Source organism: Equus quagga, chromosome 13 (genome assembly GCF_021613505.1).
Source record: "Equus quagga isolate Etosha38 chromosome 13, UCLA_HA_Equagga_1.0, whole genome shotgun sequence".
NCBI lineage: Eukaryota > Metazoa > Chordata > Mammalia > Perissodactyla > Equidae > Equus > Equus quagga.
Genome location: NC_060279.1, coordinates 79,945,914 through 80,085,461, shown reverse-complemented (window position 1 = coordinate 80,085,461; position 139,548 = coordinate 79,945,914). Strand labels below are relative to the sequence as shown.

At 54.2% G+C, this 139,548-nt stretch overlaps 5 protein-coding genes, 1 long non-coding RNA gene and 1 other non-coding gene across 23 annotated transcripts in view; 2 read left to right on the top strand and 5 right to left on the bottom strand.

Annotated features, from left to right (window-relative positions):
• The window catches only part of DPEP1 (dipeptidase 1), a 19,699-nt gene extending 9,288 nt beyond the window's left edge, over positions 1 to 10,411 (bottom strand). The window contains exon 1 of one of the 4 annotated variants that reach the window (XM_046682690.1): positions 10,287 to 10,411. The gene's annotated coding sequence lies outside the window, so the exon portion shown is untranslated. Of the gene's footprint in view, positions 1 to 5,231; positions 5,335 to 10,286 lie in introns of those variants that run through there. The other 3 variants (XM_046682694.1, XM_046682692.1, XM_046682693.1) reach the window with 3 other exon arrangements.
• Positions 10,412 to 16,155: 5,744 nt separating this feature from the next.
• On the top strand, positions 16,156 to 17,676 carry LOC124249671 (uncharacterized). Its single transcript, XR_006891442.1, has 3 exons — positions 16,156 to 16,219; positions 16,662 to 16,713; positions 17,549 to 17,676. It is a non-coding gene; the product is annotated as an uncharacterized LOC124249671 (long non-coding RNA).
• Positions 17,677 to 36,827: 19,151 nt separating this feature from the next.
• Positions 36,828 to 52,687, bottom strand: CPNE7 (copine 7). The gene is made up of 15 exons (XM_046683135.1): positions 52,464 to 52,687; positions 50,298 to 50,480; positions 47,341 to 47,415; positions 47,025 to 47,099; positions 46,185 to 46,268; positions 45,652 to 45,741; positions 45,333 to 45,431; positions 44,707 to 44,793; positions 44,268 to 44,327; positions 43,162 to 43,295; positions 42,409 to 42,463; positions 41,806 to 41,857; positions 41,605 to 41,738; positions 38,127 to 38,363; positions 36,828 to 37,407 (listed from the first exon to the last, which is right to left on the bottom strand). The coding sequence occupies exons 1-15, from the start codon at positions 52,635 to 52,637 to the stop codon at positions 37,270 to 37,272; spliced, it is 1,677 nt and encodes a 558-aa protein (XP_046539091.1). The 5' UTR covers positions 52,638 to 52,687; the 3' UTR covers positions 36,828 to 37,269.
• An 11,106-nt stretch (positions 52,688 to 63,793) lies between these two features.
• On the bottom strand, positions 63,794 to 66,653 carry RPL13 (ribosomal protein L13). Its single transcript, XM_046682682.1, has 6 exons — positions 66,630 to 66,653; positions 66,301 to 66,421; positions 65,864 to 66,005; positions 65,513 to 65,686; positions 64,797 to 64,853; positions 63,794 to 64,221 (listed from the first exon to the last, which is right to left on the bottom strand). The coding sequence occupies exons 2-6, from the start codon at positions 66,402 to 66,404 to the stop codon at positions 64,063 to 64,065; spliced, it is 636 nt and encodes a 211-aa protein (XP_046538638.1). The 5' UTR covers positions 66,405 to 66,421; positions 66,630 to 66,653; the 3' UTR covers positions 63,794 to 64,062.
• Positions 65,739 to 65,819, bottom strand: LOC124251635 (small nucleolar RNA MBII-202). The gene has a single exon (XR_006891827.1). It is a non-coding gene; the product is annotated as a small nucleolar RNA MBII-202 (small nucleolar RNA).
• Positions 66,654 to 71,318: 4,665 nt separating the features above from the next.
• Positions 71,319 to 104,459, bottom strand: SPG7 (SPG7 matrix AAA peptidase subunit, paraplegin). 4 transcript variants are annotated; one of them, XM_046682678.1, is made up of 17 exons: positions 104,206 to 104,456; positions 102,359 to 102,461; positions 100,809 to 100,898; positions 93,955 to 94,196; positions 91,045 to 91,184; positions 89,881 to 89,983; positions 88,283 to 88,408; positions 87,752 to 87,914; positions 87,183 to 87,356; positions 80,514 to 80,638; positions 79,480 to 79,582; positions 78,283 to 78,393; positions 77,749 to 77,864; positions 75,638 to 75,794; positions 74,569 to 74,735; positions 73,810 to 73,887; positions 71,319 to 72,158 (listed from the first exon to the last, which is right to left on the bottom strand). In XM_046682678.1, the coding sequence occupies exons 1-17, from the start codon at positions 104,380 to 104,382 to the stop codon at positions 71,958 to 71,960; spliced, it is 2,376 nt and encodes a 791-aa protein (XP_046538634.1). In that variant the 5' UTR covers positions 104,383 to 104,456; the 3' UTR covers positions 71,319 to 71,957. The 4 variants fall into 4 exon arrangements, 3 of the variants coding, with proteins under 3 accessions (XP_046538634.1, XP_046538636.1, XP_046538637.1); XR_006891587.1 differs by having other exon boundaries at positions 72,095 to 72,158; positions 74,502 to 74,735; positions 104,206 to 104,458; XM_046682680.1 differs by lacking the exons at positions 102,359 to 102,461; positions 104,206 to 104,456 and adding an exon at positions 101,678 to 102,273.
• Positions 104,460 to 119,176: 14,717 nt separating this feature from the next.
• The window catches only part of ANKRD11 (ankyrin repeat domain containing 11), a 213,829-nt gene continuing 193,457 nt past the window's right edge, over positions 119,177 to 139,548 (top strand). For 10 of the 11 annotated variants that reach the window (XM_046681538.1, XM_046681547.1, XM_046681539.1 and 7 more), the window contains exon 1: positions 119,177 to 119,458. The gene's annotated coding sequence lies outside the window, so the exon portion shown is untranslated. The remainder of the gene's footprint in view (positions 119,459 to 139,548) is intronic. The other variant, XM_046681540.1, reaches the window with a different exon arrangement.

Sequence of the window (139,548 nt, the reverse complement as noted above, 5' to 3'; positions counted from 1 at the left end):
GGATTCGCTGTTTCTTACGCACTTCCTTTTCTCCTCTCTTGAGACATTTACTGTGATTTTTTTTCTCACTCGTCTGCAGCCGTTCTTGGGCCATTTCCCAGGAATGGTGGCACCCGTCACAGCCGGGCTGGCTCCTTCCTCTGCGACTGGGTGGTCTCCCCACGTCCGCAAGGCTCTTCTTCACCCTCATCCCCCCCCCCCAAGAGGGGTCGGGGGTGTCTTTCAAACCTGCCTCACACTGGATTTTGGCTTTATTTCCATTTTCAAATTCAGAATTCACTGGCTTTAATTGTCTGAAAACACTTTATCAGTCTAGAAGTCCAGTAGAAAAGAAAGCCTTCGGGACCCAGCCTGGTTCCACAGCGGGAGGTACGCCAGCTTCCAGCTTTCTGGTCATCTCCGCGTCACTGAACCACGGCCCCGCGCCTCTTCCTTCATCGTCAGCTTCGCCTGGTCCCGACCGACCTCCTCTTCTGCTGACCAGGATCCGGATGTCGCGGGTCAACTGCCCAGCCCCCTGGTAAACCCACAAATCTCCCTCCCCTGCAACTTCGGGCAGCACAGAGCCGGCGAGGGCGAGGAGAGTGAGGCACTGCCGCGGGTGCAAACTGCAGAGTAGGGAGTCACTGAAAACCTCAGTCACTGAGATAAATAGTATTTTAATGCAATATTTTAGAAAATCAAAAATTCCAGCAAAAAAAATCCATGATGAACAAAATAAAGACAGGGCCAGTATTCTGACTTTTCCTTTCTCACCCCAGCTCCTACACGATTCCACCCGGAGCTGGTCTCATGGGAAACACTCCCCTCTGTTCTGTGACTTCAGCCACAGACAAATCTTGTCAGCGGATGGCAGAGGACGGCCCGTCTGGGAGCTCAGCTGTGGGCATGACCGCACTTCCTCAGATACTCCTGGGAGGAGAGGATGCAAGGCCCCGGGGCCACCCCATGTGTCAGGGCCTGCACACCCTTCTTCAAACATGAGGTGACGGCAGAGGATGACACCGAGCATGAGCTCACGCTGAGGGTGAGCGTGAGCCCTCTGAGCAGGGACCCAGGTCCGTGCCGGGTCCTGTGTGGATTCCATTTTGCATTGTTTCTTGATCTGACTCGTGACCTGTGGGTGGCAGGGCGGCATCGCTGAGTGGGCTGTGGGGTCAGACTGCATGTGTGAGCTGGTCAGATTTCTCAGCCTCGGTGTCTTCACCTGTGACGTAGAAGTTATCTGAGACCTCCCTCACAACAGTCCCTCATAACTGATCGGCAGTTTTGCTGGACATTCGCTTCGGGTTGGAAACCGTTTTCCCTCAGAACCAGAGGGCTCTGCGGTCTGTCCACGCCGCTGGTGGAAGTCCAGAGTCGATGTGAGTCCCGGTTCTGGCAGGTGATGCACTCTCCGTCCCGTCTCTCCGGCACCGCTCGAAGGCAGAGCTTGGACCTCCTGGGTTGGTCCTTTCTGTCTCCTGTTTTGGGTTTTCTTCTATTTTTAGTCTATGGCCTAGATCTTTCCTCAGTAATGTCTTCCAGCACTTTGATTTGACGTTTTCTTTCAGGAATCATGTATTTAACCTCCCAAGAGTGGTGTCTTGTGTCTTGTTGCTGAAGTTCTCCCTCGCACCCTGCTCTTGTTATGGAAGCGACGCTCTGACCCCAGAAGACCATGCGCTTCCTCGGGATGCATTGTTCCCACTGTTTCTCTGGACCTTGGTTGCATTGTAGCTGGCAATTTTTGTTGCTTCCTATTTAGTGTTTAGGAACGCAGAAATAGCCAAGCTGGCTGTGCCGTGTGGATGCGGCAGCCGCCCGGCCTCAGGCTTTGTGTAGAAAGGAGCAGGGGGGGCTGGCATCACGACGTGGCCCCTTCATGGCAGAAGGCGACATGAGCACTTTTGACAGCAACCCTGATTCTCAAACAATATATTTTTGGGAAGGACCTCCTGGGGTTTGTCACCCAGGAAACGTTTGGCCGTGGGCTGGTGAGGCCTGGCACCCGTGTGAGCGGCGTGGGGGCTCAGCCCCTCCACAGTGCGACTGTCGCCACAGCCCCCTCTGTACCCTTCCTGACAGGACTTCTTACTCTGCTTCCATCCAATCCATCGTTCCCAGAAATCTGTCAGAGTCTTTGCCGCCGATGGACACCTTCCATCCTCTGATGTGTGGTTCTGACCCGACTGGCCAGGAGCGGGCAGCGCTTGTGGTCCGGTGTCTGAGCAGAGGACGCGGCAGACGGTCAGCCGGCAAGAGTCCCCGGGTTGGGTCTGGTTGGATCCCCTTTCCTCCCCTGTGCCGGTCGCCGGCATGGCAGCCATGCTCCACCATATCGTGTCGTGTGGTGAGGCCAGGGCCCGGGCGGGCAGCGGCATCCCAGGGTGCAGCCAGCCCGGCCAAGGCCGCCTGTTTCTAGAGTCGTTGTTAGGAGAGCAGCCAGGAGCTGGAGCTGGTGCTTGTTAAGAGCACAAGCTTTGGGGTCGGACAGCCCTGGGCTCAAACTCCCGGCCGTGGCAGATGGCACCTCCCGAGATGGCTGCGCCTTCTCCCACCCGACATGCTCCTTGCGCTGCAGCGTCGACCCCTCCTCGGAGGCGGGCAGCTGCCTGGCCCAGGGAGGCGCGGGTGTGACTGTGGGTGCCACCGGCCTCTGTCCCCTGGACACTCCCCTGGGACCTGGAGGGGCTGTTCTTCAACAGCCCCAGCTCGGCCCCAACTGACAGCCAGACAGGAACCTTCGGATGACCCCAGCCCCAGCTGAGGCCCCAGACACCAAGGGCCAGAGATCAGCTGGCCCCACGGGGCCCTGAGGAAGGCCCAGCTCACAGGAAGCGTGAGCACTAATGCACACTAAACTGCTACGTTTGGGGACTGTTTGTTACGCAGCAATAGAGGCCTGATACACTGGCTGCTTTCCCACAACTAGTGACTCTGATGTTCCTGTCTGTAAAACGGGGACAAATGATCCTAACCTCACAGGGCTGTTGTGAGCCAGCACTCCTCACGCATCAGCCTCGGGTGCTCCCTCCATGAGTGTCACCTTCTTCGTGCCCCACGGTTGTTTCTTTTGAATAAAGAACAGCCTCTTGTGCCCACCCCACATCTTCTCAGTCTCACATGGATGACGTAGAGTGACAGCAATGCCTCCTGCATGCTGTGTGGTGGTCCCCAACCAACAGGCCCGAAGCCTAGGGACAAATGCTCTTGCCAGTTTGTCCCCGGGAGGACATCCTGAGACCACCCAATGATGCCTTCATCTCAGACTCTCCTTCCCCCTTGGCCCTGTGGTCACTTCTCAGAGAAGCAGTCTGCGCCCAAACCTTGCCTCAAGCTCTGTGTTCAGGGGAGACACTTAATCACTTTTTATCTGTGTAGAGGGAATGGTATTATTAGTTGGGAAATCAGGATCTCTTGCCATAAACAGAAGGAATACAGTGAAAATAAACAACAAAAAATTAAACAGTGTTCTTATGTCTCAGCCAGAGCCTTGGAGAAGCGACCTATGAGGAGTTCCAGCGGGTGCTTTCCCTGTCCAGGGAGCAGTCACGGCCAGCTGGCTGGCGGCTCCTCCCACACACACACTTCGAGGACAGAGGGGGCCCAGTGGGCCTGGAGGCAGGGCCCGTCAGGGAAGCCTCGGGAACAAATTATCAGCTGGAGCCACCAAGGATCATTCCACCAAAACTGCGCTGTGATGTGGGGCCCGAGGAGGCCTCCTCTCCCCAAAGCTTCACCTGCCACTCGTGCCCACGTGCGCTGGGCCACCAACCAGCCAAGAAGGACTGAAGCCCATGGCCCCGAGATAGCCCGCAGCAGTACAGACGTCCCAAGATCCATGACCCACCGTCATTCTACAGTACATGAGCAAACACACACAGATGTATGCAAGACAGAAACGTGCACACAGCTCAACCCACGCCGACCCACGCCACATGAGCACGCATAAGCACCCTGCACGTGCAAAAAGAGAAGCAGACCGACACCTGTGTAGGCACAGCTACACACACCCAGACAACTCACATGCAAACACGCCCGTGCCTCCACAAAGACCCCCACAGCAAACGTGTGCAGACCTCATCCACACCCATATCTAGACTTGACCATGTCTGCACAAGTGGACACGCGCAGACACACCTACCCACGACCACACCCTGCACACACATGCACACAATGTCACAGACCAGACACTCAGACACACCGCGCACCTGATCGTGCAGAAACGTGCTCAGGCTTATAAACACGCAGGCACGGACTTTTCACATGTGCTATGCAAACGCACACTGAGACATCCAGTCGTGTGCACACACGAGACACACACACAAGCACACAGACATGACCACACACGCTGCAAGCCTGTCCCCTCACACACACAGGACACATACATGCACGCTTTGCATGGGGTTGGGAGCCCACAGGCGCCCTGGTCTCTGCGCCCACCCAGCCCCCACGCCCACCTCGGCGCCTGCAGCCCCCTCCGCCCTTGTGACCACCCACAGAGCTGGGCACAGCGGTCCTGAAATGGCCTGGAGGGAGGACGGCGGGGGCGCGGGGTGAGTCCCTGAGAGGACCTGGGGCTCACAGACAGCTCCACAGCCCTCCTCCGCGGCTCCAGACCAGGCAACGTCTGCACGGGGTGTCCTCAGGCCCCTCAGCCTTCCTGGCCCAGCCGTGAGGCCACCACCCCGACCCCCACCCGCAAGGCCTGGATCCCCAGTGTGCTCCAGGACAGCACTCTGGCACCCAGTCCACAGGAGTCACCCTCAGGCTGTGGCTTCTCCACACCACTCCTGGTCCTGGCCCGCCCCCCACTCTCCCTGGGGTGACCTCATGGCTCCTCTGGCTGCCCCCACCGCTCTGAGGCCTGTGACCCACTGAACACACAGCAGCAGGTCCCTTCCCTCAGGGACCCCCTGAGACGCTCGATGAGGTCCTGGCCCCTCAGCCTTGAATGGGGAGGGGGTTCCAGCCTCCTCTCACCACTTCCCTCACCCCGGAAACAACCCTGTAGCCCCTCTGCCTGGCACTGACGTCCTTGCTCCATCTTACCCTCCGTCCATCACCAGAGAACCCCAGGACCCCAGCCTGTCAGGCCCTCCCCCTCCCCCACCCACGACACCCTCAATGTCCATCTCCCCCAGTTCAAACTCTGAGGCCTCACGGAACATACAGCAGGTGCCCATTAATGGATGCGCTGGCGGGTGCTTCCTAACCTAGAGGCTCAGCCCTGAGCCCCTGAGACTCACCATGAGCAGGAAGAGGGGCCCAGTGCTGCCAGGACCGAGCTCTGCCGCCCACCGCCTGTGCTCCTGAGGCCTGGGGGTTTGTTTCTGTTTTTCTCGAGTTCTGTCCCTCCCCTGAGTTCTCCACCCAGCTTCCCTTGCACAAAAAAGCCACCTCTTAAAAAAAATTCCCCCAGGGGCCTTCACAATGGGCCATGGAGAGAAGGGCTTAATGTCCCACACATGTCAGCTGGTTCTAGTTTCTGCAGACACGTCGGAGGCCTCAGCCGTCGCACACACTTAGCTGGCCCCAGCGCTGGGGCTCTCTCCGGCCCACAGGCTGGGCCTCGGGCCCAGGGCTGGCAAGACGGGACTGTGTTGGGTGAAAAGGAATTGGGGTCCCTCAGACAATAACGTGGGGGCTGTCTGAGGCAGGCTGTCGGCCTCAGGTGGGAGGGCTGGGTTAAGAGGTAGGGAGGAGGGAGCCAGGTACAGGGGTTCATGGAGGTGGTCTGGGACTCTCCCGCTGAGCCCACAGTGTCCCAAGGCAGCAGCCAGCCTGTCACCTGAGGATTCCCTGACTCCTGCCCACCACCCTCATTCCCTGGGGTCGAGAGTGACCTTCTGTGGCCCAGGGTTGAAACTCGATATCTCTTCAACCTAGGAGCGGGGTTGACTATAGCCTGGCCCAGGGGCTGGGAGGCCCCGGTTCCCACATATGTAATGGGGGGTTGATCTCCCCACATTCTCAGCTACTAAAGGATCAAAGGCATTCAGGGATCGGAATGTCCTCTGGCAGAGCCATGGGACTTTTGAAATCAGGGGAAGGTCTGGTAGGGACCCAGCCCAGCTCGGGGCTGGTTCCATCATGCGGTTTCAGATCTGGGGCGGGGGGCATACCCTGTGGGTTCTGGTGGGCAGCAGGCTGTCCTGTCCCCACACAGGGAGGGGCCCACAGCAGCAGGGTGGAGGCACAGTCGGGGGCACACGGCCCCCAGCCTTCCCTCTGCCCTGGCTCTGGGGCCCATGCTGCCTCCTGGGCTGCAGCCGCAGTGTCTAAATGCGGGATGGCCGCCGGTCGGGGCTCTGCCATGAGAGGTTCAGGTACCAGACATGGGAAGAAGGGAAACAGTGATGGGCCCCGGGGGTAGGGCGGGGGTCCCCTCACCTCAGAGTTTAGGAGGATCCAATGAAGGAGGGACAGGCAGTGAGGGCACAGGAGAGGGCTGAGTCAGGGTCTTGCTCTAGCGGAGGGCGGACGAAGGGCTGGGCCTCCTTCTCTGGGCATCCCAGACCGGGCCTGGCCTGGAGGCCAGCCCCCCACTTCCACATTCGGTGGGGTGCCGCTCGGGGGGCACAAAGACTGGAGACCAGAACTTCCCTGCTGGGCGGGCCCCAGGCTTGACATCACCCAGGACGGCTCTCCTGGCCAGACCCTCCTTTAGGGACGGGCAGGGGGCCTGGATCTGTCGTGGGCACTGACTTGCAGGAGAAGGACAGGTGTCGGCAAGAGAGATTGCTACTTTCAATATTATTATTGATAAATAAATGGCAACCAATAGGATCTATTGGAGACTATGAGGAAGCCATTTGGTGTAAAACTAATTCAGCCTGACCTTGTTTTTCCAAAAGGGCCTGACATGGCCGTTGAACATGCATTGCATATCTGCATTAAGCGTTTACTATGTCCCAAAGACAAGAATGATGCCCTTTGAGAAAGATGTCTGTCAGCATTTCCTTAAGCATAAGCATCTCTCCCCAGGCTAGGGATTGACTGCTGACCTGCTGTGACCACCCAGCTCGAGACCACAGACCTGCTGTGTCCGTCAATTGCTGTGTGAATCGCTGTGCTGGCTAGGCAATCTCATGACTGTTGTGAAAGGGACATTCCGATCATGCGTGATACGTGCTCTTTGATGTATATGACCACTCCTTCCACCTCCACTTCTTTGGAGCGCTCCATTCCTGTGCGGAAGGACTCCCCTCGGGCCACAGCGTCCTCAGATCTGGCTCATAGTAAACTCACCCCAATTTTGATTTATAGATTGGTTATGGATGACTTTTTACTTTTTACACATTACTTTTTACACTATTTGAAATTTTTAGCATGTGCATTAAAATGGAAAAATCAAACTAATTAAAACAGAAAAAGAGGCTCTGGAGTGCTCAGGCAGCCTCCCCAGCCTCCACACAGAGTCCCCACTGACTCGGGGCACCCTCGGGGCCCCAGCCCTGCCCTGAGCCCCCCTTTGTGGGGTTCTGCAGGCTTCAGGCACCCGCTCCTCAGCCCCACCTCGAGGCTGGCATCCTGATGGGAGAAGGGACAGGGTGTGGACGGTGAGCATGGGGAGGCCCTGCTGTGCCGTCTGTGGCCCCGAGGGAGATGTTTGTCTTTCTGAAAGTCCCCAGAGAGAAAACACCCCTAGTTAGGTCAATTGAGGGGAGCCATTTATTGGGGTGAGCCTTGTGGAGAGTACCCTCACAGTGGATGGCACCCACAGCCCCTCCGGGTGTCAGGTCCCCTCGGCGAGGTATCCAGAGGAAGCTCAGTGTCCAAACACTCACACCTCCAGGCAGCCGGCTTCTCCACTCCTTCTGGGGCTGAGGGGCCCCGGGTCCCTCAAACATTGTCACACGCGTGTTCTGGCTCCTAGAGCCAGAGCCTGGGCCCAGAGGGAGAAGGATGTAGGAAGGGACAGCCGCCAGGAGACGTCACCACCTGCCCCCTCGAGAAAGGCCACCTGGCTGAGAGGAGATGCCGGGGCCTGCACAGAGGGGTCAGGGCTGGCTCCCTGGAGAGCCTCAGAGGGCCCACGCTTGGGCTACCACTCTGCTGTCTGGAAGTTCTGAGTCTTATCTTCAGGGTGTTCTGACGGACCATGGGCCATGCGAGAAAAACATCCCACGTCGCCATGTCATCGCAGCTTCCTCCTCCCCAGGACTCAGCACTTTCCTGCAGGCAGGATTTCTCCCTGTGCTGTTTCCTGCCTCCTGGAGGCTCTGTCCTCACTGGGGTTTTATTTGCCGAATTCCCTGCTGCGTCCTCAGCTTCTAGAACAGGCAAGTCCACAGCGAGCACCCACGGAGAGTTAGGGAGGGCAGAGGAGCAGTGTTGATCTGCGCACGTCCCCTCTGAGCCGGTCCACAATACTGGCAGTGGGGTTCCTGCCTCCAGGCTGCTGGGGGACTGCGGCTGCCCAGGTGGGCTCTGGGCTCTGGGCTTTTCCCTGCGCTGCCTGCGGCCACGCCAGCAGCCCTACACACAGCTCCGGTTAGGGACCTCAAGGGGTCTCCAGTTTGGTGTCGGACTTGGTGCATTTGAGCGCACAAGGCATCTGTAGGGAAATTTAGAGAGCGCCACCGTGTCCTGTCCAGGGCTGCTGGGTCCGCTCTCCCACTGGGCCTCGTGGGTGACTCAGAGGCAGCCGGGTCCTGGACAGGGAGGGGCAGGAGGCCCTGTCCCAGGGGCCACCCCCAAGGGAGGGGCAGGTTTGAGGTCCAGCATTATCTCCGCCGCATCGCCAGCTGCTCCGTCAGCAGATCCCTGTTCTGATGGGAGCCCGCTGTCCTGGGCGCCACCCTTCGTTTACAGCCCTTGTCCCAGTGCAGTGACAGGGGCTCCTGGCCACAGCCTCAGAAGCCTGGCGTGGCCCCCCCACAGGGCAGTGCCGTCACTGGGCCAGGCAGGCAGCGTGCATGAGGGGCCTCCCGCTGGGGCCAGCCTGGTCCCCTGGACCGTAGAATAGGGACAATGGTGCCCACATGGAGACACTCAGATTTGAAGGAGGCGCCTGTGTGAAGATGCTGAGGGACTCTTAAGCACTGTGTGGGGGCTTCAGTGTCCTCTCTGTGGACCGGGCTGAGAACCCAGCTCTGCCTGAGGCTGATGGACACTCAGGGGCTGGGCTGGTGCCTCGGGGTCAGTCCTTCTCAGGCTGCCCGTTCTCCTCAGATCCACACCCCACGGGCATGAGCACAGGTGGCCATGACAGCAGGTGTCCTTGTGCCTCCTCCTGTCCACTCCACTGCCCCCAGCTGCTGCTGCCTCCTGGTAGCCCATCAGGGCCCTGTGGGTGTGGCCTGGGAAGTCACTTCCCTGTGGGGGGAGCACCCGGCAGCTCTGGGCCCCGTAGGGCTGCCCAGCTGCGGCTATCCCCTTTTCCAGCTCTGGAAACTGAGGCACGGACTGAACAAGCTCAGGCCACACTGCTTAGAGCTGGGATTCGAGCCAGGTTGCAGGATTTCAGAGGGTTCCAGAAGGTTCCAGAGGTGTGCATCGACCACTAGACTGTTCTTATAGGGTTTGTTTTCATGCATGTGTGTGTGTGTGAGGAAGATCGTTGCTGAGCTAACATCTGTGCCAACCCTTCTTTATTTTGTATGTGGGACACAGCCATAGCATGGTTAATGAGTAGTGTAGGTCTGCACCTGGGATCCAAACCTGCAACCCTGGGCCACTGAAGCAGAGCCCGCAAATTTAACCACTACACCACCAGGCCGGCCCCAAGACTGTCTGTATGTTTTTGAACCTCTCAGGGCAGCAGGAGGAGAGAAGGCGGCCCGAGGCTTCTCCCACATGCCCTGTCCCCCGGGAGAGACCAAGAGCCCTTGGTTCCAGCATCGGGGGCCACTCGCCGCGCCTCCAAGAACTGCCCCTGCTGTCCCCGAGTCCCAGTGGGCACTGCAGTCAGATGCATGCCGACATCGCTACCTGGAGGAGGAGACCCTCCTCACCCCGCACCTCCAGCCTCAGTCCCGCTCAGTCCTCAGAGCCGCACACGTGACCTAGGACTCCATCAGGATTGGTCAGTAAATGTGCCTTTCTACAGAGAAGAGCTGAAGCCCTGAGGGGGCGTGTTTGGGGGACATTTGCATATTAGGGGGCACTGGATGCCCCCTCCTGCCCATGACACCAAACTACCACCTCCCTGGCGCTGGTCACAGGTCAGGGACAATTCCAAATCTCAGAAAGCAGTGCACTACCTTACCCCACGCCCCCAGGAAACCAGTTCTCCTGGCTGCCTGGCCCCAGCCAGTGTCTCTCCCTGGCCAGTCCCTGACGTCCTGGCTCACACTCACCTGTCCCCACAATGTCCCCTGAGCTCCAGATCTGACTCTTGCTGTGCCCGACGCCGTGTCCCTGCAATCTTCTGTGACCCCTGAAGGCCCTCTTCTTAGGACACAGGGCTCATCTCAGAAAAGAAGAGCCTGAATGAAGAAAAAGCGAAGTAACACAGGCTGCTTGTAAAATAATTAATCTTTAAAACTTTATTTAACTTGCTGTGACATGGAATCCAAGACACTAATTAACAAGGGGAACACAAAGGGAGGCTGACACTTTTAACCGGTCCGTCTGGAGGAGGCATGCCCCCCACACACCCAGCAGAGGGGCAGGGGGCTCAGAGCTGAGGGCTGGCGCTGCAATGACTCACCTGAGTCCTCAGCCTCCAGCCAGCTCCCCGCGTGCCTGCTTTGTGGCCTGGATGCCTCCCGATTCCATGGGTGAGTAAGGGGAGGGCCAGGATGAGGGTAAGTAAGGGGAGGGCCTGGGTGAGGACATGTCTTTGCATTAGATACAAAGAACTCGCCCCGAGGACATTTTGACACTATTTTGTAAGGTACTGTTCCAAGATGCTCTGGGTCTGCCAAGAGGACAGAACATTCTGAGCTTCCGAACAGCCCTTTCCATCCTGTAGAAAACGGGCCCCTGCAGATGGACGCTTTGCCTTTCATCCACTCATTCGTTCACTCATTCATTCATTCAACAGATTCTTTCCACCTGGTGGAGAGATGGCAGTGGGCAGGGCAGACAGCGGGGCCCCTGCTCTCAGCCAAGCAGCCAGGCAGAATTCCAGAACAGGAAGGCTTCTTGGAGGAAGGGGCAAGTTAGGTCAATCCTGAAGGGCAGGTGGCAAGGGAGGGACATTCTAGGCAAAGAGGACAGCAGAGATGTGGAGGCGCAGAAACCGGAGGGGCCGGCAGGGGCCTCACCAGCCTTCACGGGTCTGGACCTCGTCCTAAGGACAACAGAGAGGGGCTGTGGATTCAAGACGGGGTGCAGGGGAGAACTCTGCGGCAGGAGGCACCGCAAGCCTCAGTTTCCCATCCGTAAACGATGATGGGGCTGACTACAGCTCCCCCACCTTCTAGAATTCCATCTGTTTCCAGACTCCCGGGGGCAGGCATGATATTCCAGCCACCTCCCCACCAGACAGCACCCCCCTGGGCAGCAGCGCCGCCCCCTCTCCCGTCCCACCTCCTGCCCCCAACCCCTGGCCCCACCGACCCCCAGCCCACTTACCTTGGCCTCGGCAACTCAGGCTTGTTCTCAGCCAGGCACTCCTGGCCTGGGCAAGCTCAGAGCTGTGCTGGCCTCACCCCAGCCACCTGCCTCTCCTCCCAGGCCTCTCCCCAGGAAGGTGAAAATGCCCCATTTCCGCTGCAGAAACGTTGCGAATGTGGGAAGGAGGGGCGGGTTGGAAGGAGGGGGTGGGGTGGGAGAGAGAAGGCAAGGGGCTCTTCCCCCCGGAATCTCTCCTCTCAGCACCCTGCCCTCCCCGTCAGCCTCCCAGAGCCCTTTCCAGGGTGGAACCTTCTTGTACGATCTCCCAGCTTCCTGTGGGCATCCCGGAGGACAGGTGTGGGCATGCTTCATTCCACTCAGGGTGCTGGCGCTGTGGGCCACCTTGTCCAACTTTGCGGTGGCAGATCTTAGAGACTGCTCCATGTCGGCATATGGAAGCCTCCTTCGTTCTTTTTATCATACATTTTAACTGTGAAAATACAACATATATGCCAAAACATATGTAAGACATTTATGTACACGCACACAGAAACTTGTACACCGTAGCATTATCCACAATAGCCAGAAAGTGGAAACAACCCAAATGTCCATCAACTGATGAATAGATAAATAAAATGTGGTCCATCCATACAAAGGAACATTACTCAGCCATGAAAAGGAATGGAGTACTAATTCATGCTACAACAGGGAGGGACTTGGAAAACATCATGCTCAGAGAGAGAAGCCAGACACAAAAGGGCACATAATGTAAGATTCTATTTATGTGAAATGTCAGAACAGGCAAATCTAAGGAGACAGAAGGTGAGTCAGTGGTTGCAGGGACAGGGGGAGGGGGATGGGGTGTGGCTACTAATGCATGTGGGGTTCCTACTTAGGATGATGAAAATATTCTAAAAGTAAATAGTCGTGATGGTTGCACAACTCCGAATATACTAAAAACTACTGAATTGTAGACATTAAAGGGGTGAATTTTATGGTATGTGAATTATATCTCAATAAAGCTATTATTAAAAACATGTACAGTCTAATTGATGAGGATTATTTTGGGCTGATTACTTTTGAAAGCTGCAGACAGGAAGGAAACTCTGAAGGGTGGAATTTGCTTGCCCTTTGATGAGAGACATTTGCATTTGTGAAGGAAGTCTCCATCTGTGGGGGTGTCTCCCTCTCTGCACGAGGAGGAAGCGGGGGGTGATCTTATCTCTAGAAACTCTTAATGGGGAAGGCAAGGACCTAAGTCTGCATAATAATCTTGCTCTTGTTTGCTGTACTTGTCTGGTAACCTCATATAACTGACCCCCCCCCCCCCCACCACCACCAACATCCTCCTTTGTCTTTAGCTGAAGATGATATTTAAGGTGGTGGCTTCAGCCATTTACTTAATCTGATCTGATTCTTATCTAAAGTTATAGGACCACCCAATGACCAGAGCCCACCACCAACATCTTCCTTTGTCTTGTAAAGAGATAACTCACATACCTATGCCTTAAATTTAGCCCTATCCTCAACCCATGTTTGCAGCTCTTACTGCCCCTGGGTCCTGTCCCCATGCCTGCAGCCCTTCACTGCCCATGGGTCCTGTCGCCATGCTGCAGCCCTTCACTGCCCCTGGGTCCTGTCCCCATGCTGCAGGCCTTCGCTGCCCCTGGGTCCTGTCCCCATGCCTGCAGCTCTTCACTGCCCATGGGTCCTGTCCCCATGCCTGCAGCTCTTCACTGCCCATGGATCCTGTCCCCATGCTATTCTCTGAATAAAAGAGCACTACTGCCAGACCTTGAGAGTCCAAGAAATCTTTCTTTCAACTCCTCGGCTTGCCGAGCCCACACAGTAATGACTTATTTTGAGGGAGCTGCTACCCAAGTCAAGAAGCAGACACCAGCCCTGGGACCCCGGTCCTTCTGTTCATACCAATCTCTTCTTGCTTTCCCTCGGAACTCCACAAAGCTGTTTATTTTCCTTGCTGTGTAGTACTCCATGGTCTGCCATCCCCCAGGCTGCCCCAGCTCTGGTACACACAGCCACATCTCCCATGCCACACAAGCAATGCGACCTTGGCCCTCCCTCCCTTGAGGGGTGGGGTCCATGACCCTCTGCCTGGGTTTGTGACTTGCTCGTAGACAGTAGGATGTGGTGGATGTGATGCTGAGTGGTTTCCGAGGCAGGGTCTGTGCTAGGGACTGAAGGTTGTCTCCCCCCACAACTCTGATGTTGACGCACTGATCCCCAACGTGCTGTGTTAGGAGGTGGGGTCTTTGGGAGGTAATTAGGTCATGAGGATGGAGCCCTCGTGTTGGGATTAGTGCCCCTAAAGGAAGAGAAGGGACACAGCTGATCTCTCTTGGCTTCGTGGGCACCCAGAGAGAAGGCAGCTGTCTACACTCCAGGACGTGGACCTGCCCCAGACACCAAATCTGCCGGCACCCTGATCTCAGACTTCCCAGCCTCCGGAGTGTGAGAGAGACATATCTGCTGTTAAGCCCTGGGTCTGTGGTATTTGTTGCAGCAGCCTGAGCCGACAGCAGGCCAACAGCATCTGAGTTGTCCACAACATGCTTGCTGGGACGCTCAAGCCACCATGCTGAGAGCATCTGTGACAGCCCCACGGGGCCTGTGGAGCAGATGCTAGCCGTCCACTGAGCCTGGCCCCCTTCCTCACCCTCAGGTCTGTGAGCACAAAAAAAGCGGGTATTTGAAGCTGCTCAGTTTGGGGTAGCTCCACACAGCGATATTAACTGCATGGGCTGTCTCTACCCCTGGCTCTAACGGAGGTCCCCTGGGCACGTGTGCACCTGTCTGAGGCCCGTGCTCCCAGCTTCAGGGGATGCGGCCAGGCTGCACCCCGGGCGGCTGCACCGACCGCCCCCTTTCGAGCAGGCGCAGACTATTCCACCATACGGAGGTGCGGGACACTCCCCACAGCCCCAGTGGATGGCGTTTGGCTATTTCTAATCGCCTGCTACCACAGGCACGCTCCCTGCCTGCCTCGAATGTGCCTGAAGGTAATATTACTGGGCCAGATCACGTGCATTTTACAGCAGGTCCAGAGACACTGCCCAACTGTCCTTCCATGACCTTGTGCCCCTGACTGGACATACCGGCCCCTCCTCCTCACACCATCACATATGAACTTGGGGTCGACAGCACACGGCGTTTGGGATCTCTCACAGTGCAGCCGTCACAACAGCAGCAGCAGGGACCAGCCCTGACGTCCGTCCACAGGTGAATGGATAGACAAGTGGTAGCGGGTCCTTCTGTGGAGTGTGACAAAGAATGAACCGGAACTGTTGACACGTGACAACGCGGATGGGAAGAAGCCAGACTGTGCTGGTGCACGTGTGTGGAGTCCTGGAACCGGGGGCTCGTGCTCTGTCAGCAGTGCCTCCAGGCGGGGCGAGGCGGAGGATGGGACACAGCCCCACGGAAGTCTCTGAGCACTGAGATCTGTTACATCAGCTCCTCAGTGCAGGAGCAGGTGATGTGGGAACAAGTGAGCACCCAGGGCGTTGACCCTCCAGAGAGCTGGACCCTCGTCTCCTGAGGTCGGCGAGTCAGGGGATGACTGTCCTCTGGGAAAATCTGAAGGATGGGGCCTGGGAGCTGCAGCCAGATCAGGGTACACTTTGCAAGTTTGGTGGACAAGGAAGGACAAGAATGTCCAATGCGTGCACCTTTCCTGGGTCTGTGGAGCCAGCCTGGGACCCTGGGAGGCCAAGGGGCCAGCTGTGGGAGCCCTCACCTTTGTGCAGGAAACAGCATGGTGTCCCCAGCCACGGGGACCATCACTAACGCCCTAGAAAAGGTCCCCCTGTAGCTGCACTTGGGCTCCAGGGCCGCCGTGCTGGTTCAGTCAGAGCCGAAGTCCTTCCATGGCCCATGGCCTCACACAACTGACCTCCCACCAGCCCTGAGCTCCCAGGGCCCCCAGACTTCCTTGCGGCCCCGTTCAGCCAGGCCAGGCCCACAGGATGTCCCTGGAGCTGGAGATCCTTAGCTTGATTACACTGCATTTTTCCCAAAAAGGTCACATTCATAGGTTCCAGGGGACATACCTTTTGGGGGCCACCATTCCACACACCGCAGGGGGGTTTAATCTGCGCCCCATCTTATACATAGGCTCACAGATGCTGAATGACCCACCTGAGGCCACCCAGCTGGTGAGTGAGTGAGATTCAGACGCAGGGAGTACAGAGACCGGCTCCACCGGAACACCCTCGGTGACGCTGTGACACCAAGTGACCCCTCTCTCAGTGACATGTGCCCTGTTCCTGCTGCGGGTTCACCAAGGGTGGGCAGCTGTGCCCTGAAGTCACTCTGGGACAAGCAGAAGGAAAGAAGAGTCTCAGAGGGCCACAGTCGCTCCCCTGGAGGAGCCCAGGGCAGTGGCCAGACCCGGTCACCCTGTGCCGGGAGGAAAAACCCAGGCACATCTGGAGAACAGGGTTAACGAGGGCCTCTCCACTCTCCTCCAGGCAAAGACTCTCGGAGTCGGTTCCTTCTCGGGGGGTGTGGCAGCCTCTGAGGAACAGAGGCAGGAACAGGACACACAGGGGGCGGGAATCAGGGGCCCCCGGGCGGAACGTGCTGACAGACACCTCACGTGGTCCTGCTCAAGGTCCACCGGAGTCCGGCCTTGGCAGGCTGAGCCAGGAACAAGAACACCCCTCGGGGTGCAGGGATGCTCAGAGTGGCACTGGTGTGTCCGCCTCAGGTGGGAACAAGGTGTCACACGGGAATTTCCACCCTGTAGTAGGGTGGCGGTGACCCGTGCTGAGAGGGGAGATGGAGAGCCAGTGGGAGTGGATGAGGTGGGTCTCAGCCCCTCCTCCACTCCTGCACCCGACCCCCCATGGATGCCTGGCTGCGGGAGCTCAGGCCAGCGGGGCGCAGGGCAGGCTCCTGTGGGAGGCATGAGATGCGGGGGCTGGAGGAGCTCAGAGTTGGGCCTCAAAGGCCCCCTTGGCTGCAGCCCAGAGCAGGGGCGGATCAGCCAGGGAGGGGCTGCCACGAGGGTGTGCAGGGAGTGCAGGGCGGCAGGGGGCTGGGAGAGAACCTTGGCCGGGTGGGGTGGGGCTGCCCTGCTTCCTTTCCCTCCCAGCTTGCTTTGACCTTTCACCTCTGATGATTCCTCCTGAGCGTCTCTGTTCCCCCAGGACACCTGAGGGCCGAGGCATGGACATGCCTGCAGGTCTCTCTCTTTTGAAGGTGAGGATTGGGAGCAGGGTCCAAGCGGGGAGTGTGGCGGGGGCCTGTCTGGGCTGAGGGGCCCTCGAGGGTATAAACGCCCACCCTCCACCCCCAGGGCCGCTGGCTGATCCAGAAGGAAGTGACTTGTGCACGTGCTGCCGCTGGTTAGTGACGGAGGCAGGACCAGGCCAGCTTCCCCACTGTCCTGCCAGCCGTGGGCCAAGCACAGTCGTCTGCCACTGCAGGAGGGTCAGCTGTGTGTCGGCTGCATTTCCTGCCTCCAAGCCCACTCAAAAGGAGAACAGCTGGCCTGAATCCTGAGTAACCAGGGGCAGATGGCAGTGTGGCAGCCTGCCAGCCATGCACATCTCAGACTCAGCCAGACGTTGGTTGAAGTGTGGAGAACAGACTTCCATCAGCAATAACTCGGGCGGAGGGGAGAGCCCAGCGTGAACCGAACTCCACTCGGTTGTGCAGACGAGACTTGCTGTAAGGGGAGAAGGAAGAGTGGAGAGGGGAGAGCTGGGGTCGATGGTGTCACAGAGGTCGAAAGTCACAAAAAGTGGGAAGGGTACCCCAAAACGCATTTGCCGTAATAGTTGCTGAAAAGCAGCCTGAAGGGAGGATGTGCTGAAGCCCTGAATGCTGCTCGAGCCTCCGCTTCCTGGGAGAAAGGACTCAAGTCAACGCTCTTGTGGCGTTGGGAATCCCCTTTGTCCTCTGCACAGTTACGCACAGAAACACACCCCAAGGAATAGGAACTTTGGACATTTTATAATTTTGGTCTAGTTTCTTGAACAGCTCAGGAAAAACGAGTGACATTCCTCCTGTTTTGGATTTTCTCTGATCTTAGAGCTCAAACTAATCCCTGCTGGGTTGACAAGCAGTTGCATCAGCTTCGCCCCTGAGGACAGCGGCAGGACCTTCCGAGTGCCCAAACCAGAGGCGCCGACGTTCACACACGCTTCCTCCACCCTCTGGCTTAAAGCTGTGGATGAGTCATGTTTTATGTTAAGCATGTGACTAAAGTATGTTGTTAAAAGTTAAATTAAAAAAAAGAAGCAGGCAGGGAGGCCTGGTCCCTGGGAAGCCATCTGGGTTTGCTCATGGCCGCTCGTCCAAGTTGGGCTCTGGTGCTCCTTCAGAGGCTGGGAGACAGGCCCTGTCTTCGGGCATGGCTGGAACAGGCGGGCAGTTCCCGGGCAGTCTCGAGCTGTCTCAGGTGGGCACTTTAAAGGGGTCCAGGGTCATCCTAGGGACGCAGCTCAAGCTGTCAGAATGGTGTTAGCACTTGTTCGAGTCTGCAGGCCAAGGGGAGGCCTGTGGAGATGAGGGCTCAGAGGAGCCTGGCTGGGGACCGGTCAGGGAGAGGGGCTTTGTCTGCACGGGGCGGCTTCGGGACAGGAGGCACGGTGCATCCCCCTGGTCAGTCTTCTCGAGTGGTGCCCAAGAGCACGAGGGTCAGGAGAGGGAAGGTCCCGGGCCTTGGTGGCTTTCGGCCTTCTCCCCTGGTCCAGCAGGAAACCAGCGGGGTAGCTTACCCCAGGCTGCCCGCAAACTCGGGGCTTTCCTGCAGGGTCCTCGAGCGGGGCCCTGGGCTGGCAGAGTTGCACCTCAGCGGCAGCCCCAGGGGTGGTGGCTGGAGGAATGCAAGCGGAGGGGGTGGCAGGATTGGTGCCGCCCTGAGCACCGGGCCTGGGACAGTGAATCCCTGCCTGAGTCTGAGGCCACCTTCCAGCTCTTCCGGTTGTGCACCCTCAATCCAGCCAAGCGGGAAGCCTTTCAGGTCCCCAACACTCTGCCCACCCCCGCCTGGCTGACAACTCCTCATCCAACCTTAGCTGGGTGTCACCACCTCCAGGAAGTCTTTCTTGCTTTCACCACTAGGGTGGGTTCAATGGTCTCCTATGACCCCACAGACCCCTGAAGCTCGCTCAAACTCCTTGGTGAGCGTCTGCTACTGTGGCCTGACGCCCACTCACTGCCAGCCCCGCAAAGGCATGGGTGGTACTTCTCTCCCTCACAATTGCTATCTCCAGGCCAGGCACAGAGTATACGTCCAGAAATATTAGTGGGTGGATTGCCGACAGCTTTGGTTCCCGTACTTTACCGTGTGGGAGAATACCAGAGAGAAAACTGGTGCTGTTTTTTATCTACCAAATTCTTGGAGGAGGTTGTCAAGAGGATGAGACCGCCTCTTGGCTCGGGGCAATGCCAGGCTCCTACCCCTCCCCTCTCCTTGGAAGGTATGTTCTGCACCCCGTTCCCACCGTGAGCTGTTCCAAGGACGTAGCCCGGAGAGAGTGAGGTGCCGTCAGGACCACCTGGATGGTACATGACTGAACCTGGGCAAGGCCTCCGTGTAAACTCAAGCTTTGGCAGGCGGGTGGGGAGATCTGCTCGTCTTGCGGCCACACAAGACCGGTCTCGTCTGCAGGTGTCCCTGCTTGTTCCCCCACCACCCCCACTGACCTGGAGCGGCCGCCTCTTTCTCCAGTCTCTCGCCACCCTCTGCGTACAGGGCCAGATCGTGAGCCAACACAAATGTCCGACAGTGAGGGAAGGGGACGGGAGGTGCATCCACTGCTGCCCCAGGACGGAGTCATGCAGCCACTGAAGATGGGTGTGTGCCGAGCACAGGAACCTGGCGCAACGCGCCGCTCTGCTTAAAAAGCTCAATACCCAAATACACGTGAGCAGTTACCATACGAAAGCTGGGCCACCACACCAGCGTGCTTTTCACGCATCATGTTGGGACAATGATGCAGCCATCTGAAAAAAGACCAGGTTGTACTCCCCACCTCACCCTCTACAAACACGGGGTGTGCCAGCGACAGAGCAGTGGCGACAAGACCTGAAAGTACTAGAAGAAAACAGATGCAGATTCTCCAACTGCCTTGCAAGGTGTAGAGAAAGACACCGGTGCATTTTCCTACAAAGGAAACGCCACACCGGCGGACGAAAGGTCAGCGGCAAACCAGGACATGTGTTTGCGATAACGTAGACGGCAGACAAAGTGCTGACACAGAAGCAGCTCTTAGAAACCGTTTTTAAAAAGGACGCAGTCCAACAGGAACAGGGCAAAGGACACGAACAAAAAGATGGCAGAAAAAACATCCCCGAACACCTGAATAAATGCTCAGCTGCACTCAGAATGAGAGAAAGCACACCAAACGGCACCAAGAGACCATTCTTCTACCGAGCCGATTGGAAAAAATCCAAAAGTTAGCTGGAATCAGAATCACCTCTGTCCTTTGGACGAGCTGTCCCGCTTTGGGAAATTTATCCTATAGCCGTCCGCACACCCCGGAGACGGGGTTGACATGCGGAGACCCACTGCAGCATTGTCTGTCATTTCACAGACCACCCCAAAGCTTGGGGTCTAACACAGCGATGATTCATTATTTCTCACGAGTCTGTGGACCGGCCGGGCCCAGCCGGGGTCCTTCTGGTCCCAGGGTGTCAGCAGGGTCATTCCCTGGGGCTTGGCCAGTGCTGGAATGTCCCAGACACCTTCACTCCCGTGTCCGAGCCTCAGCTGCTTGTCTGCGGCCTGGCTGGGCCTCTTTTCCAGCAGAGCTGTGCGGGCCTTCCAGAGGCCGGTGGTGGAAGCTGTCTGAACCCACCAAAACCAGCACAGACTCACGTCTGCCACATTCTGTTGGTCAAAGCAAGTCGCAGCCCATGTTCAAGGGGAGGGAAAAGCAGGGTGCACACAGAGGGAGGGGAGCGGTTTTCAGTGGTCATCTTTGGAAATAACCTATTATGTATTAGTAGCAAAGGAGTGTGGACAACTGGTGTCTACCTGGAGGAGGACGGTTAAAAACACAAGTATTCTGTGCGGCTCTCTATATGCTGATGTGTGAAGTCTCCAGGGTGCTGCTCATGGCAAATGGCATCGTACAGAAGGGAGGAGAGAAGACACTGCCCCCACCCTGTCATCTGACCCCAAATCCAGCCCAATCCCAGCTCCCTGGCTTCAAGCCCAGAGTTGCCAGGTTGGGGCTGCCCTGGCCCAGCCTGAGGGGTGAACTGAGCCTTCCAGGGCGGGGCAACCAGGCAGAATGAGGAGGACTGCATGGTGAGCGGGGGGCTCGGACTGGCGGGTGCCCACGGGGTCCGTCCTCCCCCAGGGGATAAGGGGCAGGCAGCAGGTGGGATCAATGGTGGGGGGCTGCTCTGGGACCCCAGACACGCCACTGCCCAAGGGAGCACCATACATGCTCCCAGACTTCTGACTTTGACGATGGGAGGTTTGTTCTGGGGTCGTCAGGACTGAAAGGGTGTGCGCCCCTTTTCAGCAGGGTCTCATGACCCATCACTCCTCTCCTGGGCCGTGGAAACCAGTACTTTTTGTAAACACTCCTTAAATGCTTTTGATTGGCACAATTATAATGCCTGTGTTTGGGGGGTTCACCATGGAGCAAGAACATTTAAAGCCCCGCTTCTTGTCCTAGGAAGCAGAGGCCCTCTTGCCCTCTGAGGGCACTGTCCCACAAACCTGGTAATTCACACCTCACCACAGACAGAAATGGGAGTGGCCCTCCTCCTAGAACCACCACCCCTGCTGGCCTATCCTTTAAGAGACTTCCCCCACTGCCTCAGGACCTTGGCACATGCCGTTCCCTCTGCTGGCAGGCTCTCTCCCTGCTTGGTTGCCTGGTCCATGGGTTGCATCTACTTCTCCCCCAGCTCTCCCCAAACCTCACCCCTTGCTGAAAGCTGTCCCTGACCAACACTCGGCTGACCACAGGTGTGGGAGCGTATGTGTGTGCAAGGGTGTACACACATACAGGCACACGCACACAAGCTCTGACTGCATTTCCCTTTCACAATCCCATCACTGTCTGGGAGATGATGTGATGGGTGTAAATCCTCACCAGACCCTGCCTGGAAGGAGGTGGGGCCAGGCGGGGTGGGGCCAGGCGGGGTGGGGACAGTGTGGTCAGGTCCTGTGGCTTGGGGTGCCCTGGCTGGTCTTGGAGACTAAAGGGGGTGGAGGGTGTTAGTCGGAGGTTTCTGCCTGATGAACAGATATTCTGGGTAAAATGTGCCATGGCCGCTGCCCTACCCCAACCTCTGCTTGGGGATCTGGGGCTGGGACCCCAACATGTCACAACCATTGAACTTCAGTGCCAGAGTGAGTCCCACCAGTGGTCCCAGAGGGTGACTCCAGCAGAATCTTTCCTGGCAGGATGCTCATGGCCTTGAGGGGCTAAATGGGCACCAGGGACCTGCCAGACCCACTGCTCAGAGCACTGTCTCTCTGCTGGGGTAGGGCCTCCGGCCGAGGAGACAGACAAGAGTGGAGGGCTGGCAAGGGGCATCAGGATGGGCCTGTGAGGGCAGCTGAGACTCAGAACAATGGCCAGCCGTCACCTGGCAAGGACCTATGTCAACATTTTAGCAGTGAGTGTGGCTGCTCTAGCACACACCTGCCGGAACCAGCCCACTGGCGGGGCAGTCTGCCAGCAGAGCCTCCCTCCACTTCCCTGCCGAGGCTCCAGACTCTGCTCGCAGCCCCGCGGGGACCCACATGAGCTCGCGGATGAGCACGCCCAGGCCTGCTTCTGCAGCGTCCGCACCCCTCAGAGTCCGGCCCCGCAGGCTGCCTGTACCTTCCAGCTCCAGACACAGACGTCCTCTTGGTGATGTCCCCTCATTCAGGTGAGGGTCCTCGGCTGGGTGGGGGTGTCTGGGCAACGCTGTTCACACTGCCCCTTCCATCCACCCAGAGCCTCACTCCCTCCTTGACACCGGGCAGTGGACCCCGCCTCCCCAAGTCCTTCCTATCGTCGTCCCTGAATCTAACACCAGCCCACGGGCTGCCTCCTGCGCCTTCCGCCAGCAGGGCCTGGCTGCCAAGGACGGTTTCCGGCACGGCTGCACCTGTGGGGCTCCTTGAGCGCCCCCCCGACAGTCTCCTCAGCGATGGCAACTTAAACGTACAAAGCGGGAGCACCACAGGCTCTCTGAGCTGCTTCAACGCTGTACGTGCACAGTAAGATTTCAGCTGAGAATCACAAGTCGAAATCGATTTCTCAGTAACATGTTCAAATTCCTCTCACAAAGCTGAGCTCTCCACCCTTGGGGCCGCCGGTGTCTAGGAACTCAGGGTTTGCGGGATTTCAGGAATCGCACCCACTTCTGCAGATGCTGTAAGGTCTGGCAGGGACAGGCTCCCCTGTTTCTGCCTCAAGACATTAGAATATTCACTCTCAGTGGGACAAAAATTACTACAAATAGCTTCACGTCAGTTCAGGCCAGGTGTTTCCAATCAAATGAGTGTTAGTGCAATAATTAACAAAAGACTCATTTTTCAAAGCTTTTAGATTGGGAGTGAATATGACCTGTGACCAAATTCTCTAAAATATTACGAGACTTTCAAATGCCAAATACGTAAAATTTCTTTAGCACAAAAATATTGATGCCACAGATGTCATTCTTTAGAATTTCTAGTACGTATTTTTAAATAATTTTGGAATTAAAGATAATGCTGGCCTCACTTTGGACACAGCCCAGCTCCTGGCACGGCCGGGGCTGGAATTAGGCCTCCAGACCCCCGGGGAGCCCCCTCGCCTTCACTCAGCTCCATCGTCTGTCTCCTTGTCTAGAACGTGGCCTTATTAGCGAAGCATTTCTGTTTGGTCACCAATGTACCCCCAGCACCTAGGATAGTGCCTGACATACAGGAGGCGCTCAAAAATGATTTATTGAATGAACCAAAAAACGTTGCTCACCCAGTAAGGAGACAATTGTAACAAGCCAAGTGGGTTCAGAGGTTTCCTTCTCAGCTGGCTGGGGTTGTGTCGTGACCAGAGATATTGCGCAGAGTCTGCCAGAATTCTGGCTGACAAGACAGGGAGATTCCAAGAACAGTGTTACCAACAATAATAGGACCTGGGCCAGCCCCAGGGCCTAGTGGTTAAGTTCGGCGTGCTCTGCTTTGGAGGCCCAGGTTCAGATCCCAGTCACAGACCTACACTGCTCATAGGTGGCCCTGCTGTGGTGGTGACCCACACACAAAATAGAGGAAGACTGGCACAGTTGTTAGCTCAGGGCAAATCTTCCTCAGCAGAAAAAAAAATAATAAAATAAAAATAATAAGACCTTTATAACTTAAAGAGAGGTTGGCCCTATAGCTCTCAGGACCTGTGGGTCTCTCTCATTGCTGTGCCATGACATCTGCGACCTTGTATCAGCTGAGTAGATCTGCACTTCCTGGGCTCTAAAGATATCTAACCATCTACCTATACATACATCCGTTTATCTATGCCCACCCGTCCATCATCCATCCATCCATCCATCCACCCATCCACTGTCATCTACCTATTCATCTATCTAATTTTTCACTCTTTTTTTTTGTTTACTCTATTTTTACATAGTGGAGCTCATGTTGCCCATGCAACACTTTCTAACCTGGACTTTTCACTTAAAATTTTAGTATAAGTATTTTCCCATGAAAAAATTTTTTTTTAAAGATTGGCACTTGAGCTAACAACCGTTGCCAATCTTTTTTTTTTTTTCTGCTTTTTCTCCCCAAATCGCAGTACATAGTTGTATATTTTAGTTGTGAGTCCTTCTAGTTGTGGCATGTGGGACGCCGCCTCAACATGGCCTGACGAGCGGTGCCATGTCCGCGCCCAAGATCCGAACCAGTGAAACCCTGGGCCGCCGAAGCAGAGTACATGAACTTAACCACTCGGCCACGGGCCTGGCCCCTTCCATGAAATTTTTAATGGCTGCATATTGTTCTGTGGTGAGATACGGCATAAATAACTTCCCTTCATTCCTGGGTGTTTAGGTTGCCTCCCATTTCTTGCTACTACAATTCATACTGAACTGAACATCGTCATTCACATTTCTGATTATTTAGTACACTATTTTTAAGGTCCTAAATATGTATTGCAAATATGTATCTTTCTTCCTGCGTCTTTCCTGTCTGGATCTAGGAACTGCAGGGCACCTTCCAGAAACTAAGTGACTTCCTGGGGCTGCCTCTTGGGCTGGGAGAGGAGGACAGCATCCCGAACACTGCCCCTTCTCCTTCATGAGCCAGAGCAGCCTGGAGAGCACGGAGACCCCAGACCACAGCAGGGCAGCTTCCTGCGGAAAGCTGCGCTCCTTCCCAGCCCCCTCCTTAGCCCATGGGCTCCAGGCTGTCAGTATAACACACGTCACTAAAGGTTTGATGATGACAGTGCAGAGTCAGGACACAAAACAAAATGACCGAGAAGCTCCTGCCCGGAGGGGCGCCAGCCTGTGGTGCTCTCCCGTGCTGGCGGCCTGTCTCTCCCAGCTTACAGCTCTCTCTCCTCTCGTCTCTTCCTGGGCCCCTAAATCCTACTTTCTGAACCCCTCCAAGAAGGTGCCCCCAAATCCATTCCCTCCTAACAGTCTCTGCTCCACACATTCCCGTGGGAGCAGGTCCCCTGCTGCCCCCCTGGCCTCCTCCGGCTACGGGGCAGCACAACCTTCTCACTCCTCTGAAACCACAGCTGTAGGAGACACAACTCCCTGCCACCATTTCTTTAAAATCAATATACTATCCTAACCATCCTATGCAGGAGAAATATAAGGAAAATAAAAAGATAAAGTATTTCAGCATAAAACTTGTGATCATGTCGACGTGAGCAGATATAATGGCGTGATGAGACTCACGCCCCTGAGCATAGACCCCCCCAGACTCAGGCCTGGCAGGGCCTGAGCAGCTCTTGGAAAACTTGGAACAAGAGGAGGTGCCCCACCCCTCGATGGAGGTGTCTGCTGCGTGCTCAGAAGCCGGGCGTTTACGAAGCCAGGCAAGCTCAAGTCCTGGGGGCACAGGCTCCAGGGCCAGCGCGCACGCATGGGTTCTCATCTGCCTGAACGTTCGAGGAATGTCTGAACCATGGAATAGTATGTAGCCTTTAAAAAGAAGAACGTCTTGCCTTTTGCGACAACATGGACGGAGCTGGAGGGCATCATGCTAAGTGAAGTAAGCCAGATGGAGAAATGCTGCAAATCCTGCCTGGTCTCACTCACACGGACTCTAAGAAAGTCCAGCTCACAGAAACAGAGCAGAACGGGGGCTGCCAGATGGGGAGACACGGGTGAAAGACACAGATCTCCAGTTACAAGGTCAGTAGGTCCTGGGGTCTAACGTGCAGCATGGGAACTGGAGTTAACATACTGTATTGTACTTAAGAACGTAGATCTTCTTTTTTTTGAAGATTTTATTCTTCCTTTTTCTCCCCAAAGACCCCCCCGGTACATAGTTCTATATTTCTTTTTAGTTGTGGGTCCTTCTAGTTGTGGCATGTGGGACGCCGCCTCAGCATGGCCTGAGGAGCAGTGCCATGTCCACACCCAGGACTCGAACTGGCGAAACCCTGGGCCGCTGAAGCAGAGTGTGTGAACTTAACCACTCGGACACGAGGCTGGCCCCAAGAACGTAGATCTTAAATGTCCTCACCACACACAACACATCGGTCATTGTGTGAGGCGATGGGGTGTTAACCAGCCTTATCGTGGGGATCACTTCATAACACGTACGAGTGTCAATCGTCACCTTGTGCCCTTAGACTTACACAGTGCCATATGTCGACCGTATCTCAGTGAAGCTGGGGAGAGGAAGATGACACGCACGCCAGGATGTCCTCACGGGACCGCTTCGTCACACTCTGTTTGAGTCACGGTTTGGGGATGGAAGTCCGAGTCTCGTCACTTCACCTGATGGAAAAGCAGGCCTGTCCCCTCGGGCGCTATTGTAGGAAGTGTCCGCTGAGCTCCCTGCCAGGCCCGGGATTCCAGAAGGGAAAATAGCGAGTGGGGCGGCCAGGCCCCCAGGGCGGGCGGGAAAGTTGAGAACAGCTGCTGTGCGTCACAGCTCTGCACGCCTGCTGTTAAGAATGTAGTGTACCAGACCGAAGCACATCTATGGAATCCTTCTATTTAAACAATAAAATAGTTTGGAAAATTTGAAAAATAAAACAAAACCAGCTGCTCCTCAAAGCCCCCCACACGCCAGGTCTCAGGGGAGTTTCCAGGTCCCGCAGCCTCCTCGCCTCCTCGGAGCCGGCCCGGCTGCAGGCAGGGGTGTCCACGGGCAGGTGAGCATCGTGAGGCTGCCCGACAAAGTACCACGAACCAGGGGCTTCACACAACAGGAATTTATTCTCTCACAGGCCTGGGGGCCAGAAGTCCAAAGTCAAGGTCAGCAGGGCCGTGATCCCTCTGAAACCTGTAGGGAGGGTCCTTCCTGCCTCTCCAGCATCCATGGGCCCTTGGCTTGCGGCCGCACATCTCCAGTCCCTGGGACCACCCTCTCCTATGAGGACACCAGTCCTTGGATTAGGGCTGCCCTAATGACCTCACTGACCTTGATCCCATCTGCAAAGACTATTTCCAAACAAGGCCACACTCCAGGGACCAGGGCTTAGGACTGGAACGCGTCTTTTTGGGGGACAGACTTGGACCACAAGACTGGGAGGGGATGGTTGTTGGTCTCCTCTCTCCCAAGGAACCCCAGAGGTCAGCTGTGCTTCTTCTGTGGTCAGGGGGGGTTTCTCCCCCTCAGCCTGAGCTCCTCGTCCGCCTTCCCCCAGGTGGGGAGACTGCAGGGGGATTGGAAGCAGCACTTGACTCCTGTGCAGAATGAGAAATTCAGCACTGTCTACCAAGCCAAGAGGGGCGACTCCAGCATTCACCTCCCCTGGACGATGCACCAACCCCACCCCTGACCCCCCACCTGCTCCCTCCCAGCCCGGCTCCCTGACCACCCAGGTGGGCCTTCACCCCAGCCTGACAGTAAAAGCGGAGGGGCCTGCTGCGCGACCCTGCTCGCAGCTTTCTTTCGTGTCTGAGGACCACTCCCCTCCCACTGCCGGCAGGTGGGCTTCTGTGAAACTTGCCCCTTGCTGAACTCCAGGCCTAACCTCATGTCTGCAGGACAGGGCGCTGTGACAATGCCACCTTCAAGCCACCGAGGGCCGCCAGTATAATCGAGTCTGCCGAGGGGAGCCACAGGGTTTGGGGGGGAGGCGGGCGGATGCTTTGCACTCACTGTTTTATTTAATCCTGGGAACGCTGCAGGTTGGTACTCTCATCCCACAGACAGGAAACGGGAGGTGCCCAAGTTTGACATTAGGAAGGAGGAAGCCAGAGTGAATCCTGATCTGTCTGAGTCCTGAGCTCATGGCTGCGCCCATTGCTTCTCCCAAGAGGAGCTGAGGGCCTGAGAGGCTCGTAACTGAAAAGCCCACAGACTGAGGGTCATCACACGACCACAGGTGTGCTCCACCCAGTGCCAACAGCGCCACCTCGAGCCCCAGCCACGAGAGGCAGGGGCCACGGCATCCCTGGTCTGTGGCCAACAGCCTGGGAGGGGTGCTCGGTGGGCTCCTCTCTCAGACACCCTGAGTCTGCTACTGACCAGGCTGCCCCCACTCAGGGCCCCAGGCCTCCAGGAGCCACCCCGGAGCTTCTGGCAGGAGGGCATCTGGGAGTAAACCCCCGGAGAGACTGCCCAGGTCGGGCACACGCCTCCGGCTTCTCCTCTGGTTTTCCTGGGTGAGATTCAGGTACAAGTTCCTGTCCAGGCTCTGCTGGTCCAGCTGAGGGGTCAGTGTGGCCAGACTCCAACATCAGGGGGTGAGAGGGCCTGGGGGTGCCGGCCAGGCACCCAGTAAATTAGATGTAATTTACATATGTGAATGTATAGTCCTCAAAGCACACACACGCACACGTGCAAGTCCGTCGAGGTGAACACCAATGTGTGTGTGTGTGTGTGTGTGTGTGTGCGCACCTTCATCACCAGGACCAGACGGAGCACACCCGCCCCAGGCCACCTGCTGACCTCGAACTTCACACAACGGACTGGCAAGGGCGACTCCCGCGCGTCTGCCTGTGGTGCCTGGTCTCACTGAGGGTCTCAGGGCTCCACCGTGTGGACGTTCCATGACTTATCGGTCCCTTCTGCTGTTGACAGCCATCTGAGTCGCTTCCACTTTCTGCCTGCACATTTGTGTGGAGGTTTGCGTGACGGATCCAGGTGTTTCTCTGGGTGCGGACCCAGGAGCGAGCGTCTGGGCCTGCCAGTTCTCCAAGGTGGCCGATCATCGCTCGGCCCAGCTTGGGTCAGAGACGCTGGGGCCCCCATCCTCACCGGGACAGGCTCTGTCAGTTCTGGTGAGGCAGGTGCTCCTGTGGCTCGATCGGCATCCTGATGAGGAAGGCCTGTCCGCGGCTCACAGGCCCCCTGAGGTTCTTGTCGTGGAGCCCCGGTTGCCTCTCCTGGGAGACCCGGCTGTGAGCGCAGCCCTGCTGTGGGCGAGGGGGGGCTTCAGAGAAGCGCTCAGCAGACACGAGCAGTGGTCCTCCACTCACTGCCTCGTCTTTTCTGACGGTGAACTCACCAGCTTGGCAGGCGAGCTGCAGCCGGGCAGGTGTGTCAGCTCACCCCTGAGACCCCAGGGCTGGGCACCTGGGCAGAGGGTCCAGCCCGACGACTGTTTCCTCCTGCCCAAAACTATCCCAGGTGGCCATGCTCCCCTGGCCCAGGAGGAGACAGTGGGGGACGCAAAGCTACAGGCTGGCGCCAAGTCCAACTAAGGGGAGAATGTGGTGTGATGGCACCGTCCCCGCGGCCCGCCTCCCTCCCGGCCGTGGCTGCCTCTCCTGTTCAGATGTGGGGACAACGGGCCACCCCGCTCCAGGCCATCTGCTGAGGAGCTGACATGGTCAGCTGGGCCAGCCGGGAAGGGAGAGCCCTCGTTCTCCCCAGAGACGCGGGGAGTCTCCATGGGTCACTCCTTAGTTTGATGCTGTGACCAGTAGCCACTCTGCCAGGCCACCCAGACCACTGGACCATCTGGACCGATGGACAGCCACACGGGCAGTGCTCGGGCTGTGAGGGAGGGTCTGGAGAGGCCCAGGCTGTGGCCACTGCCCCTCGCCCTCCCCAGCCTCCTCCTTGGGGAGCCCAGGAGGGTCTGGATACCAGGGATCTGCTGCCAGCTGCCCACCCCACCCCGCCACGCCGCAGGCCCCACAGAACTCTGCTCTTCCCTCCGGCTTCAACGAGCTCCAGTCCAGTCCTCTGCCCCTGCAGCCACCGCCATGTCTCCACCTGTCACAGCAACCACTTCACCCACAGGGAGAGGTACACTCCCTGCCCACAGGGAAAGAAGGCCACTGGAGCGGAGGGAGCAGCTGTTTTGGTTTTGAAGACTCCCCACGTGCAGGCACAGACGCTCTTATGTGCTGTGGCTGCTGCACAGCTGAACCTGGGAACTTTCGGAGGCTGCGCCAGTGCACGCTGCAGGTGTGCGCGAGCATGTCCCCCACACGAGCCTTTTCATAGCACCCCAAAGTGGGGAGGGGTGACCCAGATGTCCATCACTGGGCAGCGGACCCTGGGGCCCTGGGGCAGCCTCTGGGCTCACTCAGGAATGGCCACTGAAGGGTCACTCACAATGATGACGAACCACAGCCACCGACGTGGATGAGGAGGAATCACGTGATTGAGAACGGGGCTCGTGTGGGAGGAACCCCTTCAGGCCACCAAAAGGATGCTGAAAGAGACACCCACGGACATCGAAGGATCCCAGAGTGCCCGAGGCCGCAACAGGTGGGGGCCAGCTGGGGTGCCTCTGTGGTGCCCGCCCTGCCACCACCGTGGGTGCGCCCTGTCCTTCCCTTCTTCTTGAGGAGCTCCTGGGTCCGCTCCCCAGCGCTCCCTGATGCCCAGTTGACGGCCCTCCTCTGCCTCCACACGCTGCGTCCTCAGGAGGGTTATGGAGCCATTTGCAGCATGGGGTCATAGCGCCTTCTCTGGGGCTGTGAGAATTGAGGGCATTGGGGGGTCTGAGGCGTGTGGGCCACCAATTCCTATTACACAGCACTCACCCCAATGACAGTGTTCCTCTGTCACAGAACAGGCAAGGGAACATTCAAGGAGAACTCTGGAGGAGAATGCACCAAGGTTTTCACACGGCTGCTCCAGGGGGATGTGCTGCTGATTTTTAAAATTATTTTTGCCTATTTAGATTTTCTAATTTTTCCACAAAGAACACAAATTGCTTTCGTAAGAAGAAAAAGAGAATTTTATGTTCAATAATAAGGTCCGAGACCCAGAAGCAAAGAAAGATGATAAGACAATCTGCTGGAACACACCATACCTGAAGCCATGCTATGACCACCAAGCTAAGGAGTTAAGACAAAATTCAGGAGCCATTAGGGCGCTTCTGATGGTCCCAAACAGGTGGCAGCATTCCCCAGCAAGTGGCCCTGAGAAGTCACTCTCTGCCCTAGAAGTGACTTACCTTATTCCTATTCATCAAGTCTCCACTTACATGCCACTTCCTCAGGGAAGCCTTCCTGGAATGCCAAGGCTGAGTCAGCCTCCCTTTCTGAGGTTTTCCCTACAAAAGAGACACCCATAATAACGATGGGAGACATTTTCCAGAAACTTATTTGATGCAAATGCTAAGTGTTTTACAAGCTGTTTTACTTTAGACTAGGTTTGGCTATAAGTAATATGGATAATTAAAAAGCAAAGTAGACGCTTATTTCCCTCTCCCCTCCAAGAAATTCTGAGAGGGTCAGGACCTAGGCCCTCCTATCTTCTTTATCTACCCTGTGTGGTTTCCATTTCCAAGTTCACATGTGGTGCAAGATGGCTGCTGAACTCCAGCCATTAGATCTCAATCCAAGCAACAGGAAGGAATGGGGAGAGAAGTGCACACCCTGAAGTTGTGCATACCACTCCTCCTCATAGTCTTGGCTAAAATGTAGTCATGTGGCCACACCTCGCAGCAAAGGAAACAGTCTTTATCGGGACAGCTATGTGCCCTGATGAAAACTGGGGCTTGTAATTATGGAAGAGGGGAAGACAAGCTTCAGATGACCCCTAGTATCTTCGCACCATGGGCTGGATGTTGCTTGCAGTGGGCATGACAGAGGAGGGGCCAGCCTTGGAGACACAGCAGTCCCCAAAGTGGAGGCGGGCTGCTCTGACTTGGTGCGGCCTGTCCCGGGCACCCACGTCACGTGATCGAGGTCTCTCTGTTGGCTAGGTGGACGTGACTGCTGTGCTCTCGGGTTGGCACACAGCAGGCGTGTAATAAACGTTTGCCACTCTGCCGGGTGGAAGACCAGAGGACGGCGCCCAGCCCGCAGGGTGTGGGGAGCCCGGGTGCCCCACCAGCCCCCTCGGGCCATGCTCCTTGCCTCCTGGCGAGCTGTCCAGTCTGCTCCCACCTTGCCTGCCCCCAGCGCTGCTGCCAGGTGCTACATGAGCATAATCGGGGCTCAGGACCAGCGGTGGCCTTTGCCTTCCTCCTGGGGACCGGGACCCCCGGGTGTCGTCACAAGGCACCGGCTGGTCCCTCTCTGTGGGGACAGACCAAAGTGAAGCCCAGGTGGGCATCGGAGGTGGGCCATGGGTTCCAGGCCCAGCCACACTGCTGGGCACTCGGTGTGGGGAGCTTCTCAGTGCCCTGTGTTCAGGAAGAGCCTGGGGACCCCAGGAAGAAGCCAGGACCAGGCAGAGTCGGATTCCCATTTATCCAGCGGCAGGAGGGGAGCCCCTTTGCTCATGCCATCACCCTTGGCCTCAGGTCCCCTTCCAGGCAGGGACCAACGCCCCCACCTTGCAGATGGGCATCGTTATGGGGTACCTCAGACCTCAGCAAACGCTGGATGGATGAAGGAGGAGCTTGCCCCGAGGGCCAGTCTGCAGCTCCCCTGCAGCGGCCAGAGGTGCTGACTGTTCCATCTGAGCCTCACGAGGCCCCACCCTCACCCCACGCCTGCTGTGCTCCGGGGGCCCATCCAGCTGGTGCAACCTGAGCACTGAGCAGACAGTGGCTCTGGCAAGTTTCCTGGGCCGAGTCCCTGAGTCTCCTCTGGGCCTTAGGCCCCCGGCCCCCAGGAGCCCGTTCTGCCTGTTCCTGCCTTCCAGGAGGCCCACAGGGGGAGTCTGGAACCTCTTCCCCTGGACCAGCTCCTCCAAGGGCTGGAGAAGGTTGTGCTGGTCTGCAGTCTACACACCTGGTGTTCTCAGGGACGTCCTGGTCAACACCCAGTGGCCCCAGGAAATGTCTGTCCTGGGCAGGGCACCCGGGTCCCAGCGACCCGCCAGTGGCCATCAGCCCACACAGCCTGGTCTGGTCTCCCAGAGTGGGCTGACGAGCTAGAGAGAGAGAGCCACGCAACGGGGCTGATTGTGGCTGGGGGTCAGAAAGAGCCTTCAGGACAGCAGCTGAGGACAAAGACCCCCACTCGGCCCTCCCCATAGACACACACACGTGCACACACAGCCAGGGGCTGTGTCCTTGAATCCTGGGAACCAGGCTGCAAGGCCCAGCCCAGGACCCCCGCTCTGCACCTCCCAGCTGCATCCCGGGCCAAGTGGCTTAATTTCTCCCAGCTCGTGAAACACGCTTACAACAGGCAGCCACAAGGGGTGGTGGGACTTCAGTGCACTGAGGTTTGAGCCAAGTTTGGCGAGTACCCAGAACACGCTCCTCGCAAGCGGGGCTCAGCAGCTGTTGAGGTCTCGATGGGGGGAAAGGCTCTGCGCCAGGCTAGGGTGCTGGGTGCCCTTGCTAAAAGGGGGTCGGGGGGTGGACACCAGCACAGGGGGAGGTGAGGGGCAGGGCATGGAAGGCCACTTTCACCCACGGCTCCCCTGCGCCCAGGGCTGCGCTTGCTCTCCATCTGACAGCCTGCTGCCACCCCTGCACCAATTACCAGCACTTACTCACAGCTTCCTGCCTGGCTTCCTTTGTGCAGCAGAAGAAAGCACAGCCTCGATGCCGAGCTGCCCCTGTTCCCACTCCTGCCAGCCACGGCAGACTCTGAGGCTGGCAAGGGCAGGCCCTGGGTGTGGGGGACACGGACCGGGAGTCCTTGGCCTCTGAGGCCCAGCCTGGCCTCTGTGGGGGAGGCAGAGAGCCCGCAGAGCAGGGGGCACATTTACAATCAAAGGGACCGAGCGTTGGCACAACCCCCCTTCAGAAGGAGGAAGAAAAGCCACGCTCCCTTGCGAAATTGATATTTATTTGCCAAACAGGCATTCTGTGCCCGGCCCTGTGCGCCACCACCTTATACTTCCAGGCAGCTGTGAAGAGGGCCTAGCTGCCTAACAAGTTACCCCAAAACTAGGTGGCTTAGAACAGCAAACACGGATAAACTCACACGGTCTCTGAGGGTCAGGAACATGGGAAGGGATCAGCTGGGTGGTCCTGGCTCGGGGTGAGGACCTCAGCCCGGCTGGAGAGCTCCTCTCACAGGGGCGCTCACACAGCTGGTTGGTGCTGGCTGTCAGCTGGGACCTCGGTTCTGCTCCATGGTTGCTTGGGCTTCCTCGCAGCGTGGCAGCTGGGCCCCAAGAGCCAGTGTGTCGGGTGAGCCAGACAGCAGAGTGGCATCTTCATGACCAAGCCTGGAAGCCACACAGGACCCCGAGTCTGCCAGGACCCAGGGAGAAGGAACACCCACTCACCTCTCAACAGGAGGGGTGGCCAAGGAATTTAGGGCCATGACTTAAAGCTGCACACCCTCGTGTGACAGATGAAGATGAAGAATGACCTTGTCCAAGGTCACACAGCTATTGAAGGCTGGAGCTACATGTCCAGTCTGACTCTGGACCAGTGAGTAGGCCACTGGCCATTGTAAGCACCCTCAGGCTGTTTGTAAATCAGGAATCCAGCTCTGAGAAGGGACCGCTCCACTCGGCAGACGCAGCAATTTCTGGAGTCGGTGCGGGTGGTCCCGCTGCGGGTCCTTGCTGCTGCACACTCTGATTCTGCTGGCCGGGAGAACCTGCGTCCTGGCGTTGGTGCTCGGGAACCGGGGACCTGCTGACCTCATCTGCAGGTCGCCACGCAGGTTGGCAGGATTTCTGACCCCGGTCCTGGGTTCCCACCCTGGGAACCCGTCTGGATGATCGTCACCTGACGGAGGACTTTGCAGGTGAGGGTGTGAATCTGGGAACTGCCCCGGCCAGCTGGGCGGCCCGGCCGTCGCTCACCTGCTCTGAGCTTGCTTTTCTAGGCTGTGCAGTGCAGCACCCACCGACCTCTGGCGGACACCAGCCACTGGCCTGAGCAGAGGGCCCTCGGGGCTCCCCTCACAGGACAGTCGGGCTCAGGACCCAGGCACCTCCAAGCAGTGATTTCAGCTGCTCGCTCTGCAGGGGCTTCCTCCTCAGCAGGCCTGCCCACATGCCCACCCAGCTGCTGCCATCAGTGCTGCCTGCTCCCACCACACCAGCCTACAGTCAGTGAAAGTCCCAAGACCGAGTCTCATTGGCCAGCTCAGGTCACGTGCCCACTGTGAGCCAATCACTGTGGCCAGGGGACAGCCTGCTCTCTGATTGGCCAGGCGTGGTCCCATGCCTGCCTTGGCATCTGGACAGTGATCCAGGCCCTCAAAATACTTGGACTGAGCAAGGGGGCCTCAAAGGAAAACTAGGCTGCTATTGGGAGGGAGGTGGGAATGGACGTGGGAAAGCAAAAGCAGTGGACGTCCAGCAGAGCCCCCCAGGGCGGTAATTCCTCTATGACTGTATGCGCCCTGGTAGAGCTGGGTGGCCTTCCCAGGCTGGACACTGGCTGGTAAAGGTCACCACAGCCTTACAGCCGAGCCGGCCCTCCACCTCCACAGCCCGCTGAGCCTGCCCACTGGCCCAGCCCCAGGGCAGCTGCCTCCTGCTGTCCGCCATCCATACCTGCTCTCCAAGAGGGCGTCCCCTGAGGGCTGTCCCCACTGCTGCCTGCTTCCTCTTGGTGGGAGGGGAGGTCTTCACACCTCTGCCCCCTCCCTGTTTCACGTGCTCTGGGAGCAGCTACATCCCTCTAAGGCAGCGGCTCTGGGAAGGGCCCCTTCCTCCACGCCCAGCTCACTGGGCCCCCTGCCCTGCCCTGGACGGGGGCGGCTCCCTGGGCCACCACTGCTACCCCAGCGCTGTGCACAGACCCCCTTGCACTCTTCTTAGCCAAACCCTCTGTGCCTTCCGCCTCCCCGGGGATCTCAACTGATCAGCCTCCCTTGGTTTTGCCCCTGAGTGGAGCCCAGAACTTCTTGAGGCTTTCTGATGCTGAAACCACAGTCAGGTCACACAGGACTCAGTGGCTGGGTCAGGACGTGGCTGACGCTCACCCCCTACCTTGGGACCCATGACCCCACCCACCCACTGGCCCTGCTGCCTCCCAATGTGGATGGAGGGGGCTGCTTCTCTAGTGTCCTCTCCATCCCCACCCGAAGAGACCAATATCGGCCCCTCGGATTTCAGCAGTAGCCAGGTTACCATGGTGATGCCTATTATCCCTGCCTAACAGGAGATGAATCAGGAGCTAAAAATAGGCCCCCAGAGTGGATGGATGGACCGATGGGTGGAGGGGTGGATGGGTGGATGGAGGGGTGGATGGATGGATGGAGGGGTGGACAGGTGGATAGACGGATGGGTAGAGTGGTGGAAGGATGGATGGAAGAGTGGACAGATGGGTGGACAGATGGATGGAGAGGTGGGTGAGTGGCTGGGTGGGCCTGGAGTCAGGATTGGGACAGTTTGTTTTTCCCAGACAAGATAATTCAAGGAAATCTCAATCGGAAACCCATGCCCACAGGACTGGGAGACTCTGGCAGGTGGTGCCCTCTCCCCTGACAGAGCACGTAGCATGTAACACATAGTAGGTCCTCATAAATCCCAGTGCAGACTGAAGTCAAGCAGAGGCCTTGCCTGGCAGCCCCTCCCCACCTGAGCCTGGCTGGTGCAGATTTTAGGCTGAGGGTCACAAGAGGCCAAGAGGAGGCCGCTTGGGGTGGGGGAGGCCTTCACACCCTCTGGCCCTGCAGGAGTCAAGCATCGCCCTTCCAACACCTTGTACTCCTGGAAGGGCCCTTCGTTCAGTCCAGGAAGAACCCTGTGAGCCTGTGTCTAGAAGATTCCCTGTTCCGGTGTAGGGGCTGGAGGGGGTATCGTGCAGGCCTCTGCTGGAGGGTGGGGAGAGGGGAGGTGGGGGCAGTAAAGGCCCAAGACAGCTGCTGTTGGGACGAGACAACACTTTATTACACCTCAGCCGTCCCCACCCCCACAGGCCCCACAGACAGTGCAGGGGCCTGAGGGGGAGTGGGGGCACCAGGAGGGACAAAGAGGAATCTGCCTGTGGGGACGGGACAGGGGTGTTTTCTCTGACCGAACGCTGCCTACCAAAGATCGGCTGAACAGCAGGAACCCCCGCTCCACACCCGTCTTTTCATTCAGGAGCAGGTCCTACCCCCAGCTGAGCTGGAGGCCCCTCCAGCTCCCAGGACCTCCTTCCCACATCCGCCCAGCTGGGAAGGGCCAGCCATGGCGCCACTGTGAGCCCCACACTGCAGCTCCTGCTTCAGGACTCCCCACGGGCCTGGGTTTGTTCATCCCGCACCTTGGAGGCCTGGAGGCTGACCCCGGCAGCAGGAGCGTGGGAGGACGAGGGGCGGGCCTGGGCTGGGGGACAGGAGGCCTCTGAGGGGTGCTAAGGGGCCCCAAGGGTGCTGGAGACGGAGACGGGACGCCTCCTGGCCGCCCTCTCTCTCGGGGTGTCCTCACGGGGCTGAGCCTGGGCCGGCTGCTCGGGCGTGGGTGCCGAGGCCACGCGGAGGCAGCTCCTTGTGGCTGTAGAACTCCACCACCTGCTTGGGCACCTCGGCCAGCACACACTTGGCTAGCGCTGCTGGGGATGCCTGTCGGCGGGAACGTGGCTACAGTTGGGGGTCTGCCCCATCCCCCGTCCCCACTGGTCACACCCCCGGCCTAGTCCTCGAGAGCTGGGCCCTCCTCACCGTGGTCTCCTCCTCTGGAATCAGCTCAGGGGACCCCGACCAGGAATTCACCTGGTGGCAGCTGAGCCTCTGCTGAAGATTCAGACCTGAACCTAGCAGGCTGCAAAGCCCATGCAGTCTCGACAGCAGTGACACCACGGGTGACATCTAACGGGCTCTGGGGCACTGTCCTGAGTGGCATTTGTGCTCACGGGACCCTATCCACCCCTCGGGAAGGTGGGCACAGAGGGAAAGTGGCTGGGGCAGGAAGGGAGGCGAGGCCACCTCCACGTTCCCCTGGGAAATCACGTGTGTCCACGGGACGTGCACTTCCGACTATGGCACAGAGAGGTCTGGGAGTGCCTGGGGGAAGCTGCAAGCAGGACTCATGGGAGCCGTTGTCTGCCCTCTCTCCACTATGTGGGTTTGACATTTTTCATAGCAGAAAGGGTTTTAGGTGCTTGACAGCTGCTGACGTCTAGAGCAAGGGGAAGGAGGCGGCCTGGGAACCATCACTCAGCCACTGAGTGATGGACCTGCGTGTCCTCCTGCCCCCCGGGCCCAGAGCCTGGCGCACAGTCCAGGGACGCGTGGGCACCTCCTCGCTGGCCCTTGGCCACCGGCCCCTCGCAAGCACTCACATTCTTGAGCTCCCGGAAGGGCACGAACTGCACGATGTCACGGAGTGCGGGCTCGCCCCTTGGGGAGCGCAGGACGCCGTCATCCCCATCCAGGACATGCATGTCGGTGAAGTCAGCATTGCCCACCCCCACGATGATGATGGACATGGGCAGGTGGGAGGCACGCACGATGGCCTCCCGCGTGTCTGCCATATCGGTCACCACACCGTCCGTCAGGATCAGCAGGATGTAGTATTGCTGGGGGCACAGGGAATGAGTGGGGCTCCCCGCCCTTCCTCAGGCCCTTGGGGACTACACCTCCAGGGCAGCCTGTCTACTCCCAACCAACCCTCCAAGTCCCCCAGACAGCCTGGAGCGGCCACAGGCATCCCTTACTGGTAGTTACAGGCTTTCCTAAATCGGTTTTGATGAAGCATAATACACACATCACACGCATAACAATTCACAAGCCTGTTCTCCCTGGCAGGTGCTGTGCTCCAGGCTTCCACCTGTCTCCTACTCCATCTGGCCTCTGACTCTGCGGCAGATGCTAGAATGCCCACATCTGACAGATGCCGAGACTGAGGCTGGTGGAGCCAGGATTTGAACCCAGGTTGGAGGCCAGAGAAGGAGGGATCTGCAGGCCCTGGGCGGGAAGGGGCTCCCCACACCCTGAAGGGACCTTGAAATCCAAGGAAAAATTTAGAGAGGACACACATGGGTGCAGCCCGGCTGGGTCACAGACTGGACTTGTTCCAAATAAAAGTCCATTTCCATTGTTAAAAGAAACAAACCACTCAGTGCCTGTTACTAAAAATCAGGACAAGAGAAAATGTGAACAAGAAGGAGGAACGGCCCTGGAGCTCCGGCCTCCAGAAGGCTGGGCTGTCCACCAATGGGCCCAGCCCTGGCCGAGCGGGCGCCCAGCACTGCAACGCAGCTGGAGGAAAGCAACCAACGGGCAGTGGAACAGGCTCAGACGCCACCTCCTCCGAGAGGCTCCCTGCTGCCCGGGCCCGTCTCCCCTCACTGAGCCTCCAGACCCACGTGCTCAGCAGGCTCCCGTCCAGGGCTGGAAGTGCCCCGGGGGTGCCCAGCAAGGCTCCCAGCCCCAGGTAGACGCCCCTCCTCAGGAAAGCTCCACATACACTCCTCCCACCCCCCAGACTAGGTCTGGTGAAGACCTCGCGGCCCTGTGCTTCGCTTCACCAGCTGTGCAAACACCGTGTGCCATCCCCCGCCAGATGGATTGGAAGCTTCGCTGTGAGTAAGGGGCCTCCCAGGATTGGACACGAATGATGCAGTCAGGGCCCTGTGAGGCCATGTGTGTGTCAGGAAGAAAGGTCAGCACTTTTGCACGGGGCAAAAGGAGATGGGCAGCGGGAAAATTCGGGTAGAGGGCGCTGGGAAGTGGGTCCCTGGATGCACACCCAGCGTCTACCCACAGCATCAACATGGCTCCAGGGAAAACAACTTAAGCACCAGCGAGAACCCTGAGGAAGGCTCTGGGCCAAGACGAAGGAGGCGGCAGACCCGAGTGCCTCCTAGGAGTCTGACGGCCCGTTTACAGGACTCAGAAGAGAGGGATGTGTGGACGCCACCGGGAGGGTGCAGCCCTCGGACCCCAGACCGGGAGCTGTGACTGGACATACAGCCTGCTTCCTCAGCAGCTGCACTGCCACTGTCAGGGGGACTAGCGAGGATGACGGTCTGCCTGGGAACCTACTCCGACATGAGTGGGGCCGCGGAAACGGGCTACCTGGACGTTTGACACTAGGGAACAGCTGCTGTCCTTCGGGCGTGATAATGCGATTGTGGCTGCATCTTACCTCTTTTAGAGTTTATACTGATATTTATAGATGAAATTAAGTGTCTGGGACTTGCTTCAAAATCATATGGAAACATGACAACTGAATGTAATCCTTGATTCTGGACTCGATCCTGTGCCAGAAATAATACTGCTATAGAATGATTATTGGTCAAATTAATGAAATTGGAATATAATCTGTAGATTAAAGTATTGGGGGCTAGCCCCGTGGCCAAATGGTTAAGTGTGCACACTTTGCTTTGGCGGCCCAGGGTTTGCGGGTTCGGATCCTGGGCACAGATGTAGCACTGCTCATCAAGCCATGCTGGGGTGGCGTCCCACATGCCACAACTAGAAGGACCTACAACTAGGATATACAACTATGTACTCGGGCTTTGGGGAGGAAAAAAAAGAGGAGGATGGGCAACAGATGTTAGCTCAGGGCCAATCTTCCTCACCATAAAAAAAAAAAAGCATACCTAAAAAAAAAAGGGTGGGTTTTATCTTTGTTTGATTTAAAAAAAAAAAACCAAAAGTATTGTATCTAAGTTAAATTTCCTGAAATTGATATTTGTGTGGTGGTTATATAAGGGAACACCTGGCTCTCAGGAAACATGCACTGAAGTCCTAAGTGGTGAAAGGACAAGATACAGCAACCCTCGGCTTCTGGGGCTCTGCGTCAGGAGAGCAAGCACAAAACGTGGGGCCGCCCCCCACGTGGGGTGTGGGGTGTGGGGCAGTCCAGGCAACGGGACAATGGGGGTTGGAGTCCGAACAGAGCAAGGCTGAGGAACAGCCTGGTCAGAAGACCAGGACATGGGCAGGCAGATCCTGGGACGATGGGCAAATGTGAACATGGGCGTGAGACATCAGAGGGGTTGCCTTCACCACCCTGGGCTTGAAAGCTGAGCTGTGTCACCTACAGAGTGTCGTAGCTGTTAGCAGGTCAACAGGGAGAACTTGGGGGGTGTCAGGAGGTAAGCCACCGGCTCTCAAATGGTTCAGAAAGAAGACAGTAGTAATATACAGGGAGAGAGAGACGGAGAGAGAGAGAGATGGAGCGAGACAGAGTGAGGGAGGGAGGGGGGAGGAGGCAGGGAGGAGCCGGGACTGGTGAGTCGGTGAAGGTCGAACTGAAGTCGTACCATTCTTATAACTCTTCTGTAAATGTGAGGGTTGTTACAAAATAAAAAATTAAGAGAAAGCCACAGACCACCTGCGCGTACAGACGAACAAACAGATCTACAGACCATGATGAAAAAGTAAAGCAGAACGCGACTCTTAGCACAGTATCATCTGTGCAAATTAAAAATACATGCGAACGAAGTAACGATATATGTGCAACAGAACACACAGACGTGGGGCTGCCTGTGGGGAGGCGTGGACGGGACAGGGAGAACCAAGACTATCAGTAAATCAGCCTCTGGGGGGCATGACCCCCCAGTGAGAATTCTCCTTGCACCTCGAGATCAGAACTACGGGTGGTGGTGTTGGCCCCCTGTGTCTCCCAGGGCCCCTGTAGCTCCTCCAGCCACACTGGCCTCCAGCCTCCTGCCTCAGGGCCTTTGCATGGGCTGTTTCCTTGGCCTGCCTGACCTCACACAGCTGACCCCATATCCTCCCCATCCCCGCACGGCAGACAGCACCTTCTAATGCACCCGGTCCCCACCACGGCCTGCCCCAGGCACCTACGGAGGCCTCCCCGGTGTGCTCCTCGGCCGCTGCCATGCAGGCCACCTTGGAGATGACGGGCGCCACATTGGTGGGGCCGTAGAGCTGGACCCGGGGCAGGCAGTTCTGGTAGGCCTCCACCACACCCTGGATTCCTGTGGGGAGAGGGCGTGAGCCCGGCCCGGCTGCACCCCCGCTCCCCAGCATGCCTCAGGCTCCCACCTTCACACTCATCGTCCTCGGGGTCAAAATTGATGGCAAAGTTGTGGGACACCTGGGTGGGCACAAAGGGGACCGGTCAGCTGGTCCACTCTTCCTGGACCCCCACAGCCCACCTACTGGGAGAGGGAAGTTTGGAGGTCCTGGGGCCTCCAGGTGGAAAGTGCCTCGTGGCAGGGAGCCCCCAGGACAGAGCGCAGACAGACAGACAGACTAGTCCTGGCGGGACCTGAAGGTCCGGAGTTGCCTTAGCCAATAGCCCACACGCACCTCCCACCACGCTTTCCTGCGTGAGCCAGCTGAACTGCATTTGTAACCCGAAGACTCAGGACTGGTCCTTCCTTCTCCTGCCAGGGACACCGAGCTTGCCTTCCCTTCTCCCAAAGAGCACTCATGCTGGGAGGTGGAAGATCAGCCCCTCTGGCTGGAAGGTGGGGTCCCTGCACCCTGCCCACCGCCCTCAACTAGTCGCCCTTCCCAGCAGGGAGGGGCAGCAGGCTGGGCGGGACACAGGATGGCCTCTACGGGGAGGGGCCCAGAAGGAGCACGGCCCGGAGGCCCTGGCAGATGCAGGGGGTTGGGGTTCCAGCCCCCAGGCTGTCCTACCTCATACTTGGGAGGGATCCGGGCTCCAAACCCCAAAGCAGAAAACCTCTTGTCGCTGCAAGAGAGGCAGCCCCATCACACAGGGGTCCCTGATTTCTAGGGGTAGGAGTCGAGGCGCTTTGGGGAGACATCAACCGGAGCCAGAAGACTGGGGCTCTGTGCCACCCCCAGGTGACCCGGGCCAAGGCTGACACTTTACTGAGGGCCAGGCCCTGCTGTGAGCCACATGGGGGAAACTGAGGCACAGAACATGAAGAAACTGCCCACCAGGCAGAGGGGTGGGGGCAGAGCTGACTGGATGGCTCTGAGCCGCCTTCCCTGGTCTCTGCACCTTTGCTCCAGGCCCCTGGGAAGGCTCCAGCCACCTGCCTGCAGGACCGCGGCCGCCACTATCACCCCAGACAGAGAGCTCTGCCCCTCCGTGGCCTCAGTTTACTGAGTCCATAAAGTGGGACACAGACCCCTCATGTTTGTGTGGAGAGTGATGGGGACCATGTGGGTGAGGGCCAGTCCCACCTTGACGCACAGAGGTTCTGACCCACTCACGCTCCCCCTCAGGGAGCTGGACCTGCCCACGGCGGTCAGCCACACAGGGGCGCCGGGGCTGCCCCATGGAGTGAGCCCCTCCGTGGCCCGTGTGTTCCGGCCTTGCCCAGGCAGATTCCTCCGACCGATGGACACAGCCATGAAGCCCACCCCATGGGCCAGGCCTGACCGGAGCCCCGGGAGGCGAGGGCAGTGGGGTGGGGACACCTGTCATAGTCCTGGCAGATCTCGCCCACGGCCACCAGCGCCTGCAGGTACTCGTTGGGCTGGAAGGGGTTGATGTAGTGCAGGGAGCGGCTGTTCCGGGGGTCGCCATTGGAGGCCGTGAAGTCGATGGCCACCTGCGGAGGCCCCAGCACCATGAGCCAGGAGCCCCTCCCTCCCCCCGGACCGGGATGGGCACCTGCACCCCCATTTGACAGGTAAGGAAAACCAAGGCTTGGGTGCGCCCCCAGGGGTGAGAGCCCAAGGGCCCAGCTCTGCGCTGGGGCAGTCAGAGAACGATTTGAGGAGAACAGATCCTGCCAATCCCAAAGCTTCTGGGACCCTGAGGAGGAAACGAGTACCTCTGGGGGTAACACCCACCGAGGCCTGCAGGGAGCAAATGTGGTCACTCTGAGCCCTCAGCATTTCCTGCAGCGTCATGGGCCCAGGCTGGGTGGGGAAGGGGCCCAGGCCCCAGACTGGACACAGCTCCTCTCAGCCGCCACCCTCCCCGGGCAGAGCCTGAGAGGTGTGAGCCCCAGGCTGGGGTCCCCGTGTGCCCCCTTGCCGTCCTGGCTGCAGCTCAGTGGAGCGACATGAGCCAGTGCATCATGGACGAGGACAGAGGCCACCAGGAAGGCACAGACACTGGGCTTTCTGTCCAGCTCCACTGCCGCCCGCCGTTCCTGGCCAGGGCCAAACCGGCTTGGTCTTATAGCTCGTGGTGTGCCGTCCCTATGGTTCCTCTTTCCTTGCATGTTTTTTCGTCACTATGTTTTTGTCGAGGGCGAGTCCTGGCTATGTCCCTCCCGAGGGCGACCTCGGGCAGCTCCTGAACCCCACTGTGCCGTTCCATCTCACAGGGAGGTGCTTGAAGGCTCCGTGCCCGGGGAGGGCGTGTGGACCTCCAGACCCTGCAGAAGGGCCTCACTGTACCCATTTGTCTGCACACATCCACCCCAGGTGCTAAATGGTCCAGGGTAGGGAAGGGTCACTCAGGATCCCTGGGAGGGGGGCCCAGGCTGACCCCCGTCCCGTGGGGTGTGCCCTGGCTGGCTGCATGGAGCAGCCACCGTGGCCGGGTGGAGAGCGGGGCCCCGTGGACTCACGGTGAAGTGGATCTGGCAGCCGCCCATGATATAGTCCAGGAAAGAATAGACCCTGTGGAACTTCCAGGCAGCAGCGTCGGCAGCCCGCCCTGGACACGCCACCCCCGGGACACAGGCTGGGGCTGCCGGCTGCAGGTTGTGGGGCCCAGGGACCTGCCCCCATCCCGGGCGACCAGGGCAGGAGCGGGCGGGCCATGCCCTCCTCTCTTGGGCCCTCAGCCCCTCTCTCCATGTCTCTTCTCTGCCCTGGGGCTCTCCCTGTTTCTCTCCTCTGTCTCCCCCCATGCCTCCCACCTCCTTCCCTGACATATCGGGGCCACTGGACCTCTGCCGTGGGAGCTCTTCAGGGTCCATCTGGCAATGGGGAGACTTCCAGGGAGGCTCAGCGGGAGCCCCGTGGGTGGATGGGGAGGGTGTGCGGGCAGGGGCCTTGGCTCACCTTCAGGTCTGCCAGGATGACCACACCTGAGTTCTTGTAATTTCGCTTCTTCTGCTTGTACTTGGCGTTCACGCAGTCCCACTGGGCCTGGGGGACAGGGACTGGCAGAGACCCCACCCCAGAGGGCCAGCGCCCAACACCCCACCCCAAGGGGCCAGGGAGGCTAGCAATCCTCGTCGTGACCTCACCCCAACCTGAGCTCAGGGGCTGCTGCGGGCTGGCAGCACATCGAGGGGTCTCTCCCTGTCCCCCACTTCCACCTGGTCCCCCAACGCCCAGCCATTTGTCTGACACGGTCCCCCCTACACACACCCGCTCTCTCGTGCACACACCCTCTCACACGCCCCAGCCAGGGGCCCCGGGTCTCAGTTCTAGCCCTGGGCGGCCATTTTCCAACCATAACACAGCGATCCTTGTCCCTACTCTGGCCACCTGGTGGGATGGTTATCATTCTTCATCATCATCATTAGTCTTCTCTGGGTTATACCAATAATAACAGTTCTGGAGCCAGCACCCCACCTGCTTTCTGTGGCTCGCTCCTCCTGGCGACTCCACCACAGACGGGTCAGGACCCAGCCCTCACCCAGTTTTGAGAGCCTCCGTGACGGGCAGGGGCCCCAGCTCACCTGGTCCTCCCCGAAGGCCTTCTGCATCTCCTCAAAGGTGGTGGAGAATTCTCCAATGAAGTCGTGCTTCCCGCGGGAGTCATAATCCCAGACGAGGCACTGGGGACCCAGGCCCCTCAGCCCGCCTGCCCCTCCGGGGCCACCAGCCTGGGTGTCTCCATCCTGCCCCCAGCCAGGCTGCCCCCTTCCCCACCACCTCCGACTGGCCCACCCCTCCCCACAAACCTCACCTCCATGAAGGCCCCAGTGTGGTCAAGGGTGCCTGGCCCCCAGCCCCCCGTCCTGCCCCCTGGCACCCCCGCACAGCCCCGTCTCCCACCTTCAGGGGCCGCGCCTCCTTGCAGCTGCACAGGGAGCTCAGCGACACCTTGAAGGGCTCCCACACTGGGCTGAGGTTGTTCTTCACCACCTGCGGGCGGAGGGCCTGGCTCAGGCGGGACGGCCAGCCCAGGGCGACATTTCTAAACCTCTCCGATGGGAACCACCTTCATAACACCCGCCACATCCCTGAGCCACCTGGATTCCTTTTTTCCTTAAATAGCCTCTTGTTTTATTCAAGTTAATTGATCTCAAAAGGAAGTGCTCTCAGTGCCGTCACTGAAATGCCACTTCTCCTGAGGGAGTGACGACAAACTATGATTCCTGAGTTCTAATACAGACGCTCCCTCCGAGCCTGCTCACTCCCTGCTGAAACGGAGATGGTGGTGGTTGGGGTGAAGACCCCGAAAGGTGTGGGGGCCCCGGGTGACACAGGGGGTGTCGAGGGTTGGCCACCCCACTGTCCTTTTATTCCTGTCCCCAAAGCCCTGCAGGGGGTGTCAGCTCCGAGGGCACGGGGCAGGGACCCGTCACCTCCGTCCTGTACACGAGCTGCTCGCTCTGGTCGTCGTTGATCCGGTACAGCTCCAGGAAGGGGTCAGACTTGCTGAAGAGATCCTGCAGGAGGACCGGCGGGTGGGACCAGGCTCAGCCCTGCTCGGCCATTTCCCGCTGTGTCCTTCACCCCTCAGAGCCTCTGTCTCCTCGGCTGTAAGAGGAGGGCAGAGCCCTTCCGCACAGCATCTCAGAGTGACCCCAGGCCTCGCCCTCCCCTCCAGAGCCTTCTCTAGCTCCCCAGGACCTCGCCGGGACTCCCAGCCCCAGCATCTGGCCCAGCCTCTCTCGCTACCTGTGCACATCCCCAGCCAGCACTTGCTGTCCCCTCCCCTCCCCACCAGGCTTCAATCTCTCGTCCAGGGGAGGTGGCTGACGACACCCTACACCACTGCTCTGTGCCCCAGCCCCGGGTGAGGAGCCAACAGAACCGAGTTCAGATCCAATTCCTCCCCTGTCTAGATGGGGGCCTCCCTGAGTCTGTGTCCCCATCACTCAACGGCCACGAGTGCCCCTGCCATAGGGAGCTGCGAGGATTAAATGAGATATTGCAGGAAAATCCCCAGGGAGTAGGACAGAGCAGCAAAGTGCTGAGAGTAATGACAGACGCGGTGGCTGTGACAGCAGCACACCTGCCTGGCGGCCACACAGCTCTGAGTGCTTCTCACTCGACGCATCCCCTGTCTCCCCACTGCTAGTTTTGTCCTGTGTCATCTTGCAGGTGCAGCCTCTGATGTGTGGGGGCAAAGCTGGGTCGGGGCTGAGCTTCTCCATCCCCCTCCCAGCCCCCGGCCCCACGCGGGGGCGCCCATCCCCCACCTTGTCGTCCAGCTTCCTGGCCTGGAAGGAGAGTTCCACGTAGCCGTTGTTCCTGGAGATGTCCTCGGCAATCACCTGGCAGGGCGAAGCCACGGCTCTGGGCTCTAAGGCGGGCCTGACCCCACCGCGGGACCCGCAGCCTGCAGCCCAGCCTGAAGGGAGGCGTCTGGACACCCAGGCAGCTGTGCAGCCGCGGGCTCCGCAGGCAGCCCTGGGCCTCAGCCCTTGGTCCCTCCTCGGACCCCTCAGAGCCATGGCAAGGAAGAGACAAGCATCTGAAGGCGGGGAGGGCTGGCGGGAAGGCAGGTGGCCTCACCGTGATGGTGGACTTGCCGGCGTGCCTGCCAAACTTCAGCAACAGTGCCCGGGTCATCTTCTTCTGGGCCACAATCTGGGAGTCAGAAAAGCCAGGGAGGAGTCAGCTCCTGCAGCCCTGGGGACCCCAACCCCGCCCTCAGTCCCCCGTCTTCCCCCCAAGACCCCCAGTCTCCCTGGGCCTGGCTCCTCAAAACGTACTCCCAGGGCCCCACGCCCTCAGGGCCTGGCAGGGACCAGCCCATGGCCCTCTCTCGCGATGCTCAGCCACCTGACGCCCCCCGTGTGGCCACCACCTCTCACTCTGCCAGGTGCCTGCACTTCCACCACCTCATGGGCCTCCCATCACCTGTGTATCAGGTGAGGAAACTGAGGCTCAGAGAGGTGGTGAGACTGCCAGGGTCAGGAAGCAGTCGCACAGCTCACATTGGTAAGCAGGCATGCGAGCCACAGCAGAAGGGGCAGGTGTCCGCGCACTGACCGCCGACGCATCGCCAGCCCAGCGGTAGGGCCTGTGTTGGGCCATCCATGGACCCGGCCCACAGGATCCGAGGGCAGCATGGCCTTCCCACAGCCCACAGCAGGCATGAGCCAAGGGGCTTCCCAGGCCACGCCCTGAACCGCCAGGCTGCCCCGGGGTGGCACGGAGGCAGGAGCGAGATGGAGGCACAGCCTGGCTGCCCACCATCCTCTCCTTAGCACAGGGGGTTCTGCAGTGGGAGCACTGGTGCACAGCCTTCCCTGGGGCTCGTCCCCCAACCTGGGCTTCCCCACCCCGTCACCAGCCCCTCCTTGGCTGCCTCCCGCTCTGGGCAATGAGCCCCTAACTGGGCCAGGGAGTGGATGCAGGGACACTGTATATAGCCAGAGGGCAGTACCCAGGCAGGCGGGCATCCTGGTCTGTAAATGAGACGGACCGATGATGACCACCCCCTCAGGGCTGCGGAGGATCAGTGACTCAGTCGGGGACTCCACCCTTCTCTGGGGGCAGCTTGCCTCGCCCTCCCAACACAGGCTCCTGTCTGAGGGGCAGGGAGACCATGGAGCTACACACAGACGTGACGGAGGATGTTCACCACCCACCCACCCATCCATCAGGGTCTGCCTGGCGAGCAGCTTCCTGGGAACGTTCCGTGCAGAAAAGAAAACAGACCCCAGGTGGGGGCGGGGGCAGGAAAGCTCTCTGCCAGGTGGGAAGGGAGGGGGCTGCGTGCCTGGCCCCGATTCTCCCGTCTGCCGGCTTCACTCCCGGGCTCTCCTATTAGGAAAAGACATTGCAGGTTCCCGGTAACGGTTGGCGGTCAGCAAGCACTTCCCTCGAGCCGGCTCCGGGCCAAGCGGGCCTGCTTTACCTCAGTCCCCTCACATCCCGCTGAGGAGCTGATGTCACCGTCTGGTTTCCCAGATGAGGAGAAGGGGGTCCAGGCAGAGCTCAGGGACTTGCTCAAGCTCACACCACTGGGATGTGAAGCCAGCGCCCACACCTTGACCACTGACTGCGGCTCCCCTAAGGGTCTTGCAGACCTGGAGAGTCGGCCAGGATGGTTGCACAGCAGGTCCTCAGTGGGCATGCCATTGTCTAAAGGCTACATGTCTATCCAAACATGTGTGTGTCCATGCATGTCCATGTGTGCATCTGTATGTGTGTGCATGGACCTGCACTTGTGTGCATGCAGGTGTCCCTACATGTATGCCAACATGTGTGTGTCCATGCATGTGCTAATATCTGTGTCCATAAATGCATCCGTGTGTGCCCATGCATGTGTATTCATGTGTGTCCATGTGTATGTGTGTGTGTTGTCCTTTCCCGTGCTCACGACGAGCAGGTAGGAGGCCAGCACCTGGTGGAATGTTGCGCTGCTGCCTTCACCGGGGGCTGCACCCCTGCTAAACCTCAGTCCTCTTATCTGTGAAATGGGGATGACAGAACGCTCTGCCCTAAACCAGTTCCGACCCAGGCAGCAATGGGGTGAGTCACACAGACATCACGTCAGCAAGAGACACAGGACACAAATGAGAACATACTGTTTGACTCACGGACACAAAATCCTAGAACAGGCAAAGCCAGCAGGGATTGGCTGGAGAGGAGTGGGGGGCCTGCGGGGCGAGGAAATGTTCTGTGGGATCTGAGCGACGGTCAGGAGTACACGACTGTCTAACTCATCAACACCAACCCTCAAGGTCTACACAGCTTAATGTGTGTAAATTACACCTCAAGAAAGAAGAAGTGCCCCCACAGGGAGCTGTGAGAATCCACTCTGCGGCCTGTGAAGGTTGGGCCCGGAGCCTGGCACCTCGGCATCTGGCTGGTGGCTAGAGAGCTCTTGTTACACTGATAACAGAGAAGCTAACAGGGGGACATCTTCAGAGGACTGCAAACACATCCCTCAGGTGGGAGCTGGACAAACAGATGATGGAGCTGCCACCGATGGGCCCGTCACGCTGCCGCAGAGAGAGACAGGGACACTCTGATGTGCCAATGTGGACGGGCCCCCTATGCCACGGAAGTGAAAAAAGCAAGTTGCAGAACAGCAGATGTAATCTGCGTTTTGAAACATAGATAGAGAGAAAGAATCATCTGCTCATTTCCTCAGGCAACACTACACTTCTCCTGTCGGATGGAACAGAACCTGGGGATAGGACAGGAGGGAGACATCCCATGGCATGCCTTTATACTTTCTGAATTTTGAACCATATGAATGCATCTCCCAGTTCAAAATTACATATTTTTAAAAGAACTAATAAGGAATTTTTTAAGAAAAGGAGCCATGAAGATGGGCAGAGCTAAGATGCTCATCTGTAGGGACCCCTGTGGTGCCTGGCACATAGTCAGTGTTTGATCACGTTGTCCCCATGCCACCGCTGCCATCGCACCAGCCCTCACGACCAGCCCGTCGGCCCCTCTGCCCTCCTGGATCTCTCCTGCCTCCTCCCTCCCAAGGGGATGGGGGCGCCCACCTGCCCCAAGGTACACTCCATGCCCCCCAGGAAGTCGTCATCCTGACAGCTGAGGCTGCTGGGCCCGTGGGTGTCGTAGACCTCGAAGCGCAGCCTCTGCACCTCCTCAAAATAGTAGTCGAGCGTGAAGACCTTGGAGAACACAGGGTGCAGGCTGCTCCGGACCACCTCGGTTCTGTCCACCTGCAAGCAGCCCGGGGTGAGCAGGCCCCACACAGGAGGGGCTTCCACCCGGGCACCGTGGCCTCAGGCACCAAGACCTCAGGGTCCCCTCTCCCATCTGTCTGGCCTCAGGGGCTCCTGGAGGACTCACTTCCAGGCCATGCCATGGGAGGACTCCCACCAACCTGTGCTCCACCCACCAGGATTCCAACTCCCAAGTGCTGCCACCAGGCTTCCGGTCACCCCCAGGGGGTCACTCTCAGGACCCCCGGCACCTCTTTCCCTGAAATAAAGGCACACCTGCCCGGTCGGCCCTGGACTGCTGCTTCTCTGTGTCTTCTCACCTCATGCCCACCATGGCCTGCTCTATCCCCTCATCACAGATGGGGAAACTGAGGCTCAGACGGAGGAAAGGTCATGCCCAAGGGCACACTGAGTTAGAGACAGAGTCAGCTTGGACCCCTGGGCTGGGCAAACCCACAGTGGAGCTCTCTCCCCAGCACCTGGCTGGGCAGGCAGGGAGACTGAGGGGGACCAGGGCACAGATTCCCCCTGGGGTTCAGCTTTCTCCTCTGACCTGAGTCCCCTAACCCCAAAAAGCACAATCCAGATTGGGGAGGTAGGTTTCTGTGCTGCTCTTCAGAGTCCCACAGACTCCCGCTCCCCCAGATGGAGGGGTGCAGGGGCTGCTCCCACCCAGGGATGTCTATGCCAGGTGGTGCTCAGGCCAGGCAACAAAGGCTACGGGGTGTTTGGGGTGCAGGGGCCCCTGCTGGCAGATCCTCCCCAGCGCCCCAGCGTGCGCCCCTGGGCTGGGCCAGCCTTTCACCCAGAGGTCAACGACTGCAGGGTTTGTCAGCTCTAGAAGGTTGGTGGCCCAGAGATGACAGGAGATGGCACAAGGTCACAGCAGAGCGGTCGGGAAGCCAGGGTCCAGCAGCCTCGGCCCCTCAGAGGCTAAGCCCGGATGGTCCCTCCCACCCGGGCTGCACTGCCATCCTGCCAGGGCCGCATGGAGAGCGCTCACACCCGGTCGGAAACGGGTTGGGTTCCGACTCCCCGCTCCACCGAGGCTCCCACCCCCGACCCCGCAACTTGCGTCCCTTTTCTCGCCCTTTTGAGGTGAAGCCATGCATCTCTGTGAGATGGTGACTGCAGCGCGGAGCGCCAGACCTGCCCCCGCGGGGAGGGCTGAGCCGGGGGACAAGGGAGGGGGCCTGGGGATACCCTGCTCCTGCACAGGCACCCGACCACCCCAGGACCCAAGGGCGTGGAAGGGGAACTCGCGTCGCCGAGACCCGCCGCCCAGAGCCAGGTCCGAGGGCGAAGGAACGCCCGTCCCCACCTCAGCCACACACGCTGCAGTGGCCCATCACTGTCACCGGGGGTCGCTGGAGACTCGCGCTGGAGTCTGCAGAGCAGGAGGAGTGGGACAGGCCGGGAGACCTCCACTCCCGGAATCCCCACTGCCAGGGTACCCGCGGTCCCGGCGCCTCTGCCTCTCGGACAAGGACCTGGCACAAGCAGTGCTCCGGGTGCTTCTCGGGCCAGAGGGGGACCTATGACCCCAGTCCAACCCCTAGGCTCCACTCAGCCGTGCTGCTCACCGCTGCAGCACCCCCGCCCCCCGCACCCCCCGCCGCCTTCTGGCCCCTTGGTCAAGCTCCATACCTGCACTTCACTCTTCCCGCAGTCCCCACCTGGGACTCTGGGTAGCACCCTCCACTTGGGACGCTCCCTCTCTCCACCTGGAGCGCCTCTCGGTCGCTGCCGCCTCCTGTCCAGCCCCTACAGCAGCCCCCGCCCCAGCTCCTGGGCACCCACCCTTTCCACCCGGAACCCCATCCCTGATCTTGCGCTCAGCTCCAGCTCCTGCACGCCTCTGCCCTGCACGCCACTAGCCTCACGCGCCGCCTCGGTCTCTGCGTCCCCAGCTCCGGGCCCCCGCCCGCGCCCGCGACCGCACGGCCCGCGGCCTCTCCCCGCGCGGCCGCCCCGCCCCACCTGCACCCACTGGCCCTGCGCCTGCAGCAGCAGTACCACGCGGGGGTCGGACTTGGTGAGCGGGTCGCGGTCCAGCAGGTGCCGGCAGCTCAGCCGCAGCTCCACCTTCGAGGCGCAGGGCGCGGGCACCACCCCGGGGGCCGCCGCCGCCCCGCGCTCCGAGCCCGCGCTCATGCTCCCGCTGCCGCGCTCGGGTACCGGCCGGGCGCACCGAGGGGCCGCTGCCCGCGAGTCGGCACCGCCGCCGCGCCGGGAAATGATGGCCGGGCCAGGCGCGGCCGCGCTTCCCGCACGCCCGCCGGGCGGGGGCACACGTGGCTCCGCGGCCGCCACCACGCGGGGACTGCAGGGGGGCGGGGAGGGGGACAGAGGAGGGGGCAGTGGAAGAGCGAGGCCTCCACTCGGGCCGAAGAGGGGGAGCCGTGGAGGGACAGGCTGGAGGGGCCGCAGGGAAGAGGGTGCCCCCCGGGCCACGGGAGGAGGGTGCTCCTGCAAGGTGGCCTCAGTCCGCCCTCAGTCCTGCATCCTTCCTCCAGGATGCCGGGTTGGCCGGATTCAAATCTTCCAGGGAACCCCAGGCGGAGAGGTTCGGCTCAGGCCGGTGTTCACCCTCCTGGACTTGAGGTGAGGGCAGGCCCCCTGGGCAGTGTGCGCTCTGGCCTCAAGGTTGCCACCCGCTGGCTTCTGAGCGCAGGGTCCCCCACAGGCAGCCCCTAGGGGAGTCCCAGTTGGTCACCAAATCCCCATTCCCCTCCCTGATCTCTAGGACCTGGCTTCCAGGCCCCCGGCATTTGGTGATGGCCACCTCAATCAACAAGCGTTCGTGGGCGCCTGTTGTGTGCCAGGCACCTGGCTGGGGCTGGGACTGGAGACAGGCGGAACCATCCCTGCTGTCTGGAACCTGTAGTCCAACAGCGGGTACAGCCCCTCACTGTTCTGGGGGTGTCTGGGCTGAGGCTCAGAGTCTGACCAGGCCAGGCCTGGGGGCCCTTCCACGCCTGTCAGCCCGCAGCCGATGGGAACAGGCCTGGGATCCCTGGGAGGGGCGCCTTGCACCCTGAGCTTCACCTTGCTCTGGCACATCTGGTCCTGGCTGCAGATGCTGTGCGGCAGAGGAGGTGTCCCCGGGGGCAGAAGCCACCTCCCAGCCCACTCTCTTTGCCAATTTCTGCCCAAAAATAGGCATAGACCTGGCCAAGACCCATGTGGGAGGGGACAGGAGGGCACTTAAGATGAAGGGGGCCGAGGGCCAGGGGAGGAGAGACCAGGGGTCAGGTGGCTCATGCTTGGCCACCAGGACTCCAGAAGATGATCCTGGAGTCAGAGGGCCCACCAATGACGGGACAAGGATGCTCCCCAGATGGGCTCAGGCAACTGGAGGTTGAGACGGCAGCCTCGCCAAGGAGTCCCCACAGGCGGGCCTCACAGGCAGGCTGTGGGGACGATGAGATTGCACCCTGATGGGATTGCACCATGGCAAGGACCACGTGCTGGGTTTGCAGAGAAGGGCACTGCTTTGCAACCGGGCTGTGTCAGTTGGACTCCATCAGCCAGGCCCCGCTTCCTGAGCCCCTGGGCTGAAGAGGCGAGGGGCAAGTGAGACACAGAGAGGGATGTGGGGCGATCTGGAGCCCGCTTCTTGTGCCTCCCCCAGCCCCTGTGTCACCCCGGCTAGGAAGCTGGCCCAGGTTCAGACAGCTTCGGAAAGCAGCTGTCGGAGGACACACCTCCCTCTGTGGAGACCAGCTGGGGGCTGCTCTGAGCCTCCCAGTCCCGTGCCTTCCCCAGCCCACCTTCCCGGAGCTGGGGCAGTCCACCAGCCGTGCACGTGGGCTTGTGCTGGCGGCTCCGGGCTTGCAGGGGCCACAGGTCCTCCCAGAGCCAGAGCCAGGTTCCCCAGAACACCTGCCCCCCCGCCCTGGCGAGGCCCTGGCCTCTCTGAGCTCCTCAGGAGGTCAGGATGGGAAGTTCAGGAGAGGGGCTGGGCTCCAGTGGGCACGCAGCCCCACACAGGAAGGCCCAGAGCTCCTGCAAGGCTCAGGGTCTCCTCTTCAGGCTCCTTGGCCCGCCAGGTCTTGGGGAGCTTTCCCCTGAGGACTAGTTCCCCCAACGACTTCGCAGCTTGGCCTCGACCCCTGGCAAATGTCCACATCTCTGCCAGGTGTGGAGGCTGTGACATCTGCTCTCTGCCACACACTTTCCACGCTGACGGCAATGGTTAAGGCACTAACCCTCCCACAGCCCCAGAAGAGGAAAGAGGGGCTTCCAAAAGTTCAGAAACTTGCCCAAGGCCTCCTGGCTCGCCAGTGGGGGTGCGGGGCTTAAACCCGCCAATCTGGCTCTTACCCATCAGGCGCATGCACCGTGGAGGAGGTGAGGGGGAGGTGGCGTTCCCACCCAGTGCGGGGGAAGGAAAGAGAATGCAGTTTGGGAGTTCGAGTCTCTCGGGTCCACTGGGGTCTCTGGCCACAACCTCAAAGGTGTGGCTGCCTCCGGAGGGTGACCTGGGCCTCGGCTGGGAGCTGAGTCAAGAGGAGGGGCCGGCGGCAGCTCCAGACGCACCCATGGGGCGATGCTGCGGAGGAAAAGGCCATTCCCCATAGCCGGGGTCTGCGATGCCTGGGCCAGCATGGCCTCCGGAGGGCCTGCAGGAGGCGGCGGGTCCTAGGATTCCACCTGCCCCTCTGCTCCCCCAGCCCACAAAGGCCCAGCGACAAGGGGAGAAGCAGCCAGGCGCAGGAAAGGCCATCCCCCTCGTGGCCTTGTTGTTGTGGTTATGCAGGAAATCATGACGGTTCCTGTGAAACACTAGGACATGAGATAAGCAGGTAAACGCCCTCCCAAGCCCAGAAGTAAACTCGTGACATGTTGGTGTCTGTCCCTCCAACTCTGGTTCCATGCAAATCTGTCTGTATTCATTTTAAAAGTTGCCTGCAGCCCTTAGAGCCCTCCCCACATGTGACTCGTCAGACGCTGGCTTGGGAGCCGTCCTGCCCGTCTCACGGCCGAGTCCCTGGGCCCAGAACGGCGCCTGGTGCACACAGTAGGCGCCCTTTGGGTGTTTGCTGAACGAGGTCGTGGAGGCGCTGTTTCTGTTTGTAAACTGTTTCTTTCTTTTGTTATTAACAATGTCGTATGGGGCCTTCTTCCACGCCGTAGACTGATTGTCTGTGTCCCCCAAAATTTGTCTGGTGAAATATTAACCCTTGATGTGATGTGGCAGAGTTGGGGGGGCCCTAGGAGGTGCTGGAGTCATGAGGGTGGAGCCTCAAGAATGGGATCAATGCCCGTACAGAGGTGACCTCGAGAGCTCTGGGCCCTTCACTGCGTGAGGACGCAGGGAGAAGACGGCGTCGTGAACCAGGAACGGCTCTCACCAGACTCCGGGTCCACCGGCACCGGGACGGAGACCTGCGGCCTCAGGACCGTGAGAAGTCAATGTGCGTGACTACAGCCCCCGCCTGCGGTATTTTTGCTATAGCAGCCCAAACCCACCGCATTCCGCCTCAATAAACTCAGGCCTACAGCAGGGGCCCGGGGAGCTGCAGCCTGTTTCGTAAGCAGTCTGCTTGGAACACGGCCACGCCTGTCCGTTCCCGTCGTGTCTGTGGCTGGTTTTGCTCGGCAAGAGCAGAGGAGAGTATGATGGAGATAGAATGGCCTGGAAAGCCTGAGCACTTGCTCTCTGTCCTTTAGGAAACCGCTGGCCAAGCCCTGGTCTACTTTATCCATCTGACAGCGCCCGCTCCTGCCACCTCACCCTGCACCTGCTCGGCCCGCTCCCGCCTGGCCCAGGTGCTGGGAGGGGTCACTTGGGGGACCAGCTGATTGAATCAACCCTCCTGGTTGGCTCCTTAGCAGCTTCTACATCGTCAAGTTTTGGAGCAACAGTGAAGCGTCCTCACTTCAGACAACTTGCCTTTCAGTCCACGGAGCTGTGCAGGCACTGGCCCCCTCCACTGGCCAACTCCTACTCAGCCTTCAAAGCCCAGCTCAACCCACTCCACCACCCACCATTCACCCTGAGCTCCTGGGCCCTTCCGTGATCAAAGCTGTGGTCTCCAGCATGTCCCAGAACTGCTCAGCAGCCCCATTCCCCCAACTGGAAAGTGGGGCTGAGAGCCAGTCACCTCCAGGCTGTGTGTGAGTGACACGCTGGCTCGGGGTGAGTCCCTGCATGTGGGACTCAGAAGTGGGAGAGGCCGCCGCCCACATCCCACCCTCGTCTTCATCCTCGCTCCTCATCTGTGCAGAGGACCCTGCCCCACGGCCCAGCAAGGCAAGAGGTTGTTTTGGAAGGCGAGCTGAAACTGGGGTGGGGGAGGGGGCGTTGTCAAACAGGATTCTCCCAAAGGGCACAAGGCTGCGCGTCTGGCGGGGCGCGGCTTCTGTTTACAGCCGGGCTGCAAACTCCCCTCTGCCTGCGTTTCTTTCCTCCTGGAGAAATGTTATTTGACCTCAAAACATCGGCGACCTGTCTGGATCAGGCTGTTTTCCTGCAGGACTGGCATTTGTACTTGGAAGTCAGGCAGCCGCACCCAGTGAGTCACCGGGGCTGCGAAACACACAGGGCTGAGTCCGGGCAGGTCCCTGACCCCTTGGCCACCTCCTCCTTACAGCATCGGAGAGCTGGGACCAGGGCGATGGGACCAATCTCCCCACCACACTCAGCGTGGACTGGAGCAGGGCACACCACACCCAGGCACCTGCCACACGCACCGCACATGTGCACACCACACACAGAAGCGACACATGCAAATATTGCACATGTATATGCATGTGCCAAATGCACATGCAAAATGCACAGGCACACACCGGCCACATGCATGCACACCTCAAATGCACATGCAGACCTGCATGGTGACACACATGCACACATGCCTGAGCACGCCGAGATACACACATTCAGGCACAAGCCACACCTGAGGCGACTCACCTGACCAAACAGGTGACTCCCCCTCTGATTTTTCCCAACACCCATGTCTTGCATGCTGGTGGGATGTTTCTCCACGGGCGTGGTGTCCCTCATCTTGGTGCCCTCCCACACTCAGACCCTGGTCGCTGTCCCCTCCTGCCCCAGGGGCCTGCTTCGTCCACTCTGCAAATGGCAGAGATTTGAGCTGCTGTGAGCATCCTGTGTCCCTGCCAGGCAGGTGACATCATCTGTCTTGTCATTGAGGAGACCACAGTTCAGAGAGGGTGATGCCTTGCCTGAGGTCACACAGCAGGGGCAGAGCTGGGACTCCACTTGGACTCCATGACCCTGCTTGGAACCCAGAACTCACTCCTCCCTTGGCCCACCCAGGCCTCCAGTGTGTCTTATGGCTTTGCTGCACCCTTACCCCCAAAAAGTCATGGCCGACCGTGAGAAGCATGGAGCACTTGCCCGCTTGCCATCAGCTCAGTCCCCACAGCCCCCATGGAGTGGGATGGAGCAGTCAGGACACTGCCCAGGGACACAGTCAGGATGCTGTCCACGACCTGCTCTCCCCTCCTGGGTTTCCCTGACCCAGGAGCCCCTCAGCCCCAAGACTTGCCCTGGGGACCACTCCACGCTGGTGCTCATGAGGGAGGAGCCACAGGAACACAATCTTTGCAGCATTCATGACCTGATCCCAGCCTGGCATCCTCTGCTTCTGCTCTGTTTGAGCAGAAGCAGGTTGCTGGGTGCAGCCCACACTTAACGGACAGCACTAGACAATGAGCGAGCCCGCGAGGCAGGGTCCAGGGGCCGGGCAGGAGCAGGAGGCAGTGAGGACACCGCTGCCGCAGGCTCGCAGCGGGACGGCGCGGGCCAGGGAGGCAGGCAGCGCCATGTCCACGGGACTGACATCTCTAACTGCTGGACGTCCTGGTTTTATTCTCGCCTGACTCATCTGGGGGCTTTGATGATATTCTCGGTGAGAGCGGCCAGCACGGTGCTTTGACATCCCTCCACTCTCCCAGTCCCTTTCATCGATGACCCAGTTCTGCCTCCTTCTCCCCAGGAAGCAGCACACTTTCTGGAGAATTTTCAGAAGGGCAGGAACTAACCAGGCTACATTCTATTTGTCCCCCAGCACTGTGGAATTGGGAGTCCATCTGCAGACCGGGAAACTGAGGCTTAAAAAGTAGGGGAGCCCAGCTGAGGCCCCTTAGCTGAGAGTGGGGGGCCAGATCCAACGCACACCCTCCACTGTCCCACACAGCCTCCCGGTGACATTCAAGCGCCTGCAACCAGATCCCCCAGACGAACCCCAGACTCAGTGTCTGGAGGAGGAGCCCTGAGACAGCGGACGTGGAAGTGGAGGCCACACCCGGAACCTTTCGCAGGAGGGTGGGTCCCTCTCCCTTCTGAGGCCGAAGGTCCTTCTCCCAGCCCTGCCCCCCAGATGGCCCGCAGGTGTCTGGTCTTCACTGGCAGCCTTGGGCCCTCCCGTCCGTGGCTGCCCAGGCCAGCACTCTCTCCCCGGAGCGGAGGGGCTGCCCCCACTATCCTGTGTCGTTTATCTGGGAGGATGTCACTCAGTGAGGACAGGCTGTCTCCGTCACTGCAGCGCCCCCAGGCCCAGCACACAGTAGGTGCTCAAGAAGCATTAGCTGAATGAGCCAGTCCACACCACCTGCCCCAGCGCCCTGTGGAGCTCTGTCCTTCCGCCCCAACCATGTGGGGAAGAGGTGCGTGGAGCTCCTGGCGGGGCCTCTGGGTTCGTTGTCGACCTCCGCTGCAGCCACAATGCCGCAGTGAGGGGCAGAGGGGCTCGGCTAGGGGTCATTCAGAACAAAAACTCCGTGGAGACAGGAGAGGTGTGCGTGTGGCTCCCTGCGTCCCTGCAGCCTGGGCTGTGCCCTGCGCACTGCAGGTGCTCAGTAGACACTGACAGTCTGTTCTTCTTGAGCCCTTCCTCCACAGCACCCTCCCCGGCCCACCCACTGTCCAGCACCTGCCCCGTGGAGCCTGCCACGTGGTGGGCACTCAGCACTTGTTGAGGGCACGACCCAGGAGGGTCAAGACTGGGCAAGCCCAGGCCAGAACCAGGGCAGCATGCTCAACGCCATCTGTTTTAAGCAACTGAAAACTGGTTCTGGCTGAAAGAGCAAAAACGACAAGGACACTGTGAAATTCCTGGAATTGGGGGGAGGGGATGGCTTGGAGCCCATGGAGGGGACAGTGGGGCCACATCACCCAGGATGAGACCCCAGCCCCAGACAAGGGACCCGCTCTGAAGGTGTGGGGCCAGTGAGCCTGGGTGCAGGGCAGGGAGTAAGATGCATGTCAGCGCCTATGAAGGAGGAGGGTCTGCCTCTCACAAGGCTCAAGGAGAACCCCCAACATGAGTTCTGATGCTGGAAAGCCAGAAGGAATAGCCAATATCCACTATAGAGACCAAGTTTCTGATCTTTTTGCTGCACCACACTGTCTCCTAGAAGAACATTTCATTCCCTCTGCAGTCTATACCCCCAGATATAAAAGACTGGAAAGGAAAAGAGCAAACTGGAAAAAAATTTATTGACATTTGACTGGAGGGAAATATCCTTAAAATGCAAAGAGCTGCTGCAATTCAAGAAAACAATGAAGATCACAACAGGAAAAAAGGACAGAGGTTGTTAACACATGAGCCACAAAAAAAGGTAAGTTGGGACCTGCTTGGTGGCGCAGTGGTTAAGTTTGCATGTTCCACTTCGGTGGCCCGGGGCTTGCCAGTTTGGATCCCCAGTGTCAGTCTACGCACTACTTGTCAGGCCATGCTGTGACAGGCATCCCGAATATAAAGTAGAGGAAGATGGGCATGGATGTTAGCTCAGGGCCAGTCTTCCTCAGCAAAAAAAGAGGAGGATTGGTGGCAGATGTTAGCTCAGGGCTAATCTTCCTAAAAAAAAAAAAAGATAAATTGCCAGCAAATACGTGGAGAGGCTCAGCTTCGTGAACCAGTGTAGGAATACAATCAAACAGCAGCATTCCATTTTCCCCACCTGCAGAGGACAATGTAAGTCAAATGCTGTCCGCCCTTCCACGGGTCCTCCGCAGGAAGCGAGGGAGATCTGGGCGGGCTGGCACGAGGCAGTCCAGCATGCACTGGGGGATCCCATTTGCATGTACAGAACTGAAAGCCCAGATGTTTCTGCTGGACTGCAATTACCGGTAAGAAACCCGCCAGGGGCCTGGAGGAGGAGCAGGAGGGCCTTCCCCCTTCCTTTACGCTCTTCTCCACTTTTTTTTTTTAACAAAAAGCATATTTTTTCTATAACTTGAAAAAGAAAAAAAATGACAACACCCAAAGGCCATAAAAGAAAAAACAAGTGCAAGTACCAATAAATAAGAAATGAAAAAAAGAAAAAAAAAAAGAAAAATTAAAAAAAAGAAACGAACATGAGACAGAGGAGGATGAGCGGCCCTCTGCACGTGCCAGTGCTGCCTTCTGCTCCTTGGCTTGAACTAAGTTGAGAAAAGCGGGAAAAAGCCTAAACAACCTAAAACGACTATAGTTTCTCTCTAAATTACAACGATCTGAAACAACAGAAAATTAGTGTTCATTTTAATTCTTCCTTAAAAAAATCACAATTATATATATTTTAACAAAGCAACTACAGGATGCAGATTCAAGATAAAATTCATTCGGAAAGGCGACGCTCCTACGTGTTCAAATTCACGGAGATGTGTGCCTTCCCTCCAAAGTCAAACATACACTATGATAATTTTAAAATCATCAAAAAAGGAAAAACACAAACAGATAAAATTAAACAAAATTTCTTTCTGTCAAAAAAGCAAAATAAACAAATAATAAATTGAGAAAAATTATTTGCAAATCCCACTAGACCGATGCCCATCTGAAAATGGGCCAAGAGCACGTAGGAAGCTGGAGCTTGGAGATCGCACGAGCCCCAGCGCCCCCTGGTGGCCGTCTCAGGCATTGCCGGCAACACAGGTGTCCCCACCTGGGCATCCCAGCCGCCATGCACCGGCTCCCGCAAACCACCGTGGTGCCAGGTGAGTCTGGCCGGGATGCACCCCTGCTGGGGGAATCCCACCCGCTACAGAAAAGGGTGAGGGATGAGCACGTGTACTGGGGTTAGTTTTCTATGCTGCATAACAAACTACCACCACGTAGCCGCTGAAAACACGCAGGCGTCCAGCACAGCGAGCTGGGGTCCTGGCTCAGGAGCCGTCCCATCAGGGCTCCGGTTGGTGGCAGAATTTGGCTTCTTGCGGAGAGAGGACTGAGATCCCGCTCTTTTGCTACTTTGTGGCCTTCACAACCCCTGCTCCCTCAAGGCCTGAGGAGCGCCTCTGTAGCTCTCCTTGGTCACAGTCCCGCCACACTCATGGAGAAATCCTGGGCACATCTTCCAGGGGCGGGAATCCAGGGCCACCCTAAAATCCTGGGGACGCGGTGAACAAATGACCCCATCACAGGTAGCAGTCCCGAGGGAGGCCCCACCCTTGCAGCACCTACACCCCTACAGTTGTGAGCTCTTGGTCACCACAGGTGGGCCTTCACCGGGGGACCAGTGTGACTTCAGGGATTCCCAGGTGGGCCAGCAGCACCCATCCTCTAGGCCTCCAGCTCTGCCTGCAGGGAAGCTCCCTTAGCCTCAGGGAGGGCTGGGCCAGGGCTGGCTGCCACAGGCAGCATCACAGCTCCGAAGCTGGGCCACCAGCAAAGCCACAAAACCCATCACCCTCTGTCCCAGACTCACATAACGTAACCCCAGTTGTAAAAATCCACAAACGCACTGCCCAGAGCGTTCCAGCACTGCAGGGGGCAGTACCTCCCCTCTCCCCTGTCGGGGGTTGCGGTGGCTCGAGCAGACTCTGGAGAGCAAGCAGAGCCCCTCTGAATGCTTCTCCAGGTGCGGGGCTCAGGCCTCACCAGGTGGCACAGCTCGCCTGGCTGCTGGGGGCAGGGCCATCCCTCATGAACACCCACAGCACGTAGCCAAGTGCCACCAGTGGGAGGCCAGAGGAACAGCTTACTCTAGGCAATACAGCAGAGCCGCATGGGTTGGAGGAGGGCATTACAGAAAAGTGTCACGGGGTCCTAAAGCCTGGGTCCCCTACTGGAGGCCTTCGTTGACCACATTCACTCCCTCACCAGCCAGGTACTGCAGCAGGCCCTGCACAAGGCGTGGGTGCAGCTGGGGGTACAAGGCCTGAAGTGGGATGAGGTGTGTGCAGAGGTGACTGAAGACAGAAACCATGTCAAGGGGTGACAGGCCAGCACTTGGGAACTAGTGCAGAGGGGCTGCTGCCCTGCATGTCCGCCGGAAGGCCCCTGGGCTCCAGGACCTGTGAAGAGCATAGCCAGGACTCTGGCAGGACAGAGCCACCTGCTCTTGGGGACACTAGTTTAACTCCTCACGAGGCTCCCAAGCACAAGGCAGACGGAACCCACACCACACGGCCACCAGAGGTCCCCACCACGTCCTTCCTCTTACGGATGGATGTCAGGGACACGGCACAGGATTCCTAAATATACAAGAGCACAGGAGTCAGCACCCCAACAACTGGTGACTACAGATGTGCAACAGGGAAGCCCTCTAAACCGTCAGATGCAGCTGCTGGGCACAGGATTGCCCGTGACCCGAGCGCATAAAAAGCTGCATGTGCAGGGCTGCAGGGTCAACACTAAAACATACTAAGTCAGTCTCCAAAGCTGCTTCTCTCACAGCAAGCCCTGCTGTGACAAACAACAGGGACCAGGGACCAGGGACCAGGAACCAGGACGGAGCTGTATCTGAGCATCTCACTTGTAGGGAAACCAGACTCCAATTTCAAGAAAACTCAGGCACCGAGGCTGGCCCGGTGGGCAGCGGTTAAGTGCGCACCTTCTGCTTCGGCAGCCCAGGGTTCACCAGTTTGGATCCCAGGTGCGGATATGGCACCGCTTGGCAAGCGTCCCACATAGAAAGTAGAGGAAGGAGGGCACGGATGTTAGCTCAGGGCCAGTCTTCCTCAGTGAAAAGAGAATTGGCAGCAAATGTTAGCTCAAAGCTAATCTTCCTCAAAAACAAAACAAAAACCGCCACACACCATGCTATCATCAGGGGTACAGGCAACGCAGTGCTTGTCCATGTGGGCACCGCACAGCTGGCCTCCAGCCCTCCTCTGGGGTGGGCAGTGGGGCTGTCCTGGCTGCCGCTTGGCAGCAAAGTAGGTGCAGTGATTTGCAGGTGTCTTAGGGGCAGGAGGGGCCAGCCTTCTGCAGAGCACACATGGCCCCCGTTTGGGTGATGGGCCCCTCCTCAGCACAGCAGAGGGGCAGACGGGCCCAGGGAGAGTCTGGCTGTGAATCAAGGCAAGGCTGACTACCCAAATCTGGGGATGCTAAAGTAACTAGAAACTACTCTGATTAAAATAGACAACTTTACTTAACATTAGGCATTGGAACCTTCCCAGAAAAAAAGCTATTAAATTATTCAACCAACAACTAATCAAACGGTTCGGAAATACAAAAAGCAAGATGCAATCCAGTCTCCGGGCTCCCCTGCAGGAACACCTTCGTCCCCTGCCAGGCCTGCAGGCTCCCCTTACAACAAAACATCTCCCCAGGCCACAGCCCGTTCCTCAGACGGATGTCACGTGGAGACCGCAGATTTATCGCAAGTTGCCGACAAGGCTTTATTTTTTCTTTTCCACATCCTGCTCTGCGGCCTCCTTGGCCCTTTTTGCCCGGATGCCGAAGAGCCGGGCGTTGGCGCGGGCCATGCGGAGACTGGCGAAGGCCTTGAAGTTCTTCTCCTCGTCCGTGATGACTCTGGCTTTCTCCTTCTTGTAGACCTGGAAGAGAGCGTGGGGTCAGGCCTCATTGCGGAGGCCTGTGACGAGGCCGAGAACCAAAGGCCGGAACCCGAGGCGCCTTTGAGATCAAGGAATGCCACCTGGCCAGGCCACTGCTGACGCTAGAGGCCGCCAGGCCAGAGGTGTAATAACCCTCCCCAGGATTCAGCAACCTCCCCAAACTCAAAGCAGAGGCAGAAGCAACTGCCTCAGTTATGAAGGATGGTGGGGCGCTGCGCTCAGACCCGCCACCCGTCCCAGAGGAACCTCAATGGCCTGGTCGCTTGCTGGGCAGGTTAGAGGATCATCAAAACATGCCCAGAGAAAAAAGAACCCAACAGATGAGGAAGTGCAAGCGAGGGTCCCCAAAGCTTCCTCAAAGGGAGGACAAAGCCCTCCCAAGGAGTGCACCTGTTAAGAATGCACGATGCTCTTCCCAGGACTAAAGAAAAAAGTCCCTTTTCGTGAACCTATACATCTTAACGCAGGCCCCAGGTGCCGCCCTTTACTCCCTGCAACCCCTTCCCCGCCCCAGTAAGCCTTCACGTGCGCACGCGCTGGACTCCTCCACTTACGTTCCGTATAGGCATAACCGGTCCTGTCAGCTGGGTGGCCAATTTGAGTTCTTCCGCCTGTTAACGAGAAAGGAGAGTCAAGTGGACTCAGCTCATTTCCCCAAGAGCTCCAACTGTCTAATCCTCTGAGACAGCCCCACGCCTTTCGCTAGACGTCCATCCCCGTGCTTGGAAGTGGAACGGCGCCTGCCCTCACAGGTGTGTGTGTTCGGCACACATCCTCAGTGTGTCACTGGGGTCCTGGTGCATCTAGCTAACAGCAGACACGGGCAGACACAAGACAACCACCCAAGTGTGACCAGGGATGCAGGCAGAACAAACTATGGTCTGGACTATAAAGTCACCCCCCAAACCCTACTCCTGGAAGTCCATAGGCATGGACGCTGTCAACCGCTAAAAATGTCTGCATTGCGTATGAAGCATCTTAAACAGCAAGACACTTCCAATGTAAGAAAGCTAGCTCTAACACAAACAGCTCTCACCATCACCATAAGCCAGATCGCTTTTGAGGACAAGCGTGAACTGTGGCAGTTCTCACAATTAACGTACGATCGCCCAACAGGTTTTTTTCTCATTCATCAGTTCTCTACCACCCACCCATACAGGGCCACCCAGCCTTAGGAAACAAAGAAATGCTAAGTAAATGCCTCCTCTTCTCACACCACCTGACCCACAGGCAGGCCTCCAGGCCCCTCTCGGGCCGAGCACTGACTCACCGAGCTGTCCCCCTTCTTGGGGGCCGAGGGCCTCCTGGGGAAGAGGATGAGCTTGGAGCGGTACTCCTTCAGCCGCTGCACGTTGGCCTGCAGGGACTCGGTGGACTTGTTCCGCCTCCTGGGGTCCACCGAGATCCCGATGGTCCGGGCCACCTTCTTGTGGATGCCGGCCACCTGCCCAGAGACACACAGATGCAGCCCCGAGGGGTGATCGCCCCGCGCCCCCAGCGCGCGCCCGGCCGTCAGACGGACAAGGGTTCAGTGCACTTTCATCAAGGCCATGCAGAGATTCCGGAGACTGTCATCATGCGACCGGCAGGGACGGCTGACGGCGCCCGCCGCGCTACTCACCCGCAGCTCCTCCAGGCTGAAGCCCCTGCCGGCGCGCACGCGGGTGTGGTACCTGACGGTGGGGCAGCGCACGACGGGCCGGACCGGGCCGCACGCCGGCCGCGGGGCGATGCGCCGCGCCTTGGCCTGCCGGGCCTTGCGCCTGGACGGAGAGAGGCCGAGCGCCGGTTACCCCGGGCCCCCGCTCGGGGACACGGCGGGACGGAGGAAACACACGGAGGAGGCACGGAGGGGACACAGGGAACATGGAGGGAGAAAGAAAATGCACGAAGCGGACACAAGGAACACGGAGGAACAGAGAGGAGACACACGGAGGAGACACAGGAGCACAGAGGAACGGAGAGGAGACACACGGAGAGGACACGGGAACACGGAGGGACGGGGAGGAGACACGGAGAGAACAGAGGGAACACAGGAGGCCGCGCCCGCCCGCTCACCTGCGGATCTTACGCGCCGGCTGGTTGAACCACGTGGCCACGCGCCGCTGCCAGTCCTTGTGGAAGTGCGGCTTCAGGATCATGCCATTCCGGCTGGGCGCCATGGCTGCTGCCTAGGGGCCTGCGGGGTAGGCAGCGAGTCAGCACCTGGGCTCCGGCGGACGCGGGGTCCCATCCGCCCGCCTGCCCACAGAGCCCGGGTCACGGCCCAACGCCATCTGCAGAGTCCCTTCCTCGGCCGCGCGGGCAGCTGCCCTACGCGGATGGCGGCGGATGGAACCCGATGGCGATCACCGGCTTCCCATGGCACCGAGCTCCAGACTACCCACCTCCTCCTCCCGGGTACGGCCGGCGAAAAGGAAGTGGCGTCGCAAAGCCCCCTGGGATGGTTGTGGGCCCGGCCAACCAGAGGCGCCGGAGCTTTCTGACCAATCAGAGACGGGTATCCCGGAAGTGACGCCCGTGCGCTCCCGGCCGCTCCCGCGGTCCCTGGTGGACATGGCGCCGCCTGCGCGCTCTTCGCGGCCCCGGAAGAGGACGCCCCGACCCACAGGGCGGCCGCGGCTTGGGCTCAGCGGGCTCCAGTAGGTGCCCGGCCTTTCCTGCTCTGCACGACGCCAGACTCGGTGTGAGCTCTCACCGAGGCTTCCGGTTTCGTTCCACCTCCCGTCGGGGCTTCCGTGCTACTTCAGGCCCGTAACTGTGCCGAGCGGGCCGTGAGCGGGCGCCCGGCTCCTCTCGGGTGTTTCCACGCGGAAGCCCCCCTCGGCGGGTCGGTAGCTCCGCCGCGGCCGGGCAGCTGGGACCGAGAGTCCCGGCGGCCGGCTGCAGGGGCCGCTCTGCCCGCCGCGCGTCCTCCTGACGCTCTCCGCGACGGGCCGGGGAGTCGCCGCCGCCCGTGAGCCTTGCCCCCAGTGACCCTCCTGCCCGCCCTCCCGTCGCCAAGTTCCCTCGGTGGACCCGGTCAGCGGTTTCAGGACGTCACGACACGAGTGGGACCCTCGGAGGCCGGCGTCCTCGCTGAGTAGACGGGTTGAGACACCCTTGGGCGTTGGAGGCCGGGCTGGGGCTCGGCGAGGAAGGCTAGGGTGTGGTCGGGGAGGCCGGCGTTGAGCCGCGCGGAGGAGTGCGCGGCCTGCAGGGAGGTCCGGACCCGTCCGTGGTCGGCACAGACGGCTGGCACGAGGCGCTCCTCCCTGAGCCGGGCAGCCGCGTCTGTCTGGGAGGGTAGGACTTAAGATGCCTTTAGTCTGCCCCTCTCGCAGACGCAGGCGGGCTCACGTGGAAGGCCCGTGCCCGCAGGTCCCTGAGACAGCGGCGCGGGGTTGGCGTGGTTCTACCCGTGTGCCGGCGTCGAGACTTTGCCGAGGTACTTGAGCTTCTCCCTTCGGTGAGGTGGGAGGACTGCTGGGAGTCCCCACTGCTTTAGGGCCCCGCACGCGGCGGCGCCCAGCACGGGGTGAGCCAGTGATGCTGGGCGGTCCTGACGTCGCACAGCCCTGCTTCCAGGCGACATGGCAGGAGCCGGGGTGGTGAAGGCGGCGCAGCAGAGGGGAGGGTTGGAGTTAGGGAATGCTCACCAAAACCGTGAGAGATGCTCTTCCGCCTCAGATCACCGTGTCCAGTGGAGCTGGGGCCTGAACCCACGCTCACTCCAGGCAGCAGCATAACTGCACCGACACTGGAGGAGACGTTTGTGGAATAAACGCTTGCCTTGGCTCCTGACAGATTTCTTTGAATGTGATCAGTCAGATGTTAGCCCACACTTCCTGTGCCGTTCTCAGCCCCTTGCAATGATCCCGCGGTGGACCCAGATACCTGCTCCGTCTAATCTCAAGCACATTCCTGTCCCCATCTGCAGTGTCTCTTTCTGGGCAGACCCACAGACTCAGGCAGCTCCATCTGCCCTAACCCACGCCTCCACCCGAGCTCCAGCTGCTTGCAGTTAAGATGCTGCCCTGGGCCACTGGGCCGGGGTTAAGGGTCTGAAATTGGAAACACTGCTCAGAATTAAGTTCCAGGTGAGAAAGCCAAGTTGTAATTTGAGGACTGTGGTCTGCTGCACACAACCAAGCCAGGCGTAGAATTCCAGTTTTTCCATGCCTGAAGACTCCACACTTAGTTCCTTTAAAAGTATGCAAAATGAGGGCCAGCCCGGTGGCGCAACAGTTAAGTGCACGTGTTCTGCTTCAGCGGCCCCAGGGTTCGCCAGTTCAGATCCTGGGTGTGGACCGGGCACCACTTGGCGAGCCATGCTGTGGTAGGCGTCCCACATATAAAGTAAAGGAAGGTGGGCGTGGATGTGAGCTCAGGGCCTGCCTTCCTCAGTGAAAAGAGGGGGATTGGCAGCAGTTAGCTCAGGGCTAATCTTCCTCAAAAAAAACAGTATACAGAATAGCAAGGCAAAAAAAGTGATATGAAATTCTACTGGAAACACGCTCAGCCTTCCTATTGGGAAAGATTAAAGTGTCATGCAGCGGTCCTTTGACATGAAGCCTTGGCTGGCCCAAGGGTTTTAAAAGTCGGTAGCCATAGAGACAGTCCCTGTCCTGCTTTGCACAGAACTCCACAGCCTCAGCTCTGCTGAAGGGCTTTGGGCTTGGGCCTGCAGGGGCCACTGAGAGGGCTGCCACTCATGCCCCTGGAAGCCATGCCACGCTGGGCTAGGAGGCTCGGGGGCCAGAGGGCCTGGATAAACGCCCCTGGAGGTGTCGGAGCATGCTCTGCACAGCTTCCCAGAACTTCTTTGCAAGGCTGAGCTCCAGTAACTCAGCCGTACCGGCTCATTCTCCACCTGCACCTGATTGCCCTCATCCAGCTGCTGCTTGGAGGGTCGGCCTCAAAGAAATGCAGCCTGAGACAGTTGACGATAGCGTCTGGAGCCCTTGCAGGCACACAATCTTGATTTTATTTTTCTTAATAAGTTGGGGAATATTCCTTTTTTTTTTTTTTTGAGGAAGATTAGCCCTGAGCTAACATCTGTGCCCATCTTCGTCCATCTTATATGTGGGGCACCTGCCACAGTGTGGCTTGATAAGCAGTGTGTAGGGCCACACCGGGATCTGAACCCACGAACCCTGGGCCACTGAAGCTGAGAGCACGAACTTAACTGCTGCACCACTAGGCTGGCCCCACAAAAATCCTGATTTTTAATATGGCAGCAAAGTGATTTTATAGTGCGTTGAGGAAAAACATGTCATGTCTCTAATACCACTTTGCAAAAATTAGCATGCTAACAACATCCTATACATTGAACTAGGAAAGCCTCCAACTCAGTAGTTTTACACTGCCTGGTCACAGAAGGCGACAACTCCGCCTCTCAACTTCCCCAAATCAGCCTACACATAAATCAGATATGGGCGAACTCGGAGTCCTGTAATATGAGAAACACCCAATGTCATGGAAAGAAAACTGCAAGTACGTTATCATAATCATAAATGTTCCATTTGAAAGTTCTTGAGAGTAGATCTTAAAAGTTATCACAGAAAAGAAAATTCTGTAACTATGGTGATGAATGTTAACTAGACATTGTGATCATTTCACAATATATATATCAAATCATGTTGTAAACCTGAAACTAATAAAATGTATGTCAATTATATCTCAAAAAATAAATTTTGAAAAAGCAAAACATCATTTCATTCTTGAGTATAGATCAAAATGGAGAGGGGCTGGCCCGGTGGCACAGCAGTTAAGTGCACATGTTCTGCTTTAGCGGCCCAGGGTTCACCAGTTTGGATCCCGGGTGCAGATGTGGCACCGCGTGGCAAGCTATACTGTGGTAGGCATCCCACATATAAAGCAGAGGAAGATGGGCATGGATGTTAGCTCAGGGCCAGGCTTCCTCAGCAAAAAGAGGAGGATTAGCAGGAGGAGAAAAAAAAAAAAACAGAACAATTTGTATTGTGATTTAAGAAACATAAAGTTCATTTCTCTTTTAATTTGCAGAGGCTATGTTAAGTATACGTTTACTTAAGGAACAAGTGTTTATCTCAACAAGGAGACCTCCCACGCCTGACTCAGAGAAGACTTGCAGAAGCTACGGCCAGGCCATGCTGCAGAGGGCAGAGGGCAGGGTTGTGGTCCCAGGGGTGCAGTCTGGCTGCTCCAGGAGACCACATGCTGTTGCTGGAGAAGCCTCTTCACTTCCAGGACCCCCTTCAAGGAGGTGTGAGGAGCAGTGTTGGTCCACGCACGAGATAGCAGAGGAGGCATTACCCACGGTGCTCTTCTCCAGCACCAGGTGTCTGATAACCGGGAGGTGACGTCACTTATGACCCATCAGAGGGCCCAAATCTGCGAACAACTCACTCGTGTAAATCTGAGCACGAAGTGACCTTCCTTCTCTGGGTGGCCATGAGCCCACTCACACCAGCGAGCACTGGGAAGCCGGGCTGCAGCTTCCTCCGCTATAGCAAGGTGGCCCTTTCCTGCCATTCACCTCCTTTTCCTGGCTAAGCATCTTCTGGCACTCAGCAAATGATTTTCCAAAGGATGGACAGACACAGGCTATTTGAATGAAGTGCGGGGGGTCCACCATCAGAGAGGATGCCACCCCAGGGCAGAGGTACCAGCCGCAACGCCCTAACTACATGCAGATCTTTGGGAATGAATTGGAGAGCTGGGGCAAAGGCCACAGTGCCCCTCAGAGCTGCCCTCCCTTGGTGCGTAACCACACCTGCCCTGCCCCATACAGCAGGTCCTCAGGGCAAAGGGGGGCAGCAACAGGACAACCCATCCTATCAGGAAGCGGCCATAACCGCTCCAAACGCCACTCACAGAACAGGCGAAGCAGTGAGAGCAGCAGGGAGGAGCCCCCATGCTGTCGGGCACCCCTGGAGACAGGGGGAGCTGAGGGCACTTCTGTCTCACAGCGATGCGGCGTCCTTGCCCCTTTATCCCAGATCCCTGTGAAAGGGGATCTTCAGTTGATTATCTCATGGCCGATTATACACTGCAGACACAATCCTGTGATCCAGGACAAACCAACAACCCCGGGGGGTTAGAGCTGGCTGTGCAATACGACGACGTTCTCCATCCACAGAATTTATTGGTAAGTATCCCAACAGTTCTCAGGTGTCCCCCACAGCACCACCAGACCAGCAAGGAGAGGTTCTCGTGCTCAGTGGTCCACACAGCAGTAGGTGGCAGTGTTTTAATCCTCTAGAGTCTCGGTATCCCCACTGACGAGTGAGCACAAGGACAGGGCCCAGCAAGGAACCAGTGACAATCGGCTCAGAGGGTCCCTTCATCGCAGATCCCATTAGCATTCTGGTGAAGACACAGGAGCCAGGAGCAGCCCATGCACCAGCCCCGGCATGAACAGGCTGTTCAGAGCCTGCCCGCTGCACTGCCCTGGGATCCCCCCACACCAAGAAGTGACAGGGTGACAGACTGGGGAACTCAAGAAGGGCTCCACGCGCACCTGGGACCCTCCCATGGAGGAAAACCATCTAAAACAAAAGCTGAACCATCCATCTCTCGAAGACTTTACTAATCCCGGGGGGGGGGGAAATGGGCACACAGAGCTCGGAAGCCCTCAGCAGAGACCAGAGCGGGCCGAGTCTCTGGCGAAGGGAACTTGAAGGAGCCAGTAAGGAGCTCGCTTTCTGGGTCTGGCAGACGCCACAGCCCCATGGGCAGTCAGGGTGAGCCCACTATTTGGGCCATGATGGCTCTTCCCCTCGGAGCGGGGGCTGCTGAGGCGCCTCCTCCTCCCCGGCGTCTTGCTTCTCTCGCTCAGCGTCGCTCCACCTCTGAGGCGCGATCATCTTCTTGGGTCCGTGAGGCGGCGGGCCGATGAGGGCCTCGATGTCCTCATAGTTTATCACTTCCTTTTCCAGCAGGGCATTCGCCAGCTAGGAGGAACAAGCAGGGCAGTGTGTGAGCCCCCGACAAGGACAGACAAGAGCCTTTTGAGAGCGCAGCACCCAGGAGGGAGGGGCCCCCCTCCCAGGAAGGGGCGTCTGTGAGCAGGAGGCCCCGACAGGCCACTTTCCCAGGGAAGCAGCACATGCAGGCAGCTCCAGCAAAGAATCCCTCCCTGTCTGAGGCCTGGAGAGGACCCCCAGCTGCCGGCCTCGTCAGCCTTCCACCTCCCTTTGCCAAACGGTGTGCATGTGTGCACGTCGGGGAGTGGGAAGCTAAAACGCAGAGCCCCTCACTGGGATCTGGGGAGAGGGAGCTGGCATTGAGGTCTGAGGGCCCTCACAGTTTGCGAAGGGAGGCTCTGCCGCTCCAGATGTGGTCGTGAGAAACATGCTGAGGAATCCTATGAGCATCCCGCCCCAGCAGTTCATCTCTGCCGGCTCGGTGCCGACTACAAGGGGACACTGCACGGCTGCTCCTAACTGCTTTCCGTCACCCCCAGATTGGGGCGACTGCTTCCTCTGCACGCTGCCCCACTATCTTGCTGAACTCTGAACCCACCAATGGTGTGAGGAGACCACAGTGCAGACCAGAGACAGGACACTCTCAGCCCGCCACAGAGCCAGAGGCCTGGGCAGCAGCCACAGCCGTGAATGGCAGGTTCCGGCTCAGCAGGTCCGGTGGGCCTGACACACTGCACTGCTCACAACATCCAGTGAGGCTGGTGCTGCTGGTCCAGGGACGACACTGAGCCCCTCCACCAGGAGCTGACCCTCTGCCGGGACACAGTCACTTCACCTCTGAGGTCACCTTCCCCAAACCCAACGCGCAGGCTCACTGTGAGAACATCTGGGGGACGCACTTCACACACCAGGCCAGGCCTCATAAAGGCCAAGGCCATCACAACAGGGAGTGAGAAACCGCCCCGGCCAGGAGGACCCTGGGGAGAGGGTGGACCATAGACGGGACGCAGGGCAACACTGAGGAAGTCCAACTAAGGTGTGTGCTTCAGTCACTAAGAACACGTCAGTTCTGGTTCACTAGGTGTGGCAGACGCTGACAGCAGAGAAAACTGGGTGTCTCCAGTAGAAGGAACTCTCTACTATATTTGCAACTTTCCTATAAATCTAAAACTATTCTGAACTTTAAAGTTTATTTTAAAAATTGACAAGAGTTTGGGCCCGGCCCGGTGGTGCAGCACTGAAGTGCGCACGTTCTGCTTCGGCGGCCCAGGGTTTGCTGGATCCCGGGTGCGGACATGGCACCGCAGGACAAACCATGCTGTGCTAATCTTCCTCAAAAAAAAAAAAATTGATAAGAGTTTAAGAGTTGGGAAAAGATTAAAGCGAAGTGACCAAACGCTAATTACTGCTGACGCTGCGCAAGGGGCACATGGGTTGTTATGTTCTTCTGTCTCCTCGGGAGGAAGTGACTGGACACATTTGTAATAAAAAACTAAAAGGTATGGAAAATGTTCATTTCAGCTGAACTGAATGGAACACACATCGGTTATCCTGCTTGCTCCAGGTCTGTGGACAACAGTCCACGAGAGGGCAGGCAGCCAGCCGTGCCGGCACAGTGCAGTGACAGTCAGGGCCCTCCCCAACTTCTGGGGGGCAGGCGGGGGCTCAGAGGTCTCACCGCCTGCAGCTTGTCCAGGTTGTCCTGCAGCACCTTCTCGGTGTGCCTGTAGGCCTTAGCCACCAGCAGTTTTGCTTCCTGCCAATCAAAGAGAACAGATCTGTAAGGAGCAAGGACAGCTGACTAATGTTCCCAGTGTCATCTATGGCCTGGCTCTGCACCAAAGTACATGGAAGAAATGCAGGTTCAGAACACAGCCTCTCGTCTCTTAGGATGAACAGGAGAGCCCAGCTGCCAATAGTTTCCTGCCCCTAGCCTCTCCCCTGGGAATGCCTGCCTGCCACCCATTCACACCCAGAGACACCCTGCCAGCTCCTGGAGGCCAGGGAGCCCGCTTCTGTCCTCTATGCCCAGAGCTGCTTGTGCACCAGGCCGAGTGGAGCTGCCCCAGGATGGGGACCCCTGCCCTGGTCCAGTCTCACGTGGGCAATGCAGTACATCCCTACAGGGACCACGGGACACTGGCTCTATCATTCAGTGCATTTATTTGATATTTGTCCCAGTTCCACATAATCTACAGTTTCATCAGGAGCCACACGGGTCCTCATCCAAGAACAAAAACTTGGCAGGTCAGAGCTGCAACAGAGGCCAGGAAGAACACCCACGATGTGGGGGCCACATGACAGCTCTCAGCTCAGCGCAGTGGGGGCCTCACGTGGCAGAGGGCACCAGCACAAGACCTGTCTCCTAACCTCACTGCAGCGCAGGACGCAGCCGACGCTGGGCAGAGGTACAGCAGCGAGGGCCATGCAGACTCACGTGGTCCATCATCTGCTGGAGGCCCTGGCTGAAGGGGCGCCGTCCGATGCCCGTGAGGCCCTCCTGTGCCTCGGGGAAGGAGACGGGCCCGATGCTCGGTGCCATCCCAAACTGCCTCACCATGGAGTAGGCGATGCGGGTGACCTTCCTCAGGTCGTCCTGCGCCCCTGGAACGTGGGTTCAAGAAAAAACGTTTCTTTCCAGTAGTGCCAGGCCAGGGCACCCTGGTGCCCCACTGGCACACGCCTGGGCCTGACAGCAAGCAGAGCACCCGGGGGACAACAAACTCTTTTACTGTTCCTTAAAAGAAACTTTTAAAAATGCTCTTTTGTTTAAGCAGCAGCTCCTCAGGATGCGTGCTCGGATTCACTTCCCCAGCAGTTCTCCGACACAAACCCAGGTCTGCACGGGGCGCGCACCAGCACAGAGCCCCAGAGTCACTGGGACAAGCCAGGAGTGTCCTCCGCCTCCTCTCTGCACAGTCGACTGAGGCAACAGCTTCAGAACAGGGAAGCTGCTTGGATTTTATACAGTTTTATGTAGCCATTGCCAACAATTAACCAATTAAACGCATTTACAGTCTGCACATGTATGTGTTTTTTGCACATGTATGTGTTTTTGTATCAAATTATTTAAAAAGCCTTGCTTAGTTCCAAATCTCCTTTCCATAGCTCATCTTTTTTTTTTTTTTCCTTTTTGAGGAAGATTAAACCTGAGCTAACATCTGCTGCCAATCCTCCTCTTTTTGCTGAGGAAGACTGGCCCTGAGCTGACATCCATGCCCATCTTCCTCTACTTTATTTGGGACGCCTACCACAGCATGGCTTGCCAAGCAGTCCCATGTCTGCACCCGGATCTGAACTGGCGACCCTGGGCCACCGAAGTGGAACATGCAAACTTAACCACTGTGCCACCGGGCTGGCCTCATATAGCTCGTCTTTTAAAGACACTTAATAAAACTCACAAGCACACGTGCATCCCCCTGTTCAGACGCCCCAGCATTCACCCCACATGATAACGGGTGTGAAGGCACTCTGAGACCCTCAGTCCCACCCGGCCGGCTCCTCACCAGAAGTGACCTTGTTGAAGGAGATGTTCTCTGACGCGCGGCCGCCCAGGGCCATGCACATCCGTTCAAACAGCTGCTCCTTGGTGAACAGGTGCTGGTCTCTTGGGAGCATCTGAGCAAAGCCCAGTGCAGCATTTGTCCGCGGCGCAATGGACACCTGCAGGATGTCAGGCGGCCCGAGTTAGCAGGCAGGATGCAGGCGTCAAAGACAAAGGTGGGGCAACGTAAGATCTCTAACTGGAGGGCTTCAAAGCAGTGAAGCAATTCTGTACTGTCCCCGTTTTCACAGGAAAGCATGATCCTATCACTGAAGGAGGCTCACACACTGTGCGGTGTCTTCCTCGCACATTACTACATATATATGAAGTAAAGAACAGCGGAGACAGGGCCACTTAGGTGAGGTCAACCAAGAGGTCAGGGACAAACTCCTCCCCTTACCCCCCACCCTGGGCTATCTGCACTGCTCCTCCATCACCGCCTCCACTGCAGGCCACCGACCTGCATGAGCGCCCTGCGCCAAACCACAGACACGCTGGCTTGAGGATACAAAAGGGGAGTGGGGACTCTCCTTGCCTTTGCCCCCAGCCCAACACCAGGTGTACCCACGGGGCCACCACTCCAGCGGGATGAGACCTGCTGCAGGAGCGACAGGGAGGGGGCCTCGGGGCAGCAGGAGCTGTGCTGCAGCAGGCACTGTTTCTGAGGGTTACAGCACCGCAGAATCTGAAGGGCAGACAACCTAAAACTAGCACTAAAGTCAATTACAATTGAAAAGGCTATAAATAAGGACCAGATCAGTGACAGGAACTTCACAATCTGTCCCCAGCAGAGTACTGAGCCTTGGAGGGGTTTCTCATTACAACTAGTTTATCTGACTTTTAGCCATCAAATGAAGTGAAAATTCTGAGAATGGGAAATTGTTAATTATGATATTTACTTAATTGTGGATTTTTCTGCATTAATTTTTTTTTGAGATACTGCATATTAAAATATTTATCTTAGGGGCTGGCCCCGTGGCCAAGTGGTTAAGTTCACGCACTCCACTTCAGTGGCCCAGGGTTTCGCTGGTTCGGATCCTGGGCATGGACATGGCACAGTTCGTCAGGCCATGCTGAGGCGGCGTCCCACACGCCACAGCTAAAAGGACCCACAACTAAACATATACAACTATGTACCAGAGAACTTTGAGGAGAAAAAGGAAAAATAAAATCTTTAAAATATTTACCTTCATTACTGAATTTTTGAGTGTCCCATAAATGTCACACCCTTGGTAGCTGTCCCGCCTGCCTCACTCTGGGCCTGGCCCTGGTCACCTCAGTGACTGCTGCATATGATCATCTTTGTCACAAGACACTAGACTTCCAGCCCTCAGATGAGCATATAAAAGGAACCAGCCTGATCGGTAGGACATCATCAAACACCACCAGACTAACAATCTACTTTGCTACAACTAACACCTCTGAAAAGAAAATTAACAGACATTTAAACAGCAACACAGCAGGCCGGCAACTGCTACATGGTCCCATTTTTGGAAGCTCAGGAAGTGCAGTGCAGGTCCCTCACAGCTTGGTGGAACCAAACTGGATGCACAGGCCCCCATGTGCTCTGCTCCGGGCTCCAGCAGGTCACAACCCACACCCTCAGCTTTAAAGACTGGGCACCCGCATCCCAAATACTTACATTGTCCTCAGCGGTCACTCAGGATCTCCTGGTCATGAAGCTACACATTTTGAGGAGGTGTTTATGATATTACCATTTGATACAAATAAACTTTCATCAAGCTCACAATTGTCTACAAGAGTAGTGTTTTTAAAAATGTAGACTAAACTCACTTCTCTTTAAGCCTAGGAGTCATTATATCAAAACACTTCAGAGCTGACAAGACTGACTGTGTAGACAGGGGAGTGTGGCCTCAAACTGTCATGCCCATGACTGGAGCCCCTGGTTCAGATGAAAGACCTCCCCAACCCTATGCCTCCCAGGATGACGGAGCCTGCAGTCGCCTCCCACCCTGGCCCAGGCCCACCTTGTCTGCGCCCCAGCACAGACATGTAGTGCTTCCAAGGTCAGCTCTGCTCACGGGCCTGTCAGGTCGGCCCACAGGACCTTACCTTCATCACAGCCTCGGTGTGCTCCAACAGCCAGCCCACCAGAGCATGGCCTGACTCATGAAATGCAACCACCTTCTGTTCCTCCTTTGAGAGGATCTTGCTTTTTTTGGCAGTCCCTGAAAGAAGGTCAAGAAAATGAGTTGGGCTGCAGATCACCCAGGCTAAGAATGCCAGGCTGTCTCCTTGGCCACGCGCAATTTCCACCCCATCATCAGAGCAGGGTCATCACCAGACGTCTACCACCTGGGTCCCTGTCCCCAGGTGAGCGCCACTCACATGTGAGTTTGCCAGATCCTTCTATATTCTATTTGAAGAGTGTGTCTGCTCTTAGGCAAACATGCAGTATTTAAATGAAGGAAAAATAAGTCCATTGTAAAGACCTGACTCAAAAACAGAAACACTTTATGTATTTTGTCCAATAATCCTTTGCTAATCACTTCCATCACACGACGTCTAAGCCTGACCCGGCTCCCTCCATCCCCCTTCCTCTCAGCATGTAGGGAACGAGCCCTGTGGAGAACCAGGTCCTCATACCAGCGATGACGCGCTCCACAGCGTACTCGAAGTTGAAGGTGTGGACGGCCGTGTGCCCTTCCCGTGCAGCATGCAGTGCGGCCTCGTTACAGATGTTGGCGATGTCAGCACCTGTCAACACACCGGGGGCGTTGGCTCTGCTCCCTCAGGGCTTGGGAGGAGGGGGGGCACGCGCTCAAGCAGATGAGGGGACTTGAGGGCAGGGGTGCAGGTGGAGAGGGCCGAGAGCAGGAGGCCAAGTGCCATTTCACACAACAGACCTGAACCACCTGCTCACAGCCACTCCCACCTCCTTCCGTGCATCTGCCTCTCCAGACACCTCACCACTTGAGTGTGACCACATCACCCTGGGTTTTATTCCACCTAATACTTCATGCACGCATTGATGGAGAAGAAATTAAAGGCTCCCTAGTATCCAAAAGAGTCTAGTTAAAGACGTTAAAAAAAAATCAAAAGGGAAGAAATTATATCATAATAAAAGGAATTATTTACATTGCCCTTTAAAATGAGAGCCATACAGGAAAAAAATCCTGATTTCTTCTTTTGTGTGTGCTGGGAAAGATTCACTCTGAGCTAACATCTGTTGTCAATCTTCCTTTTTTTTCTCCCCAAAGCCCCAGTACATAGTTGTATATCTTAGCTGTAAATCCTTCCAGTTCTATGTGAGCCACCACCACAGCATGGCTCCTGAGAGACGAGTGGTGTGGTTCCAAGCCCAGGAACTGAACCCAGGCCACTGAAACAGAGTGTGCAGAACCTTAACTGCCAGGCCATCAGGGCTGGCCCCAAATCCTGATTTGTGATGTCTGTCTCTACTGAATTAAACCTGAGACCATGAGGGAGGGCAGTGGTGCCCCGGGGGTGACAAGGCCTGGCATGGCAGCACCTGGTGGGGAAGAGCAGGAACACAGGGTCTGTGCTGGACAGGATCTGAAGCAGCAGTATTCGGAGCCCTGAAGGCCAAACTACCAGTGTGGGGACACAGCACTGTGGGTTCTCCACCCTCAGGGAGGAAAAGCAAAGTGCTGTGCAGCTCTATCTGCTGCTCACTCTGTGTGCACAACAGCACTCCAACCCATGCTGTGTTGACCGCGGGGCCCTGAGCAGGGGGGACAGAGGGAACGGGGGGAGGCCTGTGCCCAAGTGTGCAGGCAAGGCCAGCCGACCCTCAGGACCAACAAGAACCAGCTCCCGTACCACTGAACCCCGGCGTCAGCTCTGCCAGGCGCTGTGAGTAAAAGCTGCTGGCCTGGGTCAGCTTCAGGCTCTTCAGGTGCTGCTCGAAAATCTCCCGCCTTTCCTGCCAGGAAGAAAGGACATGGGGGGGGCTCATGTTGACTGACATTCCAGGCCCCCAACACGCCTGCCCCGTAGACAAGAGCTGCTCAGGAGCCACTGGCTTTTAGATCAGTTGCTTCATCGTCAGTCACAACCCATGGTTTGTGAAACCAATTTAGAGCTGCACACAGCACTCCAAGAGTGAAAAGGAAGAAAGGGAAACAGAATGGACAAGGCGCATCACACACAGCAAGGGCCTCTCTTGTAGAACTTATGATTCATGTACATCCCATGTGCTCTGGACCCCGCTATCCATGTTGTTTGTATTGGAAAGACGGGAAGCCCTCCTCGAGAGTGGTGTCAGGGGAGTGCCTTCCTCCGCTTCTTAGGGAGGAGCAGTCGAGAATCACCCCAGAACGATCACTGGGGTGTGCCATGGGCCACAGCCCTGCTCCCCCCTCGGGACTCCACGGGACATTAACCAACTAGCTAATTGCCAGGGCGACCCTCCAAATCCTTTCCAACTCATGCTGGGTCCCTCCCACACACGTGATCCTCCTCACAGCACGCTGGGTCCCTGCTCCCTCAGGCGTCACCACGAAGCCCCAAACCCCCAGAGGCCTGAGACAGGGAGGCTGGCGGGCTGAGAGGTTGCCAGGGCTTCCACCTGCTTCCACCAGCTCAGGGAAGCTGCACAGCTCATGCTCCAAAACCAGGGAGCACCTGAGTACTTGACTGCTCAGGATGGAGCTCTGAGGCTCTCCAAAGAACGCGCCACAGAACTCAACCCAGACCAGTCCATTCAACCCAGACGTTCGAGGATGAGGAGAAAAACATGAGTGACAGAAACAAGCTGCAAAACCAAGAGGAGAGCAGTGAGCCCACGTCTGGACAGACCAAAGGCACAGCAGTAGGCGACTAGGCCGAGGACAGCAGCCCCAGGCCACACTGACCTGCAGCGTGGGAAGGTCAATGAAGACGTGTCTGTCCAGCCGGCCTGGCCTCAGCAGAGCATTATCCAAAATGTCAGCTCGGTTGGTGGACGCCAGGACGATGACATGGTCAGTCGTGCCCATTCCTGGGGGGACAGACCGTGGCTGTTAAAGTAGGGGTCCCCAACACAATAGCATTCCCCACAGGGTCCTCTTCCAGGACACAGGACGGGAGAGATCTCCCACTGGGGTCCTGGGGAAAGGAACACACACATCGTCATTCTGAACTAGGAGCCATGAACTGACCCAGGATTGATGCTTCCCTGAGAACCTTCCACCAAAATCACCATAAGAGGCAGAATTCGCCTGTTTTATTTCCCCCAGCCCACCAGCCCAGAGGCAGAACCGCAGACCACACCTAGGCTCTGTCTAGGCCATCCTCTACATCCACACAGCATCCCCGGAGGGAACCTGCTTCTCACCAATGCTAACGGGGGACCTGGGGAGCAGGGGCCCTCTCCTCACGCTCCGTCACCGCACTTCCTCTACTTTACAATAACTCACTGGGCAGGAGGGCCGGAGAGGGAGGGTAGTGGACCAGGACAGGCCAGCTCCTGACAGGCACTGAGGCTGGCCTGGGACACAGGGCTCACCACACACCTCTCAGCTTTTGTGGATGTTTAAAAAGTTCCATAAAATAAAGATCCATGATCTACCCTTCGCTAACTTAAAAATTCCTAATAAACTGACATTGACAAATTTTAAATCTCCATCAAGTCTTTTAACGAAAGTGAAATTTAGAAGAAATATTACAGAATTAAGCTCTTGGAGTGTGTCAGCCACTGTGACCTCACAGCAGGCTGTTCTTAACTGCACTGCACAATCCCATGACAGCGGCTCCCTCCCTCTCGGGCCAGGGGCTGCTCAGACGGACCACAGGGTGCAGACCTCCTGGGGCTGGGCCCTTGTTTTGTTTTTCAAACTGTGGATTTTGACATAGATACACAGCAAGTTGCAAAAACAGCAGAGAGAGTCCCCTCAACCCAGTTTCCCACAGTTGCATGTTAAGTAGCAAGGGTGCAGTGTCAAACCAGGAGAACATGCTACGCAGCCCACAGGCCTTAGTGGGCGCCCCCCCGTCCTACGGGCACGCCCTCCTCTGTGCTGAGTCCTCTGCAATCTGATCACATGCAGACTCACGGAGCCTCCACCTCAATCGAGACCGATTCCACCACCACGAGACCTCCTCTACAGTCACAGCCCTTCCCCTCTGCCTTTCTAACCCTGGTAACAGGCATCTGTTCTCCATCTCTAGAATTTGGTCATTTCAACAAGCTCATACAAATCGAATCATACAATTATGTAGACTTTTGAGGTCAGCTTTCTTCACTGAGCATAATTCCTTGAGAGCCACCCAAGCAGCCGCGTGTGAGAACAGTTCGCTTCCTTACAGTGCTGCATGGGCCACCAAGGTGAGCGCACACCGCAGTTCACACACCTGCTCAAGGACATCTGGCCGTTTCCCATTTTCAGCTATTACAAATACATGAGCATTCCCACACAGGTGTTCTGTGTGAACACTTCTTTGGGATAAGCGCCCAGGAGTGTGAATACTGGGTCATGTGGTAAGTGTACATTTAGTTTTTTCAGAAACTGACAAACTGTTTCCCAGAGAGGTCGCACCATTTCACATCCCCACTGCAACGTGTCAGGTCCACATCTCCCCGACAGCTTCATGGATGTATTTCTGCAGTTGCTTTATTCCAGTGAGGGCCCAGTCCAGATCCACCCACAGACTGGGGTCCTCCCCAGCACTTGGTGTGGCCACTGTTTGTTATTCTAGCTATCCTAGTAGGTGTGTGTTCCAATCAAAACCTCAGCAAGATTTTTTGGTGGATGTGGACAAGCCTAGTCTCAAAATTATATGAAAAGGCAAAGGAAGGAGCTATAACATTGCTGGTCAGGAAGGACAAAGCGGGAGGAATCACACAACCTTCTTCCAAGACTTACATGCCACTACGTGACGGAGGCCGTGTGTTATGGTGGTCAGACAGACTCGCAGACCCCCAGCAGACCAAAGAGCCCAGAAACGGATTCTGCCAAATATGCCCAGCTAAGCTCTGACAAAGGAGCATGAGCCATCCAGAGGAAGCACAGTGTTTCCAAGACACGCTGCTGGAGCAGTTGGACATCCACAGGCAAGAAGGTGAAGGACAACCTAAACCTCACACCTACACAAAAACCAACTAAAAATGGGTCGCAGATTTAAAACAGAAGCAGCCACGTGAACCATAGCTGGGGTTTCTAATGGCTCCCTGTGGAATGAGAGCTCATGTCTCCGATATTCTTTCTAACACAATAGCTCTGACGGAGACATTGAAGTGCAAAGCCCTTTCTGCCGATCAAACTGTAAAAAGGTGACTGTCAACAGGCAACTCGGCTAGGCCGAACCCAGAGCTCTCCGAGGCAGGTGCCCTCCCATGTGGTCTGGTGGTCCTGCAGGGCCGCCCCTGCCTGGCCTATGAGCCGGGGATTTCTCTTCCTCGGTAAGCTTTTCCCACGACGGGCACAGCATCTGCTCCATGCTCTGTACTTCAATGAATAGACACTGCTCTTCCCCAACGAGTGACAAAGACTCCTCAGACAAATCTGGAGGGCTGAGAATGCTCGGCTGTGTCTGCGCACAGAGGGACTTGTTAGCTGCTGGCCCAGCCCAACAAGAGGGCTTCAGTCAGGGATTCTTGGGCGAGAGCAAATCCTGGGGCGGAAGCAGCTCCTTTCACGGCAGTGTAGAGAGGACCAGCTCAGAGGAAGATGCCATTTGGTAAATGCTTCCTGGTGGGCTCAAGTCTGCCCAAAAAGGTGCTCTCTGTCTTCAAGTGCAGAAGGCAAGATAAGCAGAAAGAGATGTGCTACTTCTCATGGCCTCGAGTGCTCAGTTGAGAGAGCTATGTGGGAGCCTCCCCGTTGAGTCCCCTCACAAATAGGTCACAGAATCACAGATGAGGTCATGCACTTTAACCTCATTTTACACATCAGAAAACCCAGCTCAGAAAAGAAGGACCAGCGTGAACTCCACAGGGTCCTTCCACAAGTCCATGAGCATGCCTGAGGCCCAGCACATGGACGGGCATCTGCAGGAGCCAAAGGACAAATGTAAACATCGCCATACCTGCCAGAGCGGTGGAACTTGAGCAGGCATCTAGTCTGGACAGCCAACTAGTCATCTGATGACTTTCAAAAGATGTTCTCCCTTTGTACTCTCAACATCACAAAGGTTATTCTTTCTTTTAAAGAGATGACCAGAAGCTATCATCACAATCTGGCACTTCTGAGCAGAGACTCCTCAAATGCATGGCGCAGGGTCACAGCTGCCGGACAGAACGCAGCCGGCCCATCATGGCCGTCCACCTACCCAATCCTCAATGGTCACGAGACCCTGCAGCCAGAACCCAAGGGGAGTTCCAGATTTCTTTGAGACTCCAAAACGACCTCTGGAAGCAATGACCAAAGCCACAGTGAAGGCAACACGCCACTAAGAGATCATGTAAAGCCATTCAAAAGAGAAGCAATGCGATGTGGTTTCTTAGAAGTTGGAGACTTCAGAGGATAGCTTTTTCAACTATAAAATAGTACACAGCTTGAAAAGCAGATCCAGCTCATCACAGCCAGAGCACTCGGTGGAGGGAGCACACACGCCCCCAGAGGAGGGGTATAGAATCCCAGTGGGTCCCTGGGACCTGGCCTAGAGAGTGCACTTGGAGAGTCCCCACCTCTGAGGGTGTCTCTTGACAGCTACATGTCAGAATCTGAGCCCCACTCCATTCATGTGTCCAAAGGCACTGAGTTCTTCAGAAACGTCCTTGCCAGGAAAGTTTGCTCTTCATGTGGAAGGTGGCCCTTCAGACCCTGACTGTTGCTGCCATAAGTAGTCCCTGAGCAAATGTTGACGGCTGACTGGACGAGGGAGAGACGGGACGCAGGATCTGCAGGGGCAGCTCCAGATGTAACCACTCTTCTCATGATGCGAGTCAGCCCTTCCCTCAGCTCTGAGGAATGATGCTCCGATTTTAAAACGCGAGCTTTCCGAGCCTACAGAAGCCTCCAGTGCAGCAGCCCACCTGACCTGCGTGAGAGCGCGTGAAGAGAGGCCTCGCCACGCGCCTGCAGCTCAGTCCATGTCCCGCACAGGGACAAGGTGCGTCAACGCCGTGTGTGGTGAGGGGCAGCGAGACTGCTGGGATCTTCCTGCCAAAAACGCACAGCTCTACCTGACTCTGAGGAACAGCACAGCCTCATGGTAGGGACATCCCTTCACAGAAGTATCAGAAAGACAAAGACGCAGGAACAGTGCCAGCTGGAGGACACCAAGGAGACAGGATAACTAAACGCAATGTGTGAGGCTGGACTGCATCCTGGACTAAAAAAGGCACGTCTGTGGGATGAGAGGCCACCCACGTGGACGCTCGCATCCTGGTCATGTCCATGTGGGCCTCTGGGAAGCTTGGAGGAAGATATAAAGGAATGCGCTGACTGCTTTTGCAACATTTTTGTAAGTCTGAAATTATTTTAAAACGAGAGGTTAAAAGAAAGTTTTGCCTTTAGTCTCACTCACAGTCAAACTCTACTATCCATATGCTGGTCAAACGGTACAAACACTTTAAAAAGGATAATAAATACACAAATAAAAGCTCTCTTAGAACCAAAAATACTTTGAGAAAAAAGTGTCTCCATCATCTACAATATCTAATATAGAAGTAGAATTCTGCTTAAAGAAAAGTTAAAAACAGATCTTACACAGCAGGGTCTCGAAGAGACATTTGTATGCCCATGTTCTCAGCAGCCTTATTCACAGTAGCCAAAAGTGTCCATCAACTGATGAATGGATAAACAACATGTGGTCCATCCACACAATGGAACATTATTCAGCCTTCAAAAGGAAGGAAGTTCCGACCCATGCTACAACATGGATGAACACTGAGGACATTATGCTGAGTGAGATAAAACAGATACAGCAGGACAAACATTGGATGACTCCACTTATATGAGAGACCAAGAGGAGTCAGATTCACAGAGACAGAAACTAGGACGGTGGGCACCAGGGGCTGTGGAAGGGGATGGGGAGTCAGTGTTTAATGGGGACAGAGTTTCAGTTTGGGAAGATGACAAAGTTCTGGAGAGGGATGGTGGTGATGGTTGCACAACAATGTGAATGTACTTAATGCCACTGAACTGTATATTTAAAAATAGTAAAAATGGTAAATTTTATGTTATGTATATTTTACCACAATAAAAATAAACATACAGGGGCCGGCCCAGTAGTGCAGTAGTTAAGTTGGCACGTTCTGCTTCTCGATGGCCCGGGGTTCACCGGTTCCGATCCCAGTGCAGACATGGCACCGCTTGGCAAAAGCCATGCTGTGGTAGGCGTCCCACGTATAAAGCAGAGGCAGATGGGCATGGATGTTAGCTCAGGGCCAGTCTTCCTCAGCAAAAAGAGGAGGATTGGCAGTAGTTAGCTCAGGGCTAATCTTCCTCAAAAAATAAATAAACAAACAAACATACAGGGGCCAGCCCTGTGGCCAAGTGGTTAAGTTCACGCACTCCACTTCGGCGGCCCAAGGTTTTGCCAGTTCAGATCCTGGGCACAGACCTAGCATGGCTCATCAAGCCATGCTGAGGCAGCATCCTATACTGCACAGCCAGAAGGACCTACAACTATAATATACAACATGTACTGGGGGGCTTTGGGGAGAAGAAGAAAAAAACAAAAAAGATAGGCACAGACACTAGCGCAGGGCCAATCTTTAAATAAATAAATAGATAAATAAATAAATAACATACATTACATATCTACACCAAAAAAAAAAGAAGGAGCCAACCCAATGGCATAGTGGTCAGGTTCACACCCTCTGCTTTGGCAACCCAGGGTTCGCAGGTTCAAATCCAGGGCGCAGACCTGCACACTGCTCATCGAACCAGGCTGCGGTGGCGTCCCACATGTAAAGTGGAAGAGGATGGGCAGGGGTGTTGGCTCAGGGACAATCTTCCTCACCAAAAAAAGAGGATCTTACAAAGGTTAACTCAGAAGAAACACAATTCCATGTCACCTTTACTGGGTCATCTCCATTAAAAAGAAAAAGAAAGCAAGCCAGCCTGAGGTCATGTTCAAGGGCAGCAAACACAGCACCTCCTCAGGGCACCAGAGGCCTCAGCTGCGTTCCACAGATGTCCTGCTCCATCCAACCTCAGCCAACCAGGCGTCACAGAGACGCACAACAGCACAATCAGCTGGCTCCTCCAGGCTGGAACTTGCCATCACAACCTGACCTGCCACCTATATTCCCAGTTTTTTTCCTTTTTCTTTTTCACTATCATCTTGACTTTTTAAAATTAAAAGCTGTCTTTCTTGAAAGCAGCAAGATGCTGACTACTCCTTAAACTGGCCTTGTTTCTGGTTCTTACCTGCTACAGAACAGCTCTCTCTGTGCTGACATCACCCTCACCTCTGGCAGGTGGCGTGGTGGAGAAACAATATAGACCAGTGACTGGAGGAAAATAAAATGCCTATGAGCATTAGTGTAAGGTTCTGGAACAATAAACATAAGCAGCGTGACCCTAGAAAACGACTGTTCTGAAAGACGGAGGAAACCCTCCCGCACAAGAGCGGCTGGGGACGTGGGCACTCACCATCCATTTCCACCAGAAGCTGGTTGAGCGTCTGCTCCTCCTCCGTGTTGGAGAAGCCGGACATGGTGGTGGAGCGCTTCTTGCCCACGGCATCAATCTCATCAATATACACAATGCAGGGGGCACGGGAGCGGGCTTCCTTGAAGAGGCTCCGCACGCGGGCAGCGCCGAGGCCTGATGGGACACAGAGGGCCAGGAAGCAGACAGGTGACGGGAGATGAACCCTATGTTTGTGCCAGGGGCCAGAGCTGCCCACTAAAGGTGACAAAATCTCAGCAAGTGTCCTCTCGTGCAAACAAAGCCAGGCACCCCATCCCAGAAGAGGTCACCCTGGTGGACGCTCAATCTCCCGGAGTCCCCAGGCCATAAGTGGAAGTGGCTTCAAAGAACATCACCACCCAATTCTCTACATAAATACGACATTTCCTGTAATACAGGTTTCATTCTTCCTTCTCTATTCCGCCCACTTCCTCGTCAGTTCAGCAACCTGAGGAAGGACGTGTGAAAGGAGAGCCATTCTGGACAAATGGTCAGGTGAGCCTGTCTGCAGCCCCCCAGGCAACACCTACCTCCAATGACCTCCACGAACTCCGGGCCGGCCATCGCCAAGAAGGGCACCTGGGCCTCTGTGGCCACCGCCTTGGCCAGCAGTGTCTTCCCACAGCCGGGGGGTCCGAGCAACAGCGCACCCTTTGGGACTTTGGCACCGAGCTGAAGGAAGCGCTCTGGGCTCTAGAAAAGCAGCAGATAATGCGACACTAACCACAGGTGTTTCCGAGAGAATTTTCAAGAAAGGCCTCACGTGAAGGTCAGCTCATGTATTGTCATGAATCAGCTACGGTTCAGGCGGTTCTGGGAGACGCAGAGGGCTCTGGCAGCGACCAGCTGGCTCAGGTGTGACCTCTCTTGCACTACCGCCCTTCGCTGGTTAACAACCACGCATTTCACCTGCTTGCTGTTCAACAGGCCCCAGCGTGTGCAGGATGCACCTGGCCCCCCCACCTGCGCTCGGGGAGCTCCTGCTCAGGACACAACGTCTGACTGTGTGGCTCTTCCCTCAGGAGAGCGTCCTGGCCACCTCCTGCTCAGCACGTGCTCACCTTCAGATAATCCACAAACTCCTTGACTTCCAGTTTGGCTTCGTGCATCCCTGCGACGTCTTTAAAGCTGACTCCCTTCCCCGTCTTGCCGTCCACAATCGTGAAACGAGCCATTTTAAGCTGATTCTGGGCAGAAGGAACATAAGGGCAGGGCAGTGTGCACCCGAGCAGAGCAGGGAAGTGGAGCAGCTTGGTGCTGGCTCTGCCTGTGCATCCCCGTGTCCTTGCCCTCCCTCTGCCCGGAAACGCCAGCCCACACCTCGCCACTCATTCAGACAGACGGAGATTAAGGTAACATTTCAGACATTTAAGGAGAAATGTTTATTTTACATCATTAGCAGTAAGAAAGCAGTGTAGCATCTAGCAATTTGCCTTAAAAAAAACTCTCCCCTACAAGCTAGGTAATTTAATGTTTTTTGCATAGACAATCTTATTTTCCTATATGATTTTTCCCACTATCGTGTAATTTGTTCTTCTGATTATGAAAGAATATAACAGAGAATGGCCCAGTGGCATAGTGGTTAAGTTCACACACTCCACTTCAGCGGCCCAGGCATGAATCTACACACTGCTCATCAAGCCATGCTGTGGCAGCATCCCACGTACAAAATAGAGGAAGATTGGCATAGATGTTAGCTCAGGGATGATCTTCCTCAGCAAAAAAAAAAGAGAGAAAGAAAGTAACATAATAACACTCAGTTCTAAGGAGTTTTGGTAGAAATGTTAGTTGGTAAATTTCTGGAGAGCAATCAGGCCAGAGAGATGCAGCTCTTTGTGAGGTGTGTGAGCTACAGCTAGGCTCTACTTTAGGGGGACACGCCAGGCAAGTAATTAGGCACTCAGAAGACATGTGCACGGAATCCACTGTAATATTATTTAAATACAACAACAATAAAAATAAACAGCCCAAAACATGCAAGAATTATCAAAGTGATTGAGTAAAACATGATGCAGCCTCACAATGAGACCCAGGGTGCCATTAAAGTAAGGCGTGAGCCTTTAGCTAGACACAGGAAGATGCTCCTAGTCTAAGTGGAGGCAACCAGGCGACACTCTGTGCCCCTGCCCTGTGACAGTTCCCAGGGAGGGGACCGGGAGGGGACCAGGAGGTGACTGGGCCACGGGCCTACCTCCTCAGCCCCTCTGCTGACATGGCTGATTGGCCACAGACAACCTGATGGGGAAGGAACGTGTACATTATAACGAATGCCACAACAACAGGAGAAGATTTTCAAAGTGTATCAAAGTTGTCCTTTTAAAGACAATCTTTAAAATTTCTCAGCATGTCAGCTAACAGGGGAGACCAAAAAGAAGCGATGCCCAGCTGACACTGAAAACTGCAGAACAAGCTGTCCTAGAGATGCCCCGGCTCAGCCCCCATGTCAGGGAGAGAGGGGCCTCAGGTAAGGCTGGCTCCCGGACACCCTCCGGCCAGCCAAGCAGAAGGAAAGGGGAGCCCACCGATGGCTCCAGGCCGGCCTGTGCGACAGGTCCCTCTTCCTCATGTGTGTGTGCTGCAGTGTGGGGGACGTGTTCGGCAAGCACATACACAAACCCTCAGACAGCAAGTACAGGGAGATACGATCTGTACAACTTACGAAAGCACTGAATCCTCCTTCTCTTCCCGTCATTCCAGCCAAACGGAAAACATACCACAGGATGGCCAGGCCCACTGCTGTCATCCCCAAGGCGTAGAGGGCACTAGCGAGAGAGAGGGAGAGGGAGGCAGTTATCACTGGGAAGCGGTAGCTGAGGGCACACCTCACAGACTCAGCGGACCACGGAGGTCACGGACGTCTCAAAGACAAGAAGAGCAACCCCTCCCGCCAAAACCAACGTGGAGAACAAACGACCATGAAAGTGGGTTTCCTCGTCCGTCTCACCAATCATCCTCTTTTACATTTTTCCCAGCCCTCAGATGGAGCGTGGAGATGCTGGGGACACAGAGCCTAACCTTGGCATGAAGCCAGGAGGGCCGACGCTACACACACCCCGCCCTCTAGAGCCTTGTGACAATTAATGCCCGACCAGAGCAGGTTTTCATGTTTAATGTGTTTCGTTTTCAAAAGTAGTCCATCAGCTCTGGTTAGTAGGGAAGTAAGCACAGCAGCAAGGAGTGAACCTAGGGCGTGGGCTCGCAGCGGGAGAGGACCCTCCCTGCCATGAACCAGACCCTCAGGGGACTCAGAGCCTCAGGGGCCAGTGGCTGCAGAGTTTAGAGACAGACCATTTCAGAGGAGCGCTTGCCAGTCACTGGCACCCTGTGTCTCATCAGAACTTCAGTGCGCACCCATGAACCAACGTAAACCCCTCCGCATACAGGTCTCAGCCACTGTTGGCTCCAGCGTGTGGCTGAAACAACCCCCGTGACCATGCTGATCAACTTGATCCCTTAAGCAGTCTGCAGGGCCCATCCATCTCTTTTTCTCTCTGTGACGTGGAACCAAGAGCTCCTACCGGATGTCCCTGCTTCTCCCCACCTCTTCCATTTTCCTATTGGTAGAAAATGGCAACCCTACAATGCACGGAACTAAGAGATGCCACAGGCAATGAAAGAAAGTGACTACAGGAAGCTCCAGCAGGCTCACAGATTTCCAAATCTCCCAGCACTGCGTCATCCACTCATGTTTATTTCCCCTCCCACAAGGGGGGTCTAGTCAACAGCAGGCAAGGCCAGTATGAGATCTATGTTTGAGGTTTGTTTCTCACATCACAAAGCCAACCTGGTTTAGTTCAAGAGCCAACAAAAATGACCAACATACTTTCCAAAGAATCCCGTCCGCTTATAGGAAACCGGGATCCTGTCCTTGCCTTCAATATTCAGCTCATCTTCAGCAGCTCGAAGCTTCTCTTCAAATTTGTCAATATTTGCCACCTGCATTCGGTACATCAAGGCCAGCCGCTGGGGGCAGAAAGCAGAGCACACCGTGAGAGTGATGAACAGGACAGACTGCCGACCCCACCTACAAGAGGACAGTCCCTCAACATCCTGTGCCGACAACGCAGGGAAACTAGACTGGGTCACATCCTGATGCTCTGGGTCACAGAGGTGATGCTTTCCTGCTGCCCCGGAAACTGCTTCCAGGTCTAAAAACTTTCAGTTTTCTCAAACACAATTACAACAAAATTTCAGTAGATACTCTTTCTCTATTTTCAGCAATAGGCACATTTTAAGAAAATGAAGGGTGGTATTTGCATTTTAAACTGGGCCCCTGCCTCACACCCAGCCCTGCGTGCTCACAGAGACACAGAAACAAGCCTGTGGTACTGGACTGGGGACGTGCGGTCAGCATACTAAGGCAAGAAAGACAGGTTTTCTGTTTAACCGCTGGCCGAATCTGAACTCAGCTACATGGGTTTCTTTTTTCCTCAGTAAACCTTTCCAAGTGAGAAGAGACTGAGGAACAGCGAGCAGGTGGAGTCTTCTGAAGTGGAAGTGCTGCCTCCTGCGGGACGTAGGCCTCACCAAGGAGGCTCAAGAGCAGGCCAGGAGCCCACACGGGGTCCGAAATCCCTTCTCAGCCAGCCGACCTGCTCACGGGGTAACCTGAAGCCCCCTCAGAAGAAACGTCTGAGCAGCCCACGAAGGGCAGGGGCCTCGGTGGGGAGGCCTGACTGTCTCTGCCATCATGGCCCATGTCACACCACTCCTGCAACAGTTTCCTGATAGCTGGGGCCACGCTTTCCAGAGCAAAACTGCTCCAAGCTCAGATTCCAAACAAACTCTTGGAATCTGGATTGAGCAGCCAGATTTCCCTCTGGCTCTTAGGAGTCTCAGAAGATTTCTTGTGGAATGACTGTCATTACGAGAGTGGCCAACCAGGCTCTACTTCATGGGGTAACAAGGCCAGATGCAGAGGTGGCCTCAGTTGCTGGGTGAACCTAATGGACCCCAAATGTTTGGCCTGGACTTCATCAATGCCTCGATCACTTAAAGATCTGGCCTGGCCACGTAAACAGGGTCACCCATTTGCACAGAAGGGGAAAATGTAGAAATGACTCTCTTTCTATGCCCAGATCCAAAAGCAAAATGTATGATTCCAGAAGCCAACTCATCTTGCACTCCTTCTGTAAAGCTTTCTCTCATCATCTGGGCCCAAATTATCCCTTGCTTGGGCCAGGCCCCATAGTGCCACCAAGGTCACTCAGCACTCAGGCCCAGGCAGCGTCTGCCTCACCCCTCACTTCTGAAGTGTGCTGGAGTTCAGCTTGGACTGGTTAACAGTGTATGTATTGATCCTATCACCCAACCACACTACAAGCTCTTGCAAACTGACACCCAGCTGCAAACACCATGCTCGAGATCGTATCTGAAAGAGAAGCTTGGCAGCTGTGGTGCACCCACAGCCGAGCATGCCCAGCAGGACCAGCACTCTGCCGACCACTCCACCCTACCCAGGAACCAGAGCAAAGTCTGCGGTGCACACAGGGCATGCTCTGGGGTGCCACAGAATTCTGCTGTAAGGGAGAGAATACTTCACCGAAAAGAGTAAAGCCATGTCCCCAGTGAGCAGACTGAGTCAAAACCAGAACGCCGATGTGTCTCCCAGCGTGGAGAAAGGTACAGGATGTGACCCAGTCTAGTTTCCCAGTGTCCAAACTTCTAACAAAAAGTGGGAAGAAGACTCAAGAAACACGACAATTAAATATCATTCATGATCCTTGGTTGGACCCTTAAGGCTGAGGGAGAGGCAGCTGAGAGATGTCAACAGGGACAGGGTTTTTAGAAAACACTGTGTCAGAGTGGCCTTTCCTGGGCCCAACAATGGTGTCGTGGTTACTAGGGGATCTGGAGGGGTAAGAGGGACAGGAGGGGAGACTAGAGAGAGTGGTTCATTTCACATGGTCAAGCTTTTGGGGCCCAGTCTCCATGAGCCCCCTCATTTTCCAGCAGTGCCAGACAACTCGGCCCCTGTCACTAGGGCAAGTCTCTCCCCCTCTGTGATGCCCAGCCCTCCACCTGTGATGGAGTCCCACCCTCCCAACCCCTCTGCAATACCTGCAACCTCACCTCTCACTGCCGCACACTCTACAGTCTTGCCCACACTGGGCTTCCCTCCTGGGGGTGGGGGTGCCTGAGGTGGGAGATCAGCAGGGTCCCTCCCGTCCCTCTCTTCCTGCTGCTCTCCAAGGGCCAGCCCTCACCTGACTCCCAACTCTCAGCCACCTCTCAGAGCGCTGTTTCCTGCCCCTGACCAAGAGATTCCCACTTGGCCAATCCCCCATGCCCTCAACTCACCTGCATCTGCCAAAGCTACCCTGTCTGCTGAGCTCCAGCCAGCACCACACCACACGCCCAGACTGACAGAGGGAAACCTCAGGGCCACAGCTGGCCCGCCTCCTTGATCCCTAGTATCAGCGGTCACCACTGTGGCCACTCTGTCACTACTTCCACCTCCTCCTCTATCCACAGCAGCTGCAGACCCCAGCTCCTGTCTGGAGATGACCCTGCCTCCCCTGTTTCAACCTCCATCTTAGAAGGCCACCATTCAAAGGCCTTCAATGAGTCCTCCTTTGAATGGAGATACTCACATCTTGTTTCAAGAAAACCGAAAACATGACAGTCAAACAAATGGGGCAAGCAGGGGCTGCCTGGAAAGGGGTGTGCACCCGAGCCCCCAGGTCCCTCCGAGTGGCTGCACCACAGAGCCCACACCCTCACCCTCACTCACAGGCCGCCCGAACACCACGGCTCCAGGGTGCAGGTACACCTCCACCACCTCGCTCTCGGGCACCACCTGGACCCGCTGCACCTCACCCTTGGCCAGCATCTCGTGCACAAAGTCGTTCCAGGAAATGTTGCCCCCGCTGGTGCTGAGCGCATTCAGAAGGCTCATGACAACGGCGATGACGAACAAGGTGCGCAGCCGCTCACGGTACATCTGGTCCTCCCTCTCCCTGCGCCTCCGCTCCTCTGTGAGACAGCAAGCAGAGGGAGTGTTAGACATGGGCCGCAGGCCAGAGCCCGCCCTCTGCACCATACCTCCTTTCGTCGGGAAAGCTCAGCACTGAGACAGTGGCGTCTCATCTCCTATAGGATCCTGCATTTGGGCCAATTTTTCAACAAAGTGGTTCAAGACAAATACTATTCACAGCTGATCAAGGTCAGCAAGATACCAAGTACTAAGGTCCCACCTGCTTAGATAACATGAAACCATTTTTAAAGTCAAAAACTCCCCAGGACCAGCACACGATGCGGCTCGACAGTCAAGCCTTCCCTGAAAGCACAGCAGACCCAAGGCTGGTGTGAAGTCAGGCTCTCCAGGTGTGACCAGACACCACGTGGCGGCAGCAGAGCATTTGTGGCACATGTGTAAGTTATCAATAACAAAGAAATAGCTTTCACCAACACCTGCCCTCCCCCAACCCACAACCAGCTATCCTGAACTTGTTATTCATCAGAATGAGTAACATTCAAATAAGTTGTATGTCGTTCATCACAATAACATTTGAAAATAGTACATTTAAAAGACGTAAGATATTGTTTCGTCTATAGAAACATACTGGGGACCACTTAATTCTAGAATGTTCCCAGAATCAGTTCTTTATCAGAACCATCAGATAAATTCCCCTCAACCACCTTACTCAGTTATCAATACCCTCCTTAGGATATAGACAGCTTCATGCTCAGTTCTTAGGGGATGAAAAAAAGACACAAGACTCAACCCCTGATCTTGAGACAGGACACGGCCCCTGGGGGAGGTAAGTGGGCTTCAGCAGGCAGTAGACAGAGGCTGCAGTGGGGGATTAGTGCAGCAGGAATGTGCAGGAATCCCAAGAAGAACACTCAGCATGGGCACCACAAGCAGACTCCAGGAAGGAGGGAAGTCAGGGAGAAGCGCTTAGGGAAGGGACGAGGAGCACGTGCGCCCACAGCACAGATGGAAAACAGCATCCTGAAGCTGCGCTGGGATTTAGGGACCCACCAAGGTCAGGCCACAGTCTTCCTCCCAAACCCACCTATCAGATAAGCCCCTCCTCCACTAGGGATGGAGGGCAGGTGAATTTGATTTACGTGGTGCTTTTGGCCCAGCACTTTACATGGTCTCACTAGCCCACCTCCCCTAGCAGCCCACCTCCCCCCAGCCCTTACACCCACCTGGCTGCCTCCATTTACACACCAGGAGGCCCTGGAACTACATGTGTTGCTTGCCTGTGCAGTGTGGGCCCGTCCTTCCCAACACTCCAACTAGATTTTACCAGAGCTGTTGTTAATGACGCCTCTTGAGAAAGGCACGCACAGTCCTTCACCTTTTCTGCCCAGGATGGGCCCAGACCTATCGGAGCAACCAGACCTTTAACCATTTACTCATCCTCCCCACAATCGTGTGATCCTTCGTGCACAAACACACTCGTGGTGTGCTCGGGGGAAGGGCGAAACACACTCACAGGAGCACAGAGGGCCCGGGACCGAGGCAGAGGCAGCCCAAAGCCTGGGGTGGGAGGTCCACACCACGCTGCCCGTGTGGTCGCTTCTCCAAGGACAAGCGTGCAGCTGGACCTCACTGTCCTTTCTGTACGGCCTGGAGATATAGTCCCCACAAACACACCACCCTCCTCTCTAACAATCACTTTAGAAGAATTCAAAAGCATTTTAAACCAGCTTAAAAACACAAAATGAAAGGAAAAAAAGGAAAACATGAGACAAAAAAATAAAGAACTAAAAAACATCTCAAAATGAAACCTACTGAGAAAGCTGTCTTAGCAATCGTTTTGAAAACATGAAGGCACATTTTAGAAAGCATCGTATCTTTTAATAGACTATAATAACATATCTAATATTTAAAACTCATATTCACAAAAGGCAATAAAGGCTACCACTTATTTTGGAAAGCAAACATGGTCGCAGGTGAGTAGCTAATTTAGAGACCATCTGTTCCAAATATTTAATTTCCAATCTTGCTTTCTAATTAACAATGTTGACAGTCACCATACCTTCCAACAGCCACAACACGCTGCCCAGAGTGAGGCTCAGTGAGCAAGACAAACATCTCCTTTCAGAGCTTTCAGTGATCACAATACCTGACTCTCAACATAAGCAGGGATACATTTCAGACACTGAATGTGAGCAAGTCCCTGTGATCCTGGCTGGGTGGCCACAATTCAAGAGAAGTAGTTATAAATTCACGCCCAGGCGATGTGACGGCTGTGCCCTTCCTCACCACTCTGCCCATGTGCCCATCATACTCCTGCGTAAAAAAGGTTTTGAAACAATTCTATGACTCACAAGCATCTGTTCGTAGAACAAGAAGCAGGCCTATGATTTTTAAAAGATACAGCTTGGTTTTAAATAAAAGACAGCTTTGTGCTTATAACAAAAATTTTTAAAAACAATAAAATGACAGCTTGGATTTGGGCTTCAATAAACACCTGTTCTGCTCTCTTCACAAAATCCATCTCTTTTCGAATAAACACCAGCCAGGCGTTCTAACACACACAGAGCTGCCGCCTTACAGGCCACCCCCATCACCCACTGGGGCCACACACCCCATTCTGTACTGGACTCTGCAGGCTGAGGAGAAACAAGTTCCACCTAGAGTGGTCACTGCCCTGAAGCTCCGGGAGAGCTCACTGGAGTCTTAGGGTAAAATAGTTTCTGTTTTTCAATAACTCCTCCTCTGGCTTCTCAGCCAAAAATCACCCTGAGTCCTCTTCCCCAGGCACAAAGGAGACCAACAAAGCACCCCTGAGGACAGGGCCGCAGAAAGAGGAGTCTGTCCCCGCAATGGACACCCAGGTACAAAGGTGTGCAAACACGCGCTTCGACAGTGCACACACACGACAAAGTGCAAATGTTAAATGAGGGCCAGGCGTGGAAGAATCCAGACACCCAGGCCTGGGAGGTACAGTGAGCTGGCCCCACACTCATTCTCAGGGGGTACAAACTGGAAATCCTTTCTGAAAGCTAATTGGCCAGGTGTATCAAGAGCAAAGAAAACATTTAGTTTCCATAACTCACTAATTCTACTTCCGAAACTTTAACCCATGGAAACCAGAGCTAAACAAACACATCTGTAGTAGTGATCATGAAATTATAAGCCCAGCCCAAAAAACAAAAAAGATAACAGTGAGGGAAGATATGGATGCACTCTTACAGGATTGGTTAAGACAAGGAACATTTCTGAGACGTAAGAGATGAAACAAAATCTGACCCTGAGATTCTAAACAGAACATGGCATTTGAGCACTCCGGATAGAAAAGACGCTTCCTCTACCTGGAAGACCCTCTTCCTTCCCAGAAGTCCCGTGAGCATCCCTTGGGGACACCAGCGCTACTGAGCTGCCGAAACGGCCTTCCTTCTGTCCGCTGGATCGCCTGCATTTCTCCATCCAACACCAGGTGTTTTTCCTCCTGCGCACTTCTCAGACACTTATTTAGTCTCCCTACAGGAACTGCAAGCTCAGAGACAGCTGAGGGTAGAAACAATTTCTACTGCCCGAGTCCCCAACACCATGCTGTCCCCAGAGGTGCCAGGAAATGCTGCTGCCTCCTAAGCTGTCAGACTGTCCACCCACTGGACAGCAGCCTGCAGGACCACTGGGGAATTTTGGTGCCAAAATTCCCTTTTTTGGGGGGAGGGAGGGATGTCAATTGCTGCAGTTGATCAGCCACCTAAAGACAAATAAATTACTGATGCTGATGAATCTCAAGGAAACAGCTGTGGGAGCTGTCCCAGGTTTTCACTCCCAGAAATCCTTCTTGAAGAAATTAACCCCACTGACTCCAAGTGTGAGCACGGCGAAGAAGAACTTATGAGAAATGCAGTGGTAATCCAGTTCTTTCTAACAATCCCTGTGGAGCTGAGCCTGATCCTGAGCGTGATCGCCTGCAGAGTAACTCTGAAGAGGGAGATGAGGATACTCCCTCTCAGAAAGTATTCCCACTTCTCAAGGACAAAGGAGGCACTGAACACAAAGGGCTGTTTGGAAACTCCAGCAATTGCTCCGGTGCGCCAGGAGCTGTAAGAAGGAAGTGGCTGTTCCTTCCAGAAATCACCGAGTGCAGGCCTGAGTGATTGGAGCCTGATACTCAAGGCACACGGCAACACAGCTTCGGCCACCCACCTCTTTACAGGGAGCCCTTCCTCCTCCACTTCTTTTTAATTCAGAAAGGCCTTTCCCATTTCAAAATAAGGAATATTCCCCTATGTTTTCTCCTAATTCTTTTTTTTTTTTTGAGGAAGATTAGCTCTGAGCTAACATCTGCTGCCAATCCTCCTCTTCTTGCTGAGGGGGACTGGCCCTGAGCTAACATCCGTGCCCATCTTCCTCTACTTTATTTGTGGGACGCCTCCCACAGCATGGCTTGCCAAGCAGTGCCATGTCCGCACCTGGGATCCGAACCGGCGAACGCCAGGCTGCTGAAGTGGAACATGCACGCTTAACCACTGCGCCACCAGGCCAGCCCCTCTGCTAATATTTTCTAATGAATCAAGCACTCATCCTATTCCTCTAAGCCCCAAAAACCTCCCAACTCAGAGTATTTCTGAAATGAATGACACACTTGAAAACATACCACATATTTTAGAATATGAAGATATAAATGTTCAAAAACTCGGCTTTAAGTGAAAACTAAGATCACAGTCATAAGCTACAAGTTACTATTATTCAGCAGAGCACTACTTGTCAGATGCTGGGTTTGGAGTTTTACTTTAACACCTGAGCAGACACAAGTGAGCCAGAACAAGCTCAGAGGACCCTTAACTGGGCTTTCCTTCAACAACCGAAAACTCCTCCTCTGAACCTGGTTATGGCACCTTCCAGTCAGCACAAGGCCTAGAAGCCTACGTGAAAACGGGGATTGCCAACCCTACACCCCCTAGACAACAGAGGAAGTATAATTTGCAAAGTAAATCTACATGAAAACATGTATTAAGTATGAGACCTATAACCAGTGACAAAACCATTGAAATCGTAGGCAAAATAAAGAAAAATACCTACAGTCAAAGGCCATGCAGTGAAACGGTTAAGAACACATGGAGAAAGTTCAGAAATTAGGTCAAGACAGTGACACATTAAGATTCAGAAGTCTTTTAAAGAACAGCTGGGTCCCTGGGGAGCTCTCATGGTGGTGACGACAACTGACTGACTGCCAGCACCAATGCTCCCTGTGACAGCCACGATGGAGTCACACTGAGCCTGAAACCAGAAATGTCTATGCTGAACCAACCAATGGCCATGTCATTTCCGGGAGTTAAGACCTGTCCTTAAAGAGCTTTAAGATGGAAACTTACTGACCCTCTCAACCTCAAAGTGAAGGTGCCAAGAGTGGAAAACATAAGCTTCCGGGAAATGTAGCACCTCTCGAAAACCAGTGAGCTCTGGGGCTGAAGCTCCACGTTCACAATGGAGCCAAGCACAGTCGCCATGTCCTGAAAACATGTCTGAACTGTGACCTGGGAAAAAAGTCCTCCTACCAGTTACCCAAAGCCTGTCCCCACTCAGCTTCCGGGTGGAAGCATCCTCCAGAAAGACAGGCTGGCGAGTGGGAGTCAGTCCACGTGCTGATTTCTGGTGAGAGGCGGGCCCAGGGGCCCGGTCGACAGAGCACTTCTGAGGCTGCCTTCACCCTTACGCATCTGGGGCTCCCAGGAACTGTGCTTCTGAGCACGGTTGGCCTTTGAGCCCTCCTCCGGGCCCCCTACTCAGGTTTCCTCGAACAATACACAGCAGCCACGTCAAAATCAGGACCCAAGTACAAGGGAGCTCCTTGACAAAACAACCATTCCTCCACGCATGTCCCTCCCGAGACCAAGCACACAGCAGGCATCCCATGTCCTCGGGCATGAGAAGGGAACAGTAGCTGGGTAATTCTGAGGAAAGAATTAATTGAGAAGATATATAAATCCCTTAGTAGGGTGCTGTGCACATTGCAATCATTTATAAAGGTTAGCAATTTCCATGATTAGCTCTAAGCAGCCAGCTTTTATCTCTAAGGTCAATTCCATTCAAACTTACCTTTCTATTTCCCTCACCCTTCACACCATCATCTAATCCTAATTCCAGAGCAGAGATGAGACGCAAGATTTACAAGTGAGGTCACTGTGAACTGGGGCTGGAGGCTGGGGCAGGAATTAACTGGCACACGGTGGTCGCGTGTACAACCAGTGATCTGTCCCGCTCCTTCTTCAAGGCCACACATTGTACCACCCTCGCCTCGGGGTGCGGCTTCTCAACTGCATGGGGATGGGTTCAGCCAAGGAGTCCTGGTGCCTTCCTCTCCACCCAGAACTCAGAGTTCAGGGAAGATCCGAGATTCACCCTCTCCATGCAGAGGACAGAAACTCCACCTGCCTTCAGACATTCTAACAGACAGGGGACACAGGTGCTGATGGAAGCGTCTCCAAAATGACAGGCAGGAAGGATCCAGCAATCACACGAGAGCCTGGGGGCAGGTGTGCCCAGGGTGAGGGAGACACAAGAGCCTGGGCTTGCCCTCCCTTTGAGATGGGTCTCCTGTTGCTTAGACTAGAAGACACACATGAAGACCACCAGGGTGGCCAACATTAAAAACATCATAGACATACCTTCATCATCTTCAGGGGTCCTCCCCTTGGATTTTCCCTTGTCCTTCATCTTCTGCCTCATCCTTGAGGTGTTAAAATAATAAGTGCCACCTACAAGGAATAGGGAAAATGTTTCACAACCAAAATCTGCAACCAGGGGACGTGAAGGAGAAGAGCAGGTTCTCAAATGACCAAAGCAAACTGAAACCTACATGCAGAAGATTTAGAAGTTTGAGATAATCATTCTCAGTATGGTATTTACTAATTATAGAATAATAAACTACTTCAACTTATGAAGTTAAGCATGTTTGTAATTTAAATTAGCCAACATGAGGGAATAAAAATTAGTTATGAACATAAATCTGAGAAAGTGTCACAAGTTTGTTGGAAAATAACCCTTCAATATATACAGGCACTTGAATTTAAACAAATGAACAACACAAGTGGCTTTGGCACATGCAGCAATGGCAGTGACCCACTGCCACCATTACCAAGACAGGCCCACATTAACACTCCTCACAAAAGATTGTCTTGTCTAAGAACTGACCAAATCAGTCTAAAATGGGGTGAGGGGGCTGGCCCCGTGGCCGAGTGGTCAAGTTCGTACACTCGGCTGCAGGCGGCCCAGTGTTTCGCTGGTTCGAATCCTGGGCGCGGACATGGCACTGCTCATCAAACCACGCTGAGGCGGCGCCCCACATGCCACAGCTAGAAGGACCCACAATGAAGAATATACAACTATGTACTGGGGGGCTTTGGGGAGAAAAAGGAAAAACATAAAATCTTTAAAATAAATAAAAAAATTAAATAAAATGGGGGGAAACGTCTCACAACCATGACGGCACCACACCTTTCTACACAGACACTAACAGAACCACACATGAGACTACCTGGACAGCCACCACACAGGATCAGGCTGTCTGGAGGGTGGAGTGTGTGCCACTGGGCGCACGTGTAGATTTAAACGAGAAAACATAGCAGATGTGCATGCTGCCACCAAGTCAGAGCTGTCTCTGACCACATGTGGGCACCAGGCTGCGGAATGCACATTAGGAGTCGGAAGATTTTATTTTTCCCGTGTTCCAACTGAATAAAGGAGGGAGTAAAATTACAGGCGTCAATCCTCAAGGTGCTTTGACCTCAGGTCAAGAGACAGCAGGATGTCAGTGTCTCATTAGATGGTGCAACTCTACTGCGCGCACAAATTCTGTGTAGGCCGTTGTTGATCACCTTCTGGATGTAAAACAGACAGAGCCACTTTGTGGATCTCTACTGAGCATTCTTGGAGACAGCTAGAGAACATGAAAAATCTTCAAGCAACCCAATTACTGCTATACACCGGAATTAAAAAAAAAATGACTCAAAAATAAGCAAAAATGGCCTGTTCAGACCTCAGATGATCTTCCTTTTCATGAACTTCCTTCAGAGCTTCTAACGGCTCACAATAAACAGAGGCCAAAGGTCCTCACAGCGATTTTTGGTATCTTGTCAATGTCAAACCAGCGACGTTATCCTCATTTATTCACAAATGCCACAGGCTCTGTCACTTCTGTCTTTCCAAAGATACACACCTAACAGTTTCCAGAGTCTGACTGGATTCTGGACTAGATGCTGTTTCAACAGAAATCCACTGATCCCTTCAAAGGTGGGGGTGAGCAGTCGCAACCGCAAACTCTGAAAAAAAGGAGAGCGAGGCTCAGTCACGCCAACACTGCAGCACACAAACGATGTGCACTAGTTCCCCACTGCAAATGCTTTTCTCAAAGTCCAGATATATTTATTTGTAATGTTTACGTTGCCCTGAAATGTGAAGTTATAGTCTCAGCATTTATTTCAAAGTTTTAACATAACATCAAAAAAAAAAAGAAAAAAAAATCAAAACGTCAAAAGTGAGCAAGTCAAAGAAACGCTGAACTAAAGGCACAGAGCACTGGCTGTCATTCTGTGCCCTGGAGCTCACAACTCTCCTGCAGGACACAAGGAGCAGACCAGCTAGCAGAGGCTGCAGTGACTCCTAGACTCTTTGCTCCTTCTAGAACATTTCAGGTACTATAGCAGATTACTAGTCTATATTTCTAAAGTTCTATTTTCAGGGGCCAGCCCAGCGGTTCAGGGGTTAAGTTCGCACGTTCCACTTCAGTGGCCCGGGGTTTGCTGGTTTAGATCCTGGGTACGAACCCACGCACCTCTTATCAAGCCACGCTGTGGGAGGCATCCCACACATAATATAGAGGAAGATGGGCACAGACGTTGGCTCAGTGACAGTCTTCCTCGGCAAAAAGAGGAGGATTAGCGGTGGATGTTAGCTCAGGGCCAATCTTCCTCAAGATGAGCATTTTCTCACTTGAATGTGTTTAAGATCAACAGTCTAATTTTTTCTATCTCTGTGTCGGTAGTTTCTTCATCCGTTTTATTTATTTACTTATTCTTAATTTTGTCCTTAACTCACCCCTGCTGGGCTCCTGCTATGGAGAAATCCAACAGCTTGCACAATGCTATTTGGTAAGGAGCACGTCACGTGCAATTTCCCGTTAGCAACAGGGTGAAAATTCCTGGTCTCTACAATCATTGTCCCATTTAATTAATACTACTATTCTTGGCTCAGCAACTACCAGCAGTCACATAAGGAGGGGCCACAGAGTGTGGACTGGGCCCAATAAACGAGTAACATCAGCGTCAGATACAGCAAAAAGAAAAATGTCATTCTCAAAGTCAGCCCCAAACACGGTTTAAACCAGGTTACTTTAGTTTATTACTGTTATAGCCATTGATGAAGTAATCTGCTTAGATTTCCAAAGAATGTGTGAACTGCCTACTGCAGCCCTTACGTTCACAGGATACGCCTAAAATCCGACTAAAGATTATAAACTATAATTTTCCTTCTCAAGAGAACTAAAAAGCCAAAAGAAAAGTAATATACCGACAGTCGCCCTCAGGTTCAGAGTGCCCAGTAACCAAGAACACGATTATAATTCAAACTGTTTCTCAAGTTACGGTAAAATAGAACAACAATAATGGACGACGACCGAAAACGTGCGGGATGAGCTCTAAGAGAGGGCTGAAAGGAAGCAACCGAAAAGCCCAGGACGCCGGGTCTGCGCTCAGGGCGGGCGTGGACCCGGGCCGCGCTGCACGGCCCTGCGCCGGCCGCTCGCCAGGCCAGGAGGCAGCCTGACGAGCCTGCCCGGACGAGCCGGGCCCAACAGTTCTCCGCCGGAACCGGGCGGCACTCGCGAGGCTCGACGTGAAACGCCAGGAAGACAGGTCGAAACACCACCACACGAAATCGGGCCGGAAACCAGGCTGCGCCTGGGCGGGAGCTCGCCCGGCTCACACCTGCGGCCGCCGAGGCCCACCGACCGCGAGTCGGGCGGGGCGCGCGGCCCCGGCCCCGGCCCGGGCCAGGCCCGGGGGTTACCTGCAGGGCTCGGCCTCCAGCCCCGGCGAGGCCCATCGGAGGCCTGTGGACGAAGAACGCCCACCTCCTCCCAGCCCCGGCGGAGAGGCCTGGGCTCCAGCCCGAGCAGGGGCCCCGCAGGGCACCCGGGCCCGGACCCTGACGGAGGGCCCGCCGCAGCAGCAACACAGCCGCCATGTTGGCCGGGAGGCGGCGCCTACGCGGCCGGACCTCCCCAGGCGCCTGCGTGTTCCGGGCCTCCTCAAGCGCCTGCGCTGCTGGGGCTCTTGCGTCATCCGGGCCTCCTCAGCGCCTGCGCGATCGGCCCCGCCCAGGCTCTGGTCCCTGCGACCGGCTTCCGGAGCCGCGCCGCCAATTCGCTCCCCTAGTCCTGCTGGGGTTCCCAGCGGCTTACGAAGGTGCCGTCCCGTGCTGCGCGCCGCGACTAGAGCTGCAGCCTTGCGGGCCCGGGAGGGAGGGTGTCGGGACCCCGCGCCGGGCTGCCCTCCAGCTCTGGGGAGGACTCGGCCGGAGGCGGGGTCACGGGGCAGAGCCGGGAGCTCGAGGGGAGCGGGCGCCAGACCCCGGCCTGGACCCCCGACCCGGCCCTAACGCCGACTCCGACCACGCTCCACAACCCCGGCCCGGCCTGGTCTTGGCGGCGGTGAGGCCGCAGGCCTGTCCGCGTGCCCGCGGTCGGTGGTCCGTGCACGCGGTCGGACGGTCGGAGGGCCGAGGGCCGAGGGCCGGAGCGGCACCGAGCTCAGGGGCCGCCGAGGGCTGGAAGGGCGGGCCGGGTGGACGTGTGACAGACGCTTATTTCTGTGCTTTTCTGTTTTCCCCGAATCCCCAGCGGCGAGTGACCGTAACAGTGAGCGGTCCTGCCGAGAGCGCCCCGGTGCCCGGCTCCGTCCGAACACTCATGTCATATTCACTCTGCGAAGTAAACGTCTTTAAAAACTGCGTTACCGGCGACGAAACAGACTCGGGAAAGGGAGACTCGCCTGTCCAAAGTCGCGGCTAAGGAGCGAGGACCGCGTTTCAGGGCCGGTCTGACTGGTTCCCGGCCCGCGCCCCCGCCATGCGCTGCTGCAACAGTCACCTGGTGACGCTGCAGCCCTCCCCGCCCTCCCCTGAAACCAGAGAGGGCTGGGGACACTTTTTAAACGAAGTGTCCTGATTACTGGTCCTCAGCTCTCGGGCAGCGGTGCCTTTGTGAGGTCCTTATTTGTGGATGGTTCGTGGAGGGAGCAGCCCTAAGCCGGGGCCAGGCGAACTACACGGCTGAACTGCCTTGTCGTCCTGCAGTCTTCCTTCACAGTCATTTCGTCCTCCCCAGCTCCTCCTCCAGGATTTTTTCTGTCGCTGGTTAGATTGTCCCGCCCACTTTCTGCCTTCCGGCTGGCTTTGTCCTGCCCTCACTCTCCCCAGACCGGTCCCGTGACTGTGAGTGTAGGCAAACTTCCCTGTGGTTTCTTGCACCCTCTAGAAGCTTGTGCAACACCACCCTGACAGGAAGGGACCAGGCCCCTCGCCCTCACCCCTGTTCCCTCATCACTCTGCTCAGAGGCTTTGTGACTCAAAGCCTCTAGCATACTTGCATGTTTTGGAGAAGAGTACAAGATGCAATCCTCTAACTATTGTTTGAGATAAAATTGTTACTGTGGTCGAACCTCTTTGCCCGGCCATTCAGTTGGAAACAGTGCAGGGTGAATGACAAGCCTCTGGGGAAGGAACCCTGGCTTCTGTCCTTCTCAGCCTATGACCTTGAGCAAGTCATGACCCTCTCCCAGCCTCAACTTTCTCATCAGCAAAATGGGGATAACAATTATCTGCAAAATGAGGCTAATGTCAGCTTTGGCTTTCCCATAGGGTTGTTGTAAAGATAAAATGCAATAAAAGTATGTGAGAGCAACTTGTCAACTGGGAAGCCAGCCCTTCATATCTGTGAGTTATTCCTAGGATGTTGTGGGAAATGAGGTTTTGGGAAAACAGACTTGATCCATTTATTGAAACATTTATTTAACAAGTGTGCTTTGAAGGCTGGCTGTGTTCCAGGCCTCAGGTGAGAGGTGAGCTTGAATGAACCCACCCTGCTCCAGTTCCCCTCTGCAGTGGCCCAGAGGGAGGCTCCTGTGCTCTTGGCAATAGGGGTTAGTTTAAGGATTCAGATGCCCCATGACCTGGCCCCTAGAAGGGATGGTCTGTAGGACAACTGGCTCCCCAGGCCTCCCTTGGCTCTCAGGCCCCACTTCAGAGGCATCATCTCCTGCCAGGATGTCAGCTTCACTTTCAGCCATTTCTGTCACCTGCTCTCTCTGCTCTTTCTGTACTTCCTAACTTCTGTTTACTCATTTGTACTTCCTCCACTCTCTGAACTCTGCACGTCAGGACATTTCAGCGGGGCTTCCCTTAACTGACTCAGAGACAATCTCACAGTGAACTCCTGGTTTGAGTCAGGGTGTGTCCTAGGTGTCTGCACTGCCACCAGTCAGGGTGTGTCCTTGGTGTCTGCACTGACACTAGGTGCCAAGATCCATGAGCAAAGTGAAGCCTCAGGAGGTATGGAAGGGCTGCCCTTTTAGCCTGGGTTGTGGGAAGGGGACAGGAGCAGAGGGCGTCTGTCCCTTGAACTCCTCCCTTTGTTCCTGAGCATGGAGGAGGCGTTGGCTCTTGTTCCTGCTCACTGTCAGCCGAGGGGCTTCAGGCCAGCTGCTCTTGGAAAGTCCATCAGTCACCCCGTCTGTAAAACAGGAATAGTACTTTAGCAGTCTGGAGACAAGTTGGTCTTTTGGGCCATTTTTTATTTTAAGATCTTGGCTTTTTTATTTATATCAGAGCAAATAATTATTTGCTTCTTCCAAAATTAGGCAGCTTTGCAGCAACTAAACATAAAATTTTTGTTTAAAAGCATAATTGCTTCCACGCTTCCCTGGCCTTTGAAGCCTTTGGACCTAGTCTATAGATATTTGGCTAATATTAGGATGTCTTCTATAAAATATACTCCTTTGTGGAATGTTTGAATAAACTCGTTCATCTCCTTGAATTTTGGTAAATTTTATTTCTAAACTAAAGATCTTTCTTTTTTCTTTTTTTCTTTTTTTTTGAGGAAGATTAGCCCTGAGCTAACATCTGCTGCCAATCCTCCTCTTTTTGCTGAGGAAGATTGACCCTGAGTTAACATCTGTACCCATCTTCCTCTAACTTTGTATGTGGGATGCCTGCCACAGCATGGCTTGCCAAGCGGTGCTTAGGTTCACACGCGGGATCCGAACCCGTGGACCCCAGGCCACTGAAGCAGAACGTGTGAACTTAACTGCTGCACCACCCGGCCAGGCCCTAAAGATCTCTCTGGGAAACAATTTCATCTCATATCGCTCGCTAACTGGATTTTACTCATTACATGTAGAAGATTCATGATCACAGATCTTATCCTTGAAGGGATGAAAAGTCCATTTCTACTAGCAAAAACCTGTACAGGAATTTGTGCGTGACCGAAGAGCTGTGTTTCCCTTGCTGTTTCTTGAGACTGTTGGAGGTGGGATTTTGAATAGATATTTAGGAGGGACCTCGAAAGGGCAGGGTCTGTATCCTCTCCACATAATGTTAACTCCCTAAGCTCTGGACAGCACATACCAAATTCATTTATTTAACCACTCCTGTTGACTGTATCAGCTATCCGTTGCTAGGTAACAAATTATCCTAAAACTTAGCAAGTTAAAACAATGTTTATCTCACCCAGTTTCTGAGGGTCAGGAGTCCCGGAGTAGATGACAGGCTAGTTCTGGCTCTGGGGCTCTCACAAGAGTGCAGTCAAGGTGACAGCCAGGGCTGTGGTCATTCGGAGCTTGTGTGGTGCTAGGATGGGCGTCCAAGGAGACGCCCTCACCTGGCTGCGGACTTGAGGCCTCAGCTCATCGTGTGGACTCTGCAAGGGGCTGCTCACATGACATGGTCCCATGCGGCAGGGACATCCAAAGATGTGAACACAAGGGGCAGGGGTCAGTGAGGGCCAGCTTGGAGGCTGCTGATCACAGTGATGATTGTAGAAGATATCTGCTGTTCAGGTCTGCTCAGCAAAACCCATCTCCTCAGTTCCTCGTTCCCCTGATCATGTGGTCCCAGCCCTGACAGTGTCGCATTAATCACACTGATTGTTCAGGAACGAGAAGGTCAACCCCAGTAAGTCCTTCCTTAGGACTTTTATTTGAAGATGGAGGAAGGACCTTGCCTTTGGGGTCATGGAGTAGAAGGATGAACTGAGGGTACTGCTGGAACCTTCCCCACCCGGTGGGGGAAGCCAGCTGTGGTTGGAGAGGACAAGGCCACACCAAGAGTGAAGAAGCAAAGGTACCGATGGGACTCGAGACATCCCAGTGTGCGTCCCTAGGTCCAGTCACTGAAGTGGGACCCCTTATTTCTGCATCATGAGCCAACCCCTTTCTTATGATGCAAATTTACATTGGACTTGTGTCCATCCTAGCTGGGGTTGCCTATCCAGGTCCTTTAGCTACTGGGGAGTCATCACTCCAGAGGCCTGGGTTCCTCCTCAACTCCCAAGGCAGGTTCAGAACCTCATCTGGGTTTAGCTACCAGGAAAGATGGACCATGTCTGGATGTCCACTTTACAGCCTGTTCCTGAAAGTCACTAGCTTGGTATCTCTGGTCCCAGGGTTCCTTGTGAGGGAGCGATAGATATTTGAAGCAAGAAAGGGTTCACTTGTCTGCATAGGGTCCCCCAGAAAGTTGAATGCGCCATGAAGCTCACAGGATCCTCTATTTGCTCATCTCAAGATGTCGCCAGTGGTGGGATTGGCTGTACCCCACTCCACAATCCATAGCCAGCAACCGTTGGCAGGCGGCTCGACTTCGCTGGGCTGGATGGAGCGTGCTGTGTCCCTGAAGGAGGACAACCTGGGCCTTTGGCCTCCATTAAGGCACAGAGTGTTCACTGGCTGGCTGGTCCTGGACCCTAGAGGTCTGTGGCCATTATGGTTTTTCAGCAAATCAGTGGTGGAGAAGTTCCCAGGAACCACATTGAATTCAGACCACCACAGTCTAATGAGGAAAAGAGACAGTGACAGCAAGCGTTCTCAGACATTCTGGCCCTTTCTATCTGCCTGCTAAAGAAAACCTTGCCTTCCTCCGCTCAGAACTTCCAACTCCCTGTCCTCAGAGGTTGCTAGCCCATCCCGGATATTTTGTAATGAAGAACAAAAAGAGAAAGGACAAAAATAGGTCAAAAGAAAGGGGGAGAGATGCAGACGACGGGAAAGACACACCAGAGCTGTCCCTGACCCCAAAGTAAAGAGGATGGAAAGAGGAAGAAGGAGGGGTGAGAGGGGCAGGTGGGTGGAGTTTCTGGGGGCCAGTTTTTGGGGGCATTGGTGAGAGGCCCCCAAACAGTTGCAAAGAATGACGGAACCGGAGAGAGAAGGAGATTTTTGGGGGATAAGAGGGAATTGCCTTAAACAGATATTTACTGTGTGGCCATCTCCGAGGTGCTGGGGACCCAGCAGTGAGCAAAGTGACACCTGTCCCCAGTGGTCTTCTGTTCTAGCAATGGGAGAGAAACAAGGAGAGGGGACTTTTTGGGGGGGGGGAGGAAGATTGGCTCTGAGCTAACATCTGTGCCAGTCTTCCTCTATTCTGTATGTGGGACGCCACCACAGCATGGCTTGATGAGCAGTGTGTAGGTCTGCACCTGGGATCTGAACCCACGAACCCTGGGCCACCAAAGCAGTGTGTGTGAACTTAACCAGTACACTACCCAGCCAGCCCTAGAGGGAACTTTCTTTTTTATTTTTTTCTGCTTTTTCTCCCCAAAGCTCCCTGGTACATAGTTGTATATATTTTTTTAGTTGTGGATCCTTCCAGTTGCAGCATGTGGGACACCGCCTCAGCATGGCCTGATGAGTGGTACCATGTCCTCGCTCAGGATCCGAATCAGCGAAACCCTGGGCTGCCAAAGCGGAGCGCACAGACTTAACCACTAGGTCATGGAGCCAGCCCCTAGAGGGGACTTTTTAAAAATTGTGGTGGGGCCAGCCTGGTGGCATAGCAGTTAAGTGCACATATTCCGCTTCGGCGGCCTGGGGTTCACTGGTTTGGATCCTGGGTGTGGACATAGCACTGCTTGCCAAGCTATGCTGTGGTAGGCGTCCCATATAAAAAGTAGAGGAAGAAGGGCACAGATGTTAGCTCAGGGCCAGTCTTCCTCAGCAAAAAGAGGAGGATTGGCAGCAGTTAGCTCAGGGCTAATCTTCCTCAGAAAAAAAAATTGTGGCTAAATGTACACAACATAAAATTTGCTATTTTGAAACAGAACTTTGGAGCAGGAGTGAAGGGAGGCCTGTGCAGGGCCAAAGATCCAGCCGGCTGGTGGGAGGGAGCAGCGGGCAGGCTGGGTCAGGGCTGGAGGCAGGCTGGGCTGGAGCCCCAGACTGGTGGGCTCTGGCTTTGAGCTCCAGGTGGATGTCAGGGAAGATTCTGAGCCGAGGACTGATTGCTCTGTTTTAAAAGCATCGTTTTGGCTGCTTTGTGGAGAATAGGCCAGACGTGGGGAAGGGGAGAGCAGGAGGAGGCTGCGACAAGGCCAGCAGGAAAGATGTGGCCTGGCCTGGATGGAGGGGAGGTGGAGTGGGACGGGATGAGCTGGTGTCCAGGAGGCACAGAGAGTCCCGTGGCTTCATGTTTACCCTGGGAGCAGGCTGCTTTGCTCTACCAGCAGCCCCATGGAGTCAAGGCTGGCTGAGATCCGTGTCAGTAGCACATGACTGCCCCGCCCAGCCACCACGGGAGGGGGGGGGGGGGGTGGGGAGCGGGATTGCTGAGCCCAGGGGCAGCGGCGGCCACAAGGCTCAGGTCTAGGAGGAACGAGTGCAGGTTCCAGACTCCGCCTCCTTCCGCTGTGATTTACAGGGTTGACTGAGGGAGGAAGAGGTGGCCTCTTCCACACAGAATTGGAACCCTGCTCGCTTAAGCCCCCTGCCCCGTGGATCCTTGGAAGAACAGATACACAACAGCAGATGGCTGCTTGATGGCAGGACTGCTCTGCCGTGCCCTCAGCAGTTTCCCCAGGGGATCCTGTGTCTCTGGCATTCCCAGGCGCTCTGGTTGGAGAAGGCTGCAGAGCTGATTGGGTGAAGCTGGAGATTACTTGGAGACAGAAGGATACTTTGGCATTTTTTTTTTTTTTTGCCTCAAATCAAAGCATGCACCCTGGGTTTGCCATCTCCATCCCTGTTGTTTTCTGTTTTATTTTGCTTGACAGTATATTTCTTACTGGGGCCCTAAAACCATCCTATATGAGGTTACAATTTCAAAAACAGAATAAACAAAATAAAGTAAATCCCGTAGACTGTGTTTACAGTCCGTTTCTACTGGGAGAAGGGAAGAACCAAAGCCCTGGTCCGGGAGGTCTGGGCTGAGAGCGCAGTTGTTCCACAAAGGCCGGAGCGGCTGGCCTGGCTGGACAGCACGGGTGCTGCTGAGGGTCACTGAGAGATAATTCACAGTATTCAACAGTAAAATGGAGCAGCCCCGTAGCATTTCTATAGTTAAGTCATATGAAATGCATCTTTTTATTTTCTGAATACTTTTTATTTCTTTTTTTTTTGCTGAGGAAGATTTGCCCTGAGCTAACATCTGTTGCCAGTCTTCCTCTTTTTTATGTGAGCCACCACCACAGCATGGCCACTGACAGATGAGTGGTGTAGGTCTGCACCCAGGAACCAAACCCACACTGCCGAAGTGGAGCACACTGAACTTAACCACTAGGCCAATGGGGATGGCCCATTATTTGCTGAATACTTTTTAAAGTTGCAAACTAAAGCTGGGTTTCAGGGACAAAATGTATGAATTCCTATAATCCTGAGCACCTGCAATGTCCCCAGAATTACCCTGTGCATGCATAGAGCACCACCTCCTGCCGGCCAGGGACCTGATGAAGCAGGCAGGGGTGAGCCGTTCTCAGGCTGCTGGCTCAGGGAAAGTGCCAAGTGACTGACATCAGGGCAGTTCCTGCAGCCTGGGCCTGGGCCAGAACAGTCTCCTGCAGCAAACTCTCACCAGGAGTCTTTACTTATCAGCACTGGCAGATGCTTAAGTGACATGCAGGACAGCTCTGGGCGTCTGCCAGCTCAGGAGCTGGCTGAGGCCTCACCATGCTCTCTGCACATTCCTTTACCATGTTCCCCAAACTCCCCACACTCGTACTAAATCAAGCCACCTCTCTCTCTCCCTCGCTGAGTGGTCCTGCATCCACCTCTCAGCCTAGTGACTCCATCTTCCAGACTCCAGGGCTCTGTACGGCCTTCTTGAGAACACTCGCCCTGGCCAGCAGCCAGCAGTCATGCCCCCCAAATTGCCAGAGCACCGCATTCCCCCTGCCAGTGCTCAGCCACACGGCAACCCTCACAAGGCTCAGACCCCCTGGGTATTCAACACATGAGGTACAGGGAATAACTACTGGGATACAATGTGAAATGACACTCGCAGCACTAATGTAGTTATGTCTTTAGTTTTACAACAACAGTTAACATTTAGGTTTACTACACGTTCCAGACACTGTTCTAACCATGCTGGATGTGTTGATCTTCCAGAATCCCACCAGGTAGGTGCTCTCATTAGCCCACTGCAGGTGGGGAGACCAAGCTCCTGAGTGGTGTGCCCCCTGTCCAAGATCACAGTTAGTGTAGGGCAGAGCTGGAGTCTGATCAGTCCTTCTGGTCCTGGAGTGTAAGCTCTGAAGGACTGTGTTATCTTGGGAGAGTGGCCCACCAGGCTTTGTCTGCATAAGACTGAGGTCGGATCCTCAGTCGTGATCGTATGCATAATACAGATTATGCATAATTTTCAAAATGCGTTTCCATTCGCTGGGGCTTGATCTCTTCCACTGGTGCCTGGTGGACGCCGTGCTGCCAACTCACAGCTGCTCGGGAGGTAAGTGAGCCTGAGCCTCAGCTTGGAGCCTTTGGTCTCAGGACCTCTTTAGGCTCCTAAATACATAAATACTACTAGGAGCCCAGAGAGCTTTTGTTTATGTGGGTGGTGTCTCCTGATATTTACCGTGCTAATATCCAAACACAAATGTTTAAGACGCAAGAACACACATTCCTCAGCTGTCAGAGTGATGGCATCATTCCACGTGGTGGATCCGCTGGAGAACTCCACGGTCGAGAGAGGAGACGAAGGGGAAACAGACAAAACTCTTAGTATCATCAGGAAGGTAGTCTGACCTTGGACCACAAAGGGTCTTGGGGACCCCCAGGGGTCCCTGGATCACACTTTGTGAACTGGTAGTCCAAGTCAATCACGGCAATTAAAATGCAATTAGCATTCTTTTTTATCAAAGATATCTGTGAGTTTTACACATTTAAAAAGGGAACTGGGGATGGCTGGGTGTCGTAGTGGTTAAGTTCGGATGCTCCACTTCAGCGGCCCAGGGTTCATGGGTCCAGATCCCGGGTGTGGACCTACATGCCATTCACCAAACCACACTGTGGTGGCATCCCACATATAAAAAATACAGGAAGATTAGCATGAATGTTAGCTCAGGGACAATCTTCCTCAAGCAAAAAGAGAAATTGGCGACAGATCAATCAAGGTCAATCTTCCTCACCAAAAAAATAAAAAAAATAAAAAGGGAACTTGGCGTAACAAATTCAAGGTGATCCTTGTGAGCCCCTCTTCAGCTAAGCCAGCTTGAAGTACCCAGGGACAATTTGGGGACTTTGTTTGTAAATCTTCACCGAATTCAACATTAGTAAAAGGTTCTGAATTTACCATCCTGGAAAAGAAGTTACTTGCACAACTGGCACCAGCCGTAGGGCTGCTGTTCCAATGACTGTTATCAGCAGAACTCAACTGTGTTCCCAAGGGCTGGTTTCAGGGATGGAGAAGGGCAGGCCTCTGTGGTGACAAATCTGTGGCTCCTTCACAAATCCAAGGAGGGGGTTGCAGATGCAGGTCATGTCGCTTATGGAATGTGACCACCCCCCAGAGCTTCTGGCCTGTTATATGCCAGTTATATAATCACAAGATGGTGTTTCAGGTCCTGACTGTCCGGATTGTGGAGGTGTTGAAGAGTTTTTGTGTTTTGTCCCTGGTGTAACACTGTCCGGCACACAGTGGGCACTCAGACATCTGTTGAATGAGTACATGACCCATCTTGCACTGTGGAAGCCTCCTGCTTTCTGCACGCTGAAATTCTTTGCATGAAACACATTATGCAATATTGTGACAGCCTTACTAGCGAAAAAGTCTTAGGAAGACATTTTTACTCTCAATCTTTCTAGTTGGATTTGTGATGAATTGATTAAAGAAAAGAATACATCATATATTTAGACTTTAAAATAACATCAAAACTATTAGGGCTACAGGAAGAGTACTGGGTGTAGAGTTTTAAAAATTGAGGGTGGTTTTCGTGGTCCTAAGGTCAGGGGCCCCAGGAACATCAGAAACTTGCTTCCTGCCACAGTTCCTCCTTCCCTTCAGGTTTGTGAGGGTGACACACCACAGAGCTATGGTGACTGGAAAGCAACAGACATAATAATTTACTGTGAAATGAGCATGGGTTCCAAATTCTAATGCTAAGAATGCTGGTGAGCTGGTGTTGACTACAGGGCTGAGACTGGGCTGGCTGGGCCCAAACCCAGGTGTCACTTCTTAATACATGGCCACAGGGGAGGAGACAGGGGGGTGTGCCAGGACGTGGGTCTGCTCTGGCCACTTCTGCCACTTGTGTACAAGAGGAAGTAGGAAGAAGGAAGGTGGCTGGGCTGCCTCCATTTCAGCAGTGACCTCTGGCCATTCGACGAGGGAGCGAGGAGCCCACCCATGCGCGCACTCTCAGCGAGCCCCCAACTCTCCCAGTCTACAGCAGAGGAGTGGTTTGATGGGAGGAGGTGGGGGTGCTCCGAGTACCTTCACTTCGGGGCAAAATGAAGTAGGACACGTCGTTCCTTCTCTGGGCGGGCATCGAGCATCACCGGCACTGACTTTTCTGGAGCCACATGTGGCTAAAGCTTAGTCAACAATTAGCTTTTGGTTCCAGGGAACACAGATATGCTGGAACGTAAGTGCCTTTGGCAGGAACTTGGTTTTGTTCATGGTTCAGTCCACAGCTTTTAGATCAGTGTGTGGCAAATAGTAGGCCCTGAATCAATGTTTGCAGGATGAATCCAAGAGCTTTGAGTGGGGAGGGGGTGGGCTGTAACAAACACAGTCACTGAGCAGTATCGGAGAAGGCATCTGAGCAGAGGTACTGCCAGGGCCACACCTTACTGACTGGGCTGGGGGACGCTCGGGAGAAGGGAGATGGCCCTTGGACCATGTGGGTGCACGCTCTGGGTCTCAGTGCAGCGTTATGGAGTCAGAATGCTGGGTGGCCCAGGTGACTGCATTAAGGAAACCAGGCTTTGCGGGAAGGTGTCAGAGAACTACTCTTCAGGGCTGGAGCTCAGTAATCTGTAGATATGATGTGTTTTGTTTGGCCCACACAGTGTTTGACAAATTAATTGCTTTTATTGAAATGTCCAATAAAAATTTAATTTCCAGTTTCTATGGAAAAACTGGAAGATGTGGCAGTGCTAGCTCTCTAGCAGCTCCCTTCAGTCCCCCTGGGCCCAGCAGGTGCCTTCACTTCCATGTAATCTTCCTGTTCCTCTTTTCTCTGGAGCGACTGCGACGGCTTCCAACTTGGCCTCGCATCATGTTCTTGCCCTTCACACAGTTTCAAGAGCAGCATTTTATAAGAGGACTCTGTGTCTGTGCCTCCCGACTAAAGCCCTCACTGGCAGGTCCTGCTCACACGCTAAGGATCACTCATGTGCCCTGAGGCCTCGCCTCACCCTGGCCACCCCCCTACTGCCGTGTCCACCTAGCACCCATATGGAGGCCCAAGCATCTTGGGCTTACCTGTACAAAACTAAACTCCCGGTTTTTCAACCCAAACCTGTACCTCCTCCTGGTCCTTTTAGCCAATGTCGACTTCATCCCAGACCCTTCTCTTTCTCTTACAGCCCAAACTCTTGCCAACTCTATCCTGAAAAACATCCCAGGTTCGACTGTCTCGTGAGTCCAGATGTCACTGCCGCCTCACTCCACCTTTTCTGTGCTCTCATCGTCTCCAGAGCAGTCCTTTCAACAGTCAGTTGCCTTGTTCTCCACCTCCCTGCGACCTTCCGTGGTTTACCTTTTCATGCAGGGTGAAATCCCAACTGTGAATTGGAACCCTCACCAGTCACCTCCTTCCTCTGTGTCTCCCAGGTTGCTCTGTGCTGGTGGCGCTCCTCCCGCCCCTCCTGGTGCGCCCTTCCCCAAGTTGGCTGCCTTGCTTCCTCAGTGGGCATCTTATCTGAGTCCTTCCTCGCCCCCATTACCCTGTATTTAAACAGGCCTTAGAACCGTGTGGGCACATAGTAGACACTTAGAAGCCTTAAATATGTGTTGAATGGAAGAGTGGCTGCTGCCCCTCCAGCCACAGGCCTCTCTCCATGTCACCGACACCAGTGATGTTGCCCCTTTGCCCAGAGTTGTCCAACAGAAACTAAATGCAGCCAGGGTGTCACTTAAAATTTCCTATTAGTCACAATTAAAACAAAATGAGGGCAGCCCAATGGCGTAGCAGTTAAGTTCGAGCGCTCTGCTTTGGCAGCTTGGGGTTCACAGGTTTGGATCCCGGTCACGGACCTACACACTGCCCATCAAGCCATGCTGTGGCAGCATCCCACATACAGAATAGAGGAAGATTGGCAACAGCTGTTAGCTCAGGGCCAATCTTCCTCACCAAAAAAGACATAAAAATACCCCAAAATGGGTAAAATTAATTTCAACACTATATTTAACGCAATTGTCCAAAATACCATCATTTCCACATGTAATAAACACAAAAAATTTACTTGTGAGATATTTTACATTCTTTTCTTCTTTGTACTAAGTTTTTGAAAACAGGTGTGTAGTTTATATGCACACCACATGTCACTTTGGACTCACATTTCCAGTGCTTACTAGTCATCTGTGGCTAGAGGCCACTTAGTGGACCAGACCTAGAATGCTCTCCCCACCACTTCTTACTCAGGTAGTTCTTCCTCGACCTTCTGACAGCAGCTCCAGGGTCAGGCCTTGGGGAAGGCTTCTGTGGGCCTCACCCAGACGAGACCTGATTGCCACTCAGTGTTCTCCGATAACTCCCCACCTGGTCTTTCAAAGCACTGAGCACGGCTTGTAATTAGGGACCTCTTCAGCTATTTGACGAACACATGTTGTCCCCGCCTGAGGAGAGGCCACACGTGGGAGAGACTGGACCTGCCATGCTCCTGTTGAATCCCCAGTGCCTGATCTAGGGCCTGCCCACAGCAGACACTCCATAAATATTTTGACTTAATGCATTAAATGGCTTGATTCTTCCTTTGCTCTGCTTTTCTTTTCTCTCTAGTTTTGACTTACAGGTTCTGCTTTGGTGGAACTTTGCTTTTCCTTACTATGTTTTCAGATTGTTTCCGAGGGAAATTGCCTTATTTATATTTCCTACTTTAAATTCCCTAGAGAGAGTATTGGATTGGCTAAGGTCAGTGTTTTTCAAATTTTCTCATGGATGAGTATCGTCAGGAACCCAAAATAAAAAACACTAATTCCGGGGCTGGCCCCGTGGCCGAGTGGTTAAGTTCGCATGCTCCGCTGCAGGCGGCCCAGTGTTTCGCTGGTTCGAATCCCGGGCGCGGACATGGCACTGCTCATCAAACCACGCTGAGGCGGCGTCCCACATGCCACAACTAGAAGGACCCACAATGAAGAATATACAACTATGTACTGGGGGGCTTTGAGGAGAAAAAAAATAAAACAAACAAAAAACCGCTAATTCCTAGTTCCCTCTCCTCTAGATTGACACAATAGATGAATGTGGGGTCTGGAGTCTGAATTTTATCAATTTTACCAGGTAGTTCTTACAATGAGGCAACTCTGGGAACCCTTGGGTCTTCTTGGATGCTCATCAGCCCCTGGGTTGGCTGTTATCGTCAGGTGTCCCCATCCAGGGAAGTTACTGGGTAAGAGTGGGGAGAGCACAATCTAGCTGCCCAGAGGAGTCTGAAGTTCTCCACGGTTTCCCACAGGACGAGCACTGTTCTCAGGGTTGTGCACACCCCTGGTGGAACCTTCCGGGCGGCCCTTTGAGAGCAGCGCTGTCCGTGGTTCCCGCTCCGCCAATGAGACTGAGGGTCTGAGAGGTGATGAGGCTGCCTGGGCTCCGGCTGGTGGGTGGCCTAGCGGCGGAGCGTCCTCCACTCCTCGAGCACGGGGACGGGGTCGCAGGCTCTCCTCCAGCCCCAGTGAGTCCCCCCAGATGAGGGGTCGCGGGCTCCCCTCCGCGGCTGAGTCCCCTGGACGAGCGGCGGGCGCACGGAAGGAAGCGGAACTCGAGCGAACCCAAAGCCCCCCAGCGTCCCGCGTCGGGAGCCACGGTGTAGGTCACCGCCGACCGCCGTCCTCCCGCCGGGGCGCGCGGCCTGCCCCCGCCCGGCCAGCTCGACGCCTCGCGCGCGTTTCACGACGAGAGGCCTCGGGCCTCGGGCCTCGGGCCGCACGTAGCTCGCGCCGCGGGCGCACGGCTGACGTCCGGTCGGCCAGCGCCTTCCACGCCAGACCAGGTTCTCGAGCGTGCCCTCGCCGCTTCCGGCACTCGGAGAGACCAACCGTCACGTCCGAGGACGAAAGACCCACCGCCTGCGCGACGCAGGCAGCCAACCCAGCTGCGCGCTACCCTAGCGTCCCGTGCGCCTGGACGCACTACCTTGGCCAATCCGTCCAGGGACGTCCTCCTGGTCCCGCCCCGGCCTGTCACAGCAGCTGTCAATCTCGCCGCCGCCCCTCCCGCGTCGCGCACTTCCTCCCCGACGCCATGACGTGCGCAGCCCTGTGCCCGGCGCGGCGAGCCAATGGCGGTGGCGGATACGGCGGGCCAATGGGCGGCGGCGTCTCATGCGGCCGGCGCCCGCCGCAGCCGCCGCCGGGCCCCGGAGCCAGAGGCCGCTCGAGCCGGAGCGCGATGGAGCGAGGGCCCCAGGCGGGGAGGCGCCGCCGCCGAGCGCGCGGCCCGACGCCCCCTCAGTGAGCCCGAGCCCGGCCGTGCCTCCTGCCGGCCTCGCTGCCTCGCGGGCGCTTGGAGCCGCCGCCACCGCCTTCCCGCTCGGGCCGCGGGCCGGGAGACGGGCCGGGGCTGCATGGCCTCGCCCGCGCCCCGCCGCTGAGCCCCGGAGCCGCAGCCCGGAGCCGGGTGAGAACCGTTGCCGGCCGGGTCGTGGGTCGGGCGGGCGCCGGGGCGTAGGGGCGGCCTCGCGGCCTGCAGGCCTTCCGCACGGGCGGAGCGGCGCGACGGCTCGGACGGGCCTGGGGGCCCGGGGGGTCCGGGCGGGCCTGAGGGGCCGACGCGGGGCTCCCGGGCGGGCCGCGGGGTTCTGGGGGCTGTGAAGGGCCGACGCGGGGCTCCGGGGCAGGTCTGGGGCATTCAGGGGGGCGTGAGGGGCCGACGAGGGGCTCGGGGCGGGCCTGCGGGCACCGGGGGTACACGAGGGCCCACGGTGGGCTTTAACGGCTCTTAGGGAGCCTGGGCAGCCGTGAGGGGCCGACGGGTGGATCTGGGGGGTTCGGGGGGCCGACGGGGGGCGGGGCGCGGGCGGGGGGGGGTCCAGGGTGGCCTTGAGGGGCCGACGGGACCTTTGGGGGGGTCTGGGCAGCCGTCAGGGGCCGGCGGGGGACTCTAGGAGGCCCCAGGGCACCTGGGGAGCTGGGCCGCCGACCTCTGACCCGCGGGAGAGGCGCCTTCACGGTGTCGGTTGTAGTTGTTATTCCCAGCGTCCCTATTATTATCGCTGTTTTGAAATGGGAGCAGGCGGCTCTCGGGCTTCCAGCCGGAGGGGGCTGGTGAGCCGGGCCCTGGAGGTAGAGTGGGGGCGCCGAGGTTTGCAGGGGGCGCGCGTGGGCTCGCAGAGGGGCAGGAATGCGGGGCCGCGGCGCGGGGTGTGTTGTTTCGGGGGGAGGGTAGGCGGGACTGGGGGGCGGTGGGAGGGAGGCGGTGGCGGTGGCGGCTGCAACAGCAGCCCTTGGCCTCAAGGAACAATGTGAGACGTTGCCTGAAATGTTAATTTCCGTTCCTCATTTCATCATCCCCTGGCAGGGCGGTAGCTGTGAGTGTGTCTGTGGAGGGTTGGCCCTGCCACATGGATTCCATCCCCTCTCAGAGATCAGTCTTGTGTCTCTGCCGTTTGGGGGGAACCTTAATTTTTCTTGAGGTCTGCTCTTTTCCTGGTGCCTCGTCCAGGTTTTCTGCTTCTGTTGTGTTTTTGGAAAGCTGGTCCTGTACACCAGCTGCCAAGGAGTTGTGGAAGAGGCTTTGGAAGATTCAGCTGGCTTGAGACGGCCTGTGCTTTCAAAACCGTTTTCTTTCTAACAGTTAAGATGGAGCATGCTTAGGTGTCATGGTTTCTACGGGTAATGAGAAGTTTTATATCCCTTTGCAAGAACAGGGTTGTTTTGCAAATTTCTTGGTAGAGAAATCTCAAATTTTGGACTTTTTTTATATGGTGAGAGTTTTCTAAATTGATTTGAGCAGTATCTTTAACGTTCCTTTTCAACTGAGGAGTAAAAGTGAGCCGTTGTTGAATTGAAAAATTTAGAATGTTTTGGTTCTTGTGGAGGGATGACGGGACACATGCAGCAGAACTCTGTAAGATGATATTCTTGTGGAAAAACTGCCATTGAAACAGTTACTATTTTTGGTTTGTGCAAACCCAGTCAATGGCATAACTTGGATAGTTCTAAGTCAGAGACCCTGAGGCTGTTTATTTGTTGCTTTTAGGACCTTGATTTCTCTTACTAAGTTGCTGTCCTGGGAGACCCAGAGTTCTTTGTGTGTCTTTTGAGAATGATTGCGCAAGTATTCTGATATTACTTTGAAACTGTAGTTAGAAATAAAAGAGAAAGGAAAAACATCTTGCTTCAGTTGATTGTGACCCTTGAATTGGATCCGTGGGGTTGGTGCTGCCTTCCCCCTCCATTCAGCTGTTGTTCTCTCTGTCGTTCACGCTTAAAAGCAGGATCTCATTTGATAGGCTGGCCCTCCTGAATGGAACGGGATGGGAGGAAACAAAGAGCAAGTTGCTATGACATTTTTTTGTGTTCTTTGTGCATGCCTCTTGAGTTAGTTAAAAAGCTATCCAAAGATAGTGCTAAATTTGACCCAAATTTGAAACTTTCAAAAGTTTTTTTTCCTAAATATTGTTTTATTGTGGTAACAACATACATAAGATTTACCTGAAGTTTGTTTTTAAAGGTGTCACATAGTCATGAATTCCTCATTTGCAGTTGTAACTTGCTGTCAGCTTTCTGACTTGCATTGCCACTGCTGGATGTTTTCTCTGGACCCTCTGTGGACCAGCCGTGTTAATCATACTGCACCAGCAGTGCCTTCCATCTCTCTGAGCCAGATGGGCTGCTTAAGACTAGTGGCTGTCATGGTAGCTATAATTATAGTGTTGATACAGTGACAAGTAGAACTTTCTACAAATAGAGTTAAAGAAACTATGCTGTTTATATGTGAGAATATTTTTCAAGCAGCTTTGTGTGCCTTGGGTTTTTAAGTATGTTTGACATAGGTTATTTTTCCTCAAATATTAGAGGAGAGTTATTTTGCATATGGGCAATGAGCCCATCATCAATTAAATAACATAATTAGAGTGTCAGTAAGTGCTGGTTCAGAGCGTAATCTGCATTTGTTGCCAAAATAAGTGTTTTGATCTGTCCATTACCCGGTGTAAGTCCCTTCATCCCTCAAATGGTAAGTGTAATGGATGAGCTTCCTTTAATAGCAGGATCTTTGCTGGTTAATAGGTGAAAATGATGATGCATTGCTCGTCTGACTGCACACTTTGGCAGTTTATTAGTGCTGTGTAGTCAGTGCTCTGGGGATGGAACTTGACCCGTTTCATAACTTTATACAAAAATTGAATGAACTCAAATAACTAAAAGTTATTGTCTTAAAATGTTTTCAGTATATGTTCTCTTAATTTGAATTTCAAATGGAATTTCTGTGCAATTCAACTTTTCCAGTTTTATCTTAAAGCTATATGAAAGAGGGTGTCGATCCTCAGCTCCCGGAACTCAGGCAGTGGGAGATAATCAGCACAGAAAGCCTTTTTAGGCTGAGGAAATGACCCACTTTAACAACTACTTTGTTAATTCTGATAAAGATGTTTCTATTCCTAAGTGACTCTTTTTTGTTTGTTTGATGGATCTTATTCATGGTGTCTTTTAAGCCAGAGTCAGACTCAGCTGTGTATTTAAATGTCTGTTTTGTTATCTTCTGTGCTTTTCTTAACTCATAATGTTCCCCCTCCATATTTAAAATTTTCCTTAAATTCATCTTTGGACCAAATAGTGTTTTACATATATGGTAGAACTACAAATGTTATTTTTATGATAATGTCCCATGCGATTATTAACAGTCTAACCCTGATTGTATGACCCCTCTTTCCCAGGTCCCCACTTGGATCCTTGGTCACTCTCCCTCTTAACTCCTGATGCTCTAGCTGCGTTGGCCTTTCGTTTCCTAGATTGGGCTGTGTGCCTTAATCTAGGGTCTCAATACGTGCTGATCCTCTGTCTGGACCACGGTCCTGCTGAGTGTCCATCATTACCTCCCTTCCAAATCCCCCCTCACCCCCGCCCCCGCACACCAACCAGGAAATCTCCAAGTTAACTCCTACTCAGCCATTGGGTCTTAGTTAAATATTGTTTTCTGGATCCAGCCTGGTGGCACAGCGGTTAAGTGCGCACGTTCCGCTTCTCAGTGGCCCGGGGTTTGCTGGTTCGGATCCCAGGTGTGGACATGGCACCTCTTGGCATGCCATGCTGTGGCAGGCGTCCCACATATAACAGTAGAGGAAGATGGGCACGGATGTTAGCTCAGGGCCAGGCTTCCTCAGCAAAAAGAGGAGGACTGGCAGTAGTTAGCTCGGGGCTAGTCTTCCTCAAAAAAAAAAAAAAATTGTTTTATCGTAGGGATCCTTCTTAATCATCACTGCCAAGGAAAGTGGCTACCCCACCTTGTTACAGCCAGAAAGAACTTAACACAATTGATGAAATATGTCATGATTGGTTAATGTCTGTCCCCGTGATAGAAGGGGTGTAACGTTACTGATGATAGGTTGTGTCTCTTTGGTCACCTGGGGCCCAGCCTAAGGCATGACAGTAGTCGTAGAATTCGCTCAAGAAATATTTGTTGAATGATTTTTTTTTTTTTTTTTTGAGGAAGATTAGCTCTGAGCTAACTGCTGCCAATCCTCCTCTTTTTGCTGAGGAGGACTGACCCTGAGGTAACATCCGTGTCCATCTTCCTCTACTTTATATGTGGGACGCCTACCACAACATGGCTTGCCAGGCAGTGCTATGTCCGCACCTGGGATCCGAACCGGCGAACCCCGGCTGCCTAAGGGGAACGTGCGCCCTTAACCGCTGTGCCTCTGGGCCGGCCCCAGTTGAACGATTTAAAGCCTGTATATGGAAGTAGTTGAGTAATTTTGAAAAGAGAAACTTAGGATCATGAGCTTTGATTTACTGGATTGACTAGGAATCATGTTGTGTGCATTTCAGTCATGTTCCTATTTGTTTTCATTATAAGTTTCCTTTATGATTTAGATAAAGGTGAGGGACAGGGCTTTTAAAATTGGTGCAGAACAAGAGACAAAGGAAAATAATTAAAGGGAAGATTGTCTTCATGGGAAGAAAAAAATGCTTTCTGTGAAAGCGGTTTTATTAGGACTGCTGCCTTTGGGGCCAAATCGAAAGCTGCTGAGTGTAGTGTGTTGTTGCTGTTGCTGCTTATGGTCCTTAGGTACTCCATATAGGACTTTGAGCACTGCTGGCCCCTGTAACAGAAACAGTCGTTTAGCATCATAGTGGAGTCCTTTGAAAGCTTTAGCATTCTATTTTTAATTCTGTTGCTTCCTAAGTGATTGTAATAACGTTCCTGGGCGTTGAGGCCAAAGCCTCAGTTCAAACATAAATTCCCCAGAATGCTGGTGGCCCTCTTAACATCCCTCCCAGTTTTAGCATTTTAATGAAGAAAAAAATAATCTCTTTGGAGGGAAATACACCAAAATGGAGTTGTGTATTATTTTTTCCAAATTTTTAAAGATGAACCTGTTCTGTAATTGGCAAAAAGGTTGTTTTTGAAAAGACTAATTGTGGATATAATTTGGGTGATAGAGACTTGAGTTCTTGGTTTGGATAACAGTGAACTGGATTCGTGTGGTTTTAATTTTTTAAATAGTAAGGGGTGAGGGTAATTGGTTGTGGTTGAAAACAGGTAAAGAAACCATCCTAGAACTTAAGAAATGCCACAGGGCTAAAGCTGGTTCTGTGACTAAAGAGTTAAGTGGGTTTTCAGTGTGAAAATAAAAGAAGTCTGTCCTATTACTATAGCAGAGATTTTTTCAAGGGCTAAAAGGGCTGAAGATCCTGTTGCTGGGTGGAGGCTTCTGTGATGCCCCCACCAGGCCAAGGTTGAGTTGGCTGTCAGGGGAGTGATGCTGTCTGAGTTACGGTGTCTTTACCGGCTGGCTGAGGGCAGGACCCAAGTTTCCAGTTCTGCCTTTGGCATCTGTGCAGTGAATTATTTATTATCCTGAAAATCTGTAGACACTCTTTTTCCACTTGTAAAGAAACCAGTGTGCACCTGTTCACTACATAAAATGTTAGCCTTTTCTCAACATAAAACATTTTTGATCACTTAGATAAAAATATTTTTGTCAAGGTTAAATAAAATTCATAAAGTCTCCCTTTCTCCAGTACTTGTTTAACTAAAAAATGTACCTTTAAGAATTGAAATTTAACTTTTAAATGCTTAATATCTTTGTGATATCAAAGGTTATTTTTCATCTAAAATGTAGCAAATAGATTTCTTTTCTCAGGTCAATAGTACTAAATGTCCCTTCCTTCCCTCCTCCCAATGTTTATTTTCAGACCCAGAATGCTAATATCTTAGAAAAATGAATATTTCTAAATAATGAGAAGATTGCATAGGGTGCTTAGTTCATAAGGTTTTGGCTAAAGTTCTGATTAGTTTTTTTTCCACTGCATTGATATCTAGCAAAATAAACAAAGAAAACTGATTTAATTCTGGGTGATAATGTAAATTTGATATCATTATGGCTATACTGTGTAAACTTATCTAAAATAGCATGAGAGAAGCAGTGAGGAACCTTATTACTCTGAAGAAATTAAGCCTTGCTGGTACACGCCATGTTTCTAAATGTGGTTTTACATCCTGTAAAACAGGAAGTAAAAATAAAAAACCAAAAAAACCCCAAAGCAACACTCTTGAAGGAATAAACTTTTTTTTTCTTAATTACTAAAATGCTGGGTTAATTAAAGGATATGCAGAACACTTTAAAACAATCTTGCCTTTTTGGATGATTATAAAGACGAAAACCCAGCTTTTAGGGGTCTGAACTGTGCTGCGAACTTGCACTGTTGGTCAGTATTCCACAGCCCCTTGAGTGATTCTGATTTCAAAGTGTTTCTAGACTTTGTGAGTTTTTTCTTTGCTAGAGGTGTATGACTTGCTCCTGATGTATTTAGATTACCTACAGAGGTATTTTCATTGCTTTGAGAATAGTCCATCTCAAATTTGAAGTGTTTTAGTTTAGAGCTTAATATATTAAATATGGTAAAACTCAAAATGTTTTCTTATAGGACATTTTTTCCCCTAACACTTGAGAAAGGTAATCTTTGATTGTGTCCTTTATCTTTTAGTAGGAAACTTAGAAAATAATGTGCTTTCACTCTTAGCTTGAATAATTTTCAGTAAATGTAACCTTAGTGAGATTTACATGCAAATTTTGTTTTTCTTTGGGGAAATGCTTAGATCTGATTCTGTTAAACCTGGGTTCTCATCAGATGACTGACTTTTTAAGACTGTTGAGGCAATAACTTTTTTTCTTTTTCTTTCTTTTTTCTTTTTTGAGGAAGATTGGCCCTGAGCTAACGTCTGTTGCCAGTCTTCCTCTTTTTTTGCTTGAGGAAGACCAGCCCTGAGCTAACATCTGTGCCAGTCTTCCTCTATCTTATATGTGGGTTGCCGCCACAGCATGGCTGATGAGTGGTGTTGGTCTGTGCTTGGGATCTGAACCTGCGAACCTGGGCTGCTGAAGTGGAGCATGCAGAAGTTAACCAGTACACCACACGGCTGGCCCTGAAACGATAACTTTAATTTTTTTTTTTTTTTGAGATTTTATTTTTCCTTTTTCTCCCCAAAGCCCCCTGGTACATAGTTGTGTATTTTTGGTTGTGGGTCCTTCTAGTTGTGGCATGTGGGACGCCGCCTCAACATGACCTGATGAGCGGTGCCGTGTCCACGCCCAGGATTCGAACTGGCGAAACCCTGGGCCGCTGAAGCAGAGCTGGTGAACTTAACCATTTGGCCACTGGGCCGACCCCCGCGATAGCTTTAATTTTTTAAAAAAAGGATATTTAAGTAAAGACTAATGGCTTGAAAGGATATTTAAGTAAAGACTAATGGCGCGATGAAGTTTTAGAAAGTTGACGAGAAAAATCTCTGTCCTAGAATTTAACCTATAGCCTCCCCTTTTCTTTTTTCTTGATAGTTTTCTTCCAAGACCCCAAATACATTGGCTCAAGAGGGATGGGGAACAGATGGTAGAAGGAGGGTATGTTAGAAGAGGTAACACAGGAGGTTGTGAAGGCTGGAAGGAAAACATATGCTCTCAGAATTTTGAGAAACACTTGTGTTTTTTCATGTTTCAGGGCTGTCATTATTCGTTTTCTACTGTTGCTGTAACAGATTACCACAAATTTAGCGGCTTAAAACAGTACAGGTTTAGGGGCTGGCCCCGGGACTGAGTGGTTAAGTTCGTGCGCTTGCTTCGGTGGCCCAGGGTTTCGCCGTTTCGAATCCTGGGTGTGGACGCAGCACCGCTCATCAGGCCATGCTGAGGTGGTGTCCCACATGCCACAACTAGAAGGGCCCACAACTACAAATATACAACTATGTACTGGGGGGGCTTTGGGGAGAAAAAGGAAAAAATAAAATCTTTAAAAAAACCCCAAAAAACAACAGTACAGGTTTATCATCTCACAGGTTTATCATCTCTTGAAAGCCTGACATGGGTCTCACTGGGCTGAAATCAGGTGTTGGCAGGGTTGGTTCCTTCTGGAGGCTCCAGGGGAGGATCTCTTTCTTTGCCTCTTCCCTCTTTTAGAGGCTGCTCACATTCCTAGGTCTGTGGCCATTTCCTTTATCTTTAAGGCCAGCAATGTTCCATCTCTCTAACCTTCTTCCAAAGTCACATCTTCTTCTGACTATCTTTTCTGCCTCCCTCTCCCACTTTTTTTGTCTTTTTGCTCAGGAAGGTTCACCCTGTGGTAACATCTGTTGCCAATCTTCCTCTTTTTTTTTGCTTGAGAAAGACTAGCCCTGAGCTAACATCTGTGCCAGTCTTCCTCTATTTTGTATGTGGGCCACCAGCACAGCCTGGCTGCTCACAGAGCAGTGTAGGTCTGCACTCAGCAACTGGACCTGGGCTGCCGAAGCAGAGCATGCTGAACTTAACCATTAGGCTGCTGGGGCTGGTCCCTCCCTCACCCACTTTTAAGGACCCATGTGATTACAGTGGACCCACCTAGATAATCCAGGATAATCTCCCTATCTGCTGATTAGTAACCTTAATTCCCCTTTGCCATGTAACCTAAAATAGCCACAGATTCCAGGGTTAGGATGTGGACCTCTTTGGGGTGTTACTCTGCCAACCATACTAGTGTTCCATGGATGCCGTATTAACACATGAGGTTGGGTCAGGTTGTTGTGCAACTGGCTCTGGTGCCTTGCCTCGGTTCACAGGAACCACCTTGGCTCTTGGAAAGACTTGGGGTCATTGGTCAACCAGTGTAATCTGGCATTGATGGAGGATTACTGAGTGTGGTGCAGATACGCATCCTGGAAAAAGTTTTGTTTTAAATAAAATTTTATTTTGGAATAATTTTAGATAGAAAAGTTGCAAAAGTAGTAGAGAGTTCCACTATATTCTTTATCCAGGTCCTCTAGTGTTAACATCTTACATAACAGTGGTAAGGTTGTCAAAGCTAAGGCATTAATGTTAGTGCATTACTGTTAGTTAAACCCTGGACTTTGTTCAGATTTCATCCATTTTTACGCTAATGTCCTTTACTGTTCCAGGATCCCCCACTGCATTGAGTTGTCATGTCTCCTCCGTCTCCTCCTGTCTGTAACAGTTTTTCAGTCTTGTTTTTCATGATCTTGGCAGTTTTGAAGAGTACAGTCTTTCTTTTTTATGACTTTGTAACCATTCACCCATTTGGCACAGATGTACAGCACTGATAGCTGGCTTCTCGTTTATCTAACTCCTTTCCCAGTGTGGACTGCTGTATAGGGAAGAACAGTTTTGTGTCTTTTTGCAACTGGAATCAGTTACATGTTTTATGGAGGGGGCTTCTCAGACTAGACAAACTTAGCTTTTTCCCACCTTATACTGATTTAGTGAAATGTTTATTGGTTCCTTGCTGTGTGTAAGGCTGTGTTGTAGAAACTTAGAGATGAAAGAGACATGCCCCTGCTCTGAGATCCGGGAGAAAGAGATGCACCCAGGAAAAGAGAGAGGAGTTCAGGGGAGAGAAAGCATTTCTGGCTCTGCAGTCTGGGAGATGTATTGGAGGAAGTGCTATTTAAGGATTGGTGGAATGTCAGTGTGTAGAGAGCAGGGGAAGGCTGTCATACACTGTGGGAAGGCTCTGGACCAAGGCTGGAAGGGTGAGATGTAGCAAGAGAATGTCAGCTAGACTTGTTTGACAGGGAGCCCATGAAAGAAAATGGTAGCATGAAAAGCTAGGAAAAGGGAATGGAGTCACATTGTGTAGGATTTGGAATGATGAAGCCTGCACGTGGCCTGCTGAGGAGGAGGCATTGCATTGCCTGAGGCAGGAGATGGTTTTGCAAGGCTGATGGTAGTGGATGGGCTGACAGTAGAGGAAAGTCAGAGGGACTCTGAGCAGAAGGCTTTGCAGTGCTCCTGTTTCTAGACTTGGCATGCCAAGATTGACCTTTCAAGCAAATATTGATTAGGTATGTATTGATATGTGCACAGAACTATGGGGGATACAAAACAAACCTGAGTCCGAGACAAGCCTGACAGGGTATTTGGGCAAATGACGAGATCACTGTTCTCCCTTCCATGCTGGCTACTTCTCCAGCACCTTCAATTGGCTTCTAGGAGTTTGGTGGAGAGAATCAACTCAGTTTGACCACTGCTTGTGAAAGAAGGTGAATGCAAGGTCACTGTTTTGTCTTCTAGCTTTCACCCCTAACGTTCTCTGCTTTTGGGCAAATACCAGGTTTAAAAAGATGTCTTACTAGAAACACTATTATAGAAAATAGGAACACCATTTTCTAGGGAAAAATGTAAAACAACCTGTTAGAAATGGATAATGGGGTTTAAAATTTGTTGTAGGAATAATCCTTAAATTCACACGAATGGCAGAAATGCCCATCCCAGAAAAGTGAGGAGTGGAGTGTATATACTAGAACCTGGATGGAGGCCTGTCAGTGAGAGACGGACCTCTCAGGTGAAGGGGATCTCCTGGTGGGAAGAGCAGTGTGGTTAAGATGTTCTTAAGAGGATCTACGGAATCTTGAAATGGGGAGGGGACTCTTAAAGTGGGCTACGTGTACAAGTTGTGAAGACTTAATTGTGTTTGCCAACAAGTATTTACATAAAAATGTTTGGAAATGAGAGAGTAAGTTGATTGACAGTGGATGGAATGGGGCAAACAAGTGCTGAGCAGTTTATAAAAGGACAGGGAAAGAGGGCAGGAAGGGAGAGTTGGGCAGCATGCTGACAGTCTGTCTTGTGCTGACTACATGCCACACTCCACCTCTGCCCGTGGGCTGTGATAAACCCAACGCCTCTGGTCTTGTGGTGCTTACATTCTGGAGGGAGAGATGGGCAAGCCTGGTCAGGAGAAGAAATGCCATCTAGGGAAGTCTGACGGACAGAGGCTGGGAGCCTGGCATTGTCGACAGTTCAGCTCAGCAGACGTTTAGTTTGAACACATCTTATGACCCAGACAGAGTCTGGTCCTTGCCATCAAGGAGTTTTCTTTCAAGACACTATAAACTGCAGGCCAAAGATAGTAGTTTTGGGCCCATATAGGAGGAGCTAGAGATGTTGGGGTCTGGAGAGGTAGCCACCGTGGAAGGGAGAACAGCGATCTTGTCAGGCTTATGTTGGACTCGTGTTTGCTCTGTATTCCTCATAGTTCTGTGCACATATCAGTAGATACCTAATCAATATTTGCTTGAAAGATCAATCTTAAAAGTTATGATTTTAAAAAAGGGCTTGAGGCTTGAGAAAGGAATAAATACCTGGCAGGAAATACACAATACTCTGTGTAAGAAACATGTAATAAGGAAAACGTGTGCCAAACATATTAACTAGTGTGAGAGTGTTTGTGCTTTGCTTCAGGTCGGCAGAGTGAGACCTGTCTCCAGTTCTGTCGTGGCACCGTTTCCCAGCTGCCGTGAGGGAGGAACTTTGTCCTTTGGTGCGTCTTTGGGCGGGGCAGTAGTGAAACTCGGGCGTCTGGCTTTGGGAGCCCTTGGCTGGGTGACTGTGTCTGTTGGCTCTACTGTTTCTCTCAGGGCTCTACACCACATGTAGCTTAATTGCAGATGCAGAAATAAATGCTGAGCAGGAGTCAGTGTTTTGGACAGCCTGACTGTGGCAGGTGCCCTGGGTGAGGTGCACTTGAAGGCAGTCACCTCAGGGCCAAGGCGGGCCCTGTATGGTGTATTAACTTCTTTGTGTTTGTTTTAATTAAGCTCTCCACAGTTCTGCTAAATCTCTTTATTACTAATTCCTCTGTAACATTAGGGCATCTTATTTTTTCTTTTAAGATTTTATTTTTCCTTTTTCTCCCCAAAGCCCCCCAGTACATAGTTGTGTATTTTTAGTTGTGGGTCCTTCTAGTTGTGGCATGTGGGACACCACCTCAGCATGGCCTGATGAGTAGTGCCATGTTTGCGCCCAGGATCCAAACCGGCGAAACCCTGGGCTGCTGAAGTGGAGCCCGAACTTAACCACTCAGCCACGAGGCTGGCCCCAAGAGCATCTTATCTTTTAACTGGTGGACCACTGCTGTTTGTTTGACGGGAACTTGTTTCTACAGTTGTTGTGCTGTTGCAGTGCTAACCCGGCCACTGGTCCTTTCTTGATGAGCAGACTGCATTTAGAAGCTGCAGAGCAGTGCCATCTAGACCCGTCAGTGATTGGTGCCCCTCACTGCAGAGTTGGAGGACTGTGCCTATCACCGTGGGGTGGGGATGGGTGGGGGTGGGGCGGAGGGCTCACCCAAGTGTCACAGCAGGAAAGCATCACAGCAGTCGCAGCAAAGCTCCTCACCCGACCTGAGGCTGGCGAGTTCTTGTTTCTTTGTTGGTCCCGTGATACTTTTGAGGGCTATGCCTTCAGTGAATTGGGTGACATAAAAATAATTTCAGGGGCTGGCCTCGTGGCTAAGTGGTTAAGTTTGCACACTCTGCTTCATTGGCCTGGGGTTTGCTGGTTTGGATCCAGGGCGTGGACCTACGCACTGCTGTCAAGCCATGCTGTGGCAGGCATCCCACACATAAAGTGGAGGAAGATGGGCACAGATGGCAGCTCAGGGCCAATCTTCGTCAGCAAAAAGAGGAAAATTGGTGGCACATGTTAGCCCAGGGCTAATCTTCCTCAAAAACAAAACACAAAACAAAACAAAACAAAATTTCAGATCATTGGGCCTATCAAGGCTATTTGGTTTTGAAGTGTTTGCAACTGGGGCTGAAGTCATTCAGTCCTGGGCGATTGGGTGTAACGTGTGGAGAAACAGTCTACTCTCATCCTCAGACTCTGCTCTTTCTATTGAGTCGTTTGCAGGCTTAAGTCATGTGAGACTTTAAAACACAGCAGAGCAGTAAATAATAGGTACCAGATACCTACCACTGCGGTTCCAAGCGTCACCTCGTTTTGAAAACGACAGCGTTAGCCCTCCGAGGGGAGGCTAGAAGTTGGTTGTGGGCATGTGAAGGGAGGAGGAGGGAATTGCGGCAGACTGAGCCCTGTTAACAAGCCTTGACTCTTGTGCTTGTCCTGGCTGTGGGTGTTAATTCAGCCTACACCTCCTTTTACTAGGCAATGACTTCAGAGTTGGAATGAGAAACTGTGTCCTCACCAACAACTTAGGGTGCTTTTAAACTTACATGTAAATATTTGTCATTGGTGGCTAAATTTCCTAGACTGTAGCTTTTACTGCTGAAAATATAATTGCTTTTGTCATCTAGTAAGACTTAGAGCTGACAATCCCACAAATGAGACTCAATTCACACAGTTTTTTTTTCTGAATTAAATAAATTCACTTTTTTCTTTTTTGTTGGGAAGGAAGATTGGCCCTGAGCTAACACCTTTTGCCAATCTTCCTCTTTTTGCTTGAGGAAGAGTGGCCCTGACATAACACCTGTGCCAGTCTTCCTCTGTTTTGTATGTGGGACACCACCACAGCATGGCTTGATGAGTGGTATATTTCCGTGCCCAGGATCTGAACCTGTAAACCTGGGCCACCTAAGTGGAGTGCACTGAACTTAACCACCATGCCACCGGGCCAGCCCCTAACTTCACAATTTGGCTTGGAAGCCTAGCATGTAATTCAGAGAAGTAGACCCTCATTATTAATAGTTGATACTGCCTGATGATGTTGACTTCCATGAAGAGATGCTTCTGGTGTTGCTCACTGCATCCCAGGGGACGGAAGGTCCCCCTCAGCCAGTGGCTCTGGCTGGCTCTGCTCAGGGGAGAGCACCCCAGTTTCCTTGCTCGAAGGCCCCGGTGCCCTTGTTGGCCCAGCTCAGGTGGGCAAGTCGAGCATGGTGTGGGTGAGGCAGGGGTTTTAGATTTCATCCTTCCATGGGCCTATTTTTCAGGTGTTACGAGCTGATTAAGTAAAAAAAATTACTCTTTGGAATGTAAAATGTAAAGGTCAGGTTCATTCTGGGTGTTTATGTTAATGATGCATTATTAACATTACGTTATCATCTGCGTTCTCTCTTCTTGTGGAGCTTTCTTTAATAATGACGTTCACAACAACATCGAACTGATGCTCACTTGGTGGTAGGAGTACCATTTGGAAACCTCTTGAACAGGGGGAGGCCAGTGGGTTTCCCCGGCACCCTGCAGCACTCCAGTGCCTCCTGTGGAAGTCCACACTGGCACCCCCTTTGACCACTGTACTCCTTCCCTGTCATTGTCACTGGGGTATTAGTACACCCCTACGTGCTTTGCTTTAAAGGATAATTTAAAAGGTAAACACATATAGTCTATAAACAATGTAAATAAAAGCAAATATCAAGTGCTGATTAATCTAGGGAAGTAGTTTTTTCAGGCTGCTTTAAATAGCCCTCAGTGTTATTAAAAGTCATTTCTGAGTAGTGAGATATTTTTTGTATCAAGTCGCATTTGTTTTCTACAAGAGGCAGACCTGTCTTAAAGTTCTTCTAGGACAGACACTTTCCTGAGGTCACTTATCTCACACCCGAAACGCTTCAGGACCGTAATTCCAAGAGACTGAGTGTTGAGTGGGGGATACATTGTCTATGCACTTATCAAAGGTGGGATGTTTACCTGCTGTGGGGTCATTTAATGTGAGGGCCAAGTGTGTCACTGTAGGACAGATCAGTTCAGGCATGTTTAGCTTTCCAGACTACCTCATCCTGGAAAACTTAGGAATCAGCAAGGTTTCATTCTGTTGAGGTGTGCTTCTTTGATGTTAGAGTTATGGGAATAAGAGGTTTTCATGAAGCACCAAGCATTGTTTATGAGAAGTCCTAATGAGAAATGTCGTGGGGAGAAGCTGCCAGTTGTTGCTAGATGATGGAAGGAATGGCTGTGCCTGAGAAGTGCTCTCCACCAGCCAACAGGTGGAAGGAAAGAGTGTGGCCTAAAGGGAGGCAGCCTCCAGCTGATGGGTGACTTGAGTACACATAGGATGAAAGAGACATGTGTGGACACTTTTGGCTGCTTCTCTGAGTAGGACATCCAGGTGGCTTCTAGGGGGCAGTCTGTCCTTGAGACTGGACACATGATCTCTTTGGGACATTGTGTACTCACTAGGTGGGCTGGGGGAACATTCACATGTGAGACGGAGACATCAGGTTGGTTTAGCAATCAGGGGTCTTTCTTTTTACTGAGATGTTTGGAATAGGATGTCTTATTTTTATATAGATTTGAGGGATTTGAAAAGAAAAATCAACTCCAACAATTTGGCTTTACTTATCTTCCAGTTTGTGTCTATCCCTCTTTTCATTGTTACAGTCTGTCCATTAGCGTGATTGTCCTGTGTGCACTCTTGTTTGTTGGACCCTGGCCGTAAAAGGAGTGTCCTTGAGTCACTAGTCACAGGGGTGTTTCTTGGTGTGTGCCTACCACCCCGAGGGCCCTGCATGTGTGCTGCTGCCTGAGGTCCAAGTCCAGGCTGTGGAGGAGCCCCTGCTACCTGCTGTGTGCTGGCCCCGCGTGCCGTCACACAGGCTGTGGTTGGGACCCATTCCTGAAATGCAAAACCAACTGAGGAAGCACTACTCACTTAAACCAGTCTTTTCCTTTTTAAATTTTTTTGGGTGTCTTTTGAAGCCATAATAAATTGGAAATAGAAGAACACATACCAAGAAAAAAGTGAGGTCTAATTTTTAACATTTAGGATTTATCAGTCATATTTAATGTTTCCAGATCTGTTTTACCGTGACCTGTTTTCCTGTGAAGCACAGGTGGTCCCATCCAGAGATGTGCTGTCAGCATGGCTCTGACAACTTGGTGAAGAGAGAAAGAAAAAAAGGCTGGCCGGCCACACTCCCCATGACTGCTGTAAGGCTCACATCCAGGGAGGGCAGGCTACAGGGTGTTGTTAAACTCTTTAAAAAGAAAACACAAAACTTTTCTCATCCTTTTTCTGTATTTTTTTATTGAGAACAACATAAAAGTTTACCATTGTAGCCATTTTTTTTTTAAAGATTTTATTTTTCCTTTTTCTGCCCAAAGCTCCCCGGTACATAGTTGTGTATTTTTGGTTGTGGGTCCTTCCAGTTGTGGCATGTGGGACCCAACCTCAGCGTGGCTTGATGAGCGGTGCCGTGTCTGCGCCCAGGATCCAAACCGGCGAAACCCTGGGCCGTTGAAGCGGAGTGCGCGCGAACTTAACCACTCGGCCATGGGGCTGGCCCCTGTAACCACTTTTAAGTGTTCAATTCAGTGGAATTAAGTACATTCACGTTGTTGTATCACCTTTGCCACTATTTCCAGAACTTTTTCAACCCTCCAAACAGAAACTCTGTCCCCATTAAGCATTCATTCCCCATTTTCCCCTCCCCAGCCCCCGGCACCCGCCATCCTACTTTCTGTCTCTGAATTTGATTCCTAGGGACTTCATATAAGTGGAATCATTCAGTATTTGTGCTTTTTATGTCTAGCTTATTTGACTTATAGCATAATGTCCTCAAGGTTCATCCATGTTGTAGCATGGGTCAGAATTTCCTTCCTCTTTAAGGCTGAATAATACGCCATTATATGTGTATACCAATTTCGTTTATCCATTTATCCACTAGTGGACACTTGGGTTGTTTCCATGTCTTGGCTGTTGTGGGTAATGCTGTGTACAGATATCTGTTCAAGTTCCTGCTTTCAGTTCTTTTGGGTGTGTCCTCAGAAGTGGGATTGCTGGATCATATGGTAATTCTATGTTTAACTTTTTGAGGAACCGCCTTACTGTTTTCCACAGCAGCTGTACCCGTAACACATTTTTTTTTAAAGGAGCATTTGTTTTTGACTTTTTACTATAAAATGCAGAAAAATAGACAGAATGATAAAATGGACATCCTATATGTATTATTTAGATTTAATAATTAACATCTTACCATATTTGCTTTATTATTATTTTGTTGAAGTATTTTAAAACAAACTACAGATCCACAAAAACTTCAGGCCAGTTTCTTACAGTCACATTACCTTTGTCACACTTAACAGAATAAACAGTAATTCTCTATCATCTCATACCTAATTTAAGGAGTATTTAAAAAAATTTTTTTCTTTTTTAAAGATTGGCACCTGTGCTAACATCTGTTGCCATTTTTTTTTTCCCCTTTTTCGTCCCCCCAAAGCACCCCAGTACATAGTTGCATATTCTAGTTGTGAGTGCCTCTGGTTGTGCTATGTGGGACGCCGCCCCAGCATGGCCTGATGAGTGGTGCCATGTCTGCGCCCAGGATCCAAACCAGTGAAACCCTCGGCCACCAAAGTGGAGCCTGCAAACTTAACCACTTGGCCACAGCGCTGGCCCCAGGAGTACTTTTTTTTTTTAAAGATTTTATTTTTCCTTTTTCTCCCCAAAGCCCCTTGGTACATAGTTGTGTATTTTTAGTTGTGGGTCCTTCTAGTTGTGGCATGTGGGATGGCGCCTCAGCATGGCTTGATGAGCGGTGCCATGTCTGCACCCAGGATTCGAACTGGCGAAACCTTGGGCCGCTGAAGCGGAGCGTGCGAACTTAACCACTCGGCCCTGGGGCTGGCCCCAGGAGTACTTCTAAAAATTGATTTTGTAAGCACTTACTAGTCCAGTAAACTTGAGCAAAAAAATCAGTGTTTTCTTTTTTTCTCCCAATCTTTTAGTATGGAAAATTTCATAAATGTGGAGAGGCAGGAAGAAGAGTACAGTGAGCATCCCTGCACTGTGAATTGTCGTTCTGTTAACATGTTGCCATGTTTGTTCTGTCTGTGTGTGTGCACGTCTGGGCTGCCTGACAATTTGGAAGTAAGATGCAGAGCTCATGACAGTCCCCTCATAGACGTCTCTGTGCGTGCTGCAGCGCCACACCTCACCTGGAGGAGCATCTTCTGCAGGATCCTTTTGGGTCCATAACCAAGCCCTGGCAGGCCTGATCATGTGTTCCTACTTTCACTTGGTTGTCTCTAGTGTCTTGTAGTGTCAGGCAAGCCTCCTCACTTTGTTTTTCCTTCCTGAGTCCAAACCAGTCACCTGTAGCTGAGAGTGCATTCTTGAATTGTCTGGCTTTGTTCTTGTTGTGTGATTTAATTTGTTTGTTCTGTGTTTCCTGTAAACTGGAAGTTAGATTGAAAGACTTGATTAGAGTTAGATTAAACATTTTTACCTTCATGGATAAAATTTTTGGTTCAGAGCATTCTTGTAGTGACAAAGGATCACCTCATAAATGACTTCTTGGTTGCAGTGTGTCTTTATAGTTAGAAGACCTGGGAGTCCCCACTTTAACGAGGTGAGCAAACTCAGAGTCGCTGATACTGATTCACAGCTTCATCTCTGAAATATTCCTACCTGATGTTCAACCTGAGTCTGTATTAGTGACCATACGCAATGAGGAAACCTTGTCTGGATCCTGGTTTGGAGGGAGGGAGCAAAAAGGCTTTTAAAAAAATGTTTTGATTTATATGTCAGTTGTACCTCAATTAAAAAAAGTGTTTTGGGGACATTTGGACATTTAAATATGAACCAAATATCAGATGATTTAGTGAGTAATTGTTACTTTGCTTAGGTGTGGTTATGATTTTGTGGTTTTGTGGGAGGCTGTTCTTTGTTCCAGCAACATATAGACAGAGAGGAGGTGCAGTGTGAGCCCTGGAGTCTGGGTGCTGGGCTGATATGTGTGCCTGTGCACACTGTGCTGGAGTCTCACCTTTTCTGCATTCCACATTTTAATATAAAAATACTGGAAAAGTACTTTGTAGGTGATGCTTATATACTTCCTATCCCATCCATGTCCTGAGATACACAGGTAGCATGCTTACCTCCCTCCCTCTAATGATAGGTGAGACCAAGGAACACGAAAGGAGCACTTTTGTCTCACCTCGTTTCTTCAGTTGTTTTCATGAATAGATACTCATGGCATGAATTTCCACCCATTTTCCCCCTTGATTGGCTCCAAGCTTAATGAGCTCCTCGTTTTACAGATTGCCGGGTAGATGGCATGTGCTCATCTGTGCACATATGTAAGTGTGTGTTGTTTGTTCTCTGATGCAGTGAGATGGGTCTGCCCAAAGAGACTCTGAAGTCAGGACCATGTCTGGTCTACACCCAGCTCTTCTGACCCGGAGAGAGCCAGATTCATAGGGAAGTGAAGAGAGGACGTGGTTTGGGGAGAAGGGAGGCAATGTACTGTGTCTACTTTACAGTGAATGTTAGAGTTGTGGTTCCAAAGACACTTAGAAATGTATGGTTAGGTGACTTAGGTCTGGCCCACTCTTCCTACAGAGAAGATATAAGGAACTTGAATAGTAAAAATCTGAAGGTTTGACACACACAGGTTGGCTAGCACTTTCAGATCTCATAGGAAAAAACAGAAATTTTCCTACTGAGGGTGTTTAAGACTACAAGGTGATGTGGTAGATTGATTCTGTTGTGATGATTGAAATTTTACATTCTCTCATCTTCACACAATTTGATTTTGTTTTGCTTTTGTCTTTATGCTTACATTTTCCACTTAAAATAGTGATTTTCTCTGTGTTGGCTGGGAGGGTAAGTCTTTGCTCCTGGTCCCCAGTCTTCTGGCACTGCACTAGAGGCAGCTTCCTTTCCATACCTGGGCTGTCCTTGAGGAGTCGTCCCCGTATGTACAGCATGTGAGTGTGTGTGAAGTGTTTTATACGAGTGGTAGACACATGTTATTCTGTACTTGGCTTTTTTTTTTTTACTTGGAATTTATTCTGTATTAATAGGTACGGAGCTGCTTCATGTTTTTCCATTGTCATATTATGAATGTGCCATGACATGTTTAACTTGACTGTTATTGATGGACAGTTCCTTGTTTCCAGTGTTTTACTGTGCCAGAATAATGTTGTGTGTACTTTTGCATGTGTGTAAGTATTACGTTCCTAGAATTGCTAGGTCAGGGGTTATGGATATTTAAAATTTTGATTTTGCCAGATTGCTTTCAGTTGAGATTTTGCTGGCTCACACCGATGATGGGTGAGTGCTTTTGACTTATTTTTAAAGACCATTTGCATCTGCTCTATGTTTTGAAGTGGCTTTGGGTCAAAAGCAGTAAAATTCTGACCTTTGAGAAAAGTATCAAATTGGTCAGCCTTTCTGAATAGGTTGAAAGGTTTCACACATTGAGTGACTGGTGTTTAGTAGGTGTTTGTATTTTATAGAGATTTTCTTTATTTCTGTCTAGAAAAGGCTGAAAAAATTACTGGTTAAGCAGTTAATGTTATTAAGATCTGTCAC

What these genes read in the sequence shown, in the direction of transcription:
- SPG7 (XM_046682678.1), bottom strand. Translation starts at nt 104,382, where the DNA reads ATGGCGGCTGTGTTGCTGCTGCGGCGGGCCCTCCGTCAGGGTCCGGGC. An exon ending in GCTGACGCCGGGGTTCAGTG is followed by an intron (nt 78,394 to 79,479) that starts GTACGGGAGCTG and finishes GTGTGTTGACAG; the next exon opens with GTGCTGACATCGCCAACATC. An exon ending in CTTCAACAAGGTCACTTCTG is followed by an intron (nt 74,736 to 75,637) that starts GTGAGGAGCCGG and finishes CCCACGTTCCAG; the next exon opens with GGGCGCAGGACGACCTGAGG.
- RPL13 (XM_046682682.1), bottom strand. Translation starts at nt 66,404, where the DNA reads ATGGCGCCCAGCCGGAATGGCATGATCCTGAAGCCGCACTTCCACAAG. An exon ending in TCAGCCTGGAGGAGCTGCGG is followed by an intron (nt 65,687 to 65,863) that starts GTGAGTAGCGCG and finishes GTCTCTGGGCAG; the next exon opens with GTGGCCGGCATCCACAAGAA. An exon ending in CCAAGAAGGGGGACAGCTCG is followed by an intron (nt 64,854 to 65,512) that starts GTGAGTCAGTGC and finishes TCTCGTTAACAG; the next exon opens with GCGGAAGAACTCAAATTGGC.
- CPNE7 (XM_046683135.1), bottom strand. Translation starts at nt 52,637, where the DNA reads ATGAGCGCGGGCTCGGAGCGCGGGGCGGCGGCGGCCCCCGGGGTGGTG. An exon ending in CGCAGGGCCAGTGGGTGCAG is followed by an intron (nt 50,481 to 52,463) that starts GTGGGGCGGGGC and finishes GGCTGCTTGCAG; the next exon opens with GTGGACAGAACCGAGGTGGT. An exon ending in CCTTCCGGGAGCTCAAGAAT is followed by an intron (nt 37,408 to 38,126) that starts GTGAGTGCTTGC and finishes TCCCGCCGACAG; the next exon opens with GCATCCCCAGCAGCGCTAGC.